This window comes from Acomys russatus, chromosome 7, assembly GCF_903995435.1.
Source record: "Acomys russatus chromosome 7, mAcoRus1.1, whole genome shotgun sequence".
Lineage (NCBI taxonomy): Eukaryota > Metazoa > Chordata > Mammalia > Rodentia > Muridae > Acomys > Acomys russatus.
Window position 1 is genome coordinate 4,349,823 of NC_067143.1, and position 130,767 is coordinate 4,480,589.

At 53.0% G+C, this 130,767-nt stretch overlaps 4 protein-coding genes, 1 non-coding gene and 1 pseudogene across 13 annotated transcripts; 3 read left to right on the plus strand and 3 right to left on the minus strand.

Annotated features, from left to right (window-relative positions):
• Positions 1–3,582: 3,582 nt before the first annotated feature.
• Nr1h2 (nuclear receptor subfamily 1 group H member 2) lies at positions 3,583–8,995 on the minus strand. The gene is made up of 9 exons (XM_051148452.1): positions 8,898–8,995; positions 8,005–8,062; positions 7,808–7,921; positions 7,249–7,539; positions 6,889–7,148; positions 6,608–6,787; positions 5,901–6,000; positions 4,433–4,641; positions 3,583–4,162 (listed from the first exon to the last, which is right to left on the minus strand). The coding sequence occupies exons 2-9, from the start codon at positions 8,042–8,044 to the stop codon at positions 4,016–4,018; spliced, it is 1,341 nt and encodes a 446-aa protein (XP_051004409.1). The 5' UTR covers positions 8,045–8,062; positions 8,898–8,995; the 3' UTR covers positions 3,583–4,015.
• Positions 8,996–19,087: 10,092 nt separating this feature from the next.
• Positions 19,088–20,442, minus strand: LOC127192392 (tubulin alpha-1C chain-like; annotated as a pseudogene).
• A 4,682-nt stretch (positions 20,443–25,124) lies between these two features.
• On the plus strand, positions 25,125–36,522 carry Napsa (napsin A aspartic peptidase). Its single transcript, XM_051148453.1, has 9 exons — positions 25,125–25,277; positions 31,646–31,778; positions 31,862–31,985; positions 32,111–32,229; positions 32,775–32,974; positions 34,732–34,854; positions 34,952–35,096; positions 35,447–35,545; positions 36,225–36,522. Exons 1-9 carry the CDS (start codon positions 25,207–25,209, stop codon positions 36,444–36,446), a joined length of 1,236 nt encoding a protein of 411 aa, XP_051004410.1. The 5' UTR covers positions 25,125–25,206; the 3' UTR covers positions 36,447–36,522.
• A 4,054-nt stretch (positions 36,523–40,576) lies between these two features.
• On the plus strand, positions 40,577–52,763 carry Kcnc3 (potassium voltage-gated channel subfamily C member 3). Of its 9 annotated transcripts, none has more exons than XM_051148461.1 (6): positions 40,577–41,440; positions 45,193–46,300; positions 47,823–47,850; positions 48,547–48,743; positions 51,525–51,584; positions 52,557–52,702. In XM_051148461.1, the coding sequence occupies exons 1-5, from the start codon at positions 40,577–40,579 to the stop codon at positions 51,539–51,541; spliced, it is 2,214 nt and encodes a 737-aa protein (XP_051004418.1). In that variant the 3' UTR covers positions 51,542–51,584; positions 52,557–52,702. The 9 variants fall into 9 exon arrangements, with proteins under 9 accessions (XP_051004418.1, XP_051004419.1, XP_051004420.1 ...); XM_051148462.1 differs by lacking the exon at positions 52,557–52,702 and adding an exon at positions 51,819–52,542; XM_051148463.1 differs by lacking the exon at positions 52,557–52,702 and adding an exon at positions 51,822–52,542.
• A 4,238-nt stretch (positions 52,764–57,001) lies between these two features.
• Positions 57,002–117,972, minus strand: Myh14 (myosin heavy chain 14). Its single transcript, XM_051148475.1, has 43 exons — positions 117,821–117,972; positions 113,515–113,910; positions 108,411–108,567; positions 104,901–104,928; positions 104,610–104,712; positions 104,108–104,131; positions 102,077–102,169; positions 101,771–101,834; positions 100,554–100,652; positions 99,737–99,877; positions 90,566–90,661; positions 88,482–88,600; positions 87,009–87,161; positions 86,726–86,899; positions 86,118–86,291; positions 85,633–85,747; positions 84,110–84,208; positions 83,031–83,218; positions 82,158–82,279; positions 81,627–81,696; positions 81,100–81,260; positions 80,126–80,234; positions 78,747–78,878; positions 78,016–78,222; positions 77,394–77,531; positions 76,887–77,010; positions 76,603–76,774; positions 75,301–75,513; positions 73,023–73,167; positions 72,647–72,853; positions 71,988–72,092; positions 71,744–71,896; positions 70,421–70,669; positions 68,928–69,140; positions 65,884–66,096; positions 65,035–65,196; positions 63,616–63,744; positions 63,012–63,100; positions 62,803–62,926; positions 61,180–61,388; positions 59,265–59,373; positions 57,585–57,757; positions 57,002–57,301 (listed from the first exon to the last, which is right to left on the minus strand). Exons 2-43 carry the CDS (start codon positions 113,905–113,907, stop codon positions 57,148–57,150), a joined length of 6,102 nt encoding a protein of 2,033 aa, XP_051004432.1. The 5' UTR covers positions 113,908–113,910; positions 117,821–117,972; the 3' UTR covers positions 57,002–57,147.
• LOC127192556 (U6 spliceosomal RNA) lies at positions 90,010–90,116 on the plus strand. The gene has a single exon (XR_007831023.1). It is a non-coding gene; the product is annotated as a U6 spliceosomal RNA (small nuclear RNA).
• Positions 117,973–130,767: the final 12,795 nt, after the last annotated feature.

A 130,767-nucleotide genomic window follows, 5' to 3' on the forward strand; every position in this document is an offset into this window, starting at 1 on the left:
AGGCCAGCCAGAGAAACCTTGTCTGGGAGGTGGGGGTTGGACACTTGTTACCAGCACCACTCCACAAGTGTCTTTAATGCCAGCTCCAAGGTTTTGCCACCCTCTCCTGGCCTCAGGGGGAACTGCATATATACACAAACAACTAAAAATAAAATTTAAAATCAAATCCTTCGGGGCTGGCGAGATGGCTCAGCAGTCAGAGTGCAGTCTGCTCTTGCAGAGGACCTGGGTTCAGTTGCCAGCACCTGGCTCACAGCCATCAATAACTCCAGTTCCAGAAGATTTGACAGCAAGGGCTGTTTTGGCACTGCATGCACACTGTGCACATATGTACACACAGGCAAACCCTCCAAGTCTAAATCAACCAATCTTCAAAAGTTCTTGGGCAAAACAGGCTCTGAGTAGCAGGCATAGACTGATGGGATTTGGGGACCCATCAAGGAATGTTCTGGACCCGTGGCCTCACACACAACTGCAGTTGACTAAATATAAAATCACACCTCAGTCAAAAAACAAAGGCATTAAAAGACTGTAAGTGATTCCATGTGTGAGAACCGACCCTAACAGGTTGGGGGCATATGAAGAACCTGTTTGTACAAGGTTATTTCCGGTACCATTGTTTAAAATCCCTAAGGACTGGAAACCACCTAAATGTCCCCCAGGGGGACAGTTTCAATAGAGTCCCTTAGTGCCATTCAATGGAGTACTATGCAGCTGTATAAAGAAATGAGGAAGCCGTATGGTGATATGAAAGGTCTCAAAGTCGCTTTGTCTCCAGTAGGTAAATCAAGGTGTGGAATGGCAGGCTTCTTCTTTTGCTTTATATTAAAAAAGACAAAGACAGCTGGGAGTGGTGGCACATGCCTTTAATCCCAGCACTTGGGAGGCAGGTGCATCACTGTTGAGTTCAAGGCCAGCCTGGTCTACAAAGTGAGTCTAGAACAGCCAGGGGTACACAGAGAAACCCTGTCTCAAAAAACCAAAACAAAAAAAAAAAAAAAAAAAAGACAAAGACACTGAAGGAAATGATTAGTCTACATATAGCTGCCTGGGAAGCCGAGACAAGACGGTCAGAGGTCAATCTTAGCCCCAGGCTGCATCGCAAGACCAGATTCTAAAAAGCTGGGGAGTAAGAATCTGGGTCTGAGCTGGGCGTGGTGGCGCATGCCTTTAATCCCAGCACTCGGGAGGCAGAGGCAGGTGGATCGCTGTGAGTTCGAGGCCAGCCTGGTCTACAAAGCGAGTCCAGGCCAGCCAAGGCTACATAGAGAAACCCTGTCTCGAAAAACCAAAAAAAAAAAAAAAAAAAAGAATCTGGGTCTGGAGAAGCAGCCAGGTGTGGCTGAGGACAGCCTACGCCATGCCATGTTGAGCCGATCAGGTGAACGGGCTGCCCCGATGCAAGTGGATGCTGCTCTTGGTGGGTGGGGGCTCTGGATGGGGTTCCGGGGAAGCATCAGGCCAGCTACAACTTCCAAACAGTTCAACCAAAAAGACAAGTGCACACATTGTTCAAACAAGGCCATCGGACACCACTGGGGACCACTGACTCCAAACAAGGGGACGCAGCTCCCCACTGGGCAGAAAATGAGGCGGCCCTTCCCTAACCAAGCGAAGTTAAGCAGAGGCACACCTAGAAGGACGCTGGGAAGTGGTGGAGCTGGTCTCCAGGGAGCAGTGGTAAGTTGGTGTTATAATGAACAGTTTTGCCCACAAGTCACTCACGACATACCTCCCCAACACCAGCCAATCCACACTAGGTCTGGTGGCGCCCGCAATCCCAGCTGTAGATCCAAGGGCAAAGTCAAAGCCAGTCTGAGCTATAAAGCCTGTATCTCAAAATACAGTAGGAGGGTCTGTGGATTTAACTCTGCAGGGCTCTGCCACTGAGTCAAACCTCAACCTCTCACTGGGGGATTCTAGGCTGTATCGCTAACTAGATTCCCCTTTTCCTTATTTTGAGACAAGGTCTAAGATGCTGGGGCAGCCCCAAAACTTGCCATCTCCCTGCCTCCCAGAAGCTGAACAGTTGTTTGTGTTTCAAGTCACCTCTCCTGGGGCTGCCTCCTGGAGGGGTGGCCTTTCAGGCATCTCCCACTCCCACAAACTGCTTCTGTCACCCCAGTCTCCCCTTATCCTGGGCAGGGCCGTTCCCAAGACCTTGGAGCACAGGCACAACTTTCCCCTTCCCCCTTGGGCACAGTCAGATCCAGATCCAAGCCCCACCCACTCGTGGGATGCTCTCTGAAGCTGCATCAGCCCGCAGGGCAGGTGTGTCTTGGCTGCCACTCAGGACGTGGTAAGGGTGGTACACGAACCACTCATTTTTCACTGGGCATCTCACACACTGCCAGCTTCGTGCCTGGTTCCTCTTCTGGGACCCTCCTGCCACCGCTGCTCTGCTCACCTCCCCCACCAAACACTACGCTGTCCCAGCTAATATCAACTGGCGTGTTTTATTTATTATATTGCATCACGTGGGACACTGCGAGACAGCGGAGTGGATAGTGGCGCATGGTGGCCAAGCCGAATAGCGGGAACCCACGTGGTGGAGAGAGCCAACTCCACAAAGTTGTCCTCAGGTGTACATCATGACGTGCGTGCGCACTCACTAAATTAAAAAAAAGAGGAAGGCTTTTCCTCCCATTTCTACTTTTTTTTAATTTGGTTTTACGAGACAAGGTTTCTCTGTACAGCACTGGCTATCCTACAACTCACTCGGTAGACTGGTCTGGCCTCAAACTCGGAGATCCACTTGCTTCTGCCTCCCGAGTGTGTGAGGGGGAGGGGGATAACAGGCGTGTGCCACCACGCGCGGCTCATTCCTACTTAGTGGACCTCCCGATGCTGTCCTGATGCTTTGCTTCTCAAACAGCGGCGCCCGCACAGCGCCCAGTAGCTCCCGCGTCTCCAGGCCCGGCTCGCGCGCACGCCGCGGAGCTCACACCGGGACAGCCCCGCGCGCCCCCGGTCCCCGGCCCCAAGCGTCCGTCTCCTGCACTGCCAGCCCTGCCCCGTCCTGCCCCCGGCTGCGGATACTCGGCGACCAGGCGCCCCATTACCCTTCTTCCGTACTTACCCGGGTCAAACAGCTTTTCCCGCCACAAGGTACGCCACCGTGACCCCTGACCCCTATGTGCGCAGGCGCAGAGCTGCGGCGAGCCCGCTAGGCCCCGCCCCTGGCCGATTAGGACCGGCAAACCACGCTTCCCACAGGTGGTCCCGCCCCTCCAACGTGGGCTACGGCCCCGCCCCTCATAACGCTATCGGCCCTAGGACACGCCCTCAGCAGCCAGGCTCAGTTGGCGGGCTTGGCCTGCGGTTCCCGGGCGCCCCCCGCAGGAGCGTGGGAAGACTGCTACCTTGCTGCTTTCCTAGAAGAGGCTGTTTTCCCGTGCTGTAGGATCGCATATCTCACTTCTGTTGCCCACATATCACTTCCTGATGTAGGACACTCATGGGCACATGCGCAGTCCCCCACTTTGGAGACGGGGCCCCCAGCTAGGGAAGGGTTCTCCGGAGACCCTCCTTTTCCTACCGGCCTCCACCTGGGTCTCCAGGGCCTCAAACAGGGCTGTATACAGACACCTGTCTTGGCTGAGCAGAGGTGCCCAGCCCTTCCACGTCTCAGGCTGAGTTCAGGCCTGGCTTGTACTCGAACTTTATTTCTTTTAAATTTTTATTAAATAAAAGGGGCAGAAGAGGGGACCTGTGGTCTCCCAACTGTGGGAAGCCACCAGCCCTAACCTCTCCACTCAAGGTGCATGGCGTGGTAGGCTGAGGTGTAAGCTGGGTGGGAGGGCGGCTGGGAAAGGTCAGAGGCCAGGACCTGAGCCCCTCACCGCTCCTGGAAGACTCAGTGGGTGGGGTGGGGCCTTCTGGTGCCAACTGCCACTGGCCTTGAGGCTGGGCCCCATGGGGCTGGGCTGTGACAGTGTCCTCCCACCCCAGGAGGAAAGGCAAAGCATCCTTCAGCAAGAAGATGCCACCAGGGCTGGGGTACTCGTGGCAGCGCCTACTCATGCACATCCCAGATCTCGGACAGCAGAGGCGGCAGCTTCTTGTCCTGCAGCCGCAGTGCGAAGACCTGCTCCGAGTGCACGGAGCTGAGGGTGCGCAGGCTCACCAGCTTCATGAGCATGCGTGGGAAGCGGAGCTGGTCCTGCAGGGGAGAGCAGACAGGGAGGTACTGCTGGGGGCCCTGCCCAGCAAGGCCAGCTGAGTCTGGAAAGCCAGTCCCATGAACGGTCAGGCCAACCTCGAACCCAACCCAGGGCTTGGGACATCGCTGCTGACCTCATTATCACCAAAGCATGACTGAGACTAGGACCCGAGAGCAGAGGCAGACCGACCCCAGGCTCAGCGTGCCCCAACATGGGACGCCTGAGGCCAGCACCGAGCCTGCCCTGCCAGGGAATGGCGGCTTCCGTACCTGCGGCCGCTTGATGCGAGTGTAGGAGAGGAGGGCCTCCACGTAGGGCTGCTGCAGGGCCTCCACTCGGCTGGGCTCCTGCACATTGGGCCGGTCCGCCGAGAAGATGTTGATGGCGATGAGCAGGGCGTATTCTGCATCGTCCAGGCCCAGCCGACGCATGGCCCGGGAGAACTCGAAGATGGGGTTGATGAACTCCACCTGCAAGCCTGCAAGAGTGGCCCCAGAGCAGCCTCGCACCCTGCCCCGGCCCTGGGGCACTCAGGGAGCAAGTTAGAACAGCCGGTGACAGTTATTCCTGCTTCCTGCCAGGATGGGCCTGGGAGTGTCTGTTAGGTAGTGGCGCCCACACCCTTCCCTCCCACACACCGTGGAAGGCCCCGTCTTCTCAGATCCCAGAACCTGCCCTCATGGAGGCAGCGGAAAAGGGGCCATGCTAGGCCACACTGTGAGCCCTCAGGTGGCTTCCACTGCTGAGACTCAGATATGCTATGATTCAGCCATGAGCCATTAGTTATTGTGTGTACCTACTGTGTGCCATGGCCTGGAGGAGAGTGATTTACAACCCACCCCACCCCTTTTCTGTAAAGGATAACAAATTCTAGACTGCCCTTGCCGGCACAGTGAGGCCCTAAGAACAAAACAAAACTATCTGGGCAGGACCCAGGCAAACTAGTTGTCACTCAGATCCAGGCAAGGGATAGTACATGCTGGACCCCGATGCTGCACTGTACTGATGGGCACCAGTTCAGAGCAAGGTAGCCAGGGCCTGGGAGAGAGGATGGACCAAGGAAGAGGAGTGCAGAGGACAGGTCCTGTCCTAGCAAAGGGAGTGTGGGTGTGATGGGCCAACACGGCACCCTGGACTGCTGTGAGGGCAGACATGGTGGGAGGGCAGTAGCAGAGCCTCTAGTCACTGAGGATCTGAGCAGGACTGAGCCTGGGGCCAGGCAGCAGAAGAGCTGGGCTGGGAAGCCTAACTTCCTTGCTGGTCCCACCCTCCTAGGCCTGACTGCCTGTGGTTCCTGCAAGCCTGGCTGTGGGGCCTTTCCCAGGCTGGATCATAAAGACAAATACTTTAATCCCAATAACTGCCCTGCTACGCTCACACTGGAAGAATCCTAGGACCCTCTTGTGCAGTGGAAGTGAGCTGGGGCTTAGAGGAAAGCAGAACAGGGAGTGGGTGCCTCAGGCTACGGAGAGGCATCTGAAGTGTCCTGGGGAGGAGGTAAGTGAGTGAGCAAGCTGAGTGAGCAAGGCCTCTGTTCACAATGGGTGGCAATGGCAGTGGCACCCGTCCCGCTCTCAGGGCAGATGCCAGGTGAGCTCCCTAGGATGGAGTCCCACAAGCCACTCTGGGATGGGTGCTTCTCCCTGATCTCCTGCCAGAGTGGCAGTGACGGCAAAGCTTCCCCCTTGCATCTGGCTTCAGTCAACACCAGGGCCCCAGCCAGCGCCCTCCACTGACCTGCACGGTGGAAGTCATCCTTGCTGTAGGTGAAGTCCTTCAGGAACGTGATGCACTCTGTCTCATGGTTGTAGCGTCTGGCTGTCTCCAGCAACATGATCTGGAGGTGACAAGGTACAGGGTTCCTCAGCTGTCACCGTTTGCCAGGCCAGACGTTCTGAGCATTCCTTCCTCCAACTTTGTCACACACTGCCCCATGCAAGGGCATTGGCGCCACATAACTGGGGTGCAGGCTGGAGTTCTGACTCTCCACACTTAGAACAGAACTTTGCATACAGCTGACACTCAATAACTGCTCACTATCCTTGATTTAGGGCAAATATCCATTCCTCTGAAAAGTCTTTGGGGCACATTTCTCCAACAGTCCATCTAATATCTTTCTTTCTTTTTATTTATCTACTTAATATTTATACAATATTCTGCCTGCATGTGTGCCTACATGCCAGGAGAGGGCACAAGATCTCATTATGGATGGTCGTGAGCCACCATGTGGTTGCTGGGAATTGAACTCAGGACCTTTAGAAGAACAGCCAGTGCTCTTAACCTCTGAGCCATCGCTCCAGCCCATATCTTTCATTTTTTTCTACCCCAACCTATTTACCTTTTATCCCTGACTGGCTCACTTGAACACTCCAGCGGACCACACCCCACAGGGGCTCAGACCCACTTATACTACAGCAGGGGCCCCAGCAGCCCCTGGTTATTACCTCGATGGTGGATGCCTTCAGGAGGGCGATCTGGTCCTCCCGGCCCAGCTGCAAGAACCCTGGCACCTGCTTGGCAAAGTCCACAATCTCCTGGACTGAGATGATGGCCAGCTCCGTGAAGTGGGCAAAACGCTGCTGACGAGCATCTCGGGACTGAGGGTCTGCACCCAAGGGCCAGGGCTGGGACACAGGAGACCAGGGTCACATGAGTACGCACATGCCTTAGGAAAACCCTCCCTAGCCTGGGTGGGCTCTGCCCACTGGGCTGGGCAAGGCGATACCGTGACTTTGGGCTGGTCAGAGAAAGACCGTTTGTTGCACTGCAGCTGCGCAGCAACCAGCTGCTGGATCATCAGCTCCTGTGCCGCTGTCAGCTGGATGCCCTCTCCTTCCCCGGAGCCCTGGCCACCGGCTTCAGAAGTGCCAGGGGAGGCGGCGGACCGGGCTGAGCTACTGGATGCTGCATCAGTCGGGGGCGGCGGCTGCTGCTGCTGCTGCTTCTGAATCTTTTTCTTCCGAATCTGCTCCTCAGAAAGCACACCTGCAGCAGAGCGGACCTCAGTGGCGAGCCCCACTCTCACTTACTCCTCCCTCCAGCCCCACCCCTCGGGGGACCCCATCTCCCCCTTCCCTGCGCTCACACTGCTCCCGCATGCCAGCCTCCTTGCACTTGCGCAGCCGGCAGAGCTGGCACTTGCGACGCATGAAGGCATCCATCTGGCAGGTTCCACTGCCCCGACAGGCATAGCGCCCGGCCCCACCGTGGACCACGCTGCGCCGGAAGAAGCCTTTGCAGCCTTCACAACTGAGCACATTGTAGTGGAAGCCCGAGGCCTTGTCCCCGCACACACGGCACAGCTCGTGGCCCAGCATCTTCGGGGCCGGGCCCTTCTTCCGCTTGCGTTCGGGCTCATCCTCTGGCTCTAAGATGACTTGGGGTGAGCAGAGGCCATGAGAGAGAGTGACAAAGAGAGACAGCAGCCTGGGGACAGGCCATGGAAAGTCCCGAAGCGAGGGTGAGAGGGCAGGGCTGCAACACGCCAAGGGAAAGATCTGCAGGTTGGTGGGCTCCTGGGAATGAGTCAGAGGCGACAAAGGGAAACAGGAGGAAAAGCCCACCGAAAGACAAGGACCACCATCTCCCCACCCTTCCTTCACGCTGTCCCACACCCCTGTCCTGGCTCTGGCTCCCTGGCTCACCCACGATGTAGGCAGAGCTGGACCCCTCAGAGCCTAGAGGGGCATCAGTCTCCTGCCCCTCCTCCTTGATAGTGGCTGACGTGGAGGAGGTACTGGGCTGAGGAGAACCTTTCCCTAATAGGAGAAGGAAGAGGGGACAGTGAGCTCCTCCAACACTGGGGAGGGGCCAGGGCAGGGGAAGGCCGACCGTCACTCACCAGGCACTGGCGTGTCCACAGAGTTTGTGGGGGAAGACATGGTGGGTCACGAAGCAGCCTGCTGAACATAGGGGACCCAGCCAATTACAGGGCCTTAACAACACTCAAGGACTCTTTGGAGACATGATCTCCTGCAGTTTAGGCTAACCAAACAATGTGGCTGAACATCTTGAGCCACCTCCCAAATCCTGGAACTCACTACCCTAGGCTGTCTTGGGATATTCGGCGTGCCTGCCTAGGTCTTTCAAGTGCTGGCATCACAAGACTGTGCCACCACACCTCAGTGTTTTTACCCAACTCCCAGCCCCGGTCCCTTACAAACATCTCACCCATTTTAACAACGCCCGCCCACTTCTGCTCCCTCGCATTCTCTACGAATCAAAACTTCCCATGACAGGTCCCACTGCTCTCTAACACTAAGAGAACTCAACAACTCAAATTCCTCTCCTTTTGTGAGCACACTCTGCGCTCTTATCGTGGGCGATCCTAACTTTGTCCTGCTCCTCCCATCAGGCCCCAACCCTTACCCTACCATAGGCTTCTTCAAAGCTTTGCTCCACCCCAAGAGAGCCCCAGACCCCACTCCTTCCTATCAGGTCCCTGGGCCCTCCCTTCCCATCCTTGGACACATACTCAAATCTCGACCACCCCCTCCCCGCCCCTGCTGAGTTCCGACCCCGCCATCCGCCCCCCCCACCAGAAACCAATCATAGGCTGTCACTGTTCCACGCCCTCCATGCCCCTGCTTCCAAGCCCCACCCAACAACGATCCAGGCCCTGCCCTAGGGAGCAAAGACCTTCCATCACAAACTTTACACCATTCATCCCATCCATTCCGTATCCCGCCCCCGGCCCACCAATCATAGGCTTCCCCTACGCCACACCACGCCCACCTCGCTCCAGGCCCCGCCCCTCTCCGAGCACCAGGGGGAGGCGGGGCTCATGACTGCACCGGCGGTTCTTGAGGCGATGGGGTGCGGGGGGGTGGGGGCTCTCCTACTCCGTGGCCCTGGAAGCGACCGTGCGAGGCGGGAGCTGCGGAGGAGTGAGGGAAGGAGGCGCGCGCTGAGCGGGACCCGCGGCGAGCCGCACGCCCAGCCCAGCCCCGCCCGTCCCGCCGCCCGGCGCACTTGCCTCTGGGTCCGCAGTGGCGGGTGTTCCTCCACAGCACTTCAGAAGTAACTTCAGAAGCCTAGAAGTAGCTCCGAGCAACAGCGCTGGCTGCCGGAGGGGGGGGAAAAAGCAAAAGAAACTTCGCCACTTCTTCCGGCAACCCCGCAGCACGTCACTTCCGGATATAGGCGGGCCGGGAAAGGTGACAAACTTCCGGCCTGCCCAGGCGCCAGCGAATGAGGGGCCTTGGCCGGAAGTGGCACACTTACAGGAAGGTTTATTTCTTCTGGTAGTTCTCCTGTGGGACACACAGAGAAAAGTTCGGGAAAGTTCTTTTGGTCTTTTTTCCACACATGACTAAGGAAGCATGTTTTCCCCCTTTTTGAGTTGTTTAAAGTTAACTACTTTTGAAGCAGTTGCTACACAGTTGGGTTTAAATTTTGGTTTTTGATTTTTGAGATATTGCCAAGGGTGGCCTTGAACTTCTGATCCTCCCGCCTCCACTTACCTGTTGTTGCACTAGCAGATCCACTTCCGGCCCTGTATTTTGGTTCTAAATAAGTTAAATTTGGGGAATGGCAAGATGATTCAGCAAGTAAAGGCTCTTGCCATATAATGGAAAGAGATCGCCGACTTCTCACACTTGCCCTCCGACCTCCACAGGTGCGTACACAAACATGCACAATAAATAAATGTCATTAAGAGAGGTTCAGGTACAGCTGTGAACCCCAAACTAAAACCCAGGTTCCTTCTGTAAGCCCCTCTTGAGACAGGGAAAAGAGGACCGCCCCTCCACAGAGGAAATGACCCAGCCACGGTCATCCAAGTATGAACATGCGTGTGTGTGCCATACAGTTCTGCAACCTGTTTTGTCCTTAACCACCGTGGGCGAGTGATTGCATGCGTGCCAAGGATTACTTCAGTGTGCCCATATTGAGAAACCAGCAGGTCTAGTGGATGAAGAAAACCGACTTCCCCATACTGATGGTGGCTCCGCGATGAGAGACAAAGGCAGGTCTACATTAGGTGTCGGCTCTGGCCAGGTCAGGCTAAGCTGTGGCTTGGTCTATCATTAGCTAAGATCTGGTTCTGCCAGCTCGGGCTGGGGTCTTCGATACTTGAGTGGCAGATGTGTTTTTGCCAGGCAGCCCTCCAACTCTCTCCTGCCTCGGTGTCCTGAGTGCTAGGGTTATGGAGATTCTTCTCTCCACCTGGCCTTGCAGGGGAGTGTTGTGATTCTAAGCATCAGATGCTTGTCTGCCAGACTTGCTGATCCTGGAGTTATTTTTTTAATGTATATGTATGTGTTTGCCTGCATGGTTAAAAAAAATATTATTTAATTACTTTATATGTTGAGTGTTTTGTCTGTGTGTAGTTCCATGTGCCACCTATGTGCCTGGTCAGCCCATGGAGCCCAGAAGAAGGCACGAAACTGAAGTCATAGACAGTTGTGAGCCGCCATCAATCGAAGCCACAATTAATCAAACCTTGGTCCTCTGTAAGGACAGCCAGCTAGTGCCCTTAGCCACTGAGACAGCTCTATTCTTTTTTTTTTTTTTTTTTTTTTTTAATTTATTTATTTATTATCGTGTATACAGTGCTCTCTTGCATGTACTCCTGCAAGCCAGAAGAGGGCACCATATCACATTACAGATGGTTGTGAGCCACCATGTGGTTGCTGGGAATTGAACTCAGGACCTTTGGAAGGGCCGGCGGCGCTCTTAACCACTGAGCCATCTCTCCAGCCCCGACAGCTCTATTCTTGTTCCTGGGGTTTCATATGTACTGGGAAAGAGAAATAACAAAGGCAACAGACCAGACCAGAGGGGCAAAACTGAAATCCGCCAAGAGAAGCACAGGCGTTTAAGGGGCCACGCAGGCAGTCTGGCCTTGTTATCTGAGTCTCCTTAGGGACAAGGTTCCGACCCATAACACATCCAGTGCACCTTTGCTGTTTTGTCAGTGGCTTTGTTGAGATTTAACTTGCTGGGCAGTTGATCCAGTTTGAATTTTACCCAAAAAAAAAAAAAGCATCCTTGTAAAGAGTTCTCAAAACGTTTTACAGCCTTCACTATAATGGATTTTACACCATGTTTGTCACCCCACAAAACAATCATGTGTCCATTAACAGTTGCACTCGCGTCCCATCCCACGCGTGTCCCTAGGCAACTATTACTCTGCTTCTGTCTCCATGGGATTTGCCTATTCTGGAAATAGAATCCTGGGACTTATTCTTCTCTGCGACTGGCATTTTGTTGTTATTGTTCCTTGTACTATTTTCAAGGGTTGCATATGTTGCTTTATGTATTATGTATCAGTATTTTCATATCTCTTTGTGGTTGTATAAATATTGTATTGTATGGGCATACCACATGTCATTAGTTACCAATTTGCCGACATTTGGATAATTTTGTTTGGTTTTTGTTTTGTTTTATTGGTTTTTGTTTTTTCAAGACAGGGTCTCTCTGTGTAGCCTTGGCTGTCCTGGACTCCCTTTGTAGACCAGGCTGGCCTCGAACCGCATTGATCCACCTGCCTCTGCCTCCCGAGTGCTGGGATTAAAGGTGTGCGCCACCATGCCCGACCTTTGTTTTGTTTTTTGAAACAGGATTTCTGATTTAGCCTTGGCTGTCCTGGAACTCACTCTGCAGACCAGGTCAGCCTCTAACTCCCAAGATCCGCCTGCCTCTGCCTCCCAAGTGTTGAGGTTAGAAGTGTGTGCCGCCACTGCCTGGCCACTTGGGTAATTTCTACTGAAGGCTACAACACTTCAAAGAACACTGATACCCAAGGGCTATTTGTCTTATTTTGTTCTAAGGCAGGATCTCAGAGCCTAAGCTTGAAGAGATGGCCGAACAATTAAGCGCACTGACTACTCTTGCAGAGGACCTGGGTTCAATTCCCAACATCCACATGGCAGCTCACAACCATCTGTAACGACAGCCCCAGGAGATCCAGTGCTCTCTTCCAACCTCTGCAGGCACCAGGCACATCCGCAGCGCACTTACACACATGTAGGCAAGAGACTCAGACACATGAAAACATAACATTTCTTTTAAAGTCTAAGGCAGCACTGAAGGCATGATTCTTGTCTTAGCCTCCTGGGTGTTGAAATTAAAGGTATGCACCACAGTGCCCAGATGTTTTTAAGCTGGCATCTTGCTGTATTGCATAAATTGGCCCTGAGATCTGGGAGCCAAGTGATCCTCCTGCCTCACCCTCCTGAATGGTAGGACGACAGGTGCGTGCCGGGTGCTGATTTCCCCACATCGGCAGCGTGTGTTATTATCTCTCTCACCTTAGCTTTGTGCTGGCTGCGAAGTCAGGGTTCACTGTGGTTTTAGTTTGTTCTTCCTGGTAAGAAGTGGGTCGAAGGGCAAACCACAAGAATCTAAGTAGTTTTAATTAGGTGAGCTGGCACAATCTTACGGTCCCAGTACACTGGTGGCAGAAGCAGAACGGTCAGGAGTTCATCTACAGTGTGAGTTCTAGGCCACCCTGGGCTGCAAGGGACCCTAGGGGAAGAAAACAACAATAAAAATAGATATGGTTTCTCTCTCTCCCTCTCTCTCTCTCTCTCTCTCTCTCTCTCTGTGTGTGTGTGTGTGTGTTATATACGTCCCAAATGCTGGAAGGGCTGGTGTGCAATATGGCCCTATTTTTGGTTCTAGAACTGACAAAACTTCATTCTATAGAACAGCAAGTATCCCAGGGAAGCAAGTAGAGGAAGTTGCTTTCTACAGAGGAAGAGAAAAAGAAATAGAAAGAAAATCATACACACACACACACACACACACACACACACACACACACACACACGCTCTAAAGCAGCTTGATTGTCCCAACGCCAGTTTCTCATTGTAAAGGGCTGGTGAGGTTCCTCGGGCGGCTGGGGTGTGGGCACCAGGCTAACATCCTATCTCGGAGACCCAGAGGGCAGAGGAGAGTGTTCACCTCACTGTTGGGCAGTGTCGTCTGACCTCCACACACATGCTGTGGCACATGGATGCTGTGTGCTGTATGTGCACATGCATAAAGGAGAAGTAACATGGGAAAAATAACAACAACAGGAAACCAGCAGAGACATCAAGAGGACATCAGATAAGTTGGAGCTGGGATGACAGGCATTTTGGGGTCATTTGAAGAGGGTGCTGAAATCAGAAGTCTAGTCCTGTGATAAAAGGAGCCCATAAAAACACAGCAGATGTGACATTTGAAATTATGTGTACACAGTCATGAGGTGGAAAGTCCAGCAAGGGCCACCATCTGTCCCTAGCTATGTCATAATAAAATGACTCTCCCCCTACTTAGCATGTCCAGTAGGCTGGGGTGGAATCAACACTGTTTGCTTAGCAGGCAGGAGGCTCTGCGGTCCAACCCCAGCACCAAAAAGTGAAATGCGCCAAACTTCTGAGGGAATGACCTATGGCCGCTGTGAAGAAAGAAAGGCGCTGCAGGCAGGAGCAGGCCGAGGCAGGGATAATTCCAGTGCCTTCAAACATGAGTAAGGCTAGGGTGTGTGGAGGCTTTGAGTGAGAGCGTGCAACATGATCAGAGAAAGCAGTCTTGGACATCCTAGCTACTCCTATGAGGCTGAGACAGGAGGATCACCAGTTCAAAGCCTGCCAGGTTTACAGAGTAAGCTCGGGTGAGGCTGGGCAATTGAATGGCGCCTGTCTCAAAATAAAAAGTAAAAAGAAGGCTTAGAATGTGGCTCAGTGGGGCTGGAAAGATGGCTCAGTGGTTAAGAGCGCCGCCTGCTCTTCCAGAGGTCCTGAGTTCAATTCCCAGCAACCACATGGTGGCTCACAGCCATCTATAATGTAATCTGATGCCCTCTTCTGCAGATAAAGCACTCATATGCAATAAATAAAATAAATAAATCTTATAAAAAAATAATGTGGCTCAGTGGTAGAGCCCCTGCCTAGAATCCCCCAGTGAGGGGCTGGAGTGTGTCTCAGTGTTAGAGCCCCTGCCTAGAACCCCCCAGTAAGGGGCTCGGGACCTGGCTCACTGGGAGAGCCCCTGCCTGGAATGCCCTTGTCTCTGGGTTCCTTCCCCACTCTCCCCTAGAAGGTGGCAACATGGTCCCACTTGCCCAGCTGTATGAGGAAGCATATTCTCCCAGATAGCTTGGTGTGCAGCTAGTCAGACAGGAGAAACTACCAGCACTGGGCTTGGCTAGACCAGCAAGCATAGGCTGGTGTACCTCCCAGCAGCAGGAGAGGCCACCTTCGGGACCCTGTCCACAGGTCCACGGTGCCACCATGTGGCCATGGGATGATTTGCAGACAACACTTCACAGAGCTCTTTGGATGGGAAGGGATGTGAGGGTCCCAGGATGAGGATGACAAAGAGGTGAGTTATCAGGATTTGTTGAATGAAAACACGAGGCTATGACGGCTCCCTGCTGTGGTTGAGGAGAAGACTTATTGTAGACCTAAGGAAGAGACCAGCCAGAGGCGTCTGGAAGAGTGCTGACTGAACCAGGCCCGCAGACTGAATTGGGCCATGGAGGGCAGGGGGAGCAAGAGAGGAAGGGGAGGAGAGAGAGAGGGGGGCAAGAGAGGAGCCGAGGACCAAGAGATCACGTAGTCAAAATGGCTGGTGTTAGATAGGGATCCGAGAAGCTGAGGGAAGCTTGGGCACTGGGAAGGTTCAGGCTTGGGGGTGGTGTGCAAAGCGCTCGCAGGAGGCAGGGCTCTATAACCGGTATTGGTGATGCCAAGAGAGCCTGGCACCTGCGGCCACCTGGATCGGTCAAATAGGCACATCAGTTAGCCATCTGAGTTTCTTTGAGACCCAGCTGTTGTTGTAAGTGAAACTGCTGCTGTTTAAGAGAAGACATGGGGTCCGGGGAGGCTAGCGGCTGGGGGCGGGGGGGGGCGATGGGTGCAAAGAAAGTCTCTTCCTAGTTTTTGGTAGGTTGTGACTGTTTCTAGGTTCTGGGGAAGTGGCCAGGAATCAATCGATTAATTTTTAATTTTAGCTATGTGCATGAGCACAGCGGCCATGGAGGTTAGGAGAGAGTGTCAGATACCATGGATCTGGAGTTACAGGCTTTTGTGAGCTGCCCAAACAGGGTGCTGGGAGCTGAACTTAGGTCCTCTACAAGAGCACTTAACCACTGAGCCCTCTCTCTGAACTTATTTTATTTTGTTTGGTTTTTTTTTTTTTTTGCAGATAGAGTATTAAGTAGCCCACAGTGGTCTTGAACTATCTATGTTGCAAGGATAACGTTGAACTTTTGAGCCAACTGCCTCCAACTCCCAAGGGCTAGAATGACAGGTGCATGCCACCACATCTTGCTAGAGCACCTTTCCGTACCAAGTGACCATGGGCCACCTGGCCTTCGGTCCTGCCCTTTCTTTGTCTCCCCTCCCCCATCACATCCTCTCCTCTTTCCTTAAGCAGCACAAATATGACAGCACTACAGTCACTTGTTGGGGGTTGGCCTGGTGCTCTATGTATTCAGGTGCTAAATTCTGGGTCCCAAGGTCTGGCTGCAGTCCAGGCAAGGGCATGCTCTCATATACCTCGCAATGTTGTGTAAACTCTGCTCCCCAACTATCTCTGGGGGTTAATAAAGAAAGGCTGGGCAGTCTGTAACTGGACAGAAGAGAGGTAGGTGGGACTTTGGTTCCCCAGCTTGGGATCTCAGGTGGGGGCCACGAGGTGGGAGAGGGGGAGGGAAGATGGAGAGAACACTGATGGAACAGATCCAGCCCAGACAGGACAAATATGCGCAAATAACTTGGGGCGTGTGGCAGGGAAGTCACCAGACCAGCTTAGGAAATCAGCATAAATCGTAGCTGCCCAGTTATGGTGCTTAACGCTTTGAATAAACCTATTTGTCTCTGTCTCAATTATTTGGGAACTAGTCAGGATAGAAAAAGCCCCCAGAATTTTCTACAGTATTTGATGCCCTATACTGGGGCATCTGAATACACAGAGCACCTGGCCAACCCCCAGGTTTTGTTTACTTTAAAGTCTTAGTCTCCAATTCATTTTATGCCCCCCCCCCTTTTTTTTGTAGCCCCAGGGACAGAACACCACGGCTGTCTGCTCTTTCCCTCCTACTGACCCACAAAAGGCCAACCTCGCCCACCTTGCTGGCACATTGAAGCGGTACCCACTTCAGATGCCGATGCTTGACTCCTTTGTGCAGCTTTGAGGTCACTAAGAAAGCTCATCTTATAAGGGACTGTCCCCGAGGCCTCCCGGACTTCCTAAGGGCTTCACTGGAGGAGTTTGCTCCAATCCCTCTCCTCTGTGGCCCTCACGTGTGAACATGCAACAGGCCAACTCAGGTGAGGTGCGGTCAACCGCAGCTCTCTGTGGGGCACTGTCCCTGTCTGCAGGGCTCTCCGTGGGGCGCTGTCTCTGTTTCACCATTTTCCGTGCCGCTTGCAGCTCCTGGTGTCACATTTCTTCCATCAAGGAGCTTTCCTCACGGCACTCTGGAGCAAAGATCTGGAGGGTTGGGGCCACCTCCCTGCCTTGTTCCCCCCAACGACCTAGCACATGCTCCAGCAACCCCTTGAATACCTGAGTCCACCTAGGCTTTTTTTAAAGATTTATTTATTATGTCTACAATGTAAACACCTGCACGACAGAAGAAGTCACCCAATCTCATTCTAGATGGTTGTGAGCCACCATGTGGTTGCTGGGAACTGAACTCAGGACCTCTGGAAGAGCAGACAGTGCTCTTAACCTCTGAGCCATCTCTCCAGCCCAAGTCCACCTAGGCTTTTGATGTAGCTTTTCTTTCTTTCTTTCTTTCTTTTTTTTTTTTTTTTTTTTTTGGATTTTTTTGAAACAGGGTTTCTCTGTGTATCCTTGGCTGTCCTGGACTCACTTTGTAGACTAAGCTGGCCTCGAACTCACAGCGATCATACTGCTTCTGCCTCCCAAGTGCTGGGATTAGTAGCTTTTCTTTTATTCTTTGGCTTTTAAACAGGATCTCACTATGTATCTCTGGTGGTCATGGAAGTCACTCTATAATCCATGCTGGCCTCAACCAGCCTCCCTCTGCCTCCAGAGTGCTGAGAGTAAAGGCATGAACCACCATGCCAGACTTGATTTTTCTCTCTCTCTCTCTCTCTCTCTCTCTCTCTCTCTCTCTCTCTCTCTCTCTCTCTCTCTCTCTGTGTGTGTGTGTGTGTGTGTGTGTGGGTGTGGGTGTGTGTGCTTCCAGACAGGTTTTCTTCTCTTGTTGTCCTGGCTGTCCTGGACTCAGTAGACCAGGCTGGCCTTGAACCCACAGAGATCTGCTTGTCTCTGCCTCACACTCGGCTTTGATGTATCATTTCTAAGGGAAACAATATTTAATTTTCAGTGTCTCCCTCCCCCTCTTCCCTCCCCAATCCTTGTGTGATGGCTAAAGTTGTGTTCTAAGTTTAAATTACTGTGCTTAAGAGATCTACAAAACAAAAAAGTGCCTCTAGCCTGTAAGTCCCACTTGCCCAGGGACAGACAACTTCCTGGAACTTCCAAGACATGAAGGACAACAAGCCCAGGGGTTTCACTTCTGTAAGCAAGCGTGAGTGCACCAACTTCACAGGAAGTATGTCAGGATGTACGCTTGCTCCTGATTGGACAAAGGTGGGACTATAGATGTATGCTTGCTCCTGATTGGACAAAGGTGGCAAGTACCTAGCCTTGTGGGGTTTGCCCTCATAAGCTTCTGACTAATGTAATTGGGAGTCCAGGGTATGAAACTGACCAGTGCCCATGACTTGGCCGATAGTTGATAAAGCTTGCTTCAAATTTAGCTCAAAAATTGTAGTAGGGGTTTTATTCTCGCCCCATGGAATTAACGTCTCCCCCTCCCCCTACTCCTCCCCCCTCACTATTTTTTGTGATTCTGAGGACTGAGTCCAGGCTCTGGTGCACCTTAGGCAAGCCCGCAGTTGCACAGTGCCCCAAGCCCTCACTGGTGAATTCTAGGCACCTGCACTAGCATGCCTCTGATATCCTTTTATTCTTTAGTTATTATTTTTAATATTTATGTGTTTGTTTAGTTTTTATGTGTATGAGTGCGTGCTTGCGTGTGTGTATGGATATTATGTGCATGGTGCCTTGGTGGCCAGAAAAGGGAATTGCATCCCCTGTCACCCGAGTTAACAGGAGGTTCTGAGCTGCCATGTGGGTGCTGAGAAATGAACCCAGTTCCTTGTGTCAGGTCCAAAGGGAACTCCGTTTCCCCAAATCCTGGTAGTGAGACAAAAGCCAGTATTCCTCAAGACCGCAAAGCCAGTGCCCCGTTACCGATGTAAGGCACTTCCCTTTTCACTGGCAGAAGGGACAACCGGCCATCTGTGGTGCCTGTTAGCATAACAACGTGTGTGCTGGCCTCCAGGCCCCCTCAGTGTCACAGGTGCCTGGTATGCACTTCAGAGTGCATGCTGGCTCTTCCCAGCCCCTCCCCCCACAGCCTTATAATGCACTTTCTCTGTCCTCACTCTTTTTTTTTTTTCTTTTCTTTTCTTTTCTTTTAATTCTAAAGAAGGTGTCAGGATCTACGGAACTGGAGTTACAGACAGTCATGAGCTGCCATGTGGGTGCTGGGAATTGAACCCAGGTTCTTTGGGAGGGCAGACGGTGCTCTTAACCACTGAGCCACCTCTCCAGCCCTCTGTCCTCACTCTTCATCTTCTCTTTTGCCCTCACTCTGTCTTCATCGCCCCCAACACCCCTGCACTGCTCCTGCTTCTCCCCTGGCCAGGCCTTGTCTGCTGACCATGTTTAGTCTACTACTTTCTCTCTCTGCTCTGGACTCTTCCAGATGCTTCTGCCTGTTTTCTCCCTCATACCTACAATAAAAGCTTTCCGCTTAACCATGCCTCGGCGAGGTCTTGTTGTCGATCTATACACTCTGGAAGAGTAACAGATACTCTTAACTGATGAGCCAGTCTCTCCAGGCACTTAGTATTTTATTTCATCTCCCTCTTTTTTTTTTTTTTTTTTTTCATGGAACCACCTTTATTGATAGTGTAGGACAGACACTATCAACAACGGAAGTGTAAAACTGCAGCACGTGGGCTAATATCCTCCCCTCATCATCTCCGTCAGCACTGTCTGCCCCAACCTCCTCATAGTCCTCGCAGGCCTCAGAGAACTCCCCTCCTCTATGCCCTCAGCCACATACCAGTGCACAGAGGCACGCTTGGCACACGTCAGACCTAGGGGACCCCAGGCCTCAGCAATGGCTGTGGTGTTACTCGGCATTCACACAGCTCTCTGGACCTCGGTCAGGTCTCCACCAGGCACCACAACGGGAGGCTGGTAATTCATGCTAACCTTGAAGGCGGCGGGGCACCAGTCCACAAACTGGATGGTACACTTGGTCTTGATGGTGGCATTGGCAGCGTTGACATCTTTGGGGACCACATCCCCTCGGTACAGCAGGCAGCAAGCCATGTATTTACCATGGCAAGGATCACATTTCACCATCTGGTTGGCTGGCTCAAAGCAGGCGCTGGTGACCTCTGTTACTGTAAGCTGCTCATGGTAGGCTTTCTCAGCAGAGGTGGCAGGGGCATATGTGGCCAGAGGGAAGTGAATGTGAGGGGTAGGGCACCAGGCTGGTCTGGAATTCTGTCAGGTCAACATTCAGGGCCCCATCAAATCTGAGGGGAGCAGTGATGGAAGATACAATACGGCTTATGAAACAGGTAAGGTTAGTGTAGGTCAGGCGCTCAATGTCGAGGTTTCTACGATAGATGTCCTTGTTATCTACCATGAAGGCACAATCAGAGTGCTCCAGGGTGATGTGGGTGGTGAGGATGGAATTGTAGGGCTCGACCACAGAGGCGGGAACCTGGAGGGCGGGGTAAATGGAGAATGCCAGCTTGGACTTCTTTCCGCAATCAACAGAGAGCTGCTCCATCAGCAGGGAGGTGAAACCCCAGAGCCAGTTGCCGCACCCAAGCTGTGGAGAACCAAGAAGCCCTGAAGATCCATGCACTGGTCAGTCAGCTTGCAAATTCTGTCCAAGACAAGGTCAGTTATCTCCTTGCCAATGGTGTAGTGGTCATGGGCATCGTTATTGGCAGCATCTTCCTGGCCTGTGATGAGCTGCTCAGAGCTGGCAGTGAGTACCAGTGTTAATGTAATCAATAACTGAGGGTTCCAGGTCTACAAACACTGCCCAAGGCACATGCTTTCCAGGGCCTGTCTCACTGAAGAAGGTGTTGAAGGAGCCGTCTCCTCCCCTACTGGTCTTGTCACTTGGCATCTGGCCATCAGGTGGATGCCATGTTCAGGGAAGTAGAGCTCCCAGCAGGCATTGCTGATCTGGACACCAGCCTCGCCAACATGGATGGAGACTCACCCACGCTTATTTAGTCCTTGGAGTGGTCTATGAAAACTGAGGAAGTAAAGAGAATGTGATGAGGAGCTCTCACTACTAGACTACCAAGGAGTCTGTGGGAGAAGCAGGGTCCTTATTTCATCCTTTAAATTTGATTTTGAGCTGGGCGGTGGTGGCTCACGCCTTTAATCCCAGCACTCGGGAGGCAGAGGCAAGCGGATCGCTGTAAGTTCGAGGCCAGCCTGGTCTACAAAGTTAGTCCAGGACAGCCAAGGCTACACAGAGAAACCCTGTCTTGAAAAAAAATCTTTTTTAATTTGTTGTTTGTTTGCTTGGATTTGTTTGTTTGTTTTTGCTTTTGCTTTTGTTTTTTGTTTTGTTTTGTTTTGTTTGTTGAGACAGGGTGTCACTATGTAGCCCTGGCTGTCCTGGAACTTGTTATGATGTATACCAGGCTGGCTTTGAACCCATAGAACTACACTTGCTTCTACTTCCAAATGCTGGGATTAAAGCTGAACACTTGGCTCTCCTCTGTTGCTGTTAACTTAAAGGAACAGTCTAACACTGTTAATTATTAACCTTATAGTTATTATGGCTGTATTTTTTCTAACCCACTATCAATCAATAAAAACACAGACACCTGCTACCTTTTAAAATAGCCTTGCTTCACCTGGGGCAGGGCAGATATTAATCCCTTAAACTACCTTCCATATCTCCCTTGCCCCATCCCACGCCATCTGCTTTTATTTCTTTAAAAAAAATATATTTATTTATTATTATGTATACAGTGCGCTGCCTGCATGTACACCTGCAGTCCAGAAGAGGGCATCAGATCACGTTATAGCTGGCTGAGCCACCATGTGGTTGCTGGGAATTGAACACAGGACCTCTGGAAGAGTAGCCAGTGCTCTTAACCGCTGAGCCATCTCTCCAGTCCAACTTCTAATAATTTCTATCAAGCTACCTCACATCCATAATCCCAAGTGCTTGCTAATGTTCTTCATCTGGGCCATCCTCCACTCATGTGCTTCTCACTCCGCCAAACCCATGGTGGCAGCCTCCTTCCTTCTCCTCTTCCTCTGCTGTTTCTTCCTTTCCCAAGATCCTTCACTCCCCAAGCTTGCAAACCTCTGACATGCCTACCTTCTTCTGGCCCTGCCCAGGTATCAACATTTTATTGATCAAACAGGATCGTTTTTTAGGCAAGGTTACAAACATTATTTTGGGGTACTTGAGAGTGTGCATCAAAGTACACTAGACCAACCGCCAACACTTCTCCCTTTTAATTTTGAAACTGGATCTCACTAAGTTGCCCAGGCTAGCCTTAAACTCACTCTTTAGCCAAGGCTAACCTTGAACTTGCCAACTTCCTGCCTCAGCCTCTCAAGTAGTTGGAATGACAGGGCCATGCCACTAGGCCTGACTCCCTCCCTTTCTGTTTGTTTGTTTGTTTGTTTATACTTTATGTGCATTGGTGTTTTGCCTGCATCTATGTCTGTGTGAGGGTCAGATCTTGGAGTTACAGAAAGCTGTGAGCTGCCATGTGGGTGCTGGGAATTGAACCAGTGTACTCTGGAAGAGCAATCAGTGCTCTCAACTACTGAGCCAACTCTCCAGTACTTCTCCTCCTCCTCCTCCTCCTCCTCCTCCTCCTCCTCCTTCTTCTTCCCTTTTTTCTCCTCCTCCTTCCTCTTTGTCACCCTTTTAGTTTTTCACTCTCTGTTCTTTTCTCTCTTTCCTAACCCAGAAGCCTTGAACTCACAACTTTATTGCCTCCACTTTCCAGCTGGTGCAATTACAAGTGTTTGCCTCCGAGTTCAATTTTCTTTCTTTTTTAAAAAATATTTTACTTTTGGGGGCTGGAGAGATGGCTCAGCGGTTAAGAGACTGCCTGCTCTTCCAGAGGTCGTGAGTTCAATTCCCAGCAACCACATGGTGGCTCACAACCACCTACACCCTCTAATGCCCTCTTCTAGGGATGCAGGTGTACAGGCAGATAGAGCACTCATGTACATGAAATAAATAAAATATTTTTAAAAAAGATTTTACTTTTTATTGATTCTTTGTGAATTTTGCATCTTACACTCCAATCTCACTAATCTTCACAAACCTTCATACCTGCCCTCCACCACTGCAACCTCCCCCCCCAAAAAAAAAACTCACTGTGGAAGCTGTACTGTGTCACAGTGTGTCCCTTAGTATACTCTCGTGTCCACACTTTCAAATTTACTTGCAAATGTTCATTTCAATGAGTCACTGGTCTGGTTCGAGGCCTCTGGCTTGTCTACGCTGTCAATACTGGATCCTCACCAGGACTCCTGTTATTGCCCTGGGTCACAGAGACCCTGCAGCTTTAGATCTGTAGAACAGACCCCTTCACTTGCTCTAGCAGTTCATAGATGGGTAGTGTAGTGGATGTAAACATGTTTTTTGTTTTGATCCCAAGTATGGGATAGGGAACAGTCTTGTGAGAGATCAGGTGATGTTTTTCCACTTAGAAGTCAAACCACCTTGTGCACAGCTTAGTTTTTGCCAGCCGAAACGCATTCTAGTACAGATTCTAGTACTAGCCCAAAACAAGAGGCTGGGGCTTTTTGGATCTTGGTATTGTTTCGCTGTTCATCCCTCCACTTCGAGAGGCTCCTAGAGAGAACCGCTCCAGCGAAGGCTCTGTGGCTCCAGGCTCTGGCTGCTGTTGCAGGTCTCAGCAGCAACTCTGGTAGAATTGCTGGTCTGCTGAAATCCTGCCTACTACGCCAGAGGAATTGCTCCCAGGAACTGAATTCAACAAGGTCTACTTCTCCTGTTCCCATTAACCTCTTTTCTCTCTCATCTGGGGTAGGTGGGTTGGAAGGGAGGTGTAAGCATTAAAGAGCCCCAAATGAAGTAGGTTTGGAAAAGGTGAAGCATACAGGGTAGATGTTGGAGTGGGCCAACTCCAAGTCCTGGATCTGGGCCTATTTCATCCCACCAGCTCTCTTCCTTCCACACCACCAGGGCGAGCTCTCCAACACTGCCCCAGCCAGCTCTCCCACTGCTTCAGCCTACAAGGGCAGAGCCAGCTCTCCAGCTCTCATGCCCTCAGGGGTGGCTCACCTATATCCATGCCTGCAGGGCACAGCGTGCCACTGTGCTGCTCAGTCGAGGCACAGGGCCTGCTCTCTGGAGTGCTGCAGCCAGTGAGGGGCAGGGCCAGCTCTCCCACCTGCCACAGGCGTTGAGGGGCTGGGTGTGGTGTCCTCATGTAGCCAACACTGACTGCAGCCAAAGATGACCTAGACGTCCTGATCCTCTTGCATTTGCCTCCCAGTTGTTGGGATTATGGACGTGTATCACTGTGTGAGGCAGCTCTCCTGTGCATATGCATATGGAGGCCAGGCGTCTGTGTCAGGTGTCTCTCTCTATCACCCGTCACCTTGTTTTTTTGAGTCAGGGCCCCTCACTCAACCTAGAGCTCATTGATTGGTTAGATTGGCTGACCAAAAAGTCCCCTGGGATAGATCTAGCTGTATTCCCCAGTGCCAGAATTGTTATATACAGTTCTGCAGTTCAGGACAGCTTCTTTTTTTTTTTTTTTTTTTTTTTTTTTTTTTTGGTTTTTCGAGACAGGGTTTCTCTGTGTAGCCTTGGCCATCCTGGACTCACTTTGTAGACCAGGCTGGCCTCGAACTCACAGCGATCCGCCTGCTTCTGCCTCCCGAGTGCCAGGACAGCTTCTTACGTGAGTGTGGGAAATGGAACTCAAGTCCTCACACTTGGGAATTGCAAGTGCTTTCCCCACTAAGCCATCTTCCCAGCCCTGCTGGATGCCTTTTCAGTCCAGATACTCCAGACAAGCGCTGGGACCCTTTAATACAGCTCCTCATGTTGTGGTGACCCTCAACCATCAAATTATTTCATTGATGCTTCATAACGATAACTTTGCTATTTTTATGAGTAGTAATGCAAATATGCAACCACCAAAGGGGTTGTGACCCACAAGCTGAGAATCATTGCTCTAGAGCTTAAGGCAAGAGGATCACTTGGAGCTCAATGACATCATGAGACCTGTCTCAAAAGAAAAAGAAGGCTGGGGAGATGGCTCAGCAGGTAAAGGCACTTGCCACCAAGCCTGCATTTGATTCCTGAGACCCAGCTGGTGGAAGGAGAGAACTGACTCCACAAGTTGTCCTTTGACCTTTGGACTCATGCTGTGGTATGCGGACACACACACAAGTTAGTTAGTTAGTTAATCAATTAATTAATATGTATAAAGAGAGGGAAGCACCTCCTCCCCAACAGAGCAAGCACAGAAAGAATGAGCACCCAGAGAAGCTGGCAGAGCCACCCACAAACTGAGTGTTCCTTCCCAGACCCCTCACAAACATTTTCTGTCCCTCCCTCTTGCTCAAGATAAAAAAAAAATGTGGTTAATGAGTCTCAAAAAAAAAGGGAACTGAAAGTCAAAAGTAAAAGCCACAGAGGTGGTAGGAAAGGGGTAGGTGTTGATTCTGCCCTCAGCTCTCTCCAAAAATGCAAGACAGACGCCAGGGAGCCTCAGCACACATCTTACATAGTTTACATAGCCTGGTTTTGACCCCTGTGCCACCTGCTACTGAAGTACTTCACACACAGACACAGACACAGACACAGACACACACACACACACACACACACACACACACACACACACACCACTTCTGTGTTTCCGTAGGTGGTGGGGCGTGACCAGGGTGGAGTCTCAAGGGGGAAGAAAGGGAGCACAAGACATCTTGGTCCAGTCTTAGTCCCCAGAGATGTCACCACCACTGGTGCTCTGCCTGCTGCTGCTGGGGACTTTGGAGCCTGCAGGGGCCACACTGATCCGGTAAGGGGACCCCATCCTCACTCCTGACGGATTCCTACCACCTGTCCTTTAAGACTGGGGCTAGAGGGCCAGGCGTGGTGGCGCATGCCTTTAATCCCAGCATTCAGGAGGCAGAGGCAGGTGGGTCTCTGTGAGAGTTCGAGGCCAGCCTGGTCTACAAAGTGAGTCCAGGACAGCTAGGGCTGCACAGAGAAGCTCTTTCTCTGGAGGTGGGGGGTTGGATACTGGGACTGGCCTTGGTGCCACAAGAATCCAATTTTTTTCAGGGTCCTCAGACTCAGATTTTACTCTTATTTTTTAAAACCTTTGTGTGTGTGTGTGTGTGTGTGTGTGTGTGTGTGAGAGAGAGAGAGAGAGAGAGAGGGAGGGAGGGAGGGAGACTGAGCCTGTGCAGGGAGATGCAAGGACATCAAGTAGGTTCGGCGAATGTGAAACTGGCTCAGGCTCATGCTGTAAGGTTTGGCAGCCAGCTTCCTTACCCTCTGAGCCACCTTAAAGGCCTGGGTCCCCAACTCTCAAATCGGGGTCTCCACCCTGATAAATGTAATATAATACCTCCTGTTAGGAAAAGTATCAGCTCAGGAGTCCCCAAGACCAAGTTCTGGGCACAAAGGAGATGTATTTGCACCCCAGGGACAGAGGACAGGGACTTAAGAGACAAAGGAGATAGAGGAGGAGGAAGAAAGGTAAAGGATCAGGGGAGAGAAAGGAACAAAATAGAGAGGACATACAGGAAAATGGCGGCTTGTAAAGGTACAAGGGGAAATCCTGTGTTAAAATGAGGTGTTTAGGGCTGGAGAGATAGCTCAGAGGTTCAGAGCACTGGCTGCTCTTCCAGAGGTCCTGAGTTCAATCCCCAGCAACCACATGGTGGCTCACAACCATCTATAATGAGATCTGATGCCCTCATCTGGCCTGCAGATGTAGAGCATTCAAATACATTAAATAAATACATAAATAAATAAAAATGAGGTGTTTAATTAAATTTATTTATTTATTTATTTTTGGTTTTTCAAGACAGGGTTTCTCTGTATATAGCCTTGGCTATCCTGGACTCATTTTGTAAGAGGTATTCCATTTTAATTGGGCATGTTAATTAGGTGAGCCAAAGAGGACCTTTGATTGGTGGGCGTCAATGCTTTGATAGCGGAACCTTCGTAGTCAGCCTCAGGAAGAGAAAGTGGCCAAATACAGGACTAGACCTTTGTGGCTAGCTTCAGAAATGTAACCTAATGGTTTTTATCTAGGCAAGGGCAAAGCCTGCCAGAGCCATGCTCAAGCTGGCCTGAGTCCCTTCACCTCCTAAGACTCCACACTTCTTGGTTGTTTGATTTTTGGTTTTGGTTTGGTTTGGTTTTGTCCAGACTTGGTCTCATGTAGCCCAGGCTGGCCTCAAACTCCTTTTGTAGCCAAGGATGACCTTGAACTACAGGTTCTATTGCTTCCAGAAAGGTAACCTGTTCCTTGTGCTATGTACACTACCCACTGAGCCACAGCCACAGCTATACTTTTTTTTTTTTTTTTAAACAGGGTCTCACTACATAGGCCTGGCTGTACTGGAACTCACTGTGTAAACCAGAGTGGCTTTGAACTCATAGAGATCCTCCTGCCTCTGTTCTCAAGTGCTGAGATTAAAGGCATGTGCCCCTAGTTAAGTCCAAGATGTTCCTTTGGCTAGGTGGCAGGGAGTGGTGGTTCCCGCATTCAGGGGCCTGAGGCAGAAAGGTTGAGTTCAAAGATACGGAGACACTGGCTCCAGAAACCAAGAGCTGGGACTGTGGCTCAGTAGTGCACCACTGAGTGTCTAGGAGGGACCAGGGCCTCCGTTCAGTCCCCACTACTAGGGCTGGAGAGATGGCTCAGTGGTTAAGAGCACTGTGTGCTCTGCCTGAGGTCCTAAATTCAATTCCTAGCCACCACATGGTGGCTCACACCGTCTCTAATGTGGTCTGGGGCCCTCTTCTGGCCTGCAGTGTACATGCAGATAGAGCTCTCATACATAAAATAAATAAATACATCTTTCAATCCCCAGCACAAGGGAAAACATCAGGATATATTTTGTGAGTCCTAGTGATCTGGCTTTAAGGCTCAATCCCTCTGAGCCTTTCTTGGAGACCCATATCTATGGTCCAGAAACTTTGATATCGCTGGATTCTCAGTGCCTGTTTCAGGGGAGGCCTCCCTAGGAGTTACCCCAACACCTTGTCTCTGATATTTCCACCGGTTTTCCCCCTTCTTTTCCTTTACCGTGCCCCAAAGTCTTGATGGGAGCGCCTTCCAGAAAGAACTTCCGTTCTGCACATTCTAGCCACTTTAGGGCCTCTTCAGGCTGAGTCACCGGGCTAGGGTAGGCTGTGAGGGTTGCGCAACAGCCAGAGGATTATTATGCTCAGTTCTATCAACCTTTTTTTTTTTTTTAAACCTATTTATTGTGTTGTGGGGCACAAGTGTGTTCACAGCACATGTGAAAGTCAGGGGACACCTCTCAGGAATAGATTTTCTACTTCTGTCTACCCTATGTATCCTAGGACTGAGCTCAGACCACCAGACTTGGCAACAAGACCCTTTACCCTTTGAACCACCTTATCAGGGTCTCTCTGTGTAGCCATGGCTGTCCTCGACTCACTCTGTAGACCAGGCTGGCCTCAAACTCACAGAGGTCCGCCTGCCTCTGCCTCCCGAGTGCTGGGATTACATGCCACCAACAGCTTTCTTACTCATCTTAAGCCCACATGGCTAGGCACTTCCCGCAGGGGCTGGGCTCTCCCGTCAGTCACCAAAATGCATCATAGGCTTGTACACAGGTCAGTCTAGTGGCGTCACTTTCTCGATGGAGGGTCCTTCTTCCTAAATAATTCTAGCTTATATAACTATAAGCTAGATGTACAACCAGCTAGCACGAATGACTCCTTGTCAGTTTGGTGGCAAAAACACATCAGTGTTAAAAGATAACTTTTTCTTTTTTTGTTCATTCCCCCACACTAATATCACAAAATAAAACATTCTAACTTTTAAAAGTCCCACAGTCTTTAAAACTATCCAAAGTCTCTTTCAAAGTTCAAGCCTCCGTAAGATGCCCCCCCCACAAAACAAAACAAAAGAAAAACAAAACCAAAGTTCAAGCCTCTCTAAAGTAATCAGTGTCTAAAATGTTCTCAATCAGATGTGTATCTTGTGACTTCCCCCACTGTGTAGTTTGTGTTTGTTCTCTTAACAATGTCTGCCATTCAACAGGTGCAGAGGCCACGAACGAGCCCTGCTGGCTCCCCTAGGTTTGCTCAAGTTGTTTTCTTTTTTTCTTTTCTGGTTTTTTCAAGACAGGGTCTCTCTGTGCTAGCCTTGGCTGTCCTGGATTCACTTTGTAGACCAGGCTGGCCTCGAACTCACAGTGATCCGCCTGCCTCTGCCTCCCGAGTGCTGGGATTAAAGGCGTGCGCCACCACGCCTGGCCTCAAGTTGTTTTCTTGTACAACCGTGACCACCTGCCCAGGAATGCCCACAGTAAGATGGGACCTCCCACATAAAAAAAAAAATGCACTGTGGACTGGGTGTGGTGGCACATATTTTTAATCTCAGCACTTGGGAGGCAGAGGCAAGCAGATCTCTGTGAGTTCGAGGCCAGCCTGATCTACAGAGTGAGTTCTAGGACAGCCAGGGCTGTTACACAGAGAAACCCTGTCTCGAAAACCACAAAAAAAGCGCCATAGGCTTGCCCACAGGACAATCTGGTCAGGGCAATTTCCCAATTGAGCTTCCCTCTTTCAAAATGACCTTAGCTATGTCAGGTTGACATGAAAACTAGCCAGCACATGCCTGCATGCATGTATGTACAGTGTGTAGATGCCTGGTCCCCAAAGAGGCTAGAAGAAAACATTGGATCCTCTGAAACTGTAATTTTAGATGGTTGTGAGTCACCACATGGGTGCTGAGGAATCAAACCTGGGTCTTCTGGAAGAGCAGTAATGCTCTTACCAGTTGAACCCTCTCCCAGGGTGGTTTGGAATTTCTGGAAATCCTCTTCTACCAGGGATGGTGTGCGCATTAGAGGCTTGCAACGCCATAGTTATAGGTGACTGAGAACAGGCAAAGCCTTTACAGGACACTTGGCCACCAGTCATCAGACACTACTGAGGCAGAGGCAGGAGGATTGCTACAAGTTGGAAACCAACCAAGACTATAGAGCAAGACCTGGTCTCCCTCCCCGTGTGACCCCCACAGAGGAAGAAAATTCTGCCCAGCACCACTGAGGTAATGAATGGGATCAGGCTTCGTGCTGAAGCTCTGAGAAGCACCGGCGGCGGCGGGAGCTACTTCCCCTTCGGTTGTGGTGGAGCTGGGTCTGGCCTGTGTATGCTTCACAGGACAGCTAGCTGACCACCTAACCTGCCCCTTCTCCAGTCAGACCCATCCTTACTAAGCAGATCTTCCTGTGAACTGCGGCTGAAGGAGAATAATTCTGCTTTTTTTCTTTCTTTTTTTCTTTCTATTTTTTTTTTTTTTTTTTGCCTCCTTTAGTTCCTACGAGTTTCTTTTTTCTTTTTTTTTTTTTTAAGATTTATTTATTTATTATATATACAATATTCTCCTGTATGTAACAACTGCAGGCCAGAAAAGGCCTGCATTCATTATAGATGGTTGTGAGCCACCATGTGGTTGCTGGAAAATGAACTTGGGACCTTTGGAAGAACAGCCAGTGCTCTTAACCTCTGAGCCAGCTCTCCATCCCCCCTCAATTAGGTCTTATATTTACGTATAATTTTGTTGTTCTTATACTTTTCACACCAAGTCTTTGACACGTTTGTGATTTATTTTACTACAAAAGGTGAGGTGTTTATAGCCCCCTCCCACAAGCACAGGGAATAGAGTTCCACTGTCACGCATGAAGCTGCCAACAGCAAGGTTCTGGTCCCCCCCCTCCCCTCGACAAGGTCAATGTGGAGAGACGGCTCAGTGGGTAGAGCACTGGCTGCTCTGCAAGAGGACCCAGGCTAAATTCCCAGCACCCACATGGCAGCTAACAACCATCTGTAACTCCAGTTTTAGAGGATTTGATGCCCACTTTTGGCCTCTGTAGGCTCCAGACATGTACGCAGTGCACAGGTGTACATGCAGACAGAACACCCACAACATAAAATAAACTTTTTGTGTGTGTGTGGTTTTTCGAGACAGGATTTCTCTGTGTAGCCTTGGCTGTCCTAGACTCGCTTTGTAGACCAGGCTGGCCTTGAACTCAGTGATCCGCCTGCCTCTGCTTTCCAAGTGCTGGGATTAAAGGCGTGTGCCACCACGCAGGTTTATAAACATTTCTAAGTATCAAAAAAAAAAAAAAATTGCTAATGCCCCGGGTGTGGTGGCGCACGCCTTTAATCCCAGCACTCGGGAGGCAGAGGCAGGCAGATAGCTGTGAGTTTGAGGCCAGCCTGGTCTACAAAGCTAGCCCAGGACAGCCAAGACTAACACAGAGAAACCCTGTCTCAAAAAAAATAAAAACAAACAAAACAAAAAATTGCTAATGCAATGTCAAACCAGAGTTTCCTTCTATGTTTCTTCTGGAATCAATTCCCAGTACTACCAGAAGAAACATAAAAGGACACACACACACACACACACACACACACACACACACACACACACACACACTAAGCTTAATAAATTTAAGTGTTTTATATATTTATTTTTGATACTTTATATATACTTTTGTTGTTGTTGGGTTTTTGGTTGGTTGGTTTGGTTTGGTTTGGTTTTTTTGGGACAGGGTTTCTCTGTGTAACTCTGGCAGTTCTGGAACTTGCTCTGTAGACCAATCGGACCTCTGTCTCCTGAGTACTGGGATTAAAGGCACGTGGCACCACCGCCTGGCCTATAATATTTTATATATACTTTTAGTCATTAATTTACTTATACGCTTATGTGGTGCTTATATGCAGGTGAGTTCAGAAGTGGGCGGTGGGTCTCTTGAAGCTGGAGTTACAGATGGTGGGGATGAGAGCTCAGGTTTTCTGCTAGATCCCCAAGCGTTCCTAACCACTGAGCCATCTCCCTAGCATCCCTTCCCACCAAATTTTTTTTTTTCCCATCTTTGGAACCCACTGAGAATGCCAGTTCCTGAGGAACAGCTTGCCTTAAGGCGTGTGGATACTGGCCGGTCTCTGAGCCCCCCGGGATCGCTTTCTCTGACAGGGCTGTGAAGCTGCCCTTGGCAGCACTTCCGGATCCATGTAAAGCTGTAATCACTGGCTGGCACTGCAGGACCTAGGCGGACAGTTACCTTCAGGCCCCGCGTGCTATGGAGGGCATCTATCACCCAAGGATCTCCTGGAGGCATGGCTTTTTCACTGTCCAATTTCCCTCTGCCCCCCTCTCTCTAGAGTCCCTCTTCGCCGAGTCCACCCTGGATACAGGATGTTAAGCTCAACGATTGGATGGGGACAGCCAGCAGAGCCTCGTGGGACCCCCACCCCTGGTCACACCTCCTTTGTGTCCCTCTCCAAGTTCATGAACGTGAGTCCTGGCCCCCATGCCCCCCCGCCCTTGCGGCAGGTTAGTCAGCTCTTCGTTCATCCCTTGTTCTCTTGTGCCACCAGGTCCAGTATTTTGGCGACATTGGCTTGGGAACGCCTCCTCAGAACTTCACAGTGGTCTTCGACACGGGTTCTTCCAACTTCTGGGTCCCGTCCACGAGATGCCATTTCTTCAGTTTGGCCTGCTGTGAGCTCCCCTGAGAAGGAAGAAGGCCAAAAGGGGGTGAGGGGAGAGGAGCCCCCCCAAGGCTGTCCTCAAAGGCGCTGAGTGTCCCATCCCCTGAGTGACACCTGTCTTATCTCCTGAACCAGGGCTCCACCATCGTTTCAACCCCAAGGCTTCCAGCTCCTTTCGGCCCAATGGGACCAAGTTTGCCATTCAGTATGGGACCGGGCGGCTGAACGGAATCCTGAGCCGGGACAATCTGACCGTGGGTGACTTCAGCCACACAAGACTTCAGTTTAGAATCTAGGCTCTATCCCCCACCTTGCTCAAGGAAGGGTCTGAGGGGGCAGGCCCTGATGGGAGGGGATTCTTGAGAAGTGGGGTCTCCTAGGGAAGGGGATGGTGGGGGGGGGCATGATGGTGGAAGTCTCCTGAACAAAGGGTTGGAGCTTCTTAGAAAGAGGCAGGGTCTCCGGGGAAAGGAGGTAGAGCTACTAGAGAAGAGATGGGGGTCTCCTTAGCAAGAGGAAGGGGTTTCTTGTGAAGGGGCGGGGCCTCTTGAGAAAGGGGGTGGGACTTCTTAAAAAAGACAAGAGGCTGCTTTTGCAAATAAGCATGCCTCCCCCCCAGAAGAAGTAGAGCTTCCTGGGTGTGTTAGGGGGGTGGAACCTGGAGAAGCAAAGGTGAATACTGCTTCTTGGGAAGAGGTGGGGGTGGAGACCATGTAATTCCTTTCCCAGTGGCTCCTAGCAGGATCTCAGCTACAGGGGGGTAACGTCTTTTCTAGAAGTAACTTCAATTTACTCCTAGATCGGGGGGATCCACGGTGCCTCTGTGACATTTGGAGAGGCTCTGTGGGAGCCCAGCCTGGTCTTTGCTTTCGCGCGCTTTGATGGGATCCTGGGCCTCGGTTTCCCAACTCTGGCTGTGGGAGGAGTTCAGCCTCCACTGGACACACTGGTGGCACAGGGGCTGCTGGAGAAGCCCGTCTTCTCCTTTTACCTCAACAGGTACTGAGAGGGGAGCAATTGCTGAAATCCCTTCCTGGGGTGGGGGCAGCTCCCCTCCTCCTAAGGCATCCTTCCAAAGCAGTTCACTCTGGGGAACCAACGAGTTTATTCAGCTTCCTTACAGACAGAGCACAGGTGAGGGGTTACTCACAGTGGTGTGTGAGCTCCTCCTAAAAGGCTGTCCCTGAAAAGCCTGTACCCAGCAGGGATGAGGGGTCATCATCACATAGATGTAGCCCGCCTCCCCCACACCCCCAGTCTTCCCTGGCCTATATACTCTAGCACCTCTCCCAGGCCACGAGCAACTGAGGCAGGAGCAGCTGGGTGCTCACATCTCATGCCCCTCCTTACCCCTCCACAAGCGTGTGTAAACACTCAGCAAGCCCAGAGGGGATGGTCATCTGCTACAGGGCATAGCTGCCCGTTGTTTGACTTGGCACCCAGTCATTACACCAGCCCCGAGAAATCTCCTTCAGGAAGTCTCATTGCCAACACAGGAAGTCCGGTGGTCCTTGAAGGAAGTCTGCCTCCCAACCCAAGAGCTTCTACCTGAATTCAGGGAAGTGCTAACCCAACATGACAAGAAACCCCACAACCTAAGTGGCAATTCGGGACATTCCAAAGTCACCCTGGGCTCACAAAGGCCCAGATTTAAAAATCAAACAGGAAATTCCATGCTCACTCAACAGGTACTCCACATAAGGACCCTTGCCTCACCCCAGAGAGCTCTCACTCCACTGGAGAGGCCTGCCTAGAGCTAGGGCCACCCATTACTCACCAGCTTTTAGGAGGCGCAAACGTTATACTGGAAAAGTACTCCCAGTACCAAGCACGGCGGTGCATGGCTACCATCCCAGCGACTGGGAGGTGGAAGTCGGAGGAGTAAGAGTTCAAGGTCAACCTTGATTTGCTTCCAGGCTCCATACCTAGGACCTGCCCATACTCCCCTACCCTTGGCTACTGTTGCTATGATAAAACACCACGACTGTCAGGCCAAAGTGATGCACACCCAGTAATCCCAGCACTCGGGAGGCAGAGGCAGGTGGATCTCTGTGAGTTCCAGGCCAGCCTGGTCTACAGAGTGAGTCCAGGACAGTCAAGACAACACAGAGGGGTCCTAGAAACCTACAAGTAGAACATTATGATAGGCAGATTTGGGCCCAGGGGTCCCGCTCAAACTAAGGCACCAGCCAAGGACAATACAGTCCATAAACTTTAAACCCCTACCCAGATCTAGCCAATGGTTCAGAACATTCTCCACAGTTGAGTGGAGAGTGGGATATGACTTTCTCACGTACTCTGGTGCCTCACATTTGACCATGTTCCCCTGGAGGGGGAGACCTGGTGGCACTCAGAGGAAGGACAGCAGGTTGCCAAGAAGAGACTTGATACCCTACAAGCATATACAGGGGGACGTAATCCCCCTCAGGAACAGTCATAGGGGAGGGGAAGAATGGGAAAATGGGGGGGGAGGGGAGGGGGAAGAATGGGAAAATGGGGGAGGGGGGGAAGAATGGGAAGATACAAGGGATGGGATAAACATTGAGATGTAACAAGAATTAAAAAGAAAGAAAAAGAAAGACAACACAGAGAAACCCTGTCTCAAAAAACGAAAATCAAAACAAAAACAAAAACACAAAAAAAAAACTAGCCAGCAGACCCACCTAGAAATTAACTTTAAGAGGAAGTCCCATCCCTGGTCACCTCTGGAACCAACAGATGAAACAGCAGCCTCTTACTGTGTTTTGCCTCTGCAGGGATTCTGAAGGGTCTGATGGAGGAGAGCTGGTCCTGGGGGGCTCAGATCCGGCTCACTACATACCCCCTCTCACCTTCATACCAGTCACCATTCCTGCCTACTGGCAGGTCCACATGGAGAGGTGAGGAGCCTGGCCTCGTGGGGCTTGAGCTGGGGGTGTGGGCATCCTGGCCCTGCCTCTGATGACAGCTCCCGCCCCCCCCATCCTTTCCTCACAGTGTGAAGGTTGGCAAAGAGTTGACTCTCTGTGCCCAGGGCTGTGGTGCCATCCTAGACACAGGCACGTCTCTCATCACGGGACCTAGTGAGGAGATCCGGGCCTTGAACAAAGCCATTGGGGGATTTCCCCTCCTGACTGGGCAGGTGAGGACCACTCCTGGTTCTGAGGGGTGTGAGGAAGGAAGATCTTGGAGGTTTGGTGGTAGACTTTGGGCAGGAAGCTGCTGCCTTAAGGACAAAAGCAGGTACCAGGGGACTGGGAGTTTCTGAGTGGTGGGGTGGAAGGCAGCAGGGGCCATGCTTTCCTGGTGGATCGGGTAGAGACATGTAGACCTGGCCTTACTAGAAGCCTACATAACAAGGCTTTTGTACAAGAGGCCCAGAATACCCGACCGTCCAATATGAGCTGTGCTCTAGGGCACTGGGGAGCCACCCAGGACTCGAGCAGAGCGAGTGGTACCTGCCGACCTTCACTGTCCTCTTCTTCCATGCAGTACCTCATCCAGTGTTCCAAGATCCCAGAGCTTCCCCCTGTCTCCTTCCGCCTTGGTGGAGTCTGGTTTAACCTCACAGGCCAGGACTACGTCATCAACGTAAGGCAGTTGGCATAATGACATCAGAGTAACAAAACTGAGCTCAATGGGGCGGGGGGGGGGGGCTTGACGTCATCAGGCTGGGTGTCCAACACAGAAACAACTTTGCCTTTAGACGGGGTGTGTGTGTGTGTGTGTGTGTGTGTGTGTGTGTGTGTCTCACTGTGTAGCTTTAGCAGGCCCAGAACTGTTGACATAGACCAGGCTGACCTCAAACTCAGAGATCCTCCTGCCTCTGTTTCTTCAGTGCTGGCACTAAAGGCCTGAGCCAGTACACCCAGCCAGAACTTTACCTTTCCTTTCCTTTTCTCTCTTTTAAAAATTTTTATTTATTGTGTGCACATACTTGTATAGATGTCAGAAGACAATTCAACGGAATCAATTTTTTTTTTTCCCTTACTGTAAGGGAGTCTGAGGATTGAACTCAGGTCGACAGACTTAGCAGCAAGCACCTTTACCAGCTGAGCCAGGCATAGCTCCCCTTTCTTTTCTTTCTTTTTAAATGGGGAACTTGAACTCCCAGCCCCATTCCCCTGCCTGACTCTCTGGAGCGCTGGGATCACTTGCTGGTGGCACCATGCCCAGCTAGACACATTCTTTGTCTTCTTCTGGGTGCAGAGGGGACAATCATACCCGGAGCCCCGTGACAGTCCGTGTCCCCTGTGTTGTCACCTTGCAGATTCTAAGGAGCGATGTTGGCCTCTGCCTGTTGGGTTTCCAGGCCTTGGACATCCCGAAGCCAGAAGGACCCTTCTGGATCCTCGGGGACATCTTTTTGGGGACATACGTGGCTGTCTTTGACCGAGGGGACCAAAGCAGAGGCCCGCGTGTGGGTCTCGCGCGTGCTCAGTCTCGTGCCACCCAGCGGCCAGGAAGGGCTACACAGGCTCAGTTCCTCTGAGGACACTCTGATTGGGAGGGGTCCATTTAACACAGTCATAGCGGCTTTACTTCTTTCCAATAAAAAAGAAAAAAATATCTACTTTCCACTGAAGGAACCCACTTGGGCAACTTTTGGGAAGGGAAAATAAATGTCTGACCTCTGGAGTTGAGGAAGAGAGCGAAGGGAAGAGAAGCATCCTTATTCTGCAGTGTACACCAGCGAGAGGTCCTGGAACAACAATCCCCATGACACCTCCAGCCGCACTGCCTATAGTCAAAGGCCGGCACACCGCGGAGCATCACGGATTTTGTAGTCCTCTGCCTGTTGGTGTCCCAATGGAGGCGGCCACAGCAGTAAGAGTGAGAGGCAAGGCGACAGGTGGCAGTGGGAATGAAAACGCTAAAGGGTTTCCTAGCCCTTGTTCTAAGGAGACATATCACCATCCTGCGGACCTTGTATGCCCCTTTCCCTGGGGATTTCAGGACCTCTGGAGTCTGCCATGAGGGCGGAGCTTCGAGGCCCTGGGCTGTGGGGAGCAGGGGCTGTCCCTCCTCCGTTGTCACAGCCCTCAACTGCAAGTCTCCCGCTGCCCAGAAGTGTCTAGGCACGGTTACCCCACCACACCACCAGATCCCTCCAGTCCCCTCCTCGCCTAAACTTGGGATGAGTACGGGGAGGAGGCAGAGGCTCAAGTTTTCGAGGTGGGAAGACAGTCTACAGCTCAGCTTGTGAGACTAGGGACTGGGGAGAACGAGCCAGGGACCAAAGACTGCAGCTAAAGGACACCCTCCCCCCGGATTCTGAGATTTGAAGGAGGAAAGGTACTTGTGTGTGTGTGTGGGGGGGGGGCTCTTTTTGTTTTTCGAGACAGAGTTTTCTCTGTGTAGTCCTGGCTGTCCTGGCACCCGCTCTGTAGACTAGTCTGGCTTTGAATTCAGAGAAATCCGCCTGCCTCTGCCTTCAGAGTATTGGGATTAAAGACATGCGTTACCACAGTGTGTGTGCGTGTGTGTCTGTGTGTGTGTGTTGGGGTCTTATGCTGTGAATCTCCAGTCTCTGCTTTACTAAAACTCTTTCCTGGATTTTGCACTGAGGGGATGGGTGTAGGGGTCGGAGCAGAAAAGAGTCTTAGGAGTCCAGGAAGGGAAGACTGGTCCCTAGTGACATGGCCTTGGGAATAACGGAGGGGACAGTGAGAGGGATGACAGAGGGTGTCCTGGGAAAGACCGTGGATGGAGGAAGTGGACCAGGACTGAGAAAAGAGTCTCAAGAAATAGGTAGACATCGTTCCTGCATCCCCTCAACTCCGCCTTGACTCTGTTCCCCTCCATATGTCCTGGAACCCAAGCCCTATGCAGTCTCTGGTCGAAGGCGACTCTCTAGTGAGGCCATGGGAGTGATGATGACAATTAAGTTTTCCTGGGCTCCGAGTTTACAAAATGTTGTACAAACTCTGTACCCCCCCACCTCTAACCCCACAGTCTTCTCTTCGTTTTCTCTCTCACCAGCCTTCACCTTACCCCCCACTTTCTGACCTTTAGGGAAAACAAAACAAAACATGGATTTATTTTGGTAACTGGATCCGGTGCCTGTCTGATGTCAAAATCAGAAAGTCAGGGTGGAGGTGAGGTGCGGAAGGGGATTGTGGTCCTTGTGCTAGTCCGCACTTCCAGCCACTGATGCACACCCAGGCCAGTTTGCAGCCTTATTCCCAACCGACCCGGGGCCCACCCCTACCCCTTCACAGCAAGTCACCGCTTCTCTCTGTGACATGCCAGAATGAGAAGTACACAGAGGGTAGCGAGTGCATCTTTCTATCTTCTGCCCTGGTGGAGCCATTCAGAGTCTTGAAGGCTCCAGAGGAGGGGGGCTGCAGGGTCCGTGGAGGGTGAGGACTCACTCCTGGGTCTGCGGGACAGGCCCTACTTCTGCAACTCTACAATGACGCAGCCTCAACTACTGCCAGGATGAGGTTAGACTGGGCTAGGGAACCCAGAAACAGAGGAACTGAGAACCAGGAGAGGGAGACAGAGACCCGGAGAAAGAGAAGCCCAAGACATACCAAGAATAAGAACCAGAGACAGAGAAGAGCCAAGACCCAGGGAAAGAGAGGGACAGAGACCCTGAGAGAGAAACATAGGTCCAGGGAGAGGATGGAGAGAGAAAGGTGAGGATAGAGACTCAGAAAGTGAGAGACAGAGACTGGCCGGAGCCAGGGGTGGGGGTGGGGTGGAGGGGGCGGCGCAGAATCCCAGAGAGAAGGAGATGGGCACAATCCCAGAGAGAGAGGGGTAGCTAAGTGACCTAGAGAGAGAGAGGGACTGAGACACAGTGGAGGGGACAAAGACCCAAAAGGAAAGGAGGGACTCACGCCAAGAGACACCGACATGGAGGAACAGAGACTTAGAAAAGAGGGACCAGATAGAGTGGTGGGGGCAAGGTGGGGAGACACTCAGAGAGACAACGGAGAAAAGGTGACACACATAAGCAGGAACGGGGCTGGAGATGGGAATACGAACCCGCGTGGCGCCTGCAGAGGGAGGCTACGAGCCAGCGACCGCCGCAGCCGCAGCCCATGACCCGCCCTCTTCACTCCCGCAGGCGCCGCCTCCCGCCGCAGCCCCCAGCCGCAACCGCTGCGCTTGCGCACTGTCGGCCCAAAGCCTAGGACCGCCCAGAGGGCGGGGCCTGCCCGCTGGAAGGCGTGCACTCCGTGGTCCGGCTTCTCCCTTCTCCCTCATAGCCCCGCCCCTTCCCATTGGTTTTCCCCCCCCCCCCCCCCGGCTCCCCCAGGCCCCCAACCCGGTGGTGGAGAGGCTATTGCTTGAGCTACCTGCTGCGCTCCTCCTTGCATGCCTCCTGTCTGCAGTATTTGTAGTCTAGCCCTTATCCGCTTTCCCTCACCAACTGGATACTTCTGCCCCTTCCCCTAAGGCTCCACGGACTCTGACACCGCATCTCTCCTTTCCAGCCTACCCCCACGCCAGTGTCCAGCACTGAGTGTCCTTCCCCAACAGGTGTCTCATTTCCCGTCTTCCATCCCACCAGCCTGGTGGCTCCTGGTGCTTTAAATACTCATTTTTAGCCCCCGACTCTGCCACCTACTTAGTCTCATTTTCCTCCGCACTATTGAAGATATTTCCTTATAGACCCCGCCCACTGCCTGTGTCTCTTCGCATCCATCCGGAACCCTCTCCCAGGTCCAGCCGCATCTAACGAGGTCTAAGTTCACAACCTCCAGCTGGACCTGGTGGTGCCCATCTGTCATCTCAGCTTTTCGGGAGACTGTGGCTGAGGCAAGAGGATAGCAAACCTAAGGGCCTCCCTGGACTCCGGGGCTTACAGGCTCAGGCCCTCCCCAGCTTTCATCCGAAGTTACCAGGTCTCTCCTTCTACCTCTTACCACTGCGGGCCAATACCTTCCTCTTCGCTGGTCTCTTGTCAGTTATTTAATTTAATCCAGTTCCATCTCCAGTTCTTGTGTACACGCCCCCCACCCAGGTGAGACCCTCCTCCTCATTGTCCCGGCCAAATAAAGACTGTTAATGATCTCTTGGGCCGCCGCTTTACCCAATAACTTTCTTAGTCCATTTGCCTCTTCAGTGCAGGTCCTGCCTGCCGAGGCTTTGGGCAAGTGACCAATTCAATTTGTTTTCTTTTTGTCGGCTTCTATTGTGGTTCCAAAGAAAAACCCTAACAAGTCTTTTTTTTTTTTTTTTTTTTGGAGGCAGAGTCTCGTGTAGCCCAGGCTGGCCTCTATCTCACTCTGTAGCATGACCTTGAACGCCTGATTCCCCCTGCCTCCACCGCACCTGGCTCTTTCTCATACCTGGCTCCGAGGTCTCCATTTTCGCTGTGCTGCTGAGTTAGGCATTTTTAGGGTCCCCTTGACGCCCCGCCCTCTTCTAGGTAGGACCCAATCCCTGAGCTTCCTGTGCAACCCCACCTCCTCTAGCTTGGCTTGGTCGAAGTCCTCCTCTCTGTGGCCCTGCCCAGCCCCTCAGCCAATCAGCGCGTGTCCTCCCTCCATCTACCCAATCACGCTCTCTCCATCCATTCATCTCCTCCTCTTGCCCAATCACGTCGGCCTCTCCAACCGGGCCCCGCCCCCTGAGGCCCTGCCTCCCCCGGCCCCGCCTCCCTGTCCAATGCTCAGTTCAGTGTGCGTCTGGTCGTTTCCCGGGCGCCAGGGGGCCGGCAAGCAGCAGCCGCAGCCGCTGCCAACGCCACAGCCGCTCCAGTCCTCGCCGCCGCCACAGCAACAGCAGTGCGCGCAGCCCGGCTCCGCCGCACTCCCGGCGGGTGCCCCGCTTTCCCGCGGGCCTGGGGGCCTACGCGCCGAGCCATGCCCCGGGCTGCCGGCGGTGGCCATGGGGCGGCACGGCGGCGGCGGCGGCGACAGCGGTAAGATCGTGATCAACGTGGGCGGCGTGCGCCATGAGACGTACCGCTCCACGTTGCGCACCCTGCCGGGGACCCGGCTGGCCGGGCTGACCGAGCCGGAGGCGGCCGCGCGCTTCGACTACGACCCGGGCACGGACGAGTTCTTCTTCGACCGTCACCCGGGCGTCTTCGCCTACGTGCTTAACTACTACCGCACCGGCAAGCTGCACTGCCCGGCCGACGTGTGCGGGCCGCTCTTCGAGGAGGAGCTGGGCTTCTGGGGCATCGACGAGACGGACGTGGAGGCCTGCTGCTGGATGACCTACCGCCAGCACCGTGACGCCGAGGAGGCATTAGACTCCTTCGAGGCTCCCGACTCCTCGGGCGCTGCCAACGCCGCCAACGCCGGGGGCGCCCACGATGCGGGTCTTGACGACGAGGCGGGCGCAGGAGGCGGTGGCCTGGACGGGGCAGGCGGCGAACTCAAGCGTCTGTGTTTCCAGGACGCGGGCGGAGGCGCCGGGGGACCTTCGGGGGGCGCGGGCGGCGCGGGCGGCACGTGGTGGCGGCGCTGGCAGCCCCGAGTGTGGGCGCTTTTCGAGGACCCCTACTCGTCGCGGGCCGCTAGGGTGAGCGCGCTCTCCGAGCACTCCTTACTATCCCAACCCCTCTGCTCCCGAAGCACTCCATCTCAAGTCTCCCTCTACCGCTACCCGCCCCCGCTCCCCAGTCCTCTGGAACTCCTTCCTTTCCGCAGCCGGAGTTCCCTGCGCCCCTGCAAAAACACCCCTCCTTTCCAAGCCACCCCTTTGGTTCTGCAAAGGCACCTCTTGAACCTTCAGCGTCTCCGGAGCCTTCCAAACCCCAACTCGCTTCTCCAAGTCATCCTAGATCCTGGGAAACGGCTCCCTACCCTAAATTCTCCTGGACTTTTCTGACTGTCCCACCCCGCCTTCCCCACACACCTTCTGAGACCTTTGGCAGGTCCCTAGAATGTCCTCAGCCTCTCCAAAACTTTCCTCACCATCCCTTGAACACCTCGAAGCCACTTTATTCTAGGACCTCGGTGTCCCAGGCCTAAAGAACTCTACCCCCCAGCACCCCCCCCCCTGTCTCTCTGAAGTACCCTCTCCATCTCTCCTTTGGGGGTCCTCCCTCTTTCTCCCTGGGCCCAACTTCTAGATCTCTGTTTCTCTTTCTTTGTATCTAACTTTGGGCCTCCTGGCTGCTGGTGATCTTCTGCTCTTAGCTCTCAGAGTTCTAGAAGATCCCAGTCCCCAGAGTCTTACTGAACCTCCAGATGACTGGTTCTAGTCAGGACAGTTTCCCCACAACCTAGCTGCAACACTGAGTGTGTGTGTGTGTGTGTGTGTGTGTGTGTGTGTGTGTGTGTGTGTGTAGGGGGGGTGTCTTCCTTTTGAAACTCTCCTTTCAAATTCTTTGCCCTCTTCACCAACCTCTCGTGAAGGACCTCCCCCGCAGAACTCAGACTCCCCACAAGCAGGTCCCACTCCTCCTTGTGTCTCTAGAAGGGTCCGCATGTCATACTTCTCCTCTCTAGCACCACCAGTATGTGCTGTGCGTTGTCCCCACCCCCCCCCCCCCCAGTTGCTCCCCAGTGGCAGCCTACCCCTTCCCTCCAGCTGTGGGCCTGTCCTCTGCCTCTGGGATCCCTTCTGGTTGCCATTGCTCCTTCCCCAGTTACTTTCTTTCTCATTCTGCCAAGTGACTTTCAGAAGTTTGTGCCATATCATATAGAGACCTTTCTCTTGTTACCCACACCCAAGTCATAGGCCTAGAAACTTCTCAAGCCGGTTTCAATTCCCACTCCACCCCACTCTTGGGATAGCTCAACCCGCAGGGCTCTCCTCTCCCAGCCTTGCTTACCCTGGCCCCAACCTCAGCTTTCCCTACCGACACTCCTCTGGTGTAAACCCAGAACTCTCTCCGTTCCTTTTCTCTTCTCCACCCTCTCCTTTCTTAGAAACCCCCTAGATTCTCTCAAAGATCTCTCCTGGAAAAGTTTGTAAGCTTTAGTAACGTCCCAGGTGTTATGGCTACCCTCTCGATGGTTCTGGCCGTGGCTCTTTCCTCTCCCTAGACGTCTTCCCAGGGTGGGGGACCCTGAAGCGAGGGTGTGGGAATAACTAGGGGTGTAAGTTCAGGAAAAGGGGCACTAGAAAAAGTGAGTAACAGAGAGCTATTCTTTTCCCGCCCCCGCCCCCCGCCGTGCCGCGTCCTGGGCCAGGAAGGACGCGGAGCCGCAGTGCCGCATTCGTGCTGCGGGGGGAGAGGGGCGGGGGGGGACGACCGGAGGCTTCGCATAAAGTTTAGTCCCTGAGAAGCGCTGAATTGGCGACATTTGGGCATGAGTTGGGGGAAGGGGAAAGGAAGAGGAGGCAGGAGGGACATGGCCCCAGATGCCCCTTCTGCCTGCCCCCCCCCCCCCAGCATCTCCTTTTCCCACTGGGTGGCCTTCCTTCCTTTGACCCCATTGAAGGGTGTTGAGGCTGAGGTAGAGTCTTGGGGTGATGGTCAAGCTGGGGTCCAGAATGGCTACAAAGGTCACTCATTTACTGCATACATTTTAAAAATTATTTATTTGTGCATCTGCTGTGTGCCGGTACTTTCCGGCCTCCAGGTGGACTTTCTTGCAAGTTGGGAACGCAAACCACCTCCAAGCTCAGTGTCCAGCCCTTCCTGCTCCGCTTTTTCTTCTTACAGAGCCTTGCTACCCTTCCATGCTTCAGTGGGGGAAACCAACCCTGCACGTGTGCACTGCAGCGGCTGCCCACCCTTCCTCGGGCCCCTGGGAGGGAAGGGGGTTATGCAAGTTATAGGCCAGGTGGTCTCTAGCCACGAAGACAGAACCGTAGATAGGCACTGCGGCTGCGCGTCGGCTTGTGGCGCTACAGCCTGGAAGGAGTTAAGGTGATCAGGGCACTGCGGCTGCGCACTGCGGGTGGGGGGAGCTGTCCGTGGTACTGGCCGCCGCGCGCCCTCCTCCGAGCCGGGTCGGTCCGCCTCCACTGCAGTGCTGCAGCCTGCGGATGGGGGGGGGGCGGGGAGGCGTTGGGCATGCGCTCTGCAGAGGCCTCTGGCCTCTTCTCTCCACTGCTGAGAAGCTAAGTCGGTGGTGTACACCACTGACCACTCTCCCAGGCTACCCTAAGACTCAGGGCCTATTCACCCCCCAGTTATTGGAGTCTGGACCACAGTCTAAGTCCCTGAGTGCCTCTTCAGGACCATAGCCCCTCCTGTCCACCAGCTTCCCTTTCCTCTTCCCTTAACCTAGTCAGGCCCTCCCTCCTCAGCTTCCCCAAATCCCTGAACTGCCGCCCCCACCCCAGGTCTCTGTTTTCAGTGGCATGCTGACACTGGGGGTCCTTAGATCCTAGCCATTTCTGACCCCCTCATCCTTGTCCCCGCTAACTGATCCACGGTACCCTAGTAACAGCTCAGATCTCACTGTGTTCTAGGCACTCAGCCAAGCACTGTTTTTGGAAGCAAGCCCTCTGCACACTCACCAAATCTTCATAACAATTCCATTAAAAAAAAAAAAAACAACTCAGATTCAGAAAGCTTAACCCTTGCTCCAGTTTGACAAATTCAAACCCAGGCTTTTGATCTGGGCCTAGTGGCATGTAGATCTGTCATCCTAGAGACTCAGGAGGCTGAGGCAGGGGGATTTAAGTTTGAAGCCAGCCTGGTTAAATTAGAGCTCGGGGACACAGTGCTTACCTACCTAGCTTGCGTAAGGTTGTGCCTGATGGGTTATAGTCCTCAATGACACAGAAATACATGCCTGTGTCCCCAGCTGCCCTCTCCCTTCCCCAGGCGAGCCCCAAACCCATGAGACATGGGTAGAGTGTGGTAGTCCCTCACACTCCCATCTCAAGTAGCAGATTTGGATCCTTCTGAGGAACCCTGACATAGAGCCCAGAGAGTGCTCTGTCCCCCCCCCCCCATCAGCTGTGGCAAGCTCCTGTCCCCCTGGGTCAGCTGTGGCAAGCTCCTGCCCCCCCCCCCCGGGTAAGCTGTGGCGAGCTCCTGCCCCTTGGGTCAGCTGTGGCGAGCTGCCCCGCTGGGTCAGCTGTGGCAAGCTCCTGCCCCCTTGGGTCAGCTGTGGTGAGCTCCTGCCCCCCTGGGTCAGCTGTGGCGAGCTCCTGCCCCCCTGGGTCAGCTGTGGTGAGCTCCTGCCCTGGGCCTATGTTCCTTTCTCAGAAAAGGCTGCTCCAAGTGGCAGAACCATTAAGTGAGAACTCTTAGGTCCTCATGGGATGTGGGTCCTGGGGTGGGAAGGGGAGGCCACCCAGAGGCCCTTTAGGTTCCTGTGATGCAGACAACGCTGGTCACCGCCATGCTTTCTCCCATCCTGCAGTATGTGGCCTTCGCCTCCCTCTTCTTCATCCTCATCTCCATCACCACCTTCTGCCTGGAGACACATGAGGGCTTCATCCATATCAGCAACAAGACGGTGACACAGGCCTCTCCGATCCCTGGAGCTCCCCCAGAGAACATCACCAATGTGGAGGTGGAGACAGAACCTTTTTTGACCTACGTGGAAGGCGTGTGTGTGGTCTGGTTCACCTTCGAGTTTCTCATGCGTGTCACCTTCTGCCCGGATAAGGTGGAGTTCCTCAAAAGCAGTCTGAACATCATCGACTGTGTGGCCATCTTGCCCTTCTACCTGGAGGTGGGCCTGTCAGGGCTCAGCTCCAAAGCTGCCAAGGACGTGCTGGGCTTCCTGCGTGTTGTCCGCTTTGTTCGTATCCTTCGTATCTTCAAGCTGACCCGTCACTTCGTGGGGCTGCGTGTGCTGGGCCACACGCTCCGGGCCAGCACCAACGAGTTCTTGTTACTCATTATCTTCCTGGCTCTGGGGGTCCTCATCTTCGCCACCATGATCTACTATGCTGAACGCATCGGTGCCGACCCTGACGACATCCTGGGCTCTAACCACACCTACTTCAAGAACATCCCCATCGGCTTCTGGTGGGCTGTGGTCACCATGACAACGCTGGGCTATGGAGACATGTATCCTAAGACGTGGTCTGGGATGCTGGTCGGGGCACTGTGTGCCCTGGCTGGTGTGCTGACCATCGCCATGCCGGTGCCTGTCATCGTCAACAACTTCGGCATGTACTATTCACTGGCTATGGCCAAGCAGAAATTGCCAAAGAAGAAAAACAAACATATCCCCAGGCCCCCGCAGCCTGGCTCACCAAACTACTGCAAGCCCGACCCTCCGCCTCCACCCCCACCACACCCGCACCACGGCAGCGGTGGCATCAGCCCACCACCACCCATCACCCCTCCTTCCATGGGGGTGAATGTGGCTGGGGCCTACCCACCTGGACCCCACACGCACCCTGGGCTGCTCAGGGGTGGTGCAGGGGGACTGGGCATCATGGGATTGCCTCCTCTGCCAGCCCCTGGTGAGCCCTGCCCATTGGCTCAAGAAGAAGTGATTGAAACCAACAGGGCAGGTGAGGCTGGGGCCAGGACTGGGGGTGTGGGAAGACCTGGGGGGGCAGGATGCAGGGGCAGGGTGTCTCCTAGGTTCAGGCAGGGTCGGGTGGAAGGCAATAGAGCAGACAGAAAGGACAAGTGGCTACAAAGTTGGAGCAGAGGCAGGAGGGGCCACAGAGGCAGGATTCCACGTGCCGAGAGTTTCTGAACGTGGATTTCAGCCAGACTGCTCTGAGAGGCCCCTGGTCGGAGGTGAGTGGTGAGAGTGTTTGGAGACAGAGCCTCGGAAATCCAGGTGTGGTGGTGCGTGCTGCCCAACCCTTGTGGTACTCGGCACCGCCCATACTTGGGAGGTAGTTGTAGAGGATCAAGAGGTCACATGGAGCCTGACCTACATGTCCCTATCTCAGAAATGATGGGGGGAGCTGAGAAAGAGAGAGAGAAAGAAAGAAAGAAAAGAAGGACAGGAGGATGGAGGGGAGAGAGATAGCAGGGCTTAGTTGCACTCCCCTATAATTCCAACACTGGAGAGGCCGAGGCAGGAGGGTCAATACATGTTTGAGGCTATCCTGGGCTACATACTTATGGAGACCTTGCCTCAGGAAAACAAACAAAAGTTTTGAGTGGCTCCCTAAGCCACTCCAATTTTTTATTTTTTATTTTTTTGGCTTTGGTGTTCTGAGACAGGGTTTTTCTGTGTAGTCCTGGCTGTCCTGGATTTGCTGGCCTCGAACTCAGAGATTCACCTGCCTCTGCTTCCTGAGTGCTGGGGTTAAAGGTGTGAGCCACCACCACTCCAGTTCTTAAGAGACAGTTCCCTCTCTTGGGAGGCAGAAGGCAGGTGGATCTCTGTGAGTTCGAGGCCAGCCTGGTCTACAAAGCGAGTCCAGGGAAGATGGAGAGAAAAGAGAAAAAGGAATGAGAGCCAGGCATGGTGGTGCATGCCAGTAATCCCAGGATTTAGCAAGAGGCAGGGGAATTGGCCATTCAAGGTCAGTCTGAGCTGCATGAGACCTTGTCTCAAAAAGAATGGGGCTCAGTGTAAAACATGGGGAGTGTCACATGACTCCTAGGAAGGCTGGGGACAGGCCTGGGCACTGGCACAGTATTGACTGTGGCAGACCACAGTCAGTCCGTGCAAGTATCCCTGTCATTTAAGAAGAGGAAGACAAAGGAGTGGGGCAGTCCACAGGATAGAGCTCAGGACCACAGACAGAAAGGCTAAAGGACAGACAGACTAAGAGGGTCTGTGGCAAAACAGGCAGGGTCTGCAGAGGACAGCCTGAGGGAGTTCATGCTAAGAGAAGAGGCAGCCAGGTCTGGTTGAGCACACCTGTTATTCCAGCATTTGGTAAACTGAGGCAGAAGGATGGTGAATTCAAAGGCAGCCTGGGTTATATAGAGCGAGACTTTATCTCAAAATTTTTTTAAAAAAAAATTAGGAGACAGGCCAGGAAGATGAGGGAGGAGAAAAGAAAGCTGGCCGTTGTGCCTTATTCCGAGTGTTGTGTGTGTCCTGGGGGACTCTGTTTCTTGCAGGCAGTGACTTGGGTGTCCTGGAGGAAGGTGAGCACCCCACCCCCCACCAGGCCTTAAGTAGGTCAAGAAAATGAGCTAGTCTGCCTGGCCCCCCATCTTGTCCCTTAGCCACTGACCCAGTTTCCTATCCAGTAAAAATAGCTCAAGTCAGAGCCTAGGGGACCCCCACCTCACCCTCCCTCACCTGTCACCTTCCCAACCCTTCCCCATGCTATCCTTTGCAGCACCCCAACTTGTCCCTAAGCAACCACTTCACAACCCGTGACATCCTGCCTGTCCCTTGCCAACACTCAGCACCTTAACACGGGCTGTGCCCAGCACCCACCCTGGTTCCGTTCTCTCTCTCTGTCTCTCTCTCTCTTTCTCTCTCTCCCCCCTCCCTCCCTCTGTGTGTGTGTGTGTGTGTGTGTGTGTGTGTGTGTAAATCTTACTAGGCAACCCAAGCTGGCCTCAAACTCAGAATCCTCCTGCCTCAGCCTCCTGAGTGATGGGATAAGAAGCATGCCTGGTCCACAGTAGCCCCGGCTGCCCTCCTGGCATCCTCTTCCACACACTCACATATCCACACCCTCAATCCCACTCCCCCCCCCCCACTCTCAGCGCCCTCCCCAACCAGGTCCCCAGCAACCTATTTCCTACTCCCCCGCTCTCAAATCTTCATCTCTCCCATGCCCTTCACCATCATCTCTCCCTTCAGTCTCTCCTCTGTGACCTCTCCCCTTGCAGTTGACCCCCGTCCCAATGGGGACCCTGCAGCAGCTGCACTGGCCCATGAGGACTGCCCTGCTATTGACCAGCCAGCCATGTCTCCAGAAGACAAGAGCCCCATCACTCCCGGAAGCCGGGGTCGCTACAGCCGGGACCGAGCCTGCTTCCTTGTCACTGACTACGCCCCTTCCCCTGATGGCTCCATCCGGAAAGGTGAGGTGCCCTCCAGAGGCTCCCCAAAGACCCTTCCTCTCTCCCCAGCCCAGGGAGGGGAGGAGAGGGGATGGGGGGGGGTGCTGGATTCCCCTTTCTTCCCCTCAGCCCCAATGCCTCTTTCCCCATCCTCCCTCACCTCGAGCCCCAAGTTTTCCTCACCTGTCTTTATTTCATCTCCATCTCCCCCACCCACCCTGACTCTCCGGCCTCTTCCCTCATCCCCAGCCACTGGTGCTCCCCCACTGCCCCCTCCATGCTGGCGTAAGCCAGGCCCCCCAAGCTTCTTGCCCGACCTCAACGCCAACGCAGCAGCCTGGATATCCCCCTAGTGGACGAGCCCCCTTCCCCCCCAGGGTAAGTAGTTCCCCACATGGCCCCTCCTGACTCGCCTCCTTTCTGCACCTCTGACTAACCTCTCTGAGAACACGCTGTCCCACTGACTGAGACCCTCACCCATGATGAACAGCTGCACCCAGTCCCTGACACCTACCCTCACCGTCACCCCAGGATTTGCCTAGTCCTCACTAACACCCCAGAACTAACCCAGCCCCAACTCCGACCTCTGACCTGTGCACCCCCATCCCCCACCCCACCACTGTCCCTAGCCCTCGGCCTGTCTGCTTCCTTCTCTGGGTATTTCTTATCCAGTCACCAGTGTGGGTCCTGTACCTGGACACTCTCAAGTGGAGGATGGAGTAAGGCAGGCTCCTTGACTCTCAGATCGAGGCTCACCCTAAGCAGATGCTTTCGGCATATCAGCGAAGAGAAGAGGCAGAAGAAGCAGGAAAGTGGGGCCATGCTGGGGGCCAGGCGCTGTGATGAAGTAGATCAAGAGGCTGGAAGGAGCTGGGGTGAGAATCTAGAGACCAGAGGATTGGGACCTAGCTGGGACTAGGTCTGTGGCGATGATAGGAAAAGATGAAGAGTCAGAGGTCAAGGGTCAATCAGGGACAGGAAAAGCCAAGCATGGGGGTACAAGTCTGTGATTACAACAGCACTTGGATGCTGGGGCAGGGGGACTCCAATTTTTTTTTTTCTTTTTTCTTTTTTGAGACAGGGTTTCTCTGTGTAGCCTTGACTGACCTGGACTCACATTGTAGACCAGGCTGGCCTCGAACTCACAGTGATCCCCCTGCCTCTGCCTCCCGAGTGCTGGGATTAAAGACGTGCGCCACCACCGCCCAGCAAGATTTTTTAAAGATTTATTTATTTATTTATTATTTGTACAGTATTCTGCCCCCATATGCGCCTGCGTGCCAGAAGAGGGCACCAGATCTCATTATAGATGGTTGTGAGCCACCATGTGGTTGCTGGGAATTGCACTCAAGACCTTTGGAAGAACAGACAGTGTTCTTAACCTCTGAGCCATCTCTCCAGCCTGGGATTGTGAGTTTGAAGCTAGCCAGGAGTAGAAAACAAGACCCTGTCCCCCTAAATTTCTTGTTTTAACCACTATACTTTGGTGTAGTTTGTTACACTACCCTACCATGAAGAGGAAAGAACTTTCCTGGCAGGCTCAGGCTCTCTCTGAGCTACATCCAGATGGGACCTGGTCCCTCCCTGTGCACGGTGCTGGGGTTGTGGGTAGGCACCACCACAGCCAACTTAGGGAAACCTGAGAAGTAGCAGGAGACCTGAAAAAGGACCAATGGAGGGGGGGGGGGAGAAGTGCAGAAAGGACTGGGGGAAATAAAGGAGCACTGGGTTTGTACCTTGGCCTCCTGCCTAGCATCCCCAAGTGACGGGCTGGGCTCGGTGGTAAAGCACCGCTGAGCACGGCCTCCGTTCTGCTTCCCATACTGTAGAAAGAGAAGAAAGGCGGGCAGGATTGAACGGGCAGAAAGCTCAGCGCTAGCGCTGGGGGATGCTAGAAGTTGCTGGAAGGAGTCTGATGTCCTTCTAAAGACCTCATAGCGCCTTCTTTAGAAATTCAAACATGAAGAGTCAGTCCTTGCTTCCAGCCTACAGCAGTGCTATACTGGAGAACTCAGGAAGGCTCAGGACATGCCTAAGCAGCCCTCCTCCTCCCCCCCCCATCCCCCACCGCCGTGCTCCACAGGCACCCAGCTGTGCTCCACAGGCACCCAGGGAAGCAGACAGGTTTGAGAACCTAGGCTCCTAGCTCAGGGGCCCGTGTGCCGTGCCCTCCTGCGTGTGCCGCGCCCTCCCCCGTCCGTCCCGCACCCTCTCCCGTCACCCTCCACGTCCATCTCATCACTCTTTCCCTCCTTCCTCCCATCTCACCCCAACCCCTCGCTTGAACCTGGACCTCTACTCCTCACCCCTAGGGGGGGAATGAAGGGTAAAGTGGGGTGTGTGGGGAAGGGCCGGGGATCCCGGCTGGGTGGACGAGGCCTTTGCTTTTCTTGCATATGATACCAAAATCCATTCATTGAACTCAAATGATGGCTGGAGCTGATGGGGCTGACCGAATTCTCTGCCCCAGTGTCACCCAGTCCCCACCCCCTCCCTGTCTTCCCCAAGATCTTCCCTCTTTCCTGGCCTATCCCCACTCACCCCAGCCTCCAGATTCCCACACCCAACCCCATTCCTCCCACCCTTGGTCCTGCCCTTCCCTAGCCACCCAGGAAGCTCCTGCCATATTTGATGTCTCTGGCTGCCCCCATTTCACCGCTCCCATCACCCCCCGGAAAACACCAGAGAGGAAGAAGACATCCCGGCGGCGTTTCTCCGTCCCCCCAACAGTGAGCCTGTGTTGGGGAGCCCCCCATCTGCCTCCCATCCCCCATCCTTGACTCTCTGTATTTCTGTCCCCAGCTCTTGTCACCGCCTGAGACCTCGCGAGACCCTCGGGTTCCCCCTGTCCCTTTCCCCCAGGTTAGCAACTGGGAATGGCGGGAGGGAGTGTCCCCAGACACTGGGTTTTTGGTCCCCATCCCCGCCAGGTACGCTCCACTGCAGTTAGAGTACCACCTCCCAGCCTGGGATGCTTAGAAAAACCATCCCAGCCGCTGGTGCTAACAGAACCCAAAACAAAACAACAAAACCCACAGTGGTCCCGATGTGGGATCCCATGAGCTAGTGACCTTACTGCTTGCTTCCTGTCACCAGCAGACCCCATCCAGTTTTGAAATCCTCCACCTCATCCCGTGTCCCGGACCCTTAAAAGATGTCCGTGCTGAGTGAAATGACTCACGCTTCTTAGTCCAAGGCTATATCTACCTACTGAATTTGAAGTCAGCCTGGGCTGAAAAGTGAGTTTGAGGCCAGCTTGGGATACACAGTGAGGTCGAGTCCAGCTTAAGCTATAGAATGTTCTAGGCTAGCCTGGGCTATACAGTGAGGCTCTTATCACAAGGTCCCAAGGAATCCTCTCCCACTCCCTTCACTAGGCCCCCAGCCCCACCCTGTGCAGCCCCCTCCACCAGCTGCTGCCTCCACCCCAGCCCCTGCCGCCCACCATCCCACCTCGCCAATTGCTGCCTTTGGGCCTCAGACCCGGGGTCTTCCGGGAGGAGGAGACAAGAAGTGGGAGGGCCTCTCTACTGGGCATGGCTGGGTGGGGCGGCTCAGTGGACATCACCCACCTCCTAATCCTGTCTCTCCCCCTCCCTGTGTCTGCACCTTTCTTGTTGATGCTGACTGACTCTCCGATTTCTTCACCTCTCTCTCCATCTCCTCCGCCCGCCCATCCTACCTATCTCCCTATCTCCCGTGTCTGCTCCGGGCACCTCTTGCCTCTCCATCCCTCTCTCTGCCTCTGTGTCCTTGTTTGGGCTCTGTGTCGCTCCCTCGCCCTGGCTCCCATCCCCACGCCCCCTCCCACCCTTGTCTCTGCTCCTTCCCCAGGTTACGAGAAGTCCCGCAGCCTGAGCAGCATTGTAGGCCTGAGCGGGGTGTCCCTGCGTCTCGCGCCCCTCGCCACCCCCCCTGGCTCACCCCGGGCAACTCGCCGAGCTCCCCCAACCCTGCCCTCCATCCTTTAGTGTAGGGACCCCCTGTGGGGGCACTGGGGGTGGTGAGAAGGTCAAAGGGAGCTGGGAGTGAGGGTGGGGGAAAAGGGTCTTTAAAAAAAAAAAGTAATTAATAATATGCAAAAGGGATGGTGATGCCAGCAGACACCCCGGACCTCTCACTCCTCACTCTCACTCCTCACATACTAGAGCCCCCAGGATAGAGGGGGCGGGGCTGGAGCCTGTTCCCCTCCCCTACTCCCTCCCCTCTAAAAGAAAAAAAAAAGCAAACCTCAGGTTTCCACGAGCCATAGGACACCCATCTCATGACTCCTGTAAATAACTGAAAGCTGGTTCCATCTTGGGGCACCCACTCCAGTTTGCATGCCTCCCTGACCCCCTCTTCAGCAATAAGCCGCCAGGAGCTGCGTGCAGAGTTGGAGGGGGAGGCCGCTGGGAGCTTCTGGGGTCGGGCTGACATTTTAGGGGTCTTCCTGATCACCCTCCAAAAGGGGCGACCCACCCATCACTAGTCGATTTAGGAAAAACAAACAAACAAACAAAAATACAAAAACCTCTAGGAACAAGTGGGAAAAGGAAGACAGGTTAATCAGCCGCAGCCTCGAGGAGCTCAGCTTGGGGGCTGGGGGGGGGGGGGTTCTGCCAGCTGCTCCCGGGTTTGGAGGACGCCAGCTGGCGCACTCCACCCACGCCCGCCTCCAGGGATATGCTCCCTCTATTCGCTGCATGGATTTGGCCCTCCAGGCCCAGAACCCTCCATCCCACCCGTCTCCACTCTATCCCAGGACGTGAGACTAGCATCCTAGACTTACGGAGATAGACCCTGGCACCCTGCACTACCACACCCTAGGCACTCCGGCGCCCCACACTCCCCACCCACCTCCACCTATTCTCCCCTCCCCCACTGGCCTGGACTGCACCGCAGTGTTCTTCCATCCTTGCACCTCAGCTCACTTCCAGCCTTTGGGGTTCTGTCATTGCCTGGACAACCCCCATATTCTCAAGGCTGCCCCGACCCCTGACATCACATTCCTCTGGGCTCAGTCTGATTACAGGGAGCCCCCACCCCAATGCAGTATTGCTGTCTAGGCAGCCCCCTCCTCAAAGCCCTTCCCCTGCACCCCACCCCCATGGTGCCAAAACACTTCACGACCGCCAGAGATTCCCAGAATGTGGGACTTTTGTGTGTTCTTTGCAGGCTCACACCAGGCTGGTGCGTCCAGGCAGCGCAGTAGTTGGGTGTTGCCACTGAAAGCAAGTCAAGGACAGGATGGGACCTCATGCTAAAGCGCTTGCCTAATGCGCTGAGGTCCCAGGGTTCAATCTCTGGCAGCCCCTCTTGCCCACCTGGTGGGAAAAGAGGACACGCCCACCTCGGCTAAAATCGCAGCCTGCCCTTCTCAGCGTTCCTTGCCCACCACGTGCCCTGTTCGCGGGTGGGAAACTTTCTAAAATCCCGTCTTGGCTCCAGGACGCTACCTCCCCCAAGCTCAGAGACCACACTGGTCCCAGAATCCTTAGCGAACTCCCCATTAGGAGTTCGGCCGTCAGCCGAATTAGCAATCCCTTGTTCCCACAGCCTCAGGGAAACCTCCCGCTGTCACCAGGGTGTCGGTGGAGGTGTCCTTGGGTCCAATTCTTGATGCAACAATTCCTATGCAAGGGGCATTTTGAGTCCCCCCTCCCCCCGCCTTCCCTTGGGACCTTAAACCCCGGTGAGACAGGGGTTGAGGGGTGGGGTGGGGTCTGGTAGGGGTAAGGCAAAGGGCTAGGGGACTCCAGACAACAAGGTATAGGGTGAGGACTCCTAATATTGCCAAAGGGTTCAACTTATTTAAACACCCCCTGTTATCCCCCTGTCCCTCGAAAGAGACGAATGGGGCGGGGAAAGGGGGTAAGAGTCCGTTTTGAAGGGTACCTACCACTTCCCACTGTCTCCCCCTGCTCTCCAGCTCCCTACACATATCCAGCTTTTTAGTTAAGCTTTAAAGAGAAAAAAAAAAAGCTACCATCATTATAAACGTCTACAAAACGTGATTTTTGCCCCTGCCACATCTCCCAATTTACCAAACAGTGTGGGATTTGGGGAGAGAGAGCCAGATCCTGGCCTCCCTTTTCCCCACGGCCGCCAGGGTGCCTGCAACTGCACGCATGCGCTGCATGACGCGCCCCCACACACACGCATGCGTCGCGCACCCCTCCTGCGCTGGGGAGGGACGCACGGACTTGGGGCTGGGGGCGGGGCGATGGGGAGGAATGTTTGGCAGAGGGGAAGGGGGTCTTCCTGAGCTCAGCGACTCCTCTCCTTCCCCATACACTCACAGCAATAAGTCTCTCTACTTCTAGTGGGCGGACGGGCCTAGTCTGGCCTGGCGCGGGAGGGGCTGGCCAAGGGGCGCTCTCAGGGATGGGGGCGGGTCCTGAGTCTGGGGGAGGGGAGGTCTGCAACTCTGGTGCTAATGGCGGGTCTTCCTGGCCCACCCGCAGGCAGGGAGGGAGGAGTCGTTAGGCTCCTCCCCCAAGCCTCCCCCACGCCCACCCAGGGTGCATGAACCACCCACGCAGAAGCTGCCGCATGTCAACCCTCCCCCCCAAAGAAACAGTGTCATGCCCCTCCCCACCCACCCTCCCATACCCCAGCCCAATAAATGATTCCTTTTCATTTAGAAGTGGTTTTTCTGATTTGGGTTTGGGGTGCACAGAGGGAACTTCAAGTGTGGGTGGGAGCTGGGCCAAGTGGTGCAGACCTGTCACCTCTCTCAAGAAATTAAAAAGCAGGGCAGTAGCATAAGAGGGCTGAAAACAAAGTTTCACAGAAGCACCCAGTGAGGGAGACTAGTGTTAGTCAGGCTCTGGGTTCAATACCCAGTACCACAAAATCAAGCCAACAACAAAAGAGCCGGGTGCGGTGGTGCAGGACTGTAATCCCAGCACTCGGGAGAGGCAGAGGCAAACAGATCTCCGAGTTCGAGGCCAGCCTTGTCTCCAAATCGAGTCGAAGATAGCTAAGGCTACACAGAAAAACCTTGTCTAGGAAAAACTAAAAAGCCAAAACAAAAACAACCAAAAGCAGGTTTCAAAAGTGGCAGAGGCAGCTAAGGAGCTGGCTCAGTTGGTTAAGTGCCAGCTGGACTTCACCCAACCCAGGGGAGGCTGAGCGTAGTAGAGTCGATCTGTACTGGATACTGAGGAGGTGGACATAGGCAGATCCCACCTTGGGCAACTGGAGAGACAGGTTTCAGTGGCAGGAAGGGTCTAGAGAGATGGCTCAGGCATTGAGAACTCTTGCTGATCTTGCAGAGGACTGAGTTCTGTTCCCAGCACCCAGTAAGTAACTCCAGCTCCAGGGGACCTGATCTTTTGCCCTCCTTGGGTACTGGGGCAAGTGCCTGCCTGCCTGCCTTGGTTTCCTTGGTGACAAACATGAATAGCCCCTTCTTAACTGGAATATATGAGAGCACAGAGCTTGGGGACTTGAGCCCCATGGCACAGTAGAGTGTCCTGGGTATGCAAGGTGGATGTGAAAACTGTATCCTCACTTGTGCATTACATAGCCTGAATTCAGACTGTGTGGGGTTTGGAACCGGGTTCAGTCTCCCTGTGTGTCCTGAGGCTAGTAGCTCAGCCTGTCTGGGCCTGTTCCTACCACTCTGAAAGGGCTAGAAAGGTTTACCTTACTCTCTCAGCAATGCCCAAAGATGCCGAGGAGAAAACGGTTTGCCTAGTATACAGCGGGACATGTTATTGCACTGTAAATACACGGTCACGGGCTGGTGAGATGGCTCAGAGGTTAAGAGCACTGCCTGCTCTTCCAGAGGTCCTGAGTTCAATTCCCAGAAACCACATGGTGGCTCACAAGCATCTATAATGTGATCTAATATCCTCTTCTGGTCTGCAGGTATACATGCAGGCAGAGCACTGTATACTTAATAAATAAATAAATAAATCTTTAAAAAAAAAAAAAAAAAAACAGGATCACTAGAGAGGATCTCACACATTACAGAAGCCGAGAAAGACCTTTGTGCTCTGGTCCCCAATTAGGAAAACAACCACGGTGAAGGGTCCAGCCAGTTTATTTCTTTAGTGCCTGGAGCATGAGGGACTGGAACACTACTCTATGAGCACACAGCCTCTTGCCCCACATAAAAGAGGGCAGGGCACTGGGAGGGGATGGAGGCGCCCTGTCTGCCCTCTACAGGGGACAGGCCTGCTGAAGACCAGGAGCAGACAGGCCTTCCTTGCTAGCCACGCTTATTCTGCTCCCCCTAGTAGCAGTGACCATCCTTGCCTCCCACCAGGCTCCTTGGTTTAGGGCCTTGATTCGGAGTCCCCAGTGGTCAGGGGTATTGGGATCCCAATAGGATTCATCAATGCCAGAAAGTGCCAGAGGGCAGCGTCATTTCAAAGTGCAAACCAGGAGGGGCACTGGGAGAGGCCCAGTCCTTGGACTTCTAGGGCAGACTGGGTCACTGGGGTGTGGCAGGGGGCGGGGCCTCAGGCTCCTGGGGTGGTGCAGGCCCAGGCTCTGCCCCCTCAGCCTCCTCCTCGTCAGAAGCCACGCCCTCCTCCAGCCGGAACACCTGGCGCACAGTGCGGGTGGTGAAGGTGAGAGGGCCACGCCTGTGGGAAGAGAAAGGAACAAAGATGCAGAGATGAGAAGGCAGGTGCAAGATGGGCACAGGAAAAGTTACGATCAAAGGCTGGTAAATGGGCGAACAGGTGCAGAAGACACCTGAACAAACCTGAAAAGCACAGGCAGGACACAGCCTCCTCCTCACCCCGGGCCCCTGCCCCACGCAGGACACAACCTCCTCCTCACGGGGGCGGGGGGTGCCCTACGCTGGCCATCAAGGCCAGGCCCTGCTCTCCTCTCGAAGGTGGTACTAGCATGAGGGTGTCTTACCGGAGCCTGTTCCTCAGCGTGGTCACCTCCCGGTTCATGGACTCCGCGGACTCTGTGACGTCCTCCAGCTCCCGCTGCAGCCTCCTCTTGCCAGCCTGCGCCCTTGACGCTTCCTCCTCTGCCTCTTCCAGCTGCCTCTTGAGCTGCTTCAACCGGAGGTTGCTTTTCTCCAGCTGGGTAGAGGTGGGAACCAGGTCATTCCTAGGACTCCCTCACAGCCTACTCCTCACACCAGCCTCCACCCTGCCTCAGTCTCTCCTTTGCATGGCCAAGGGTCAGCTGGGGTGGAGCAGCTGTGGTGACTACTGAGACTTTCAGTTATGGTAACAAAATATGTAGAAGACCGTTGGGTGTTGAGCAACAGGGAAGGGGCTTTTAGCAATCCTACAAGGAGCAGAGACCACCAGACTCTCCCTGTGAAATCTGCCACACCACACCCCTACCCCATTGCCTGTGGTCTTTGGGGTGCAAGATCATATAGGAGGCAGGCAGGAGGTTGAGAGGGCTGGGCCTCTGGGGCTACAGTGTTTGTGAGCCATCATTCAGGCTTCAGTGGGGTTTTTGGTGATGCAGCTGACTATGAGTCACCCATGTTTCTCTAAGTGACCCCAATAAACTCACTGGCTCACCATGCTGGCCTGGTGGAATTGGTTCCTTGGCCTGTCAGGGCCCTGTCTTGTATAAACATGTGGCTCCTTGGAAGTCATGTGACAACATTGAAGGAGCACTGACACACTATGAGCTGCCCCTCCCCCCATAGCTCTCCTTCAGCTCCCCAGGGCTGCTGGCAAGGGCCTGCCTTAACACAGTGACCATGCCATATTCACCCTGATCTCCCCAGATACTGCCACCTCTCTCCAGGCTAAGAACATTTATCATGTGACTTCATTTGTCTAATGTAGTACAGGCTGGTCTTGAACTCAGTACGTAGCTAAAGATGGCTTTAAACTTCTGATGATTCTGCCTTAATCTCCCAAGTGCAGTCAGTGCTAGGAAGCAAAACCAGGGTCTTGCTGCTTGTTAGATAAGTACTCTACCAACCCAAATTTCATTTCTTATATTCTCCAGCTGATTCATTCTGCCCACTTCATGTCTTCTTCAGGGCCTTTGAGCCTCCTAATCTTTCCATCTGGCTGTACCTCCTCTGTCAGGTCTTAATTCAACTGTCACCTTAGCCCTTCCCAACATCCACTCTGGACAAGGCTCTCCATTCCTCTGTCTTCATCCTTTTCTTTCATAGCCCTCACCAGAGTCTGGCACTATCTTTGTCTGGTTCTGTGTATAGTACATTTCCTAAACTGGTAATGTGAGGGCCAGGACCTTCTGGAACCTTCCCAGCACCTTACTACTAATGCCTAAACAAAGCATAGCTGAGCCTTTTGTTGTTGTTGTTGTTTTTGTTTTGCATAGCTGAGCTTTTAAGGACACAGACTCTGTCTGTAGTTACATCCAAGTTCTGTCACCTGCGAACTATAGGATATTTTCATTCTTGCTGCTGGCTTGAGGAAGTGGTCTCACTCACTGCAGCATAGACTGTCCTGGAACTCAAAGCAATCTTCCTGCCTCAGCTTCCACCATAGCTGGGATGACCCGCTGAGCCACATGCCAGGCTAAGGTAACTGGGTTGTTTTCTGGGTTTGATCCCACCAGCTACTGTTTGTAGTGATGTTATCTGCTCACCTGGTCCCGAACCTGGTCAGCCACCCTGCGCTCTTCATCCACCTGAAGAACCACCTCTTTCAGCCTCTTCTCAGCTCTGCGCACCAGCTTGCCAGAGAGGATGCGCTCTCTAAAGAGAAAAAAAAAAAAGTTAGCCCTCTGTTACCAGAGCATTGTGGGTGGCTGCCCCATCCCTGGGTCTCTTCCCTCTTTTCTACCTTCCAGCTGCCTCCCACTCAGCCAGACATTGCTACCAGGCTCCCTTTCGTGGGACAGATAATGTTCCTTAAAATGTTTCTTGTGATGGTGACTGTCTTGAGATAGGTTTTATGTAGCCTCAAACTCACTATGTAACCAATGACCTTGAACCCCCGATACTCCTGCCTCTATTACCTAAGTGCTGAGCTCTCAGACATGCACCATCATGCCCAGTTTTGTTTGTTTGTTTCTGTTTCAAAATAGGGTTTCTCTGTGTGGCCTTGGCTGTCCTGGACTCGCTTTGTAGACCAGGCTGCCCTTGAACTCACAGCGATCAGCCTGCTTCTGCCTCTTGAGTGCTGGGATTAAAGGTGTGCGCCACAACACCTGGCTTCATGCCCAGCTTGTGAAGTGCTGAGGATGAAACCTGGGCCTCCGTGCATGCCAGGCGAGCACTCTGCCCACTGAGCCGCAGCCCCAACCTGCCTCTGGATGTAGAGGGATTTACAGCCCCTCCAGACTGAAGTGGAAATGCCGAACTGGAATATCAGGGATCCTAGACAGACAAGCGTGTCTAACCTGCTTTTCTATACATCACAGAAGGATCATGGGTGTCACACCTGTGTAGATGGCCAGGGGTGCCTGCTGCACTGGAAATTCCTCATGTGTCAGGCTTAGTGATGTGTTTGATTAGCACAGTGGCTTTTGATAGGTGTTATGGAAAGTTTATTGACAGGAAACTCAACCTTATTGCCATTGCTTCCTGCTTCATTTATTCATTTATTAATATTTATTTGTGTGTGTATGCTCATATGCATGCCATATCTTGTGCTGTGAACATCAACTTGCAGCTGATTCTCCCCTTTTGCCGCATGGGCCTTGGGTATTATATTCAGAACTTGGTGGCAAGCTCACTGAGCCACCTTATCAGTCTTTTTTTTAGTTCTTCAAGACAGGGTTTCTCTGTGTGAGCCCTGGCTGTCCTGGACTCACTTTGTAGACCAGGCTGGCCTTGAACTCACAGCGATCAGCCTGCCTCTGCCTCCTGAGTGCTGGGATTAAAGGTGTGCGCCACCCCCACCTGGCTAGCCCTGGCTTCTTGGCTCTAAATATGTGTATGCAGCCATTTTGTGACCACGAGGGAAATTGACCCAGAGCCCAGCTTCTTTTTATGTAAGAAAAAGACATTCCTTTTTGAGATGGTTTGGCATGTGTGTGTGTATGTGTGTGTGTGAGTTCTCGCTCCTTCTTGTTCCTACACCCTTGGCATATGACTGTAGCTGCTCCTATGTGGCTGTGCACTTGAGCTATCACAGGACATGTTCTGCTTAGAGCTAAAATGGCACAGTGCTAGCTCCAACCCTCTAGAACCCATCAACGGTGTCCCTTATTCTTGGGACCACAGCTCTGCCATGTAGGCAATCCTGGGATAGCCTGCTGGAGGATGAAAGGCTAGGTGGAACAGAATCAAGTTGGTCTGGTCAATCCTGGGCAAAGACAAGCTCAACAGCCAAGCAAAGCCATGTAGCCAAAGCTCCCATCAGCGAAGATACAACAGGCAGGCCAATCAAGTCCAGCACAAAGGACCAAATTCATAAGCAACAATAATCTTCTTTTAAAGTCACTACATTTTAGGGTGTTTTGTTACACAGCAATAGCTAGCTGCAATACTGTTGAATAAACTGTACTCTCCCACAGACTGTAGTTACTTCCAGGCCACAGTGTCCTCCCTTCTTACCTGCTCTCCTGCTCCAGCTGCTCCTCTGCCTGGGCCAGTTTAGACTCAAGTGCTGCAATCGTCATCTTCTGCCGGGCTCGGGCTCCAGCATCCTCTTCACCCAGGCGACCCCGCAGCTCCTGGATCTGCCGCTCTAGCTGTTGCCTCCCACTCTCCGCCTTGGCTGAGAAGCTGCGTTCAGCAGACAGCTCTGTAGTGAGAGACTCCACCTGCAGCAGGAAGGGCGATGGGACAGTGGGACGGACCCTCAGCAGGAAGCTGGTGGCAACACAAGGCGCCCTCCTGGGCACGGCACAGAGCCTGGTGGCACTCCACCACAGCACTTCAACAAGCCCAGGAAAAGCAACCCTTAGCAAACCACACCTTTCACTTTTTAGTGAACAAGGGTGTGTGAAATTCATTTAAAATTACCCAAGATTATTTAAATCTAGTCTTAAAGTTTTTTTATTTGAGATAAGGTCGAGAGCTGCTCAAGTTGACCTAAAGCTCGCGACGTAACTTAAGATGACCCAGACCTCCTGATTCCTGCCTCCGCCTCCGAAAGGCTGGGATGGCAGGCACGCGCCGCCATTTTAGTGAATACCAGAGACAGTCACAAACTTGTCTTAACGCTCTAAGTCCGTGGCTGTGACCTAGGCTATTTCAGGCCCTTCACACTCTCCTCTGCACCAGGGTCACCTGAGGGACTGTGAGAAGGAGGCAGCCTTTGGCCCCTCCCACCAGAGACTCTGAGCCCTAGGCAGCACAGACTTGTGGCAGATGTGTGGACTCCCGGCCCTGGCCCTAATAAAAGCACCTTGCTGCCCTCAACGTGAAAATGGGAAGACACTCAGCCCAGGCTGACTGACGCATTCACCAGCCCAGCAGCCCTCCTTTAGCCTTTACATTTTTAATTGTCAATGAAAATGGTGACAGGGGCTGGCTAGTACTCCTTGCCAGTTATATACAAGGAGCCCTGGTTTCTCAGTACAGCATAATCTGGGTTTGGTAGCACATGGCTGTCATCACGGGCAGGGGGATCCGGAGAATGCATTTAATCCCAACGCTCGGGGAGGCAGAGGCAGATGGATCTCAGTGAGTTCAAGGCCAACCTGGTCTACAAAGTGAGTCCAGGGCTACAGAAGACCCTGCCTTAAAAAGTAAACAAGAAAAGAAAAAGTGATGTATACTACTAAACAAACTTGGGCCTGGCCTGTTTTGCAAGTACACGGAAGTCTGTGGCAGGAGGATTGCTGTGACTTCAAGGCCATTGTGAGGTTATGGGTGAGGGTTAACATGTCCACCGCAGTGATGACGTTTTCTCTCCTGTCTGGGCTTTCTGTAGCCCTGGTTGGCCTTGAACCTATGAAAATGCCCCTGTCTTAGCTCTGGAAAATACTAAGACTGCAGCTGTGAGCTGTGAGCACCCTTTGACTGTTCGCTTAATTATTTGCCAGCCTGTCTGAGAGTGGCTCAGAATTACAGATGAATCGGTAAGTCATGCCTTCCTGACTTACGAACTTCAATTTATCCTTGAAAATTATCAAATGCCCTCTGCTGAGCTTGTTGAGTGAGTGTGCCCCAGGGCTCCGGCGGGGGAGGGGCGGGCCCGGCTGGCTGGCGAGGGTGGTCTGCCCCGCCCACCTGCAGTAGCAGCTTCCGGTACTGGTCCTTGAGCAGCTCAGAGTTGCTCTGTTCTTCCTCTAGCTCCTCTTCCAACTGCCCCAGTCGCCCCTCCAGCTGCCGCTTCTCCTCCAGGATGGCTGCCCTAGAAGAAGAAGAAGGTAAGGTGTTGCTGCAGAGGGCAGGCCTGCGAGAGGAGGGTGCCCTGCCCGCGGCACCAGAACACTCACTTGTTAAGGCTGCCACTGGCCACCTCCTCTGCCATCTCATCTCTGTCCTGCTGGGCCTGCCTCCGGGCTCGGTCTGAGGCTGCCAGTTCCTATGTGGACCAGTCAGGGGCAGAGGGGTGAGGGGTTAGGACTGTGATCCTGTGATCCCCACCCCCATGGAAGGATTTTCGTTAGCGCTGGCCTTCAATGCCCCACTACCCTCATCTTCTGAGCTGTGTCCCCCGGCAACCCTGCTTGCCTCGCATCACTGGGCCTCCTACCCTGCCACACGCCCTCCCTCCTACCCGGGCTGTGCTTTCTCTGCCTCTGTGTCACCCCTGGCCCCCAGACGTCTTCACTTCAGCCTCCTGCTCCTGACTTCGTGGCTCCTGTGTGTCTTCCTCATCTTTCCAGGGCTGGCCCTGCCTGGCAGCTCCTGCTCTGGCTCCCAATAGCTCCTTGGACAAGATCCCACGGACAGCGACACAGGGAGCCACGCCCACTTCCAAAGTCTTCCCTGACCAGGGCCTCCAGCAAAGACCCGCCCACTACCCCAGGGCCTCCAGTTAAGCCACGCCCACGCCGCCGGGGCCTTCAATTAGGCTCCGCCCCACACCAGTCTCACCTCCTGCAGCCTCAGCACCTCGGCTTCCAGCCCCTTGAGCCTCTTCTCACTTTCCTTGTTTAGGATAAAGATCTCCTCCCGGGAGCTGCGCGTCTCCTCCACCTCCCGCCACAGCTCCTTCATCTGGACCTGGGTAGGTGCAGGCTTAGTTAGCGGCTTCCAGGAACCCCAACTTTGAGGCTGCTCATTACCAGCAAGCAGGGCCAGCACAGAGCCAGTCGTCTGTCCAGAGCCTGTGTGCCCTTGGGCTAATTCCACCCCCCTTCTCCAAGCCTTAGTTAACTTTTTTCTTTCTTTCTCTTTTATCTTTCTTTTCTTTTATCTTTCTTTTTTTTTTTTTTTCTTCGAGACAGGGTTTCTCTGTGTAGCGTTGGCTGGCCTGGCTGGCCTCGAACTCACAGATATTAAAGGTGTGCGCCACCACACTCGTCTTTTTTTTTTTTTTTTTTTTTAAACCACACACGTCTCTCTTTTTTTTTTTTTTTTTTTTTTTTTTTTTTTTTTGTTTTTTCGAGACAGGGTTTCTCTGTGTAGCTTTGGCCATCATGGACTCGCTTTGTAGACCAGGCTGGCCTCGAACTCACAGCGATCCGCCTGCCTCTGCCTCCCGAGTGCTGGGATTAAAGGCATGCGCCACCACGCCCGGCTTCACACACGTCTCTTAAAGTGACCCAGAATAGACTATTTAGCCTGTGGCTCTATGGCCCCAATCTAGGAGTGTAAGGAGAGACCAACACAAAGGGGAGTGCAGCACCGCCATGAGGAGCCAGTGAGAAAGAAAGTGGACTGCAGTGATAAAACACTTATTATTACTATTACATGCCCGATGAAGGTGTCAAACAAGGGATCCTTTCTCTGGGTGCATGAACTGGGCCTTTTCACGGCTGCCCCATAGGAATATAACACTGTCACCTGTCGTTCTAAATATCCTAGTATGGGCTGGGGGGTGTGGCTTAATGATAGAGCCCCAGCCTGGAATCCCCCAGTGAGGGGCCGGGGGTGTGGCTCCGTGGTAAAGCTCCTTCTTTGAATCCCCTATCAGTGGCACTACATTTATTATCTAATTAAATGATAAACTTAAATTTCAAAGTCCAGCATCTAAAACGAACAAAATACAAAGAAAAAGAAGAAATACACGCCAGAGGCCAGCTTTAGCTAGGCTGCTGGCTAATCCGGCTGCTGCTGTGGTGATGGGTAAAGACCCGAGCCCTGGCCCCTGGCCCCGCCTGCCCTCCAGCCCCTCCTCACCTGCATCTTTTTTTGTTGTTTTTGTTTTTCGAGACAGGGTTTCTCTGCGTAGCCTTGACTGTCCTGGACTCACTTTGTAGTCCAGGTTGGCCTCAAACTCACAGTGATCCGCCTGCCTCTGCCTCCTGAGTGCTGGGATTAAAGGCGTGCGCCACCACACCTGGCTCTCACCTGCATCTTTTTCAGCTGCTTCACTGCCTCCTCCTTGCCCTGCCCAGCCAAGGACGTCTGGGCCTTCAGCTCCTCCAGCTCGGACTCGAGTTTCTTGCGGGCAGCCATAGCCAGTGCCCTCTGCTTCCGCTCCTCATCCCGCTCCACCTCTGCATCTCTCAGCTGGGGGGTGGGGAGGACGGCAGGAGAGGTCAGAGGTCGTGGCGCCCAGACTCTGTCCAGCCACCTGTTCCTCCTCTGTGACTCCTCCTTTTTGGTCCCTCCTGCCCTGTTCTGCACCCAAGTCCCCTGGAATGAAACACTCCCTCCTGGAGGGGAGCGGGGGGGGGGGGGGCCTTAGGAAAATCACAAGAACTCATGAAACAGAAAAGCATTGTAAGAGTCACACGCTTCCCCACCTGCGGCTCAGCCCAGACTCACCCTCACCTCTGTAAACAAGCCCCAGTCAACTCAATGCTTTAGCAAGCTGGACTTGAATCCTTTCTATGGCCACCCGATGATGCCCTCTCTATCAAGGGTGAGTAAAAGTCCATGTAAACTTCCTAAGGAAGAGTCTGACGACACCTGAGCATCACTTAGGCTGATGGTGGGGGAGCAGGAGGTGGGTGCCTCCTGATGGTGGGAACGCTGCGCACGGCACTTGGTGGATTGTGTGTGCTTCGGAGTTTTGATATGCCTGGGGCACGGGTACGTGTCACTGCCTCCTGACAGAGCAGGAAGATGCCTTTGTGGGTGGAGCTGGGCAGCAGACCCCAGTGGAAATGCTCACGGAAGGGAGCTCCCTTACGCAGGTGTTCACCGAGGCGCAGGGGCGGGGCTGGGGTCCCTGCAGCCTCTTGCTACCAGTACCTGCTTGGCCAGTTGCCTCCGTCTCTCCTCCCCAGCATCATCACGGCCCTGCAGGTCGCGCTCGTGTTGAGCCTTCAGGGCCTGCACCGTCACCTCCAGCCGCAGCTTGGCGTCCTCCGCGGCAGTCAGCTCATCCTCCAGCTCTGTCACCTGTGTCCGCAGGTCACTGGCTGCCTGTTCAGCCACCCTGCGGGCTCGCTCCAGCTCGTGCACCTGGTGGGAAGGAGGAGTGGGGGGTATGAAAATAGGGTGGCAGCTGGTAGAGGAACCTAAGTGACTTCGTTCCCTTATTCTCACTGTTTACTGAGCACCAGGCGACATCTTAATTTACCTGAAAACATTTTATGCCAACCTGTACATGATGTAATCGTTTATTTGTTTGTTTTTTCTTTTTTGTGTCTTTGTTTGTTTTACTTTTTGGTTTTTGGGTTTGGTATTTTGGTTTTTCTTTTGTTTGTTTGCATTTTGGTTTTTTGAGACAGGTTTCTTCTCTGTTTAGCCTTGACTGTCCTGGACTTGCTTCGTGGACCAGTCTGACCTCTAACTCACAAAGATCTGCCTGCGTCTGCCTCCAAGTGCTGGGATTAAGGCATGCACCACCATGCCCAGCGTTGTTGTTTCTTTGGTTTGGCTTTTGATTTTTTTTCTTTTTCTTTTTTTTAAAGATTTATTTATTATATATACTGTGGTCTGCCTGCATGTACACCTGCAGGCCAGAAGAGGGCACCAGATCTCATTATAGATGGTTGTGAGCCGCCATGTGGTTGCTGGGAATTGAACTCAGGACCTCTGGAAGAACAACCAGTGCTCTTAACCTCTGAGCCATCTTCCCATGCCTGGACTATATTTTAAACGGGGTGCATGTATTCTGACTCTGACCCTGACTGTGAATGTGACCAGCTGCCTCCCAAGTTCCTGCCTTACCATCCGCCTGTGACGAACTACAACCTGGAATTGGGAGCCAAATTAATCCTTTCTCCCTTCGCATTGCTTTTGCTGGGTGTCACTACAGCAGCAGAGTTAGAAACACGGATAGGAGAGTGTGCACCACACAGGCACTTTTTAAAAAACCACTTTTTTTAAAAAAGCAAACAAAAAACAAACAAACAAAAAGCCCACTAACAGTGTTGACTCTGCAGCCCACTGGCATGTGGCCTACCTAAAGCCAAAGTCTGTCACAAAATCAATCACTCCAGGCTGGAGACACTGGCTCTTCCTCCAGAGGACCCGGGGTTATTTTCTAGTGCCCACCTGTAACTCCAGTGTTGCCCTCTTCTGGAACCCCAGAGCTGAAGGCTCTCTCCCCTCAGACGCCACTGTGCTATGTGTGGAGGCTCCCTCCTAATGCGCTTCAACTATGACACCTATAGCTGTGAGCATACAAGCCTCTCTAGCAACGCTCTTACGACATGTAACTTTGACTCAGCCTTCTTTCTACAAATCTGTTTTTTAAAAATATATTGTTGAGGCTGAAGAGATGGACCATGGTTAATAGTACTGGCTGCTCTTCCAGAGGACCTGAGTTCAATTCCCAGCACCCACATGGTAGCTCACAACTGTCTGCAACTCCAGTTTCAGGGGATCTGGCCCCATCATACAGACATGCAGGCAGAATACCAATGCACATTAAAAAATAATCTTTTTTTTTTTTTTTTTTTTTTTTGATTTTTCGAGACAGGGTTTCTCTGTGTAGCCTCGGCTGTCCTGGACTCACTTTGTAGACCAGGCTGGCTTCGAACTCACAGCGATCCACCTGCCTCTGCCTCCCAAGTGCTGGGATTAAAGGCGTGCGCCACCACGCCCGGCTTAAAAAATAATCTTTTTAAGAAGTGTAAAAAGAAGTCGGGCACGGTAGCACATGCCTGTAATCCCAGCACTCGGGAGGCAGAGGCAGGTGGATCTCTGTGACTTTGATGCCAGACTGGTCTACAAAGCAAGCCCAGGACAGCAAGGCTACACAGAGAAACCCTCAAAAAAAGTATGAAAACATGCATTGCCATTGATTTAAGATTAAATAAATGTTATTTTAAATTATGTCTGTGTATGAGTATGCGCATGTATATATTCAGTACCCACAGACGTCAGAAGGGGGCACCAGATCCTCTGGAGCGTGAGGTACAGAAGGCTGTGCACTGCTAGAGTGGGTGCTGGGAACTAACCCTGGGCTCTATTAGAGCAGCCAGTGCTCTTGACCACTGAGCCACCCTGTCAGTTCCTCCCAATTATTATGTACTCACCATCAACCTCTGTTCCTTCCTCAACATGGGAGTGTCCGGCTCTTCCAGAGAGGTTTCTACCAAAGTCCCAAGCAGCAGCCACATGCTCTGGGAGACCCTGCTTAGACCTCGCCTCCTGGAGAAGCTGCCTTTGACTTTCAGCCCTGCAACCCTCGCTGCTGCCAGCCACTTCCATGATGGGCTCCTGTGCAGGACCGGCCTCCACAGCGCAGGTGCCACATCTATCTATTGTCCCCACCCCGTGACCCTCATGGATGCCCTGGTTAGCTGGGCCTGCATGGCTACATGCACAAGCTTGTGTCTAATAGGATTTCTACTCTGTGTATATTAGTGGCGCACAGGTCTGTGTGTGACACATGTGTCTGGCCAGGTATGGTGGCACACACCTATTACTGCAACACATAGGAGGCTGAGGCAGGAGGATTGCCAGCAGTTCCAAATTAATTTGAGATTTTTTTTTAATGGGAGTTGGAGGAAACTGGACTCGGGAGGCAGAGATCTCGGAGTTCAAGGCCGGCCTGGTCTACAGAGCGAGTTCTAGGACTGCCAGGGCTACACAGAGAAACCCTGCCTTGAAAAACCAAAACGGGAGCCGGGCGTGGTGGCGCACGCCTTTAATCCCAGCACTCTGGAGGCAGAGGCAGGAGGATCTCTGAGTTCGAGGGCAGCCTGGTCTACAGAGAGAGTTCCAGGATAGCTAGGCCTACACAGAGAAACCCTATCTCAAAAGGCAATGTGCGTGTGACAGAGGGTTCGTTCACCCCCTGTGTGTGCACCCCACCCCCACAGTGCCCACGGCCCACTTACATTCTTGCCCACGTCATCCTTGCTGCTCAGCAGTGCCTCCAGCTCAGCGCGCAGAGCACGGTTCTGCCGCTCCAGCTCTTCCCTCGCATCCTGCTCCTCCTCCAGGGCCCGAGTCAGCGCCAGCGCCCGGGCCTCTCGCTCCCGGCCTTCAGCCTCCACCCGTTCGCGGTCTTCCACCGCCCGCAGCACCGCGGCCTTCTCCTCTGCCAGGAGCTGCCAGGAAAGACGTAGGGGGAGATGGGTTGACTGGAAGAAGGGTGGACGGAGGAGAGGGAGGAGTAAGCCACTAGGGAGAGACAGAGAGACAGATAGGGGGTGGGGGTGGGGGTGGGGGGAGAGCTAAAAAATCGAGACACACACAAAGGGAGACAAAAAATAAACGGGGAGAGGGGTTCTGGAGAGATGGCTCAGAGATTAAGAGCACTGGCTGCTCTTCCATAGGTCCTGAGTCCAATTCCCAGCAGCCATATGGTTGGCTCACAACCATCTATAATGTGATCTAGTGCCCTCTTCTGGCCTGCAAGAGTACATGCAGTCAGAGCACTGTACACATAATAACAAATAAATATTATAAAAGAATGAAAGAGAGAGGGGCAGGGGGAGAGACAGAGCTAGCCAGTCTGCTCTGGGGATGGTCTGCCACCAAGGCTGGAGTTACAGACGGCCACCACGCCCACCCAGCATTTTCATGGATGTTGAAGTATTCCAACTGCAGCTTTCGCTGTAACCAGGGAGCCGCCTCCCCTCCCCTCTGAAGATCTTCTAATCACCTAGAAAGACATTCGACCTTCACCATAGAAACCGTGGGGCCCATCTGTATTTAATGGGTTTGGGGAACAGGGGAGACATGAGCACGGATGAGTGAGAGGGGCTCTGCCTGATTCTGTTTATGCCTCCTGCGCGCTGCCCACCGTGATGCTCTGACTCACGGCAGGCAGGCAGGCAGGCCCAGGAGCAACAGTACCAATGGCCATGAGCCAAACCCTCCAAACCCATGAGCCAAAATAACCTTTTTACTTCATAAGCCATTTGCCTCCAATATGTGCTACAATGACAGAATGCTGACAGGCACATGAGCCTTTGACATCTGTGGTGGTTATTTTAATACTCAGGCTGTGGGATACTTGATATGATTTCCATTTTCCAGATGGGTAAACTGAGGCTGAGATGGGAGCAGCAACACACAGGACAAGTGAGACAGGATGTAAGCCTCCTCAGGGGGCACAACAGAGGGCATTCTGCATATTGTTACTCAAACAACATGGGGACACTTGGTGACAGCCACCAACAGGACACTGGGGTGGCCTGCTTTATAGACAGTTTGGCAGAGGCAGCGCCTACCTGGCTGTGGCACCATTCCTATGCACACTGCAAAACTTAACCGCAGGGGTCTCCTCTACCCCAACAAGTTTCTCCCGAATACTCAGATGGGTTTCTGGTTCTTGGGGGTGGGGGGGGGGTCGGTAGCAAGCTTGGTAAACTGAGGCACTCACCTGGTCAAACTTACGCTGCTTCTTCTCCAGTGTGCTCACGAGCTGTTTCTGCTGTCCCAGGTCCACAGTGGCGTCATCCAGCTCTTGCTGCAGGCGCCTTCGGGCCCGCTCCAGCCGTTCTGCAGCCTCTGTCTTTTCTGCCAGGCGCTGGGCCAGGGCCTCAGCCTCCCGGGCTGCGCGGCGCCGAGCCTCCTCCCCAGCCTCCAGCACCGCAGCCTCTTCCTCCTGACGTCGCCGCCATTCAGAGAGCTGTGGCAGAGGAGGTCATGGGAAATTGGCTATGAGTGACTTTGGTGTGGTCTCCTGGCACCCTGAGGCCTAAAGATGGGAAGGAGCTGACCACTGGGCCCTCCAGCCTTACAGCAGCCGAGACCCTGAGGACTATCAACTCTTCCAGGGTGCTGTCACCCTCAGCATAGCCCAGCGCTCAGTCCAAATGGGACTTGCCCGTGGATCCCAAGACCAAGGCCAGATGGCAAAGGCTGAGGAAGAAGAGAAACATAATCTGGGGAGTCCACAAGATGGGGAAGAGCCTCCATGGAGGAGGGGGCATTGAAGATGGGTTTTGAAGTACACACAGGAGCCTGCCAGTGGAAGACTCACTCATTCACTCCGCTGTTTCTTTTTTTCCTTTTTTTTTTTTTTAAAGATTTATTTATTTACTTTATGTATATGAGTGTTCTGTTTTCATGCACATCAGAAGAGGCCATCAGATTCCACTACAGATGGCTATGAGCCACCATGTGGTTGCTGGAATTGAACTCAGGACCTCTGGAAGAACAGAAGTGCGCTTAACTGCTGAGCTGTCTCTCTGGCCCCTGGCCCCCCTGGCATATTTTAAGGATTCCCACACACATTGGGTCAATTATTTGAAGGGGCTCATAATCTGGCGGAGAGACACATGGGTAGATCAGCCACAGTTCAAGGTGGCCGAGCCTGGAAGTAAAACAGAGGGTGGATGGGACATGCACCCTACTACAAGGGAGGGAAGACCTAAGTCTGGAAGAGCAAAGGTTTGCAAACATTACTGGGAAATACAGGCAGAGGCTCTGTCCAGGGGATGGGGGGATGCGGGGGGAGGGGGGTGCACATAGGCTGTGAGGAAGGGAGGGCAGAGTCCTTGTGAGAGCAGGAGCTTCAGAGAGGCAGGGCTGGTGAGCCACAAGGCCAGAGTGCACCCTGAGGGTAGCGTAGTCAGGACAGGCATGGCTGTGGGGACACAGCAAGGGTGGCAGGTGAAGGCAGCACCCAGGCCCAGCATGAGCTGGGACCCTGGGCACACGGCCTGGGGCTATGGTCCCTGGTGCAGGGCTTACAGCCCACCTGGGCCTGTGCGGTCTGCAGCTCACGGCCAGCCCGCTCCCTGGCGACCACCTCCTCTTCCATCTGCTCCCGAAGCCCGACTGCCTCGGCCTCCAGGGCACGCACGCGGGACCCCAAAGCCAGCTTTGCTCTTGTCTCCTCCTGTAGCAGCTCCTGTGGGTGGAAGGGATAACAGGGGTGAGATGGACTCAGCAACAGGGTAGAGGATGCTGAGGAGTCGGGGGCGGGGTGTGAGCAGCGTCACCTGGGTGTCATGTAGCTGGGACTCTGCACTGCTCAGCTCCTTGCTTAGCCTGATGGCCTTGGACTCAGCCTCGCTCAGGGCTGTGGACACGCTCTCAAGCTCAGCCTGTGGAAAGGGTAGTTCAACATGGTGAGTCTTGCTGGTGCCTCACTCCCAAATCCTGGCTGTGCGCAGAGGCCAAGTGTTAGGTGTCCACAGAGGAGAGGAATTTCTGGCCCCTGTGTCTATAGAGAAATTGTACAGCTGTGTTCAAGCCTGATCCCAAGAGGGAGCCACAGCTATGTCACCAACAGGGTGGCACGGACAGTGGGCAGCAGACACAAAAAAGGGAATACTACTCAGCAACGAAAAGGGACGAGGGAGCTGGGTGGTGGCACATGCCTTTAATCCCAGCACTGGGGGAGGCAGGAGAGGAAGAGGCAGAGGCAGGCAGGGCAAAGCTCTGTGAGTTCTTGCCCAGCCTGGTCTACAACACAAGTTCCAGGACAGCCAGGGCTACACAGAGAAACCCTGTCTGGAAAACTAAAAATACTTAAGCCAACATAGTCTGGGGTGGAGTCATTTTTTTTGGTCTGTCCTTGCTGCCCTATTTAGAGTGAAACTATTCACAGCCGCCCCCCAACCCCTGGAATAGTCACATGACACACACCCCTACTCACCTGGGCTCTCTGGAGCTTCTCAGCAGCCTCGGTCCGAGCCTGATCCGCATCGCTGGCCCGGCCCTGGACCTCCTGTAGCTGGGACTCCACACGTCGTCTCTTCTGCTCGCCCTCCTGTCTCAAGGTCTGTAGGCTGCTCAGCTCTGCCCTCAGCTCAGACACTTCAGCTTCCAGGGCTAGCCTCATCTTCTCCCACATACCTTTGCCCTGCGTGGAACAGGTGGACTTGTTGAGGATTCACCTTGGAGCTCACCGCTCACTCCCTTGGGTTTGTTCCATATTCACTTTTCACCAAGGACCCAGTGGATAAGTAGTTACTTAATTAACCCTTATATAAGGCTGTATCCCAGGGAGCAGCCAGTCACTACCTACTTACCCTCCGGGCTTGCTCCAGCTGCTCGGCCATTTCCCCCAGGGCCTGGCCATGCCTCTGCCTCAACTCCTGCATGGCCACCTCATGAGTACGGGCCTCCTCTTCCAAAGTCTTCTTCAGCTCCGTCACCTCCTGCTCCCTCTTGGACCTTTGGTGGGGGAGGGGAAAGGGCAGGAATTGAGGGCAGAAGACTGAGGGATGTGGGGAGAACCAGACATGCCTTCCTTCTCCGTTTCCCTCAGAATGGGGCCTGTAGTTTGTGCTTCCTGTGAGGGTTTGGATATGAAACCTCCCCCACAGCTTCATGTGTCTCCACACTCCAGTGCCCAGCTAGAGGCACTGTTTTGAAAGGATGGAGAATGGCTCAGCAGTTAAGAGCACTGGCTGCTCATCCAGAGGTCCTGAGTTCAATTCCCAGCAACCACATGGTGGTTCACAACCATCTGTAATGGAATCTGATTTTCTCTTCTGGTGTGCATGAAAACAGAGCCCTTACATATACATAAAATAAACAAACAAATCTTAAAAAGGAGAGGATGGAGAAGCTTTGGGACAAAGGGTCCAGCTGACACAGGGAGGTGGAGGGTTATAGCCAGCCTGGGACCATCTGCTGCTCTGTCAGGCCTGCACCCCTCCCGACCACAGTGAGCAGACGCTTCTGCCACCACAGAAGCCACTTCCCTGCCAAGACACCATGGGCTAAAATAAACCTTCCCTCTCAAGTCACCTCTCATCAGGGATTTGATTGTAAAACCAATGTTTCCCAAGGTATCTGGGTAGTAGCACAAGGTGGCGGGGTGTCATCAAGTTTGAGCTCCTACTCACCACCCAAATCCCATTCAAAGGGTCACTCCTCAGCAGTGTCCTCCTAGAGTCTTTCCTGTGGATTTGGCTTAAATCTTTTTACTATATGTGTGTGTGTGTCTGTGTGTGTGTGTGTGTATGTGTCTGTGGGTGTGTGTCTGTGTGTGTATGCGTCTGTGTGTGTGTCTGTGTGTGTGTGTGTGTCTGTGTCTGTGTGTGTGTCTGTGTGTGTGTGTGTGTATGTGTGTGTGGGTGTGTCTGTGGGTGTGTGTCTGTGTGTGTATGCGTCTGTGTGTGTGTCTGTGTGTGTGTGTCTGTGTGTGTGTCTGTGTTTGTGTGTGTGTCTGTGTGTGTGTGTGTGTATGTGTGTGTGTGCATGTGACTACAGTGCCCAAGGAGGCCAGAAGGGATGTCCCATCTCCTAGAGCTGGAGCTACAAGCAGTTGCAAGCTCCCGTATGGGTGCTGAGAAGTGGGCTGAGGCTCTCTGTGAGAGCACCCAGTGCTCTTAACCACTGAACCATCTCTCTGACCCTCAGACTTCACTTAGGAGTTGGCACTGCTGAGCAGTGGTGTTGCACACCTTTAATCACAGCGCTAGGGAGGCAGAGGCAGGTAGATCTCTGTGAGTTCAAGGCCAGCCTGGTCTACAGAGTAAGTTCCAGGACAGCCAGGGCTGTTACACAGAGAACCCTGCCTCAAGAAAACAAAAACAAACAACAACAAAGAAGGAATGGAAGTTAAGAAGAAAGGAAGGAAAAAAGAAAGAAATAAAAGAAAAAGCAAATTTCTCTAGGACTGGGGTAGCCTGAGGGCAATGTCTGGGTGTGACTCCTCCATTCATGTCTTTAGAGATGTTACCTGTAGTGGAAGTTTCAGGTCCTTTTAAAATTCAGTGGATTTACATAAATAGGTTTTTGTTTTAATCCCAATGGTGGGATCTTGGGCTGCTTTTAGTTTCTCCACAGCTGGTAATTGCCTCGTCCGGGATGTGGTCTAAGCCGGCTGGTGATAGTTTGAATCTGAGGACTCTGAGAGGGTATAAGTACCAGAGCCCAGGGGGGGTGGGGGTGGGCTTGGAGGAGACACCCAGAGAGAGAGGATGCTCCGAGAGACGGGTTGGGGCTTTCAAGGAGACAGTGGGAGAAAGAAGAAGTCTGCTGGTCCCGCTGGGCTGCTGGATATCCTGAACACTGAGACTGGGATTTCCCCCAAAGAACCCAACAACCCTAACCAGCAGGAACTAAGTCTAAAAAGGCCTATGCCCCCTGTCCCTTCGAAATTTCTTTCACTCCTACCTCAGGGGTGGGGGTGGAGGGTAGGGGGAAGTTAGAAGGGAGGTAGAGGCATTAAGGAAACCAAAATTAAATAGAGTTTAAAAATACACGCTACAGCACCTGTGTGGATCGAGTCTCCACCCGGAAGTGCCCCCACCCCCCGCCACCCCTGCCCTGCCCCACCCACCACCCTCTCCTCACCGCAGCTCCTGCTGGGCATTGGTGGAATCCAGTGTGTCTTCCAGCTCTCCCCGCAGCGCCTCCAGCTCCTCGCCCAGGTCCCGGCGCTGTTTCTCTGCCTTGGCCCTGGCCAGGCGCTCAGCTTCCAGGTCCTCCTGGGCCTCAGCCAGGCCAGCCTGTGCCTCTCGAAGGGACTTGAGCAGTTGGGCACGGGCACCGCCCTCCTCCTCTACCCTGGGGGTGTGACAAAGACCAAGGAGGGGTTGGCACCCAGGAAGGCAGAGCTGAAAGTGAAGTTCAGGGGCTGGGGAGACAGGATGTGGGTTCGAGTCCTGGCTCTGTCACTGGCCATGTGGTTCCTATTCCCAAATCCTTCATATTCCTGGGCATGCAGCAGACTGCTACCCACAGTCCTCCTGGGCTCCTGCCACGTGCGCAGCCCTTTACATGACTGTTCTTTGGGGATTTGTTGTTGTTTTCTAGGACAGGATCTTCCTAAGTTACTCAGGCTAGCCTTGAACTCACGGCAATGATCCAGTCTCAGCCTCCCAAGTGCTGGGATGACAAGCATGTGCCACTATGCTGGGCCATTTCACTTCTGTGTGTATGTACAAGTGGAGGCCAGAGGTATTCTCAAATTACTTCTCCACCTTAATTTTTTTTAATTATTTTTATTTTATGTGACTGAGTGTATGCCTGCAGGTATGTATGCGTACCACGAATGCAGTGCCCATGGATGCCAGAAGAGATGTTGGATCCCATATAACTGTGGTTAAGACAACTGTGAGCTGGGAATTGAACCTGAGAATTCTACAAGAGCAGCCAGTGCTCCTAACTGCTAAGTTATCTTCAGTCTTCCTAATTCACTTTTTTGTTTTGTTTTGTTTTTTTGTTTTTCGAGACAGGGTCTCTCTGTGTAGCCTTGGCTGTCCTGGACTCACTTTGTAGACCGGGCTGGCCTCGAACTCACAGCGATCTGCCTGCCTCTGCCTCCCGAGTGCTGGGATTAAAGGTGTGCGCCACCACTCCCGGCCCTAATTCATATTTTAGCACCTCTGAAATGGAGCTGCACCAGAAGCTCCAGGTATCTTGGAAGCCAGGTATCTTGGAAGGCCTCACATGTGGTATGGTCAAGGTATTTGAAATAGGCACCATGGCTTGTATACAATAATGGCTCAGTAAGTGTGTGCGTGCATGTGTGTGTGTGTGTGTGTGTGTGTGTGTGTGTGTGTGTGTAGCCTCCGGCTTGCAGCCCCTCACAAGCTGCGTCTCTGTGGAGGTGGGGGACAGTGGGGAGGAGGAGCCGCGCCCTGGGGCACTCACCTGACCAGGGCCGCCTGCAGCTCATCCTCCTTGCGGCCCAGCTGTGTGAGCAGCTCCTCTGCCCGCTGCCTCTGCTCCGCCATCTGCTCCTGAAGCTCCGAGCTCTCCCCGTCCAGCCGCCTCTTCAGCTTCTCCAGCTCCTGGCGGCCTTTCTCCTCCTTTCTCAGGCGGTCTGTGGGCACCAGGACAGGGGAGGGCTGTCCCGTGCGTCCACCTCCTCCCTCTGATGCTCTCCCTGCAGGTACTCGGGATGTACACAGCCCACCCTTCTCCCGGCCCCTCACCCTCCATGTCTGAGATCGTGGCTTCATATTTGAGCCTCAGCTTGTTGAGGCTTTTGACTTTCTCCTCCTCTTCGGCTGCCTGTGAGGAGAACTCGGCCAGGCGCTCCTCCAGCAGCCTCCGCTCCTGGGGACAGAGGAGACTCAGGACCCTTGGCTTTCCCGCCATCTCACCAGCATCCTGCCTTTCTGAGCCAGCGAGCCCTCTTTCGCCCTTCCCTCCTCTCCATCCCGTGGTCTGGGCCCAGCCCACCTCACAGGGACTCGCCCGATGGCATCCAGCCACTGTGCATGGAGGGACGCGGGGTGCTCTTATTAACAACACTGCACACCATCTCCATGGGGCAGCAAATCCTCGCCATCCCCCCCCACCCCCGCCCCATGCCCCGCACCCATGGCTCATGGTCCAGGATCCCAGCAGGAGCCCAACCGCCCCACCTTGCTTTGGTAAGCCCCTGGCCCCAGGCCTTTCCCCCTGACCCAGGATGCTTGGCTGCCCACGGCTCCCACCTTGCTCAGCTTGGCATTCTGGTCCTCCAGGAGCAGCAGGTCCTCCTCAAACTTCTTCATCTTGGCCTCTGTGGTCACCTTCTCCAGCTGCAGCTTCTGCCGGGCACCTTCCTCGGCTTCCAGGTGCGTCTCCAGCTCCTGAGTGTGGGGGGTGGGGCACAGGGATGCTAGGGGCTGTGGCTTTACACAGGCCCACCCCTGGGTGATGCTGGGCAGCAGTAAGCTTTTCCTTGTCTCCCCTTTCCACTCATTGGCTCGACAAGCACTTATTGAGTGCCTAGTGTATACCAGACACTACAATATACCCTGAAAATGGGTAACAATCTCCATCCATGCAGAAAAAGAACTCAAATGTTCCCTCGGTGCACACACATTTGAGAGAATGGCCATAGGAGGGTGGCCTGCCTGGGTGGCAGTGGAGGCTCAAGACAGCCACCTTCAGAGCCAGGAGACAGAGCCTGAATCCTGAGGTGACGGGGGACTTGAATAGCTGGATCCAGTGGTACCTGAAGTGGCCAAATTCTAGTTCTTCCACCATTTGAATGAAATCTATACAGCCTTTGGACCCTCCGAGCTGAGGTTTGGGGTGGGCATGGGCAGGGATGTCTGGGTCCCTCCACACCTGGATGTGCTGTTGCAGCCGCTTCTTCTCGCCCTGCAGCTGCCGGCTGCACTCTTCTTCCTCGCCCACTCGCGCCTCCAGTTCTGACACCACCAGCTCCAGCTCCTGCTTCCGGGCGGCCAATCGCGCCCTTGTCTCCTCAGCCTCAGAACACAGCTCCGCTTCTGCGCGCAGCTGCTCGGCCAGGCGCGAGCGCTCCTCCTCTAGCTGTGGATGCCGGGTACAAGTCAGGGGGAGACCCCGACTCAGGCTACCTCTACATTCCCTGATAAGCTCCCTTACCTCCTACCATCAAGTTCTCTGCCCAGCCTGGACGCAGCTAGTTCTGTACCTCGAGCCTTGCCCGCCTCATCCACACAGCTCTGCCATAGCTCTCCACCCAAAGTTCTACTCACCAGTCCACCCCTCACCTTCTTCACCTCCAAAGCCCTCCTCACTGCCCCAAGCCAACCCTGCACCCCAACACTGCCCCTGCCCCTAACCTTGGTCCTGCCCATCACACAGGCCTGGCCCAGCCCCCCTAACTCTTGCCCTTCAGGGCTGGCCCCCTCCACGCCCCCAAGACCCCACCTCTTTGCCTTTCATATACTGCCTACCTCCAGCCACACTCTTTACCATCTTGACCATGCCCTTATACCCACCCACTGCCCGACAAAACCCCACTCCCCTCGGCCCCACCCTCCACACGCTGACTCCACCCATGGCCACACCCACCCAGACCGACTCCTCACCTGTGCCACTCGGCCCTGCAGCTCCCCCACTTCACGTGCACTCTGCTGCTGCAGCTCCTGAACTTTCTGCAGCTCCTGGGCACGCGCCTGCAGCACCTCGTCCTGTCGTGTCACCTGCAGCAGGGGCTTCACCTGGGGAAGAGCACAGTAGCTTCAGAAAGGGGAACCCACCCTGCCTGTGCCCGAGACCTGCCGCCCTTGCTGATGTAAACTATCTCTGTGAGCCTGACAGTGGTGTGGAGACGCCTGGCTTGTTCTGGGTCCAGCTGTACCTGAAACTGCCTGTGTTTTCTTTTGGTTTCTTTGTTTGTTGTTCTTACATGTGGTGTGGTTTCTGAGACAGACTCTTATTGTTTTTTAAAATTACATGTATTATCTATAGACCCGGCTAGCAATCAGTCAAGACACAGACAGTTATATTTTAAAATAGCCTTAGTTAACCTGGGGCAGGGCAGGTGTCAGTCCTCTAAACTACTTCCCACAGTAGGGCCTCAGGCAAGGGATCCTTGCCTCAACCCCATGCCATCTGCTTCTAGTAACTTCTTTCAAGCTACCTCCCATCCATAATCGCATACACTTGTTCATGTTCTTCATCTGGGCCGGATTCTCCATCCACTCGGCCATGTGCTTCTCCTCCAGCTAACCCCATGGCGGCCTTCCTCTCTTCCCTTCAGTTCTCTCTCCTTTCTCCTTGTGGCCCTCTTTTCTTCTTCCCAGGATTCCTCTCTCTCCTAGCCCCACCTATCTCCTTTGCCCTGCCCAGGTGGGATGGCTTTTTATGAAGCAAAAGGTGGGTCCCACGGACAGCAAGCAGTAATTAGCACCAAAATACATCAGACCATCCCCCGCCATACTCTTATGTGTAAGGCAGAGTGGCTCAACTCTTCCCACATGTACTGTAGGTATGTGCTTTACACACAAATGTGTGGGGGTCAGAGGGCAGCTCGTGGGAGTCAATTCTCTCCTTCCACTAGGGACTGAGCTCATGTCCTCAGGCTTGGTAGCAAGCCCCTTAATCTGCCAAACCGTGTTATTATCGCTCCCCCCTTTTTTGTCTGACACAAAAGTTCATGTAGCCCAAGCTAGCACCAAACTCTATATGTTTCCAAAGACGACCTGGAACACCTGATCCTCCGATTCCTGAGTTCTGGGATGGACGGACAGCTTTGTATGTGTTGAGCAAGCGCTCCACCAACTGCCCTCAGCCTCAGCCAAGGCCTCACCTGTCCTCTTCAGGGCAAGGATTCCCGGCAGGCCTCCCCCTCCCCAACCCCAGGGTCCCCTCTCAGACCAGCTTAAATCACTTGCTGTCTAAGAATCCTGGGTAACAGGCAGCCCCTTCCCCCCAGAGGCTGAAGCCTGGGCTCAGCCTCGCTCACCTTGATGAACAATCTCCACCACTGCCAGTTCCTGAGCTTGAGGTAGGCAGCGCAGTTCCTCTGCATCACTCGCAGGGCACTCTGCTGCTGCTGCCTTCGCTGGAAGGCCCTGAGGGGACACGGCTGAGAGTGGGCGCTGGCCCCAGAAGCTAGCCACTCTAGACTTAGCTTTTTGTTTGTTTGTTTGTTTTGTTTTTCAAGACAGAGTTTCTCTGTGTAGTCCCAGCTGTCCTAGACTTGCTTTGTAGACCAGGCTGGCCTTGAACTCCCAGTGCTGGGATTAAAGGTGTGCGCCACCACACCCGGCGACATAGCTATTTTTGAAACAGGGGTCTTATGTAGCTCAGGTTGACTGTGAACTCCCAATCCTCCCACCTCCATCTCCTCGGTTCAGGGATGACAGGTGAATGTCACTGTGGCGGGGGAAACCCAGGGTCTCATGGATGCTAGCGGAGCCCTGTGCCTGCTGAGCTGCATCCCACCACAGCAGCCCTTACCAGCAACCTTACACACCCCGCTCTTAGCTCTGTCCAGGCCTCAGCATCCCTTTCTCCTCAGCCTACCCTCAACACACTGGCCCTGTGCTTGGCTCACAGCTCTCCACTGCTCCCCAGGGTCCCTGGGCAGGGTCCACAGCCCTCATTCTGGGGCCTGGCATCCCTTCTCCTGGCTGCTTGTTCTGGGGGGGAGGAGAGACTGACTGTTCGGGGTCCGTCTGTATCCTAAATGCCCTGCCATGAGGCCCTTACACAGACCAGCATCTCCTTCTCTTTTACCTAGGCACCCTCCATCAAGACATGTCACCCCTCCAGCTGGGGTCCTAAGCAACTGGCTGGGGCCAAATAATGTATCCTGCAGGTCGCCAACTTTCTGAACTCCTGCGGCATGCAGCACCCCAGCTCTCTCTGAGTGAGTATTTGCAGGCCTTGGTCCAGCCTTAGGCCACAACATCTGGCACAGTTTGGGCCCCTCACCTGCGGGCCAGGTAGCCCCTGGCCGCTGCCTGGAAAGACACTATGATATCTGTGACCTTCAGGTCCCGTTCTTCCTCCAGCTGGGCCAGGACCCCGGCCCGGAAGAAGATCTTGCTTTGGCCAACACGGTACAGGTTGGGGTCTAGCTCCAGGGCCTGGATCTAGAGGATGAGAGTGAGGAGGGGAGGAGATGGAGACAGGGAAACTGTATGAGGAAGGACAGTGGGGAGACCTGATGCTACACCATCCAGATGCTACATCTGCCACAGACCCCACTCCCATGCTACAGGCTCCACCCCACCACCTCACAGGCTCCAAGCAATATCTTTTTGCATGTCCAACCCTTCCCACACATCTCACCCCAACACCAAAGGCCCTGCCCATATGCGGTTAGCACCGCCTCTATCTACAGGCCCCGCCTCCTCATCCCAGCCATGGGCCCCACCCACTGACCAGGGCCCACCTCAGTCCACACAGCCCCATCCTTGCAAGCCCTGCCCCCAAACATAGGCCACACCCCTAGTTACCATCTTCTCACAGGCCTGTTTGCCGTCCATGAAGCCCTTGGGAATGGCGTTTGGGGTGAGGATCTCATAGCTGCAACCACAGGACAGGGCGTAAGAGAAGACGGGCACAGTGTCATGAGAGACCACATACACAAGGCTTGGTAGAAATCGGGAATGCTAACCACATCACTGGGATGAGACATTGGGAGCTTTGGGTTTGGTTCGGTTTGGTTTGGTTTGGTTTGGTCCTGGCTGCCCTGAAACTCTGCTATATAGACCAGGCCTGGCCCCCTAAGAGCTGGGATTAAGGCGTGTGCCACCATGCCCAGCTTCGACTTCAGTTTAAGTGTAGAGGTTAGCACACTAAAGTGAGCCTAGGTTCAGCTGGCGCCCCAGCCCCCTTTCACATTCTGTACATTTTCTCCTTTTCCTCTCACACACCACAGAAGAGACTCAGTAACCTGACCCGAAACCCCACGCTGAGATGACACCTGTAGGGACTTGGCTCCCGTCCTGCCTAGCCCCCTGGAGCCCTTTGCGGATCCTGCTCACCGCTGCCGGAACTCCTGGAAGAGGATGCGGTTGGGAAAGCCCTGGCGGCAGATGCGGATACCCTCGAGGACCCCGTTGCAGCGGAGCTGGTCCAGCACCAGGCGGGGCTCCAGTTTACCAGCCTGCAGGGGTGAGGGCAGGGTCAGCGGCGGCCACTAGGGGCGCCACAAGCAGGGCTACGGCGAGTGCCTTCCACCGATCCACACCCGCAGCCTCTCACTGGAGGATTCTAGGAGGAAGCTTTATCACTGAGCGACACCCTCTTTTTACTTTTTGTTTGAAACAAGGTGTTATTACGTTGCCCTGGTTGTCTCGGAACTGGTGCTGTAGGTAAGACTGGCCCTGAACTAGCTTATTGTCCCTAGCGCTGCACTGACAGGCCTGTGTCACCTCCTCTCCAGCCCCACCTTTCCCATACCTTAGTCTCATCATGTTCCTACCTGCTGCTTCAGGGCCTTCTCGGCTTGGGGAACTGCTTAGGCCAAGAAGCCCAGTCAGCTCTCCACCGGGGGCCTTCTGTGACTCCCTGGCTAGGTCAAATCCAGCCTGGCCCTCTCACACCGCGGAGCATTCACTTTGGGTGGGCGGTTTACCGTGTATTTTATTTATTTATATTTTTTCCATGTATTTTATTAAGTGCGCTTTCTGCCCTGCCCACCAGCAAACACAGAATACGTGCTCTCTGTGTGTCTGCCAGCTCCTCGCAGGACACAGGAGCAGCTGGAACAGGCTCTTCTTGTCTCTCTGCCACTGTGTCCCCAAGTTCTGTCTCTGCCACACAGTGGACACAGGTCACAGAAGCAGAGAGCCGAGGCACGGCAGCCCCACCCCCACCCCCCAGTGCATCATGCTGACTGGCCCCTCCCCACTCACCCTCTTCTCGTGGTTGGGGACAATGCAGCGGACAAAGCTAGGGTTGGTGTTGCTGAGTGTGGCCATGAGGCGGCTCAGAGATTCCTTGTAGAGCTGCCCGACAGTCCGGAACATCCCACGGCGGGGGCGGCCTCCTGGCGGGCCATCCCCAAGGCTGCTCACCTGCTCCAGCCCCACAATGCCCTCCACTGGGGGGGTTGGGGGTGGGGCGAAGAGGGACACAAAAGAGATCAAGGTCAGCCAGCCACAAATGTAAGCCATCCTCCTGCCTCAGCCTCCAGAGTGCTCGGATTCCAGACTTGAGCCACTGCACCCAGAATCAGCTTGTTAGCCAAGGTGGGGCGTCTTGCTTTAGGGCCTGGCATGCCATACAGAGCATCGCTCCTTGGCCTGGAGTAGAGCGCAGTCAGCAGAAAGACAGAGAGCCAGAACCTGGCAGAGTCCTCATGTGACCTGCCACTGCTGACCCTCCCCAAGTTCAACTCTCTCTGGTGCCCCAATGCTGTCAGCCATTTTCAAAACAACAAATGCCACTGATTATATTCCTATGGCATAAGGAAGAGCTAAGGTTCTAGGTTCAAATCCCTACTCTACCACCTACTGGCTGTGTGACCTTGAGCAAGCTACCTAACCTCTCTGTGCTTGTTTCCTTATTTGCACATTAGGTGCTTAGGAAATGCCTTTCTTTAAAATTTATTTTTACTATTTATGCATGGATTTATTTATTATTACGTATACAGTGCTCTGCCTGCACATGCACCTGCAGGCCCGAGGCGGGCATCAGATCACATTATAGATGGCTGTGAGCCACCATGTGGTTGCTGGGAATTGAACTCAGGGACTCTGGAATAGCAGTCAATGCTCTTAACCACTGAGCCATCCTCCTAGCCCTTTCTGTGTATTTTTTAATATGTGGTCTAGCTAGAAGCCTCTAGAACCACCAAGGGCCCAGCGAGAAGGGAGGGACCTCATGCAGAGTGAAGGGGCACAGGCATCTCCACCCAGGACCCCACCCACAGTTGCCCCTCCCCCCAACTGTGTTCTGCAAGCCTCACCCGTGGGTGCACAGAGAGACCCACCCCCTGGAAGAGAAGCACCAGAGCTGAGTCTCCCCGCAGGTCCAGGGGGTGACGAAGGGAATGGGCCAAGTAAAGTGAACTGTTGGAGGACCCCTTGTTCTGGTGGGAGGGGGGGAAAGATGGCAGCGGTGGGAAAGATGTGTGAAGGTGGGAGGGGAAAGGTGAGAGGAAGAGAAAGAAAGAGCATTAGTGAGCACAGAGCAAGCAGGCAGGAACTCTGAGGCTGCCCAGGACCCTCTCAAGTCCTGTTCACCTCAACAGCAGTGCACTGAGGTCACCTCTGAGACACACCCTAGGGACCAAGTCTGCATCTGTTTTCTTGGCTAGCCATTTGTGCCCTGGATGCTCAACAGTTAACCTGACAGCAGGCAGCCCTAAGTGAGATGGGCGTGAGTGGCCTGATGCCCTACCCTAACCCTTCTCCTGCCCTTTGTGGCAGCTTTGTTAAGGAATGGCTCCACGTGGGAGAGCAGCCCAGAGCAGCAGGACTGTCCCTCAGAGCCAGGCACACAGGGGCGGGGCAGCTGGGAAGGGGCCACGTGTCCACAGTGCCCACCAACTACGCAGGGTTATGTTGATTATTTGTGTGCGTGTGCGTGTGCCTGTGCGAGGGTACATGAGTGTGCAAGGGTACATGAGTGCAGCTACCCCTGGAGGCCAGAGGTGTTGGAGTCCTTGGAATCAGAGGTTGTAAGTGGTTATTACACACCTGATATGGGTGCTGGCACCCAAACTTGGGTTCCCTGATGGCTCAATTTGGTTTTGTTTTGTTTTTTGAGACAAGGTCTCTCTGTGGCTTTGGCTTTCCTAGAACTCATGATGTAGACCAGGCTGCACTCAAATTCACAGAGATCCACTTGCCTCCCCCGCCCTGTCCGCCCCACCCCCGAATGCTGGGATTAAAGGCTTGCACCACCATGCCTAGCTAAAAATATGTATATAAAGTCGGCTTTCCATATATTCAGACTCTGCATTTGTGACTGAACAGCTAATTAAGAATATTCTAAGGATAAGAGTCTATACTGAACACAGAACAGGCTTTTCCCTGCCCTGTTCTCTATGTACTAGTGCAACTGCTATTTACATATTATTTGCATTGTGTTGAATAAACAGGAATGACTCAGCCTATGGGGGGGGTATATGGGAAGACTTGTGTGAATACTATGGTACTTTATGGAAGTCTTTGAGTGGCCTGGTGGTCTGTGGGCCCCAAGGGACACCTGCACTTATTTTCCTGGTCTGATTGCATAGGAGACTATTACTAAAAAACAATTACTGACACTAAAGCGTGTCATACCTGCATGACATGTCATACCTGCATTATTTCTTGTCCTTGTGTAAGATGCTAATTTAAGATAATTACACATCCACCCGCCAACCCACCCACCCACCCGCCTACCCACCCATTTACCCATCCACCCATCCATCCATGCACCCACCACTGCTCCCTCCCACCTCTAGCGGCCCATTGGGGTGAGGAGGGGCCTGGCCCCTGGTGACAGAGCCTGGCAGGGTGGCCTTACCATCCTTCCAGATCTCAGCTGTGAGGCGGTCCGTGCTCTGGTGAAGCAGGGCGGCCACGTTGTCGTTCAAGGGGTCCATGTTCTTCATCAGCCACTCGCTGGCTTTATAGTCAACCTGAACAGAGCGAGGCAGACGCCAGTGCGACCGGGCTCCCCAGGTGCATGCTTAGTGTGGACGTCACTGCCCAAAAGGGTCCATGTTCTGAACAGCACCTCCCCTGCCACCCTCTGTACGCCCCTTCCCCACCCCCCATCTCTTCGCCATCCATGACGTCATTCTTTCAGTGCGTTCTGCTCTGGCCACATAGGCCTACCTACTCAGTTCCTCAAACACAGTCTGTTCCCACAAAGAGCCACAAACAGGAGACTCTCCCTCTGAAGGAAGCTATGGCTGCCCTATGTGTCACGTGAGCCTAGGTACCCTGGGGCCAAGTGGAGACCCCCTGGATCCTTGAGTGAGGATCCATAGCCAGCCCCGCCCTCACCTTGCCTGCGTAGTGCAGCACGCTGAAGTCGGCCTGATCCCGCAGGTGCCTGGGGCGCTGGAATTTGGGGTGGCCGCCCTGCTCCTGGGCCACCTTCTCCACGAAAGACTTGTCCGTGGCCTTAGGGAACCAGCACTCCTCGTCCAGCAGGGCCAGGAGACCTGGAGGGTTTGCCTGACGAAAAAGGTGGAACAGAAGTCAGAGTGCACAAGTCTGGGGCGCAGGATACTGCTTAGGGGGCTGGGGGCGTGGCTGAGCAGCTCAGCGCTTGCCTAGCAAGCAAGGCGCTAGGCTCCATCACCAGCACCGAACCACACACTGACCGGATGTCAGGAGCCAGGAACTCAAGTGGGACCTTTAGGGCCCAGAGAACCCGCTAGTCACAGGGATGTGGCTGCTGGTGGGACATTTCCTCTTTGGGTCAGTGCGGGGCGGGGGGGCTGTGGCAGGCGAAGGAGGAGCAATCTCACAGGTGGGCGGGGTTGGACAGTGTGTGCTGGGGGTTGGGGGAGGGCACAGGGAGCCAAGCTTTGTGGGCCTGAGGATCAGGAGGGCCAAGTTTTGCGGGTCTGAGTGGTGGGCGGGGCCGAGCATTGAAGGCCCCTCACCGGCCGCTCGATGAGGTCGATGCAAGGCTGCAGGTCCAACCCGAAGTCCAGGAAGGTCCAGGGGATGCCCTCTCGCTGGTACTCCTCCTGCTCCAGCACGAACATCGTGTGGTTGAACAGCTGCTGCAGCTTCTCATTGGTGTAGTTGATGCACAGCTGCTCGAAGGAGTTCAGCTGCAAGGGAGAAAGAGCGGTGAGCGAGGAGACAGCACCAGGACCGGAATGCGGGTGGGGGTTGGGGCAGGGGGGCGGGGGAAGGACACGGCAAGGCAAAGGCGCACACCTGGAAGATCTCAAAGCCGGCAATGTCCAGGATGCCCAGGAAGGAGGCACCCTGCCGCGGGCTCCTGTCCAGGGCGCGGTTGAGCCGCAGAACCAGCCAGCGGAACAGGCGCTCATAGGTAGCTTTGGCCAGAGCCTCCAGCGCGAAGTCAGCCTGCAGGGTAGAAGCACAGCGAGGTCCAGCCCGTGGGAAACTGGGTTTGGATCAAGCAGGACAGCCCTGAACTTGAGGCCTTTGCAGTTCGCCTCACAGCTTCTTGGGTAAAAACAGCAAAAAGCGCCACACCAACACCAAACACTCTGCCGTTACCGAGGTCCTAGCGTGCACCAGGCTCCCACCCTCCTCCTCCTCTTAAGGCAATTTCTACAACCCAGTGTGAGCTTCGCAGTCAAGAGTCTGCGTTGGAAATTCCAGTACAGCCAATCGGAGGCTGTGTGACCTTAGGTCCTGAATAAACGTCTCTGTGCCTCAGTTTCTCTGTATTACTAGAGACTGTAGCTGAGACAGAAAGCCAGGGACTCCTGGCTCCTTCCGGTTCCTTGTGGTTCCAACCTGTGGTCACCTCTCTGTCACCACTGTGGTCTGCGCCACCGTCTTTGCCTGGACTTTGTCAGTAGCCCTGAGTCCCCTTGCCGTTGTAAGTACCCTAAGGAACCAATTCCTGCAGTAGACAAGATAACCATCATATAAAGGGCCAACGAAAGCAAGTCACTGGCCAGCCTCTCACGGCACCTCTTTACTGTGGTCCCCGAGACTTTATATGACCTGTCCCCTAGCGATCACGGCCCAGTGACCCTGTCCCTTGCTCTTCTGTTCTGACATCACTAAACCCCATTCACAGAGGCGTCACTGAATAGAGCCGCCCATTTCACTCTCCTGCTTAGTCGCCAGTTCCCTAGCGTAGTGTTTCTCAACCTGTGGGTCGAGACCCCCATATCCTGCATATCAGCTATTTACAATATGGTCAAAAACAGCAAAATTACAGTTATAAAGTAGCAGTAAAATAATTTTATGGTTAGAGGGTCACCACAATATGAGGAAGTGTATTAAAGGGTCGCAGCATGGGGAAGGCAGAGAGTCAGTGCCCTAGTACATCCCAAGCCCCTAGAGAGACAAGTCTTTATTTCTGTTTGTGTGTATGTACACATGTGTGCAAAAGTGAGCACACGGGAGGGTGTGGAGGCCACAGCGGTCAAGCTTGGGTGTCCTTCCTCACATTCCCCGTCTTGTTCTTTCAGAGTCTCTGGCTGGACCTGGACCATAGTCATCCGGCCAGCGTGGCTGAGAAGGGAAAGACAGGAATCCTCCTGTCTTTGTTTCCACAGCTTTTTACATGGGCTCTGAGGCTCGAACTCGTGTCCCCATGCTTGTGAGGCTGGCACCTGCTGATGGAGCCGATTGCTGCCTCTTCTCCAGTACTGGTGATAGAGTAGGGGCAGGGAAGGTGTGAGAGACAGCTGGGTCCCCACCTACCTGCTCCTTGGTCTGTGCTTTCTGGACATAGTCTCGGCCGACTTTGATACGAGGGGTGAGAAGGGCTCTGGAGAAGTCGGTCACCCCAAGTCCCAAGAGGCGGCAGAGCTTCTGGGCAGCTGAGGGAGGGAGGAAGTGACAGGGGTTAGCACTGAAAAAGAGGAGGGCTTGTGGGCGGGGCATCACGCCCCTCCGCTGGAGGTGGGGGCAGCCCGCTCCCCCAAACACACACACACACACACACACACACACACACACACACACACACACACGCCTGCCCTGTAGGAGCATCCTGAGCTAACTGAGCACTGGTTGACAGGCCTGTGCCACCGGGACTGGAGTCATACATATTTTCAACAAGAGTGACTGGCATAAAAAGCACCTCTACACTAAGACGCTGAATAGATGGATGTTTGTGGTGGAGCACGGCAAGGCTGCGTGGGAGGCGCGTTTCCCTTTCTACTCTGAATTAAACCCTGAATCGAGCCATGTTTCCAGGCAGCCGTCAGCTCCTCTGAGAGAAGGCTTACTCGAAGGAAAAAGAGAAGCCTAGAAAGAAATACATTAAGAAGGCACCAGAGTCCAACATGGTGGCACACACCTGGCAGCCCAGTACCTGAACATTTTCAACATAAGGGTTAGGAATTCAAGGTCATTCTCAAAGCAGTTGGTGGCCAATTTACACTACGGGAAATCCTGTCTGAACCCAACTCCCCCAACATTAGGGTTCTAGTTAACACATAAAGCTATTTCTAGAGGCATTTGGGGAGAGGGCAGCAGGTTTCAGAAAGTCTTGTAGTGGGGCAGCGGCGGCGCACCCCTTTAGTCATGGCACTTGAGAGACAGAGGCAGACAGATCTCTGAGTTTGAGGCCAGTTTGGTCTACAGAGTGAGTTCCAGGACAGTCAGGGCTACACAGAGGAACCATGAAAGGCTTGTAATGTCTGCCCCCCAATTAAACAAAGCAAACAGGTGTGCCAGCGCAGGACAGTACCAGTGAATAGCACCCCCAGTGGCCATATGCAGGCACTGCAGGGCCGGCGGGGTGGAGAGGCGTGCTCCACTTCCCCAGATTTTCATAGCTGTGCTGTGCTGTGAACTGGAGGGCTTTTATAACCAGGACAGAGAGCGTCAGATGTCCAGGGGGAGCCAGCCCACTCTATTTCTGTCTAGATTTCTAGCTACACAGGCACAGGGTAGGGAAAACCCAGGGGAGACCCCCAGGATGCACACATCTCAGGAGTCTGAATCTGACTGTGGGCAATTGTCTTTCCTTCCTTGACAGCCAAATCCTAGCACTTGGGAGGCTGAGGCAGGAGACTGGCTGAGAGTTCAAAGTCAACCTCGGGTAGAGTGACATCCTCTCTCACAAAACTTAACCAAAAAGTTGGGTGTGGTGGCACATGCCTTTAGCATCAACACTCAGGACTCAGATCTCAGTGAGTTCAAGGCCAGCCTGGTCTACAAAGTGAGTTCCAGGTCAGCCAAGGATACACAGAGGAACCCTGCCTCAAAAAACAAAACACAAGTGCTCGCTTCCACAGCACACATACTAAAATTGGAACGATACAGAGAAGATTAGCATGGCCCCTGCACAAGGATGACACACAAATTCGTGATGTGTTCCATATTTAAAACAAAAACAAAAAACAAAAATAAAAAGAGGCAGGGCAGCAGGGCGTGGTGGCGCATGCCTTTAATCCCAGCACTCCAGAGGCAGAGACAAATGGACCCCTGTGAGTTCAAGGCCAGCCTGGTCTACAATGTGAGTTCAGGACAGCCAAGGCTACACAGAGAAACCCTGTCTTGAAAAAAGAAAAAAGAAAAGAGAAAAAAAAAGTAGATACAAGAGGATCTGGAGTTCAAAGCCGTCCTGAGCTACATATGACCCCGTCCCAGACGGGGGTGGTGGCGGGGGGAGAGAATTAGTGAAACAAGGGGGGGTGAGCCTGGGTGTGGGTGGCACAGTCTGCAGTCTCAGCATTGAGAGGCAGAGGCAGGAGTCAGAACCCTCCTGGTGGGGGTGAGGGGCGGGAGGGGAGATCTGGCAGGCGCCTTGCAGAGGACACCGGCTCGGGCAGTACCTGTGTTGTCAGGCATAGTGGCTTGGTCGGTGTTGCGCTCCTTCCTCAGGACAATGTTGCCAAACTGGAGGACAGCTGAGACGGTGCGCAGCATGGCTGTGGGGCAAAACGGAAGGTCACATGGGGTTGGGAGTTCAGGTACCATCACGCAACAAGAAACCCCAAAGTTGTGTTCCGACCCCCAGAGACCTTAAAAAATGCGACAGAGTCAATACACTCAGCTTTCTGTTTTCAAGCTTTGAACAGAGACATGATATAAAAGGGACTCAAAATGAACCAGACGTTGGGCTGGGGAGATGGTTCTGTCAGTAAAGCCCTCTCTCTGCAAGCATGAGGACCCGAGTTCGATTCCTCGCTGGGTGCAGTGGTGACCCCAGCACTGAGGAGACCTGGACAGGAGGATCACTGAAGCCCAGTGGCCAGCCAGCCTAGACAAACTGCCAAGCTCCAGGTTCAAGGAGAGAGCCTACTTCAAACAATAAGGTCATCAGGCTTACCAGCCCCATGCTCAACTCTCCACGTGACTGTTAGGGATTGGAACTCAGGGCCCCACACTTGGCAGCAGGTGTTTCTCCCACTAAGCCAGCTCCTCATCCCCATTGCTGGTTCCCATACGCAGAGCATGTGGCCAACAGCAGTAAAGTCCATGCCACAGTGAAGTGAGTCTTGCATGCTGTTTTCCAAGTTGGTCACTAAAGCCTCTTTGCCCCAGCACAGTGCTGGGGGCAGTTTACGAAGCAAGAACTGCTCTGTGGTTAAGAGCACTTGCTGCTCTTCCAAAGGACCCAAGTTCTGTTCCAAGTACCCATGACAGACAGCTCACAACCACCTGTGACTCCAGCCCCAGGGGATCTTACACCCCCTCCTGGCCTTCACAGGTACCAAGTCACATGCGCATCACACATACACACATACACACACACAAATGACTCTTTTTTAAATCCCAAAATGGGCTGGGCGTGGTGGCACACACCTTTAATCCCAGCACTCGGGAGGCAGAGGCAGTCGGATCGCTACGAGTTCGAGGCCAGCCTGGTCTACAAAGTGAGTGCAGGACAGGCAAGGCTACACAGAGAAACCCTGTCTCAAAAACCAAAACCCAAACCAAACAAACAAACAAAAAAATCCCAAGATGGGGAACCAAGCAAATGAACCCCAGAAAAGACACTAGCCTGAAGTGACACAGATGCGCATCTTGCTTTGACTTGGGCTGGCTGTTCTTGGGGCCAGGTCACTCTCCTTTGCTCTATGAGTGGCTTTAGTTGAGGACCCTGAAAGAACTCACCCCAAAGAGCTAAGATTTCTCTAGAAAATTCCCTGCTAGTGCTGAATACCCTGAACTCTGGCAACTGGAGGGGACCCTGCCCCCAGAAAGCTGTGCTAAGTCACCCCATGGTTTGATCTACATATCCGTGTTTCCTGGCTGGTGGTCTCTGTCTCTCTGCCTCTATCAAAGGTAGGAGTTAAGGCAGCGTCTCACTAGTTAGCTCGAGCTGACCTGGAACTCCCAGGGTAGACCGCACTGGCCTCAAACTCTGAGTCCTGCCTGCCTCTGTCTCCTGCGTGCTGGGATTAAGGGTATGTGCCACCACGCAGGCTCTTTTTGCATGTATGTATGTATTGTGTGCATGAGCAGTGTGTGCACAATAGCACATATGTGGAGGTTGGAGGACAACTTACAGGAGCTGGTTCTCTCCTTGCACGCTATAGATTTTTAGGAACTGAACTCAGGCTTGAGACTCGGAGCAAGCCCCTCCCCTCCCCAAGTCCTCTTGCTGGCCCACTTCCTGGCAGCATGGAAGGAACAATTCTTCTGTCCTTTAAGTAAATATAATCTTATCCCAATTCCTATTTCCTAGGGGGTTTTGTTTTATTGAGTGTTTGAGACAGGTCTCACATATCCCAGTCTAGCGTGTACCTTTCTATATAGCTGAGGGTGGCCTTGACCCCCTGATTTATTTATTTATTTATTTATTTATTTTTAAAAGATTTATTTATTTATTTATTATGTATACAGAGCACTGCCTGCATGTACACCTGCAGGCCAGAGGAGGATATCAGATCACATTATAGATGGTTGTGAGCCACCATGTGGTTGCTGGGAATTGAACTCAGGACCTCTGGAAGAGCAGTCAGTGCTTTTAACCGCTGAACCATCTCTCCAGCCCTGATTTATTTATTTATTTATTTTTGGTTTTTTTTTTTTGAGACAGGGTTTCTCTGTGTAGCCTTGGCTGTCCTGGACTCACTTTGCAGACCAGGCTGACCTTGAACTCACATCGATCTGCCTGCCTCTGCCTCCCGAGTGCTAGGATTAAAGGCGTGTGCCCGGCTGACCCCCTGATCTTCCTGCCTCCCTTTTCCTAGCGTTGGGATGACAAGACTTTACCGCCATGCCTGGCTCACCAGTTCTGGTGACAGGACCCAGGACTCCACGCATGACAGGCTCTGCGTACTGGGCCCCAGCGCTAGCTCCCACCTCTCAGTTTTTTGGTAAGGTATCCAGCTAGAGACCTGAGAGATTTCTGACACAGTTGGGTTTGGAGTTAGAAATAGATCTAGGGAGAAAGTAAATTTGATTTTGCAAAGGCCTCCTCTGTCAACAGCCACTGTTCTGTTTCCATTAGGAACGCTAGGTGCTTGGAGGACCGAGGTCGTGCTGCCCCCTGGAGGACACCTGGAGCACTGCACAGGAACAGCTCAGCCACTGGGAATTTTATCACCAAGATCACAGGCAAGATCACAGGAGTGTTTTGCAAGGAGAGGCGGGCACAGCCACGATGTGACCTGGGGAACTGTTGCTAATTTCCTCCCTTTACATTTACTTTTATGTGTATGGGTGTTTTTCCTGCATGTCTGTGCGGCATGTGCATAGACTGCCCACAGAGGCCAGAAGAGGGCGCTGAATCCCCCTGGAACTCTACGTGCATGGCTGGGAATCAAACCCAGGCCCTCTGAAAGAACAGCCCCATGGGCTGGAGAGATGGCTCAGCGGTTAAGAGCACTGGCTGATCTTCCTAGAGATCCTGAGTTCAATTCCCAGCAACCACATGGTGGCTCACAGGCAGCTATAATGAGATCTGGTGCCTGTTCCGGTGCGCATGAAGACAGTGCACTCATACATAAAATAAATAAGTCTTTTTAAAAAGAGAAAGAGCAGCCCCTGCTCCTGGCTTTACTCAGCGTCCTATCAAACCTCGTCACCCTTACTGAGACATTCTGTCCTGTGAGGGCGCTGGCACTGGGGTCAACGATGGGCCACGACAGCTGTGTTTGTGTCAGTTGTCTCCACGGCAACATTAAAGATCCCCACATCTAGCTGTTCAGTTTCCAATGTTTACCCAGTCAACAGACACAGATTATTTCCTCTTCCTGGAACCACATCCATTCCAAGCACCTGACCTTCCAAAACAGCTCTAGGTTGTGGATCTCGCTACCTTTGATCCCAATTTGACAGATGGGGAAACTGAGGCATGTAACACACAAACTCAAGATCACTCAATTCATAAGCTGGCAGAGGCAGGATTCCATCTGGAGCTGTTTGAGCTTTTCTATGCACCATAGAGCAATCTGGAATGCAGGTAAGTACCTGCACACACACACACACACACACACATACACACACACAGTGTCATGGTGCATGCTTGTCCTCCCGGCACTTGGGAGGTGGAGGCAGGAGGATTAGGAGGAGTTTAAGGCCAGCCTGGACTACATACTCTGTCTCAACAACAAAAAGCAATCCAGGGTTGATGAGATGGTGCGGCTGACGAAGGGTCTTGCCACCAAGCCTAATTACCTGAGTTCAATTCCCAGGACCTACGGCATGGAAAGAGAGAACCACCCACCTCCAGGCAAACATACATGCCTTCAGAAGTACTGGATAAACAAATGTGAAAAGGAACAAAACAGAATAGCAGGTGGTTAAACAGAATCCAAGTATTGAAGCGTAGAATTCGCTGGGTTTGTGTGAGGCAGGAGAGGTGGCTTCCTGGTTATGAGCACTGGCTGCCACCCTCCCAGATGACCCGGGTTCAAATCTCACTACCCCTCCAGTGCCAGGGGAACTTGCACCCTTGGGCACAGCACACACACGGTATACAGGGATACATGCAGGAACCGGCACCCTTGGGCACGGCACACACACGGTGCACAGGGATACATGCAGGAACCGGCACCCTTGGGCATGACACACACATGGTATACAGGGATACATGCAGGAACCGGCACCCTTGGGCACGGCACACACACGGTGCACAGGGATACATGCAGGAACCGGCACCCTTGGGCACGGCACACACACGGTGCAGAGGGATACATGCAGGCAAAGCAACCATACACACACACAAAATAAATAAATCTAAGATAAAAAAATGATCTGGAGCCGGGTGTGGTGGCAGCGCCACTCTCTGTGAGGGCCTCTCAGGACCAATTCTGCGGGAATCTGTCTGCAAGACTGGCAAAAATGGAGTGCTTCTGGGACCAGGCTCAGCTGAGCTGGGGGTGACAGCTGAGGGGCCCTGATGTCCCCCTCTGTGACATAAGCACAGTGTGGTTCTTTGCGGCTGCTCCATCCAACGTGGTTTACATAAATAAAACTGAATAATTCACAGCAGTGTGTGTCACTCTGACCCCGGGACACATTCTCAGGGGATAGGCCCCATGATCAGGACCCCAAGGACCACCTCCAAATGAAACGCAGCTGGGTACGGTGGCCCATATCTATAGCTCTGAAAATTGGAAGGCTGAGGCAGGAGGATTGCCATGAGTTCAAGAGCCCCGCTCACAGGAGAGACTATCGGGTCCCCTGTGTCTGCTAATGGTTCCGTTTCCCAGGCTGGCATTCGCAGTGCCAAGGGTTGGCAGGGAAAGTTACGAGGTGTGGAGAGAGATGCACAGAGGCCCCAAATGCTGTGTGGCCCAGGCAGCCATCGGGTGAGTCCATCGGCATCTCTGGCAGTGAGTTACCGGGTCCACCACCACTCTGTCCTCTCCTGAAGGGACGTGGGGCCTAGGCAGGACACCCTGACCTCCTGTCTCATCTTTGACTGCCGCATGATCCCACCTGTCTGCCACCCCAACAAAAATATGCAAACTTCCTAGGAGGAAGGAAGGCACTCAGGCGCAGAGCTGGGGAACTGGCGCCACCTTGTGGATGGTGGTGAGAGGGCTCCTCGGCAGCTAAAACCAACAAGATTAGGGTATGGCTAAGGAGGAGAGCCCTTGGCCAGAATCTCCCAGTGAGGGGCTGTGGGTGTGGCTCGGTGGTAGTGCACTTGCCCAGCATTCAAATCCCAGCACCAAAATCAAGTCATGGATTAGGTTAACCGTGTATGGGAGGACAGTGGGACTCCAGGGCCAGGCTGTGCGGTCTCAGGATGATGACGGCCACGCGAGGTCCTGTCTCTGTAAGGTGTAACTGAAGCTGTGGTGACCCCAGCTCAGGCTGTGAGGACACTGAAACTCTGAAAAATTGTTTGCAAAATAGGAAACCTCCATCTGCCACTGGACCTGCTACACAGCCGGCCACCAGCAGGAGGGACACATGGGCCATCTGGTATCAAGAGGCTGGGCTGACCATGGACAGGTTCTGAACTTGTTTGCAGTTGCCTGGAGGGGTGGACTAGCAGTGAAGCCACAGTTAGGAAATCTGGCCGTGGGGGTAGGTGTAGAGGTGGGGGTACTGTCAAGTGCTCAACACTCTAGATCGGGCCCTGAAGCCAACATGAGTTCCTAAAGAGAATCAGACTGTGAGGTGGGTCTCCGTCCCCCCCTCAGAGCCCAGTCCATCCAAAAAGGGAAGACATTACAACCTCTCAAAAGACACTGTGGTCTAGCTGGATAAAGGGGCCAGTGCCTGCCAGCAAAAATGCTTCGGAGGCAGAGACAGGAGAACTGCTTTAAGTCTGAGGTCTGCCTTAGCGACATAGCGAGTTCCTGGCCAGCCTGGGCCACAGTATGAGACTCTTTCTGAAACATATAAACCTAATAACAATTTTATGTTATAATTTGTTTCTTTCTTTCTTTCTTTTTGATTTTTCAAGACAGAGTGTTTCTGTGTAGTCCTGTCTGTCTTGGGCTCACTTTGTAGAGCAGGCTGGCCTTGAACTCACAGCGATCCCCATGCCCCTGCCTCCTGAGGGCTGGGATTAAAGGTGTGCGCCACCATGCCCAGCTAATTTATTTCATTTTAAATAGTTACTTATTCTTTTTTAGATGTATTCATTTATTATTATGTATACAGTGCTCTGTCTGCATGTAAACCTGCAGACCAGGAGAGAACACCAGATCTCATTACAGATGGCTGTGAGCCACCATGTGGTTGCTGGGAATTGAACTCAGAACATTTGGAGGAGCAGTCAGTGCTGTTAGCCTCTGAGCCATCTCTCCAGCCCCTACTTATTCTTAATAATGCAATGTAAAGGGTTGTAAACGCAGCTCAGTTGGCAGAGCACCTGTATGAGGTCCTGCGTTCCATCCCCAGCACCACATACACCAGGCACGTTGGTGCACACCTGTCATCCCAGCCCTCGGGAGGCAGAAGCAGGAGTTAGAAGTTCAAGTCATCCTCTGCTACACAGGGAGGTTATGGGCGGCCTGGGCCCTGAGAGACCCTGCGTCAGCTTCTGGTTCTGTGGCTGTGATAAAACCTTCTGACCAGAAGCAGAGCAGTTCACTCCAGCTACACTTCCAGGACACAGTCATCACTGAGGGATGCGAGAGTGGGAACCCGTTGTGAGACCTTTGGAAATTTGGTCCCTTTTAAAAACATAGAAATAGGGGTTGGAGAGATGGCTCAGCGGTTAAGAGCACTGTCTGCTCTTCCAGAGGTTCTGAGTTCAATTCCCAGCAGCCACATGGTGGCTCACAGCCATCTATACTCTCTAATCCCCTCTTTTGGCATGCAGTTATACATGTAGATAGAGCACTCATATACATAAAAATAAATTTTAAAAAACATAGAAATACTATAAAATGTGTGTTTGTTTTCATCTAGGTTTGTGATACGGGGCTGCTACGCAGCAGCTGACTATGACTTGCCCTGCATTCTGGCAGAGGCGTGGTTTTGCTGGCTACAGATAATTTCTGCCACTGTGCGCTGTGTATCTGATAATTTTCAGAGGGTATATAAATGCTAGGGCCCCAAGAAACAGGGTGGGTTGTTGTTGTTAAGTGGTTGTTCATAACAAAGAAACAGCAAGAAGAAATTAGAAATTCTGACAGCAAAGACCAAATTTGCCCCGAGGACACCCCTAGTCAGCAGGAAGCCGTCCAACAATAACGATGCCCCCTTTCCAACCCCTGACTTTCCCCTCTATCCTTTTTTCCTCTCCTGTGTAGTGTTAGGGTGTTGTAAGGGAGGGAGGAACGGGGTGGAGAAGAGTGTAGAAAGAAGAACCCATAACGCAGCCAAGCACAGGAACTCAAGCAGGAAATGAAGCAGAAGCCGTGGATGATGCTGCTTACTGCTTGGCCCTCCAGCTTATGCCCAGCCTGCTTTCTCACACAGCTCAGGACCACTTGCTTAGGAACAGTGCCACCCACAGTGGGCTGGGCCTTCTTACATTAACTATCAGTCAAGACAACCCCCTACAGACATGCACAGGCCAATCCGATCACACAGATCTTCAGTTGAGATCCCTCTTCCAAGGTGGGTCAAAGTTGTGTCAAGTTGACAATAAAAAATTAACCAGGACTCTCCATCCCTTGTCACCTTGACACACATCACTGTTAAACCATAACCTTTCCTTTCCTGTCTGTCCCCAAGAGTTACTATCTCAATATAAAGTGTCGAATGAAATTCAAAGATGACCCAACTCACCACTGAAGCGTCAATCTCTCCAGTTCACCAGCTTCCCTGGTCTGGGGCCTTCGCACAGGCCATCCCAGAATGCTCTTCCTATTGTTCTCACCTCAGGCCTCTGTCCAAACACTCCTTCTCCAGCCCTTGCCTGACCTCCTGTGTGGAACTGTACCCCCAACTCCAACCTCCTGGTTTCCTGCTCTGTCCTCCCTCCCCAATACTCTGACCATGTTCTAGTGGGTCCTGTCACTTTTATGGCTGGTTGACCTCACTTCCTCAGCTCCCCTCCTGCCCAGAAGAGCTCCAGACTCTCATACACAGCAGATGCACAATAAATACTTAAACAGCAGAAGCCTAGGATCAGTGGATCAGTTCAAAAAGAAGTGAAGATGGCTCAGTTGGTAAATGTGCTTATCACATACGCACGATGGCCTGAGGTCAGCCCCGCAACTAACAGTGGCAACAGAATTGACACCTACAAGCTATCCTCTGACCAACACACATACTCAGACACACACACTCATTCACATTCTTTCTCTCTCACACACACTTGCACACTCACACACTTACTTTCAAACACACTTCCACTCTCACATAGACACCTGCATCCACACACCCCAATACACTTGCACATGCACGCAGCACACGTCCACTCTCACACATACTTGCACTTGCACACTCACATACTTACTTTCAAGCACACTTCCACTTTCACATAAATGCTCACACACATTCACACAACTCACAAACATACTTATACACAAATGTACACACATGCTGACATACACACAACACACAGGCACAAACACACACACATTCATAATAGCTATGAGCTGGCAATGTGGCTCAGTTGGTAAATTTGCTGCCAAGTCTAATGACCTAAGTTGAATTATATCCCTAAGACCTACATAATGGAAAACAGACTCCCTCAAGCTGTCCATTGACTTTCACACGCATGCTGTGGCATGTGTGTGCCTATATATTCCCTGCACACAAATAAATACAAATTTAATAAAAATTATAGCCCTAGCTGGCTATGCAGATAAGGCTGGCCTTGAGCTCAAGATCCACCTTGACTGAAGACATGCACCACCACACCTAGTTAAAATACTTTAAAAAATAATAAATAGAATTAAACTTTAAAATCAAATGAACAAAAGTCTTTGAGGTAGATGCTCAGTTCCCAGAGAACAACATTCAAGGTCGACTCTGGCCTCCATACGTGCATTCACACATGCACGTGCACACACATGCCCACCAGCACACACTGAATGTTCACACGCACGCAGACACACTAAAATAAAAATAGATGCGTGAACACATCTGCAGAGCAGGGATGGCTAGGTGCTGGGTGGCTCAGGCTCACTCACCGGTGATCTCCTCGGGAAGGAAGCCCAGCACGCGCAGGGACTCCAGCGTGTCCTGGAACAGCTCCCGCTCCTGGCCCGGGGCTGAGGCGGGCCCGTTGGTCAGGAAGCGGTAGTGGGAACAGGGTTCCAGAAGGAGGTCAGCTGTGGGAAGGACAGGAGTCAGGGACGTGAAGTCACGTGCTGCCGTCAGGCTGCCGTGACCGGGTCTGGGGATCGGTCACAGTGGTGGCTGATGTGCCTGGGACAGGCAGACTGATTGGCTCTTCCGTAGTCCCCAGTCTGGTGACCAAGATGGCAGAGGCAGCACCTGGGGACACGTGTGCTGCCAGAAGCCATAGAGTTGGAAGCGGGTGTCGGGAATAACACGGGGACCAGGAGGGGGGGGGGGAAGGCTGTGGACACAAGGCAGGGGAGCTACAAAGTCAGGCGCACAGTGGATCGCTGTCATTCTAGCTGCGAGTTCCAGACCAGCCTGGGCTACATAGCAAGATCTTGTCTCAAAAAGCAAAGAAGACAAGCGAGGGACCACTCCTGGCGTGGCCTTGTGCTGGCAGGACCGCACAGACGGCAGCCTGCCCGCCCAGCAGCATACAGGAAGCATGGAGTTGGAGAGGCCACAGCGAGGCAAAGTCACCACAAGGTCAGGAGGAACAGGGCGCAGACAGATGAGGCAGGCAGCAGAGCAAGCCAGCTGAAAGCAGAGGGTGGAAGGCTGGCAGGCCAGCACCCAGAATCCACTGCAGGAGCCCAGAGTTGCGCAGCCCGCATTGTTCCCCCACACCACAGGGCACAGTGACTCTGCTCTGGGGACACTGACCTTTTAGCTGCTCCCCAGCGCCCCCTAGCAGCTGGTAGAAGATATGGAAGCTGCACTCGTCCTTGGCCTGCCTGATGGCCCGGGACTTTTCCAGCAGATCTGGGTGGGGTGGGAGGTCAAGGAGCCTGCTGCCTGCGAGCTCGGTTTTTGGGATACAGATCAGCCTGGACTACATAATGAATTCCTGACCAGCATGAACTATAGTGTGAGACTCTGTCTCAAAGTTCAATGAATTAAAATAAATATAATGCGGGGCTGGAAGGATGGATCAGTGGTTAAGAACACAGGCTGTTTTCTCTGTGTAGCCTCAACTCTATAGACCAGGTTGGCCTAGAACTCACAGAGGTCCACCTGCCTCTGCTTTCTGAGTGCTGGGATTAAAGGTGTGCACCACAGACTGTTCTTAAACAGAGGACCAGGATTCAGTTCCCAGAACCCACATTGCAGCTCACAACCACCTGTAACTCTGTTGCAGGAAATCCAGTGCCCTTTTCTGGCCTTTGCCAGAAACGGAGACATGGTCCACAGACATACATACAGGCAACCCCCTCCGCCCCCACACATACAGAATAACACTAAAAATAAACTTAAATCAATGGGAGACTGCATTGTGGCTCAGTGGGCAAAGGTGCTTGCCACTAAGCCTGAAGATTGAGTTCAGACCCCAGGACCCACTTGGAGAGCCATCTCCTCAACTCCCTGCCTCTTGGTGCTGGGATGGCAGGTAAGCCTTTACTGTGTGCTCCTCGACGTGGTCTATACCACTTCAGGAGCGGGAGTTTGAGATCCAGCCAGCAGGGGGTTACCTCGCCCCATAACAACATGGCGCCCCGAGGCTCTGCCGAGATTTCCTAGAGGACTTTTCCCTGCCAGTTGCCATCTTGTTTAGACAGTTAAGCACATCCTACGTAATCCCATGGAGAGAACACGCTGGACGCGCACTTGGCTTTCCTGGACCACACCCCTCCTGTCGCTCCCTGTGCCCCCACTCCCATAAAGCACAGCCCAGAGCCTGGCCCCAGGCTGAGTGGGACATCAGAACCGCAGGACCTGAGGTCCAGAGGCACCACGCCTTCACAAGGCTGCGCGGCCGCCACCTGAGCATCGCCATAGGGTCTCCTGAAGGACTACCCAGGGGCATCTTCTCTGGGTGAAGGCTTAGAGGGTCGTCCTCCCTGGTTGCTACCCCAGACCTCCCAGGATCTGTCAGAGGATACAGGTCTCGATGTTTGCCCCCACGATGTAGCCAGCAACGTCAAAATTGATGCGGATGAACTTGCCCTGGAGCAAAAATGGTGCAAGACTCAAGTCAAAGGGTCTCCCCAAATCCATACCTCTTCTTTTACCTGACGCTCACTCCACCTGCAGGGAATTCAGGTCTAGACAACTTTGCTGAAGCACCTCAGCGCTGTAGGACCTCCTCCCTTAGTCTCGGGGGTCCAGACCCCTGCCTCCTCCCTCCACCCGTCTTCCTTACTGTCCTCAGTCTCCCAGACTGCCAGATGCACAGTCCCCACACTCACAAATCGGGAAGAGTTGTCATTTTTCACCGTCTTGGCATTGCCAAAGGCCTCCAGGATGGGGTTGGCCTGAAGAAGCTGCCGCTCTAGCTCCCCCTGCAGGGCATGGGAGATGGTGCACCAGTGAGAAGGGGAGGAGCCTGCCTCAAGGGCCGGGGTGTCAGGCTGGCCTTCTCCTGGTGGGGGCTTTGTGGGGGCGTGGGGAGGGGGAGTGGAAGAGTCTTGCCTGCCATGTTTATAGTGAGAGGAATAGAGAAAGTTCTCGGCGGTCTATTGTTGAATGGAAGTGAAACAACCAAACAAAGGGGAAAAATGTTGCAGAACGAGTCCTGCTCCCATTAGTAAAAAGCAAAGTAGGTTAGAAACTACAGCACAAACGACATGATTATTTCCACAGACACACATGGTAGTAAACGTATGGAGAAAGGTCTGCAAGGGCGCACACCAAACTGTCAACCGCCCTTCGCTGGCATGTCTGTTGGTGCAGCTCATAGGTCGCCATACACCACTTGCTGAAACATGTTAAGAGAATAATATATGTACACTACCCATGGAAAGTGGTTCAAACTCTGGTGGGCACACAGGGCATTCACTAAACGACCATTTCCTGCCAGCATCCCTACTCTGCGCTTACTTCCAACTCAATAAATGGCAGCCTCCCCGTGTCTTCAAAGGTCTACATCACTTAGTGGCTTTGTCAAATGAACAAAACCACAAATGCAGCCAGACATGGCGGCTCACACCAATAATCCCCCAGCATTTGGGAATGTGAAGATATGAGAACTGACAAAGGTTCAAGACCAGCATGTGCTATATAGAGTGAAGTCAGGGCCAGCCTGGGCTATGAAGGAAAAGCCTAGCCCAGAAAATAAATAAATAAATAAATAAAAGAAACCAAAGAGGGAGGCTGGAGAGATGGCTCAGAGGTTAAGAGCACTGGCCGCTCTTCCAAAGATCCTGAGTTCAATTCCCAACAACCACATGGTGGCTCACAACCATCTATAATGAGATCTGGTGCCCTCTTCTGGTGTGCAGGTGTATATGCAGGCAGAGTGCTGTATACATAAATAAATAAATCTTAAAAAAAAAAAAAAGAAACAAAAGAGATGATATGCAAAGTAAGGGTCCTGTGGCTTGGTCAGATGAGTGCTGGTTTCCCCAGCCTCTTGGGAGGAAGGGCTTGGATTCTGGGTTATCCTGTCAGAATATCTATGGCCTCTCTCTCTGTACACATGGCAGGCAGTATAGGCCCAGGCTGCACAACTAGAGCAGGAATGGGATGGGCACACAGTATGGCTTCTCTGGCAGTGGGGACCTACTCGCATGCACACAGTAGGGCTTCAGTGAAAAACAGTGGGAGCCATGTTGTGCAGATGCTAGGACTGCACCAAAAGCAGCCTGGGGCCCAGGCATGTGCACACAGTCAGGCCACCATGAGTGGCAGTAGGGACCCTTGGTTTGTGCACATGAATATTGGGGAGGAGCAACTACACTCACATAGTAGGACTGTACAAAGTGACAGCACGGGGTCTAGGCATGAGGGTACAGTAGAGCTCGTATGAATGACAGGGAGCGCGGCCACATGTGTACAGGAGAACTGCAGTAAATGCCAGCACGAGGCCTGAGCATGTGTGCAGCACTAGGGCTGGCACAGATAACGTGGGAGCGCTGTCTTTGCACACAGGAAGACTGGGCTAAATGGCAGTATGGGGCCTGGGCACGTACACATGTCAAGGCTGCCAAAACGGTGGGTGAGTCTGGTTGCATGTAGGACGTTTATGAGCTTGCTTGAACACAGTGGGGCTGCACGGCAGCAGTGAAAAACCTTGCTTCATGAACACAGTCTGTCTAAGCCAGATGGCCATGGCCATGAGGTCCTGGCCTGTGCACAGCAAAATTGCCAACGGTGGCCTTGTGGGTCCCTGGGGGCTGGTATGTCATCCTTGGACACTGACACCCAGATGTCTGTGGGCTGGTGGCCCCAAGTGGCACTGGGGTGATGCTGAGGTAGCAAGGGGACTCCCTGGTACTCACATAGGACATGATGCTGACGGAGGCCTGAGGAAGTCACAGGACAGGACACACGAACCAGGACACGGCACATGGAACATGGACAGACATGTGGGTGAACTGGAGGCTTTGGGGGCAGAGCTGGGGCTGAGGGGCTAGGGAAATGGGGGTGTGGGGCAGTGAACCTCAGGGATTGTATACCACCCCCTCTGCTCCCAGCTGGGGTTTCCAGTCAGTACTGTTGGTAGCCACTCCCTGAGGGCTCAGAGACCTCTACAGCCCTCCAAACCTAGACATAAGTCACCTAAAATCAGGCCTCACAATGAAGCACAGGAGCAACAAGGCTAAGGACCGGCCTCGGATCTCCAACCTGCTCTGTTCTGGCCCCGTGACAAGCACACAGTAGGTGCTCGGGCAGCGCAGGCAGACATAAAGGTCCTGCACCAACTGTGTACTTGGCGTGCAGCCCAAGATAAGGGGAGCTGCTGGTGACAGGTCTAGGGTGTCCCAAGGAGGCGTGGCTTACAGGGACACCAGGCTCCTTCCTGCCCTTTGGAGACGATGCCACGTGAGCCAGGTACTGGATGACCTTCTTGGTGTTCTCTGTCTTCCCGGCTCCAGACTCCCCTCTGTGGGGGGAACAAGGGGGAAAGGTGGGCAGGGAGACCAGGCAGCCCCTGCCCCACACACTTCCGCAGAGCCACGCCCACTGGCACTCTGCCAGTTTTCCCAGAGCCACGCCCATGGGCCCCTCCCAGTGGCACAGAGCCACATTCCGTGGGAGCCTCTGCCTCTGATGCCCTGTAGGATAACTCACGTGCAGAGAATGGACTGGTCCTCACGATCTAGAGGGGATAGAAGGAAATGACATGTCACCCAGAGGGTCTCTAGTCCCCTGGCAACTTCACATCTCAAAACCTTTCCAGAACCATGAGGGAACGGCAGGCCTGTAAAGCACAGCCCTCCTGGGCGCAAATCCTGACGCTTGCAGAGTGACCCTACACAAGCAGCTGTCCCTCTCTGAGCCTTTATTTCCTCAACAGTAAGGTGGAGACAAAGAACCCCAAGTATACAGAGCACAATTCACCTGTCAACTCCAATTTGAGCCCCTACTGTGCGCCACCTCAGGCTGGGCATCGGAGACGCAAGAATTGGAAAGTGAGCTGGGCAGTGGTAGCACACGTCTTTAATGCCAGCACTCAGGAGGAAAAGGCAGGTGGATCTCTGAGTTTGAGGCCAGCCTGGTCTACAGAGTGAGTTCCAGGACAGCCAGGGCTGTTACACAGAGAAACCCTGTCTCAAAAAGCAAAAACAACAGCAATAGCAAAAATAACTGGAAAGGGGGTCCTGTACCCCACAAGTCTAGCTTAGACACAAGACGTCTACTCTGACAGGAACACTGGGCCTGGCCCCCCATCTCACCACTGCACTCTGTTATCAACAGAGAAAGGAACACTGAATAAGAGCTAAGACAGAGACTCTGCGGCCGCAGGCAGTGACCGGAGGATGGGGAGCCTCTGGTGTTTCTCAAGGGAGGTGTCATTTAGGGCACAGCCAGCATAATGGGTCTCTGGAAACCCTTAAGGCAATAAGCTGGCTTCAATGTGACTCCAGGGTGAGCATCCCTGTCTGTGCCTACACGGAGCTTATTGATGAATCTCACATACAGTCTATATTCCCACGGACGAAGACTCGGTAGACAGATAAAGGAGGAGGGTGCTGGTGCTGTGTACAGCTAGTCAGGTTACACACAGCACATGGGCACCCAGCTAACTCGCGGCGACACGCCCCCTGACATGCGCCAGGTCTGAGCCAGGCTTGTAGCTCTGGGCTAGTCTCTGAGCTGCTCTGTCCCCGACTTACCTCTCCAAAAAATGGGTTCAGCACAGCTTCTTGTCTAACAAGGCTGCACTTAAGAGTCTGGGAGCAAAGCCAGGCGTGGTGGCGCACACCTTTAACCCCAGCACTCGGGAGGCAGAGACAGGCGGATCGCTGTGAGTTCGAGGCCAGCCTGGTCTACAAAGCGAGTCCAGGACAGCCAAGGCTACACAGAGAAACCCTGTCTCAAAAAAACAAAAAACCAACAAACAAAAAAAGAGTCTGGGAACATTTAAAACACATTCGATATGGGCTAGAGAGATGGTTCACTGGTTAAGAGCACTGACCCTCTATGGCAGAGGACCCAGGTTCAATTCCTAGCACCCACAGGATGGCTTTCAACAGTAGAAGCTTACAACTTCAGTTCAGGGGGTCCAATGCCCTCTTCTGGTCTCAGCAGACAAATAACTGGTGCACAGACATACATGCAGGACAAAACCCCATTCCCAAAGAGATGAAATATTTGTCTTGCCATGCATAGTGGCATAGGCCGTTAATCCCAGCACTTGGGAGGCAGAGGCAGGAGGATCGCTGCGAGTGTGAAGCTAGCCTGATCTACAAAAGGAGTCCAGGACAGCCAAGGCTACACAGAGAAACTGTCTTGAAAAACCAAAATAATAATAATACATATATACATACATATACATATATAAATCTTTTAAATAATAATAATAATAACAACAACACATATATATAAATCTTCTTTTTTTTTTTTTTTTTTTTTTTTTTTTTTTTGGTTTTTCGAGACAGGGTCTCTCTGTGTAGCCTTAGCCATCCTGGACTCACTTTGTAGACCAGGCTGGCCTCGAACTCACCAGCGATCTGCCTGCCTCTGCCTCCCAAGTGCTGGGATTAAAGGCGTGTGCCACCACGCCCGGCTATATAAATCTTTTTTTAAAAAGCAAGGTTAGAGGGCTTGGTGGGTAAAAGCACCTGCCACCAAGCTTAATGGCCTGAGTTTGACTCCTAGGATGGAGACGACGGTGACACAGCACCCAGCACCCCCCCACAGGCACTCGTCTAGCATGCATAAAGCCCTACACTCCACTCTCAATACCACGTGAACCAGGTACAGTATACTGGTCCATACCTATCACCCCAACTCTCAGGAGGTGGAGGCAGGAGAATCCGGATTTCGAAGCCATCCTTAACTACATAGGACTTACAGGCTAGCTTGGACTACCATCTCAAAAACAAAAATGCCCAACACAATACCCAGCACAGAATGAAAATGAAAATAGGAGGCAGTAGCCAGGACACTGGGTTCAAGTCACACCTCAGCACCTACCCTTCAGTGTGGCCATGGGCAATAACCGCACTGCTCTGTGCCTCAGTTTCCCCCTCGGGAAATTAGTGTTAATAGAAGAAACTACACCACAGGACTATTATGAGGTTAAATAACAGAGCCAAGAGACAGCTATCCTAGAGACAGTTGTCCCTGACCGAGCCGGCAGGCACCACGGCCGACCTACAGACCCTGCCACGCTATGACAGCAGACGCTTGCTTTCTAAGGCCTGGGGGACTGACCACAAGACACACCACATTCAGAAGCCTTCACACTGCTAAGAACACCAAAGGCAAGGTGGTTTGCCTTGGGCTAATCAGAAACTAACAACAGAAAATCAGAGACGGGAGCTGCAGCTCTACTTACCTGACAAAGGGCTAGCAATCCTGAGGACCTGAGTTCAAGGCCCAGCACCTCCACAAAAAGCTGGGCCTGGTGAGGCACGCCTCACAGGTGGGTCCCAAGGCCTCAAAGGCCAGCTAGTCTAGCTTAACTGGCAACTTCCAGGTCAGTGGATAGCCTCAGGAACAACACCCGAGTTCAATTCCTACCACCCACATCAGGCATCTCACACAACCACTTGTAACTCCAGCTGCAGGGAATCTGACGCCATCTTCTGGTTCCCACGGGTACTGCACTCACATGCACATACCCCCACATGTTCACATACACATATGCATAATTGTGAAAAAAGCTAAAAATTAAAAAATTTAAAAACAAGGAAGGAGACCAATAACCCGAGCCATTATCCCTCATGACCTGACACAAGTGTCTATTATGAAACAGTTGTGCCTCGCCACTCGCCATCTCTGCGGAAAATGTCTACTGACACCAGCACCAATTACCTTTCAAAACAATACTGTCATAAACACACAGGCAGACTTTGTTTTGTTTTATTTTTTGAGATAGCATTTCTGTGTAGGCCTGGGTGTCCTGGAACTCACTCTGTAGACCAGGCTGGCTGGCCTCAGGCTCACAGAGCTCCACCTGCCTCTGCCTCCTGAGCGCTTGGATTAAAGATGTGTGCCATAACTGAGCCTCCAGATTTTTCTTAAGGCCTGCATGGTAAGAACTGGACCCCACTCCACCTCCCATTGTTCAAGCCTGGGTCTGGTGTCCAGCGGCACCCAGTGTCCAGCCCGGTCCCCCTACAGGACACTCACCCTGAAGCATGCTGCGGTATGCGCCCTCGGTCACCGCATACACATGAGGTGGCACTTCGTGGCGCTTCTTGCCCCGGTACATTTCCACGATAGCCTCCGTGTAGATGGGCAGCTGCTTGTATGGGTTGATGACCACACAGAAAAGGCCAGAGTAGGTCTACGGCAGGCAGGAGAGAAGAGTGTGTCAGGTGGCTGCCCTCAGTGAGGACAGAGCTGTGGTGTACAGCTGGGGTTGGCCGCACATGCCAAGAGAAAACCTGTACAAGGCATAAGGCACATCTACATCCTGACAATATAAAGTTAAATTTTGTTCTGTTGGTGGTTTGCTTATTTTGGTTTACAAAAAGGTCTTACTACATAGCTTTGGTTGGACTGAAACTTGGAATCCTCCTGCCTCTGCCTCCCCGGGCCTGAGAGTGTGGGTGTGTCTCTATACCTGGATGCATATGTCTGTGTGCTACATGCATGCAGTACCCATGGAGGCCAGAAGAGACCATGGGATCCCTCGGCTGGAGTCACAGGTGGTTGTGAGCTGGAGACTGATGATGGGGTCCCTGCAGGAGCAAGCGCTCTTAGCTGCTAAACCATCTCTGTGGCCCTGTTTGTTGGTGTTTGTTTGAAGCAAGTCTCACTCTCTAGCCCAGCCTGGTCTTGAAATCATATCAATCCTGGCACTGGAGAGATAGATCAGGGGTTAAGGGCACTGTCTGCTCTTCCAGAGGTCCTGAGTTCAATTCCCAGCAACCACATGGTGGCTCATAACCATCTATAACGAGATCTGCTGCCCTCTTCTGGTGTGTAGGCACACATTCAGGCAGAACAGTGTACATGTAGGAAAGAAAGAAAGAAAGATAGATAGAAAGAAAGAAAGAAAGAAAGAAAGAAAGAAAGAAAGAAAAAGATTGCAGCAATCCTCCTGCCTCAGTCTCCCAACATGAGCCACTTTACCTAGCATGAATGTTATTAACCCTGCCAAGCTAACAGTAGACATGAGCCTTCCCTAATTATATAGAAGTTTCCACGGGTGAAGGGTCACCACAGAGGTAAAGGGGGCTAGTGAAGGCAGCCTCGGGGCACAGGCCTCTGGCCTCCCTGATGAACATGGAAGGGACACATGTGATCATCTGTCAAAGCCTCAAGGCTAAAATGAAGCTGAGGAAAGAATAGTGTGCAACTATAATCACACCACTCCGGAAGCTGAAGCAGGAAAATTGCTGTGAGTTCTGGGCCAGCCTGAGCTATAGAAGGCTAGAGACATAGCTCGGTTGGTAGAGTGCTTGCCTGGCACACATAGACCCCAGATCGCAAGCACCCAAGTACCAGGCATCGCCCCATGTGCCAGGCATCAGGGTGCAGGCCCATCATCCACGCACTAAGGATGCGGAGGCAGAAATCTCAGCTGGCTGCATATGGTATTTGAGACTAGCCAGGGCTACGTGACGCCCTGTCTCAAAAAAAACAAATAAACAAACAAGAGATGAGGGCACCCGATGGCTGAAACAGGAGGACTGCTGCCAGCCTGAGATTCTGTTGAGTTCACAAAGGTGGCAAGGTCTGCAGGAAACACTCAGCATCCACAGAGATGGCTAGGTAGCCAAGACTAGTTAGTCCCTTAGCTAAGTCAGCCAAACAGCCAACTAATTGGCGGGAGACAGCCGGCTGCACAAGCCAAGAGCTCTCCAACTCATAGCCAGCCGGCCACTGCTGGCTCTCTAGTGAGTGCCTGTTCTCTGTCTCCCACCTGGCTGCAGCAGGGTGGAGCCACCAAGCTGCCCGGTATCACCTCCTCATAGAGGAGGCGGGGCAGCTGGCCACAAGCGGAAGAACTGGTCTGCCTAGTATCTGTCTCCCTAGTCTCCCAGGCTGCTCCCACTGGGCTCTCAGAAGACTCAGGGTGGGGTGGCTGGACCACATTCCCTGGGAGGGTATCTCATGGCCGCTGGCGCCAGAGCCCACTCCTCATGCCAGCCCCTCGGGCCAGACACAGCTTGGGTAACACCCAGGATGGAAATCCGAGCTGGCCAACAGGGCCAGAGGAAAAAAAAGGGAAGAGGCCTCAGTTCCTATAGGGTCCCTAGAAGGGTCTGGAAGGGCTGCCTAGCCCAGAGGGCTCTGGAGACAAGCCTATTCCACACCCCCCACACACAATTCAAGGACGGTCCCATGTCTGGCTTCCTCTGGAAGAAGGAGACAGCCTGCCTCCTTACAAAAGCCCAGGGATTAAGAGCGAATGGATGCCAGCCAGCCAAGGTGGCCCCACCTCCCTCTCCAAACAGCAGGCTAGGATGCTCGTGTTACAGTCCTGCCAGGAGGCAGATCTGGCTGGGCTTTAACTATCTATAGAGGGTTGGAAGCCAGAGGGCTGGGGTTCCCAGGTGTGTGCAACTACCAGGAAGGACTGACCACCCCCCCCTCCCCCTTAAAGGCTGAGTGACAGCCAGGTCTGCAAAGCACAGGCCTGCCATCATAGCTACTCTGGAGACTGAGGCAGGAGGATCAAAAGCTACCCAAGGCAACCTAGTGAGAATTTGTCTCAAAGTAAAAAGAGATCCAAAGATGTGGTTTTGTGGTTAGAGCCCCTGCCTAGAATCTTTCAGTGAGGGGCTGTGGGTGTGGCTCAGTGGTAGAGCCCCTGCCTAGAATCCCCCGGTGAGGGGCTGGGGTGTGGCTCAGTGGTAGAGCCCCTGCCTAGAATCCCCCGGTGAGGGGCTGGGGTGTGGCTCAGTGGTAGAGCCCCTGCCTAGAATCCCCCGGTGAGGGGCTGGGGTATGGCTCAGTGGTAGAGCCCCTGCCTAGAATCCCCCGGTGAGGGGCTGGGGTGTGGCTCACCATGACAAAGTTCTGAGTTTGATCCCCAATACTGTAGAAAAAAAGCCTCAAAGTTCAGCACTGGATAATGGGGTCTGCAGCTTCTTCCTAGCAAGGCTCTAACAGTGACATACTGGCCCATGTCACATGGAACAGAGAGTTCCTTACACAGCCACTGACTGCACCCCTGTTTCTTCTACCTCTATAACCCCACTGAAAAGACCAGTTCTCTTACCAACTCAAGGCCCCTAGAGATGTCACCTTCGCCTGCTCCCCCTGTCACCAGTCAGTCAGCAAACACATATTATGCATTGGGCATTAGACAGGAATTGAGTGTGTGTGTGTGTGTGACAAATTTCCTACTGTTGACCTGAGCAAGCAACCTCTCTGGGTCTCACTGTCTCCATCAATGGGGACGGGAACTGTGCCTCCCACTTGATACGGCTAAGAGCCCATCACAAGCTCATGTGGCTTACTGGAAACTCGTGGATCAGATCCTGCAACACTGCACCTGTTTGGTACGATAGCTGTGCTCAGCTATGTTAGGCCAAACGGAGGGGAGAGGAGAGGTTGGTCCCTACCTCCCTGCCTGCTGTGCATAGTTTAGGGCGAGTGGGGTTCCCTGGGAGGAAAACGCAGAACGGAGCCTAGCAGCTAATGGTTATTATCAGGGCTGGCTGGGCTTCCACGGATCTCAGTGGCCACGGGCCCTGAGCCCAGCTCACTTAACATTCTGGAATGTCGATGACATCAACAGTCCCCAGCCAAGAAGCCAGCCAGTAACTCAGCAATGGCACTCAGAACAGTGCCCAGTACAGCATGAGTACTTAATAAATATTTACCAGTCATTCTCAGTTTTTTTTTCATTATAGCTGTAACATTCTTTGTTAAACTCTATAATCCTGTTTGCCCTCTCTTAAATGGAGTTAATCACACCTTGGCTGTCCGTGAGACACACCCTACAAGCTTATTTAAAAGGAAAAAAAAAAAAAAAACTTATGCTCACGTCACCTCCACCCCCACCCCAGAGTTCCATGTTGGTGGTAGTGGTGTGAGACAGTACGCAGGCATCTATAGACCTCCCCAGACGATTCTAACGTGGAGCCAGGCTGTGGAGCCACTTTTGGTGCTAAACAACTTCCTGTGTGCAGTACCCCACCCATGTGCTATACAGACATAAAAAATGGATCACAGGCCTTGACAGACCACCTTAATCAACCTGTATATCATCAACACCATTACACTGTTTTGTTTCATTGTGTTGGTTTGAAAGAGGATATCACTCTACCACCCAGCTAGCCTCAAAGTCAAGATCCTTCAGCAAGGAGGTGGTGAGATAGCTCAGCAAGTAAAGATGCTTGCCAGCAAGCCTGATGACCCGAGGTTGAAGCCCAGGACTCCCAGGGTAGAAGAAGAGAACCAATACAGCAAGTTGTACTCTGACCTCATACCGCCATCCCCAAATAAATAAATAAATAAATAATGTAGTCTTTTTCTTTTTCTTTTAAATATCTTCCCCTCTTCTCCATGCCTGGTTATACAATGGTTTTTACTTTTATTTCTTTCCCTTGGACTTTTAGTAAAACAGGGTTAGTAATGGCCACTGCCTTGCTAAACAGAATAAAATGAGTTAATATGAATCATGTTTGCTTAGTATCCATTAATTATAACTCTTTATTATTACAAAATGATAAGGGTGCTTCCCTATAGGGCACCCCAGCTGGGTGGAGGCAGGCTCCAGTCATCCAATAAGGGATGAGTTGTACCAGTCTTAAGGTTGCAAGCCTGTCATCCCAGCTACTCTGAGCAGGAGCCCAAGTTAGAGGCCGCCCTCAGTAACCAGAAAGATCCCATCTCAAGGCAGAAAACAACAACAACAAAACAAACAAAGTAAGCTGAGGAGGTAGCCCAGCAATAGAGCCCCGGTCTAGAATCCCCCAGTGAGGGGCTGGGGTGTGGCTCAGTGGTAGAGCCCCTGCCTAGAATCCCCCAGTGAGGTGATGGGGGCGTGGCTCAGTGGTAGAGCCCCTGCCTAGAATCCCCTAGTGAGGGCCTGGGGCGTGGCTCAGTGGTAGAGCTCCTGCCTAGAATCCCCCAGTGAGGTGATGGGGGCGTGGCTCAGTGGTAGAGCCCCTGCCCAGATTCCATAAAAAAAAAAAAAAAAAAACACTGTAAATTTTGTACTAGTTGGAGGACAGTCACAGGATGCGGGGCAAATACTTTAGACCAGTCCCTGCTAACGCAGGTCGGGTCAGATTGATGACACCTGCCACCCAACCCGGACACCGTCACTCACATAAATGAGACCGGAGTAGTAGCGCTCTCGCAGGTTGTGCAGGACCGAGGCCTCGTTGAGGCAGGTGAGCTCAGCCATGTCCTCTGCCTTGCTGAACTTGGGTGGGTTCATGCGCTGGATCTGGTCCCTGGGAAGCCGCAGACGCCGGCCACTCTCCGCCAGCTCTACTTCTGCCTCCTCCTCCCCTTCATCCCGCAAGGCTGCTGCCTCGAAGCCATGCAGTTCTGAGGGCACCCACACCAGGCGCCGCGCTGTCCACTCCACCTGTGGCCCTCCAGGGCCACCCACATTTGGCGTCCGGGGCGCGAACAGAAAGGGCTGGGCTGCCTCAGGCACTGGGCCTGGCCTGGAGGCCACCTTCCTCCCAGGCACGGACAGGGTCATTGCAGCCATGGTCTGTGGGAAGAGTGGACACATCAGTTGGGACTGTCCCCTATAAGTGTTTCTGTTTGCCTTCCCCTCTCTTGTTTCTTTGCTTTGGCTTTACTGGGGCTTAAACCCCTTCGCACACTCGAGAACCACTGTTCCACTAAGGCGCATCCCCTCCCCCTCCCCCGGTTTTGGTTTTCGAGACAGGGTTTCTCGGTGTAGCCTTGGCTGTCCTGGACTCGATTTGTAGACCAGGCTGGCGAACTCAGAGATCCAATGGCTTCTCCCTCCAAGTGCTTAGGTGAAAGGTGCATGCTACCATGGGCCTTCAGCTTTTTCTTTCTTTTTCTTTTTTTTCTTAATTTTAAAACAAGGTCTTGGTAAATTGCTCATCTGGCCTTGAACCTACAATCACCGTGCTTCAGCCTTAGAGCAGATGCGACCACAGGACCGTGCCACCTGGCTCAGCTTTACTTAAGAGGAAAAAAAAAAAAAAAATCATGTAAGCCAAGCATGGTGGCCCATGCTGTTAATCCCAGCGCTTGGGAGCCAGAGGCAGGTAGAGGTTTCAGCGGTTGAAAGGAGGATCTGCTCTTTGAGAGGATCTGAGTTTGGTTTCCAGCACCTGCACAGGAGACCCTGTGTTTCCAGCTTCCCTAGGCACCTGCACTCACACACATGCACATATCTTCTCTCTCTCTCTCCCTCCCTCTCTCTCTCTCTCTCTCTCTCTCTCTCTCTGTGTGTGTGTGTGTGTGTGTGTCTGCGTGTGCGTGCATGCATGTGCTTAGGTGAGTTTATATGTACCCCATGAATGCAAGTTCCCATAGAGGCCAGAAGATGGCATCAATTCCCTGGAACCCGAGTGATGTGCTGTGAATGCTGAGGACCAAAGTGCAGCTACAAAACACTAAGCTGTCTCCACATCCCCACTCAAAAAAATAAAAATAAAAAGGTTTATTTTTTGTGTAAGGGTGTTTTGCCTGCAAGCAAGTCTACACCACATGCATGCCTTACCCATGGAGGCCAGAAGAGGGCGATGGATCCCCTGTAACTGTTGTTACAGATGGTTCTGAGCCACCACGTGGGTGCTGAGACTTGAAGTCTGCTCTCTGGAAGAGCAGCCAAGGCTCTTAACCACTGAGCTGTCTCTCCAATGCTCACCCACCCACCCCCAAATTTGGTTACTATAAATTTTTAAATACACATTTGGCTTGCATTCTGTTTATATTGGACAGTACTATTCTAGTCTCAGGAGACAGATAAAAAGATACGTTGTTATAAACACGTAAATGGTTTAAAACGGTGATAAATGGCTGCAGAGGTGTAGAGCAGGGAAGAGTGATGCTGGGGCTGGAGGGTGATGGGGCTGGAGGGTGATGCTGGGGCTGGAGGGTGATGCTGGGACTTGGGCTTGGGCTGGGGCTGGGGCTGGGGCAGGGGCAGGGGCAGGGGTAGGGGCTGGGGCAGGGGCAGGGCTTGGGCTGGGGTAGGGGCTGGGGCAGGGGCTGGGGCAGGGGCAGGGGCTGGGGCAAGGGGCAGGGGCTGGGGCAGGGTAGGTGCTGGGGCAGGGGTAGGGGCTTGGGGCAGGGGCTGGGGCAGGGGCAGGGGCTGGGCAGGGCAAGGGCTGGGGCAGGGGCTGGGCAGGGGCAGGGGCTGGGGCAGGGGCTGGGCAGGGGCTGGGGCAGGGGCTGGGGCAGGGGTAGGGGCTGGGGCAGGGGCTGGGGCAGGGGCTGGGGCAGGGCAGGGGCTGGGCAGGGGCTGGGCAGGGGTAGGAGCTGGGGCAGGGGCTGGGGCAGGGTAGGGGCAGGGTAGGGGCTGGGGCAGAGGCTGGGGTTGGGGCAGGGGCAGGAGCAGGGGCTGGGGCTGGGGCTGGGGCAGGGGCTGGGGCAGGGGTAGGGGCTGGGGCAGGGGCTGGGGCTGGGGCAGGGGCTGGGGCAGGGGCAGGGGTAGGGGCTGGGGCGGGCTGGGGTTTGGGGCAGGGGGGGCAGGGGCAGGGGCTGGGGCTGGGGCTGGGGCTGTTTACGTTTTTAACTGCACTGACTGGAGAAACCTTCCCTAGTATACAATTTTCAAAATAAAGACCGGAGTGAATCTAAGGAGGGAACTACCAGGATGCCTGGCAAAGGCCCTGGGGCAGCATGTGTCCCTAGGTCTGCAGCACTCTGTAGTGGCTGGGGCTGCAATGAGAAGTGGATACGAGGTGAGGTAGCAAGGACAATAAAGATTGTCACCACAGTTTATATACTGAGGTGGGGGCCGGGTGGGGCACAGATCTGATGTTTGTCACCAAGTTCTGTGCACCTGTGGTCCTGCCCACCCCGTGATTACAGGATGACCGCCCACCCACCATCCTCTCTGGCTTCATTCACTCAGCATTCTCAGAGGCCTTTCACATCCTGGGCTCTGGAGACCCATCATGAGTTACTGAGGCCCCGCCTTTGAGCAGGGGTTGGGGTGTGGACCCAGCTAAGTCTCAGACTCTTTAAGGAAGCTTTCAGGAGGAAGTCGGGGTATCTGGGTCCCTTCCCAGGGCCACTGACTAGGAAACAGCAATTTCAGGAATGTCCACTATTGTACAGAAAATGCCCCACAACAGTCTCTCCTGCAGGAAGCAGCCCCTGCTGACCTCAACCCTCATCACCATCATGCCTGGTCCGAGAACACCTGGACACACCTGGATCCCCACCATCCACTTTCACCTCTGTGCACCAGGCTACCTCCACCTCCAACACACCTCTTGAGGACATCCATCCAAATATTCAGTGCTCCAGGGGTGTCCTCCCATATCTTGGGAGCCCCTCCCACATGCAGACGTTCTGTGTCTAGGACTTGGTTCCCAGCCACTTTGGCCCCCGTGATCTACAGATGGTCAGCCCCAAAGGGTCAAGGATCATACCCCCCTCCTCCAGCGTAGTAAAGGTACAGCCAGAGCCGAGCCCCATCCCAGGGACTTTACCCCACCCCACCCACCTGCTTCCTCTTCAGCCTGGTAGCCTTTGACCAGGAAGGGTTTAGTGGCTTTGTACCTGCCAGTCCTACTGCGCCCCACAAGAGCTAGATGATCAGCCTCCACCTCCTCAGACCCAGAGTCCAGGCCCAGGACCCCCACACTCCAGCCCTGTCGCCACTGGACACAAAGTATTCCTAGAGTCTTACTGCAGCTGGCGTTACAAGTGAGGGTGTGGGGTTCAAGGAGTTGACCAAGCCAAGAGGGTGGGCCCAGGGCCTGGCCCCAAATGGCTGAGCCACAGCCACACGCCCCTCCCTCAGGCAGCAGGAATGTGTTGCGAGGACTCATTAGTGTCACTTAGGCAGGTGAGAGCACCTGGGAGTGGCAGACAGAACTGTGTGGAAAAGGAAAGCAGCCAGGGCCCCGCCCACCCACCTGGGCAGGGGCTGGGACAGCACCAAGCTTATGACCTCAACTTATGGATGAGATGCCATCCTGCCCCAGCCTCCTCCCTCAGACCCAGGGGTCCTCCCTCAGACTCAGGTGTCCAAGGCCCAACTTCCTCCCTCTGACCCAGGGAGCCTGACCCCAGCTCTCTTACTTCAGACCCCAGAGGTCCTGATCCCAGCCTCCTCTCTCAAACCTACCGAGGTCCTGACCGAGTCTTTTTTTCCTCAGACTCAGGGGTCCAAGCCCCAACCCTCCTCCCTTGGGCACAAAAGTCCAGACCTCCTCAGACATATGAGTCCAAGCCCTAGCCGGCCTTCTTTTGACACTGAGTCCAGACCCTGACCCCACCCCCCCCAACCTCAGACACAGGAGTTCAGACCTCAGCCCTCCTCCCTCAGACACTGGCATACAGCTTCCTCCCTCTGTTTTGGGGTACCTGGCCCACAAAGCTCCGGGAGTATGGATCCTAACCCCTCTCCTCCTGACCCAGTGCCCTGTGGCATGGCTTCTCTATCCCGCAGACCCTGAGGCTACCTGGGCGCCTGGCCGTAGAGATGGGAGGCCTCCGAGTCCAGATCCTCTCCAGCACCCAGGTGAGGCCGGCTCTGCGGTCCAGCAAGGGGTGGGGCCTCTCGCGTCAGGGAGGTGGGACCGGGCCCTGACGTCACCTGACACCTGCCGGGCTGGGGGGGGGGGTTGGGGGGGAGTGGTGGTGGGGCGGAGCCTGGCACCGCAGCCTGCAGAGATAGAACCTGTTGCCAAGTGGGCGGCGGTGGGCAAAGGTGAAGGGCCTGCACAGAGCCAGACAGCGTGCGTCTGGGGTTTGAATCCCTCCTCAGTCTTCTGGCTCTCTGCTTTCCTCGGCAGGAATTGAGGCTCATAAGATCGACAAAAACCGTGTGTAGAAAAGGAGCTAGGTCTGTGCTCTATCGTTGATTATTCCGAACCTCAGTTTCTCCAAGCCTAGAAGTGGGACATCCCAGTCCTGAGCTACGATGTCAAAGTGCTATGCCAGCCTCGGGGGCGTGGGGAGATGGGGTGGGCGTGTCTACCATAAATAAGCTCATGGTTTTGTCCTTAGAAGAGGTGTTAAGAGTTCTGACTTACAGAACAATTTGTTTTTGTTGTTTTTATGATACGGGGTCTTATGCAGCCCAGGCTCACCTGTAACTGAGGGTGGTCTTGAACTCCGGATTACTACTTTGTATTAAAAACAAAACAAAAAGCCACATGGCCAGACACATCAGGTCCCCACATTCCCCACCTCGGTCCAGTCTCCCCCCTTTCTCTCCCTCCCCACACATAAACTACCTCAAATCAATTCTTCCATATGGGAGAGAATTTTGGGCTATAATTTAAAGTGCCCGAGTACATTGCGAGGTTGTTCAAACGCGTCTTAGCTAGGCTTGGTGGCGCACTCCTGTCCTCGCAGCACCTGAAAGCCTCAGGCAGAAAGGTTGGGAGCTGAGGTCAGGTTGATCTACTCAGTGAGCTCAGAACCTGCCTAAAAAAAAAAAAAAAAAAAAAAAAAAAAAAAAAAAAAAAGCCTAACTAAACCAAGTCAAACCAAAACAAACTGGGACAGCCAAGCAAACTTCCTTCCCAGCCCCCGGTCCTGCCTGTCCGGACCCCTCTCTAAGCCTGGCCCACAGCTTTTTCCTCCTCTGACAACGGACACGGTCGTCCTGGGAGCTGGGAACTGGAGACCATGACTCAGGTATTCTATCACGCAACGTCCCAAGCACTGCCTCAGTTTCCCCTTCTGCAGAAAATGCCGGATGACTCCTTCAGAGATGACCCCAGGCTGCCTGGCACACGTTGGAAACCCGGACTGGGTGAATGCAACGCCCCCCCCCCCCCGACCCTAGGCTTTGCACCCACAGTGAGTGTCCCAGCACACCCCTCTCCAGGACGCCCATTACAGCCCACCAGCTCCGGCCTCCCCAGGCCTGGCGGGCTCTGGCCAACCCCTGGGGTGCTCCACTGGGGGGCCCCGGGACACTCACCGGCGCCCTGGGCGGTCCAGAGGCCTCGGCCTGGGCAGAGAAGGAGGCGGGGCCTGAGCGGGACAGCCCCGCCCACAGGTGGGCATCACAGACCAATCAGCGCTCGCTGCGGCCCTCTCCGACCCCGCCCCTGGGGCTCAGCGCTGCCCAATCAAAAAGAGCAGCTGGTGCGCCGGGCCAATCAGAAGTTGGCGAAGCGTGCCAGGCGTGGGAAAAGAACCTGGCCGAGAGTGCGCGGCCGTGGGCGGTGCCCGGGCCTGATGGCCAGCGGGAAGCGCCAATAGAGAGGCTTGTGGAAACGGCCGGAGCCGCTGGTTCAAGGGGACCGGGTGAATGGGCCGCTTTGTACACAGGCATGAATGGATGCCTTTGTGCGCACATGTAGGGGGCGGCGGGAGGCCGGAATGCCTGGGTCCCTCGGGAGCCGGCGCGCGGACAGACACCGAGGAGAAGTCGCTTTTGTATACTGCAGACCGTGAGCAAGCCTTATGCCAGTGGATGGCGACCGCATGGGTCAGAATCGTCCGTCATTTATTGAAAGCCTGCTGTATGCTTAACGCTGTGTAAAGAAAGCATTTCCATTACATAATTTCGCTGAAGCCTTGAAATTGGAGCGACTGAGACCTCATCTTGGGGCTGGGACTGGGGCACAGTCGGCAGAGGGTTTGCCTAGCATGCAAGAAGCCCTGGGTTCTACCCCAGCACCGTGCAATCCGGGTGTGGTGGCACCTGTGAGCCAGCCCAGCCCTGGAGAGTTGGAGGCTGGAGGATCAGGAGTTCAAGGTCATCCTCCAGCTACGTAAAGAGTTCTAGGCCAGCCTAGATTACAAGAGACCCTGTCTCAGAGAACAAAACAAACCCCCCAACCTCATCTTAAGGCTCACATCTATCAACCCAGCATTTGGTAGGTTGAGGCAGGAGGATTGCAGTGAGTTTGAGGTCGTGGGTTCAGACAAAGTGATTGAGCAACTTAGATGACCCCGTCTCAAAGTCCAAAAGGAGCTGTAAAGTTCAAATCACACTACTGCAAAAGTAAATAAATAAGCAAACAAACAAACAAGCACTAAAGTCCCCAAGGCCGGTGCCACACAGCCACACTCAACCTTGCCTCCCAGGTGCTTGTCCCCTGTTGCTTCTTAGCCCCCAAAGCACCTGAACCTGCACACTCTGTGCCTCCCAAGTTTGTTGTGGGTTTTAAAACGTATCTTTAACGTGTATGGATGTTTCGTCTGCCTACATGTATCTGTACTATGTGCATTCCAGCACTCATAACCACTGAGCAATTGCTCCTTTGTTTCTGAGGCAGGGTTTCCTTCTGCCGCCCTGGCCACCCTGGCACTCTGCTGTCTCGTTCGGAAATGACAGCTCGGGACCCTGAAGCCAACCAACCTTCCTGCCAACTACAGACGGTATCAGCCTGATCAAACCTTAATCTGCCTAGCAACCAGTAACGTCATCATCTGTCTTTACTGGCCTGTTCCCTGAGGTGGCATTAGTTCTGCTTGCTCTGCCTGAGGGAAGATCGGACTGCCTTTGTAGCAGAGAGTGACTTCGAACTTCTGATCCCTCTGCCTTTACCCCCTGAACGTTGGAATCGCCGATGCGCACCACCACACAGGGCTGCATAGGCTTGCTTTCCTGGGGGTGGTTCCTTTGATCTATAAGCCTGCACCGCTTTAATGTCTGCTAATATTTAGTGAGGACACTCACAGTTCTAGGCTCTAGATGTACATTAAGTCCCACAATATGGACCTACCAGCTCTATGCAGTTGGTCCTGCTGTCGTGCCTGTTTTACAGGGATGGGCACAGAAACCTGGCTGTCTCACTGAGGTCACTTCCGGCCCCCCGCCCCTGTACCACCAGGGACAAGGCAAGACCACAGGATGCATGCCCCTGCCTGGAAGCCCCTCCCCACCCATCCTCCATCACACCAAGCAGAATGCATGCTTGAGGTAAAGTCCCAACCTGTCTCCTTGGAGATCTACCCCATTGGCAGGGTACTCCCCATTATCCTGTGGAGCCCTGGCCATCTGAGGCACCCCACAGCCAGATAGGCTGCAGTAGAAAGGGAAATCACTGGTAAAGGGAGATGAAACACCTGGATATGTGAGGCCAGCGAGAAGGAAGTGGAACACGAACGCTTCCTGAATCCCAGCCTTCAGAACGACCTGAGTCTGCAGAACCTGAGCAAAAAGTCTGAAGAGGTGAGGAAAGCCAGCACGGGGTAAGGTAACGCACAAAGGGGAAGGGGGTTGGCTGCGTCTGTGGCTCAGTTGGTAGAGCACGTGCCTGGCATGCACAAAGCCCTGGGTTCAGTCCCCAGCACCACACAAGCCAAGTGAGGTGGTACATGCCCACAATTCCAGCACATTAGAGGTAGAGCCAGCAGGATCCAGAGTTCAAGGTTCCATACTACCCCAGGCAGAATGGCCACCACCAAGAAACAAACACCAGGCCAACAAGATGACTTACCAGGGAAAATGCTCGCCACCACGCCCTATCAGCTGAGTTCAACGCTGGGCCCACACCAGGAGGCACAAACTGGAAAAGAGCACTAGGGGGAAGTCAGCTTGCTCTACATGGTGAGTTCTGGGCCACATGGAGCTGCACACTGAAACCATATCAGAAAAACAAATTAGGACTGGTGAGATGGTCACAAGACAAAGGCACCTGCCACCAAGCCTGACGGCCTGAGTTCTATCCCTAGGATGCACATGGGAAAAGGAGAGAGCCAACCTGAGCCCTGTCCTCTGACTTCTGCAATGTGTTGCGGCAACATGCACCCCTCCATGCATATGTACACACACACACACACACACACACACACACACACACACACACACTGAGAGAGAGAGAGAGAGAGAGAGATTGATTGATGTAATAAGGGGCATGGTGGGAATACTCAGTTGGGAAAGGTGCCTGCTGGCAAGTCTAATGACCTGAGTTCAAGCCTCAGGACCGACTCCCAAAAGTTGTCCTCTACCTTGCACACATAAACTGTGGCTGTCCTGCACAAACACACTTCCCCACTACTAATAAGTGCAGGTTCCCTCAAACTGCCTCTGCTCTTGAGTGCTGGGATTAGGCACACACACACACACACACACACACACACACACACACACACACACACACACACACTAAACATAGCTGGAGCAAAGAGCATGAGCTGCTTTTTCAGATAACCTGAGTTCAACTCATAGCACCCACATCAGGCAGCTCACAAGCACCTATAACTCCAGTTTCAGGAGCTGACACCATTCTGGCCCCTGTGAGCATCCGTACTCACATGTGCATACCCACCCACCCACAGAAAGATACACACGTGAATGCGCATGCACATGTGTGCAAGCAAACATACACACACACATGCATGCGCTCACAGGCACACATGCAGACATATTTTTAAGGATTTATTTGTTTTCAGTTTGTGTGTGTACATTTGTGCAGTGCCTATGGAGACAAGAAAATAGGACAGTTCTCCTAAAACCAGAGCTGCGGATGACTGGAGCCATGTCCATGGTGGGTATTGAACCCAGGTCTTCTACAAGAGCAGCGCATCCTCTTAACCACCAAGACTTCTCTTCTACCCCTGTGTGTATGCGTGTGTGTGTGTGTGTGTGTGTGTGTGTGTGTGTGTGTGTGTAACTAAAAATTGGGGCTGGAGAGATGGCTCAGAGGTTAAGATCACTGGCTGCCCTTCCAAAGGTCCTGAGTTCAATCCCCAGCAACTACATGGTGGCTCACAACCATCTGTAATGAGATCTGGTGCCCTCTTCTGGCCTGCAAGCACACATATGGGCAGAATACTGTATAAATAATAAATAAATAAAAGCTAAATATTGGAATTGGAAGCCAGGCACAGTGAGTGGTGCATATCTGTAATCCCAGCACTCGGGAGGCAGAGGCAGGCAGATCTCTGTGAGTTCAGGCCAGCCTGGTCTCCAAAGCTGGTCCAAAGTCTAGGACAGTCAAGACTACACAGGGAAACCCTGTCTCAAAAACAAACAAACAGGGGCTGGAGAGATGACTCAGCGATTAAGAGCACTGGCTGCTCTTCCAGAGGTCCTGAGTTCAATTCCCAGCAACCACATGGTGGCTCATAACCATCTATTGTGATCTGATGCCCTCTTCTGGCCTGCAGGTGTGCATGCAGATACAACACTGTATACATAATAAATAAATAAATCTTTAAAAAAAAACCAAAAAACAAAAACAAACAAACAAACAAAAAAGGAATTAGAGAGATAGCTCAGCAGTTAAGAGTAATTGCTGCTCTTGTCGAGGACCAGAGAGGTCCAGCATCTTCACCAGATAGCTCACAGCCACCTATAACTCTGGTCTAGGCTACCCAACGCCCTCTTCTGGCATTCAAGGGCACTGCACTCACATGACGCACATAAATACAGGCAAGTGCACACACATATGCAAAACGTTTTGTTTTGTTTTGTTTTTGGAGACAGAGTCTCTCTATGTAGCCCTGGCTGTCCTAGGATTCTCTATATAGACCAAGCTGGCCTTAAACCAGCGCAGAATTCCACCGCCTCTGCTTGGATTAAAGTTGTGCATGATCACATGAAGATTTTAAAAAATAAATGTAAAAAAAAAAAAAAAACAAGACAAAAATAGGAGCTGTGTTAATCCCAGCACTCGGGAGGCAGAGGCAGGCGGATCGCTGTGAGTTCGAGGCCAGCCTGGTCTACAAAGCGAGTCTAGGACAGCCAAGGCTACACAGAGAAACCTTGTCTCAAAAAACCAACCAACCAACCAAACAAACAAACAAAACAAACAAATAGGAGCTGGAGAGAGAGCCCAGAGTTTAAGAGCACTGGCGGCTCTTGTAGTGAACCAAGTTTCTATTGTAGTGTCCGTGTGGATGCGCGCAGCCGTGTGTAACTCGAATTCCAGGGCATTCGATACCTTCTTCTGATGTATGCAGGCATCGGGCATGCAGGCAGTATACACACAGCCATACAAGTAACCCACATAAAATAATAAAGTAACTTTACACATATAGGCAAAACACTCATGCACCTTGAAAACCAAAAACGAACCCATGCACATAAAATAATAAAGAAAAATTTAAAAACTGTAAAACTAAACCAGAGCTAGAACCACCACTGGCGCAGCTTTACCACGTGAGAATGTTCCTGAAGGACTCTGTGGCACTACAGCGCAGTGACACCTGCTCATCCATGCCCACTGCTTCTCTATTCACAAAAACCAGGAAGTGGAAGCAGCCTAGATGTCCATAACAAATGAATAGATAAAGAGACTGTGGCGCAGAAACAATGACGCTTTATTCTGCTGAAAAGGGGAACATGTCCTCTGTGGGAAGATAGACGGGACTGGGAGTCATTGTATTAAAAGACCTCAGACAGCGTCAAAAAGACAAACAGTGCACGTTTTATCTCATTGGTAGATTCTAGGTTAAAATATATTACAGCTGGGTGGTGGCGGCACGTTCTTTTAATGCCAGCACTCGGGAGGCAGAGGTAGGCAGATCTCTGTGAGTTCGAGGCCAGCCTGATCTACAGAGTGAGTTCCAGGACAGTCAAAGAGGGCTACACAGTGAGACCCTGTCTCAAAAGAGAAAGGAAAAATAAAAGTTTCAGAGCTGGCTCAGTCAGCAAAGTGCCTGCTGTGCAAACACAAAGAACCGAGTTTTATTCCCTCCCCTGTCTCCCCCACCACCGCACCACACCAGCCCCATCACCCACATAGTAAGCCAGGTGTAGAAGTGCAAGCCTGTAACCCCAGCACTGGGCAGGCAGACCCAGGAGCATCCCCAGGACTCACTAGTCACTCAGGCAAGCCAAATCGACAAGCTCGGGGCTCGGCAAGAGACCCTGGCCTCAAGAACTGATGAAAAGGGTGTGGGAGAAGTGAGTAAACATGACTGATGCCCACAGATAACCTGGTTTTCGTCCTGAGACCCACAGGTGGGAGGAGAAAGAGCCTCAGTCTTTGTGAGGAGGAGGAGGGAACCAGAAAGAGGGTAGGAAAAACAAACAAACAAACAAACAAACAAGAGCGTCACAGGCTGGATATGACAAAAGCACTTTCCAAACAGTTCTGAAAATATGTAATTAACTCACCCCCTTTTGACTAATTTTGAAGCTAAAACATACAATTAGATACATGAACTAATAGAGTTCCCCCCCCCTTCCTCCTCACACACCACTAGAGTTAAGCTGAAAGGAGAGAGGGTGGGGTGTCAGGGTGGATGGGCGGCCCCATGGTGCAAGAGAGTTTTGAGTGAGCACAAAACATGGTGGGCCACGGACTCCGCAGAGCAAAGGGTGAGCTGGGGTGCCAGGTCTCCAGAGCTGCCTTGTAATTCCAACTGTGTGTGTTTTCTCCAATGGTAAAGGCCCGGATGATGCCAGCATTATTTTTGGTCACTGTTGTTTCTGTTGTTGGCTGTGGCTCTGGTCCGTGTGACTCTGGGCTGGAAGTAGCCCCAGGAGCAGAGAGAGTTGGCAGCCTTCTGTGATTCAGGGACAAGTGACAGGCCCTGCTTCGCAAAGAGAAATATTTACAGAGTGCGTACTGGATGAAGTGTTGTCCCAGTTGGGAGCTGGCTAGGTTTCCTGCACAGAGTGGCATCGTGGAACTTCTCCCCAGTTTTACCGAGGTCTGGGCTATACCTGCCTGGCTCCTTCCTTGTGACTTGACTACAGGTGGAGGTGAGGGAGTGAGTGGATGGATGAGGTCATGTTCTAATAAAGCTTTATTCATACACAGGTTGACTGTGGCCCTCGGGCTGCAGGTTGGGAAGCCCAGTCTTGGACTCTCCGAGGATGACAGGCATAAAGATTTCTTACTCTGCCTGTGAGGCATCAGGATGCAGGCAGCTCCTGGCCACATCTTGTTCATAACCTCCTCTAGGCCCACATCTGAGAGGGCAAGCCAGGTTTTCACTGGGGCCACCAAGTGCTGTGTGGTCCCCTCCTCTTCTCTGGCCTCACCTCCTGGTACTGGCTAATTCTTGTCAACTGGAGCCACCTGGGAAGAAGGAACTTCCTTCGAGTAATTGCATCTGTCAGACGGGTCTGTGGGCCATTTCTTTGACTAATGACTGCAGTGGCACGACCCATCTGACCGCGGCTGCTGCCACCACTGGGCAGATGGTCCTGAGTTGTAAAAGAAATCAGGGGGAGCAAACCATAAGGGGCACGCCAGTCAGCAGCATCCCTCCATGGCCTCTGCATCAGCTCCTGCCTCCAGGTTCCTGCCCTGAGCTCCTGCCTGATTTCCTTGCATGCTGGACCATGACACAGAATTTCAAGCCAAATAAACTCTTTCTCCCCGCAAGTTGGTCAGTGTTTTATCACAACAACAACAGGAATCAAACTAGGGCTCGCCCCCTGCTCCAGCCCCACTGGCCTCTAGTTTTCTCCTCCACACTCCAGGCTTCCATCCCGCTCAGGACCTCTGTTCTGTGCCTGCCTCCCCCACCCAGTGTGCCCCACGCCTCAGCCTCTCTGTGGGGTCCTCCCTGAGTATCTGCCCATTTCCAGGACCTGACACACGCCTTACCCTGCTGCCGTTTTATGGTTCAATTCTTCTTCTTCTCCTCCTCCTCCACCACCACCATCATCATTGGGTTTTTTGAAACACGTTTCTCTGTGTAGCCCTGGGTGCCCTGGAACTTGCTCTTTACCCCAGGCTGGCCTTGAACTCAGAGATCTTCCTGCCTCTGCCTCCCTCAGCCAGGGAGGCCCTGTATCCACAGAGCTGCAGGATTAAAGACGTGTGCCACCACTGCCTGGCCAACTGGTTTGGTTTAATGAGACAGATCTCATGAAGCATAGGCTGGCTTCAAACTTGCTGTGTGTGATGACCTGGAAATTCCGGTCCTCCTGCGGCCATCTCCCAGGCACTGGGATAACAGGCTGGTTGGGTACATAGGTGCTGAAGGATCGGAAGCCAAATCCTCACAGTCACGTGTGCCTTACCCACTGAGCCCGTCTCCCAGCACCACATCCTTATTAAAATTAAAACATTTTTAGTCTGGGATAGTGGCATACATACACTTTTAGTCCCAAAATTCAGGAGGCAGAAGGATCAAAGTTGGCACTGTCTTAAATATTTTATACACTAGAGCTAGCTCACTGGGAGCTCCCAGGCGCCCCGAGGCGGGTCACAGGAAACAAGGATGCTGGTGGACGTAAGGCTTGCACCAGGCTCCCTGGGTGGCGTGGCGGGGCTGGCATAGCTCTGCTCTTAGAGGCGGGGACCCAGAGCAGTTGGTGGTGGTAGTGTGTGGGTGTACAATCCCAGCTCCCCTGAACGCGCCCCAGAGGGGCCAGATGAGCAGCTCTATCTAGTCAGGCCCCATAGATATTCCTGCACGCTACAGTTTTACTGTCCCTCCGGAACCCAGGCTGAAACCTACTGCTTTGATTTGATTGTTTGTTTGTTTTTTGTTTGGTTTGGTTTCTTTGAGACAGGGTTTCTCTGTGTAGCCCTGGCTCTCCTGAAACTCACTCTGTAGACCAGGCTGACCTTGAACTCACAGAGATCCCACTGCCTCTGCTTCCCGAGTGCTCGGATTAACGGCGGGCGTGTGTCACCGTCACCTGGCTAAACTTATTTTTTTTAAAGATTTATTTATTTATTATTATGTATACAGTGCTCTGCCTGCAGGCCAGAAGAGGGCACCAAGTCACATTGTGAGCCACCATGTGGTTGCTGGGAATTGAACTCAGGACCTCTGGAAGAGCAGTCAGTGCCCTTAACTTCTGAGGCATCTCTCCAGCTCCAACTTAGTATTTTTAAAGATTTACTTATTTTATGTATGTGTTTGCTTTGCCTGCATGAATTTCTGTGCATGACACGCTGCCTGGTGCCTGTGGAGGCGTGAGGAGGCTGACAGATCCCCTGGGCCTGGAGCTCCGGACAGCGGTAAGCCATGTAGGCTCAGGGACTTCTTGCACTTGGATATTCTGGAAGAGCAGCCAGTGCTCTTAACCACTAAGCCAATGTCTCCAGCCCCTTATTTAATTTTTTATTGCTTTTACTTATTTTCATATGGGCACGTATTTGTACAGCACACGCGTGTGGAAGTCAGGGGACAATGGTAGCTAGTCTATTCTCCCCTTCCACCCTGTGGATTTGGAGGGATTTGTCGGGCTTGGAGCCATTTTGGTGGCCCCTAGCTGAAATCTAACTAACATTCCTCTTTTTGACTATCAGGAGGCATCGAGAGCCACACCCAACCAAGAAGAGACTTGATACCCTATGAGCATATACAGGGGGAGGAGGTCCCCCTCAGTCACAGTCATAGGGGAGGGGAGTAAGGGGAAAATGGGAGGGAGGGAGGAATGGGAGGATACAAGGGATGGGATAACCATTGAGATGTAATATGAATAAATTAATTTTAAAAAAGAGCCACACCCAAAGGCTTAACAAACAGCACCGCAGTCGGGTTCCTTGAGTGCAGGGGGATATCACTTGGGCAAACCATCCCACCCAGCACACTAGCTGTCCCGGAGATAGACACTATCACGAGCCGGAGCTAATTCTAGAGAGACGAGGCTGTTTATCTCAGGATCATACTGATCAAAGGAGTAGGCTAATTATCCTTCAGGCAGGCTGTGTATGGGGCCCGTAGGCTAGCACAGGGCCAGATGAATGACCTTGGGAAGGGGCTAGAGAGATGGTTAAGAGCACTGTCTGCTCTTCCAAAGGTCCTGAGTTCAATTCCCAGCAACCACATGATGCCTCACAACCATCTATAGTGAGATCTGGTGCCCTCTTCTGGTGGGCAGGCACACATGCAGGCAGGATAATGTATACATAATAAATAAATACATCTTTTTTTTTTTTTTTAAATGACCTTGGGAGTGAACTAATTGTCTTGCTTAAGAAGTACTTACTGTGAGAGTTTGGATAATTATCCTGGAGTGGATCAGGTGTCCGTGAGTAGGCCATGTCTCCAGATTGGACATCCTGGAGTCATCTTGAGGGAGCAGGCTAGACCATGCACGAGCTGCCATACTATAAACACAGGCAGTTTTCCAGCGTGCCTTGGCTCCTTGGATGGAGCACTGCGCACTGTAGTGGGTTTGATGGTGCCACCGAAACCCAGCACCTTCCAGAACTACACGAAGAGAGCCTTTCTGTCCAATTTACCTGCCTGTGACCTTGTATTACAGCAATAGACAAGTCTAAGAACTCAGGCTCCATGCCTCGACCCCTTAGCCTATACGTCCATCCATCAGCAAGTGTTGCGCAGTTGCCCTTCACGGTGTAGCCACACTCGGGGCCTGTTTGTCACTTCCACTAGACATCCATCCTTCAGTCCACTATTGCCTTTGACCATGTCTGCTCCCTACGTGGCAGTCAGAGCTGGCCCGTTGGAACCCAAGTCACCTTACATCCTAGGTGCTCAACGTCCCTCTGCTGCTCCTGTCACCATCAGAGATTCTAGTCAGACCACAGGGCCCTGATAGACATGGCCTACTCTGCCTCTTTAAGTTCACTTCTGCCGGGGCTGGAGAGATAGATGGCTCAGAGGTTTAAGGACACTGGCTGCTTGTTCCTCCAGAGGTCCTGAGTTCAATTCCCAGCAACCACACAGTGGATCACAACCATCTATAATGTGATCTGGTGCCCTCTTCTGGCCTGTTTGCTCACATGCAGGCTGAATACTGTATAATAAATTTATTTTAAAAAAAAAAGTTTACCTCTGCCATCTCCCCCCCCCTTCACTGGCTCAACGGTGAGTGCCTCCTTAGAGTTCCTCCTCACACACACAGTCTACCTCAGGCCCCTTGCATCGTCAGCCGTCCCTGCTGCCTGGAATCCATTGCCTCACCGGCCTCCCGTGGCTCACTCCTGGGTCACTCAGTCCTCACTTTGACAGCATCTGGTGCTTAGTTTATCATCCCAAGCTAGAATCGTCTGCGGAGAGAGTCTCAGCTGAGGAATTGGCCAAATCAGGTAGGTCTGTAGGGGCCTGGCTTGCTTGCTAGTTAACGTAGGAGGATCTGCCCACTATGGGCGGCACCATTCCTAGGCGGGGGAGCCCTGAACTGTATGAGTGGTGAAAGCTTGTAACACCTCCCTCCCACTTTGCTACTTTGTCTGCGATCTCCATGGGGGGTTATTCTGTCACCTAGGTATCATCAGGTCAGCTCGATACAGGCTTCTCCTGGCTCAAGTGTCACCAGCTGCTCTTTTCTTCTCACTCTGCTAGCCCAGGTCACTGTCAACTGTCTCCTGGGTTCACTCTCCTCACTGTGCTCAACCGTCACCTGCACCCCACTGTCCTCTCTGTCCTCCCTGACCCTACACCAACCTTACTCAGTCTCTCTCAGCCTCTGCTGGCTTTTTTTATATCCTCTCCTGTTCCCAGAAGTCCAAGCGCCTACCAAGGCTGACAGTCATAGGAGGTCAGCTGGGGCTCCTTAAAGGGCAGGCACACAGAATAAACCACACTGCCTAGCTGGGTGGGCACAAACAGG

Excerpts from the sequence above, each read along its gene's own strand:
- Nr1h2 (XM_051148452.1), bottom strand. The coding sequence starts at position 8,044 with ATGTCTTCCCCCACAAACTCTGTGGACACGCCAGTGCCTG. Across the intron at positions 6,788-6,888 it reads CTGACCAGCCCAAAGTCACG|CCCTGGCCCTTGGGTGCAGA; the intron begins GTATCGCCTTGC and ends CCTGTGTCCCAG. Across the intron at positions 6,001-6,607 it reads TGAAGGCATCCACCATCGAG|ATCATGTTGCTGGAGACAGC; the intron begins GTAATAACCAGG and ends TGTCACCTCCAG.
- Napsa (XM_051148453.1), top strand. The coding sequence starts at position 25,207 with ATGTCACCACCACTGGTGCTCTGCCTGCTGCTGCTGGGGACTTTGGAG. Across the intron at positions 31,779-31,861 it reads CCCTCTCCAAGTTCATGAAC|GTCCAGTATTTTGGCGACAT; the intron begins GTGAGTCCTGGC and ends TTGTGCCACCAG. Across the intron at positions 35,097-35,446 it reads TTCCCCTCCTGACTGGGCAG|TACCTCATCCAGTGTTCCAA; the intron begins GTGAGGACCACT and ends TCTTCCATGCAG.
- Kcnc3 (XM_051148455.1), top strand. The coding sequence starts at position 40,577 with ATGCTCAGTTCAGTGTGCGTCTGGTCGTTTCCCGGGCGCCAGGGGGCC. Across the intron at positions 46,301-47,822 it reads GATTGAAACCAACAGGGCAG|GCAGTGACTTGGGTGTCCTG; the intron begins GTGAGGCTGGGG and ends TGTTTCTTGCAG. Across the intron at positions 47,851-48,546 it reads TTGGGTGTCCTGGAGGAAGG|AGTTGACCCCCGTCCCAATG; the intron begins TGAGCACCCCAC and ends CTCTCCCCTTGC.
- Myh14 (XM_051148475.1), bottom strand. The coding sequence starts at position 113,907 with ATGGCTGCAATGACCCTGTCCGTGCCTGGGAGGAAGGTGGCCTCCAGG. Across the intron at positions 73,168-75,300 it reads AATGCCCAGCAGGAGCTGCG|GTCCAAGAGGGAGCAGGAGG; the intron begins GTGAGGAGAGGG and ends CCCCCACCAAAG. Across the intron at positions 66,097-68,927 it reads AGGATGACGTGGGCAAGAAT|GTGCACGAGCTGGAGCGAGC; the intron begins GTAAGTGGGCCG and ends CCTTCCCACCAG.